The sequence below is a fragment of the Vombatus ursinus genome, unplaced genomic scaffold (assembly GCF_900497805.2).
Source record: "Vombatus ursinus unplaced genomic scaffold, bare-nosed wombat genome assembly UNPS02014909.1, whole genome shotgun sequence".
Taxonomy (NCBI): domain Eukaryota; kingdom Metazoa; phylum Chordata; class Mammalia; order Diprotodontia; family Vombatidae; genus Vombatus; species Vombatus ursinus.
This window is the reverse complement of record NW_020954687.1, coordinates 12,092,268-12,236,446: the sequence shown is the minus strand read 5'-3', so window position 1 is coordinate 12,236,446 and position 144,179 is coordinate 12,092,268. Positions and strand designations below refer to the sequence as shown.

Sequence of the window (144,179 nt, the reverse complement as noted above, 5' to 3'; positions counted from 1 at the left end):
TCCTCAGCAAAGCTGAGTGTAATTCTGCAAGGGGAAAAACAGATATTTAATGAACCAAAGGACTTTTAGTTATTCTTAAAGACCAGAACTGAACAGAAAATTTGACTTACAAGAATCAGGAAAAAACATAAGAAGATAAACATGAAAGACTAATTACAAGGGATTTAATAAGGTTAAACTATTTAATTCTTACACAGGAAAATGGTATTTGTAACTCTTAAGAATGTTATAATGGGGCAACTAGGTGGCACAGCGGATAGAGCACTGGCCCTGGAGTCAAGAGGACCTGTGTTCACATCCGGCCTCAGACACATGATACGCACTAGCTGTGTGACCCTGGGCAAGTCACTTAACTCCAATTGCCCCCCATACACACACACACACACACACACACACACACACACACACACAAAGAAAATGTTATCATTACTAAATTTGTTTGAAAGAATATATAAAGCTAGAAGTCTTGGGATTGAGTTGATTATGATGGGATAATCCTAAAAAATAAAATTGGATAGAAAGAGGTAAAATGGAGTAAATTATCTTATACAAAAGAGGCATCAATAAAAGAATTGCTATGGTGAATAGAGTAGAGGGCTTTTGACAAAATACAATACTTATTCCTATTAAAAATACTTGAGGGGCAGCTAGGTGGCGCAGTGGATAGAGCACTGGCCCTGGAGTCAGGAGGACCTGAGTTCAAATCCGGCCTCAGACACATAATGCTTCCTAGCTGTGTGACTCTGGGCAATTCACTTAACCCCAATTGCCTCACTAAAAAAATAAATAAATAAAATAAAATATTTGAAAATACAGGTATAAATGGATTTTTCCTTAAGATAATAAGAAGCATCTACCTAAAACCATCAGCAAGCATTATCTATAATAGTGATATGGTATGGTACTAATATGGTACTAGAAATGCTAACAATAGCAATAAGAGAAGAAAAACATGTTGAAAGAATCAGAATGAGTAATGAGGTAATAAAATTCTCTTTTTGCAGATGATATGATGGTATACTTGGAAAATCCTAGGAATTCAACTAAAAAGCTAGTTGAAACAATAATTTTAGCAAAGTAACAAGATATAAAATAAACCCACAGAAATCATCAGCATTTCTATATATCACCAAAAGTCCTGCAAGAAGAGATAGTAAGAGATAGTTCATTTAAAATAGTCATAGACACTATAAAATACCTGAGAGTATAACTGCCAAGACAAACCCAAGAACCGTATGAACACTATTATAGAATGTTTTTTATACAAATAAAATTGGATCTAAATAATTGGAGAAACATTAATTGTTCATGGGTAGGCAGAGCCAATATAATAAGAATGACAATTCTACTAAATTAATCTATTTATTCAGTGCCATCTCAATTAAATTACCAAAAAAAATTTTATTGAGTTAGAAAAAATAATTACAAAATTCATTTGGAAGAACAAAAGGTCAAGAATATCAAAAGAATTAATGGGGAAAAAATGTAAAGGAAGGTCTAACAGTACAAGTTCTTAAACTGCATTATAAGACCATAATTATCAAACCTATCTGCTGACTAGCTAAGAAATAGAATGATGAATCAGTAGAATAGAGTAGATATACAATATACAGTAGTAAATTATTGCAGTAACCATACATTTGATCAATGTAAAGATTTAAGCTTTTAGGAGAAGAATTCATTGTTTGGCAAAAAAAAAATTGTAGGGAAAACTTGAAAGCAATCTAGCAAAAACTGCTTATAGACCATTACCTTATCTTGTTATCTTTTTACCAAGATAAGGTCCAAATAGATACATGACCTACATATAAATGGAGATATCATAAGAAAATTAGAACATGGAACATATTTCCTATAAGATTTATGGATTGGAGATTTTATGAATAACTAGGAGATAGAGAGCATTGTGAGATGTAAAATAAATAATGGTTTATACAAACAAAACCAATGTCGTCAAGATTAGAAGGAAAGCAGAAAATGGGGAAGGAGAGGGATTTTATAGACAGTTTATTGAATAAAGGCCTCATATCTCAAATACGCAGAAAACTTTATCAAATTTATAAGAATATGAGTCATTCCCCAACTGATAAATGGTCAAAGGATATAAACAGGAAGCTTTTGGAGGAAAAAATTAAAGCAATATATAGTCATATAAAAATGCTCTAGATCATTATTGATTAGAGAAATACAAATTAAGACAACTTTGAGATACCATCTCACACCTATCAGACTGGCTAAAATGATAGAAGAGGAAAATTACAAATGTTGGAGGTGATGTAGAAAAATTGGGACACTAATATACTGTTGGTGAAATTGTGAACTGATCCAAGCACTTTGGAGAGCAGTCTGAAATTATGCCTAAAGAATTATGAAACTATATATATACTCTTTGACCCAGTAATATCACTGTTAGGTCTGTTTCCAAAGGTGATCAGGGAAAAAGGAAAAGAAATTATATATTTGTTCTGGTGCAGTGGATAAAGTGCCAGGCCTGGAGTCAGGAAGACTCATCTTCCTGAGTTCAAATCTGGCATCAGATAATTACTAGCTATGTGACCCTGGGCAAGTCACTTAACCCTGTTTGCCTCAATTTCCTCCTCTGTAAAATGAGCTGGACAAGGAAATGGCAAACCACTCTAGTATCTTTGCCAAGAAAACCCCAAATGGGGTCACAAAAAGTTGGACACAACAACAATAAATGAACAATAAAAATTATAAAATATTTATAGCAGCTCTTTTTATGGTGGCAAAAAACTGGAAATTAAGGGGATGCCTATCAATTGAGGAATGGCTGAATAAGTTGTGGCATATGACTGTGATTGAATACTACTGTGCTGTAAGAAATGACGAGTGGGTTAATTTTAGGAAAACGTGGAAAGATTTGCATGAAATAATGGAGTGAAACAAACAGAACCAAGAAAACATTGTATACAGTAACAGCAATATTGTTGAAGGGTAAATACGAATCATTAAGCTACCTTAAGCTAAATGGATATTCATATCAGCTACAAAGGACTTATGAAGGAAGATGCTATACACCTCCAGAGAAAGAATTGACATATGGAACTATGTATTGCATAGTTTCAGATAGATAGATAGATACGTGTGTATATATGTATGTATCAAATTTTGACTTTCTGTAGTGAAAGCTTTGGAGGAAGGAAGGGAAACAACTTAGAACTCAGATGTAACAAAAAATAAAATAATATATTTCTTAAATACCCAAATAAAAAATAGAGTGAATTATTCTTATTCTTATCATTAATTACTATAACTATTTAGGTTTTGAATTCAGCTAAACAGAAAATTATGTTTTTTTACATGTTCCAAATAAAAAGGTAATGAGTTTGAATTATTTTTAATCCAGTTACAGCAAAACTCTAAAAAATTCATTTTAATGTTCTGCTGGGATTGATAATAAACTGAGGGGAGATGAAAACACTGACATTTCTTGAATGAAAATTAAAACTTCTTTTGCTGTGTGTCAGATGGAAACCCTTTCCAAGGATTAATATTCTGTGTTTACTACGCATATTTAACATTTTATATATACATGCATACAATGTTTTTATTTATATATCTATATATACACATATATATATACATAAATTACATGTATACATCATATATACACAAACATATATACAATGTTAAGTTTAGATATATTTGTGTGATTTATATTAAAGAACCTGGGAAGGAAATACAGTATTTATCATAGCTGTTCCTTGGAGAGAGTTCCCCTCTCACACACACAAAAACAGGTTTTAAAATCATTCAAGAAATGTTTATATGTATACATATATGCGTTTGTATGTGTGTGTGTATATATACATATATATACATTTTACATATATATATATATCATTCTTCCAAGAAAAAAGTTACTACAGATTCCTCAAGTTTGAAGTTTCATGATCTACAAAGAAGAAATTAAGTAGATGAAGAATTGGCACTCATTCTCCACATCCTTCACCTCAAACTGTCTTGCACATAGTAGGTACTTCAATGTTGACTGACTGACTAGCCAAAGAGATTTTAAGTAGGAATAGTATATTGATTATGTTGTTGTTTGTTGTTCATCCTTTGTTCTCAAAGGGGACCAATGACATCAGGAGGGTGATGTCTTCACTTGCAAGTGAATTGGACTTAAGTGAGGCAGAGCTGGGCAAAGTCATCAACTTTACTCTCTCCTCCAGGATCATCAGAGTCTAGTGGCAAGACATAGGTCAAGACTATAAAAATAGAGGGAAGGTGGGAAAATAGGCAAGAGAATGCAACTGGCCTATTTATGATTATTTATTTCTATCTTCATTTATTTATTAAACTAGTTTTGATCAATTTACAAATGGAGAATTATACATTTGATTTACACAAACAGACCTACACTTAAGGAAGATAACTTTGATAACTAAGTATAAGATGAACAGGAGTGAAGAGAAATGAGGAAGATCAAGTAGAAGAGTATTAAAATAATCCCCGTTTGAGGCAATTAAGACCTGTACTAGAATGGTGGCAATGTCAGAGGAGAGAAGAAGGTATATATTAGTGATGTTACAAAGGTAGAATTGATAGGACTTGGCAACTAACTGATTGGATATTGGAGGTGAAAAAGATTTAGAAGTCAAGGATTACATCTAAGTTGTGAGCCTGAGAGATTGGAAGGATTGTGGTACCCTCAACAATTATAAGGAAATCTGAAAGAGGAGATGGTTTGGGGAAAATGATAATGAGTTCCGTTTTGAACATATTGAGCTTAAGATGCCTACAGGACATCTTATTTGAGAAGTCCAATAGACAATTGGAAACACGAAACTGAAGGGTAGGAGAGAGATGAGAATCAACATGGAAATGATAATTGAATCTATGGGAGCTGATGAGATCACAAAGTCGAATGGAATATGAGGAGAGGAGAGAAGATTAGAGGAGAGGCGCCTAGGACAGAGCCTTGGGGGACCACAACGGTTCATGGGTGTGATGCAGATAAAAATCCAAAAAAAGAGACAAAGAAGGAGCAGTGAGAGAAACAAAAACCTAGACAGAAAAAGATATCAAGAAGAGGTGATAAACAGTGTCAGATACTATAGAGAGGTCAAGAAGGATGAGGATTAGATTTGGCAATTAAGTTATACATGGTAATTTTGGAAAGAGAATTTTCACTTGAATGATGAGGTCAGGAGCCATATAGAAAAGTCAGGAAGAGAAGTAAAGGAAATAAAATGGAGGTACTAACTGGAGATGGATTTCTCAAGAAGTCTATTCACAAAATGGAAGAGAGATATAGGATGATAGCTAGCAGAGATGGATAGAATGGGTGAAGGTTTTTGTTGTTGTTTATTAGGATAGGGGAGACATGTGCATATTTATAGGCAACAGAGAAGCAGCCAATAGATAAGGAGAGACTGAATATTAGTGAACAAATAGGGATGATTGGGAGAGAGGGCATTCTTGAAGGAATGGAATTACTTATGCACGTAAAGGTTATTTTCTCGGTAAGTAGAAGGGCTACCTCTTCATTTGAGACAGAAGTGAAAGAGATAATGGGGAAAGGCATATGATGTGAGGTAAGAAGGAGAAAAAAGGAACTTTCAGTGAATGGCCTTAATTTTTATTATTAATTTTATTATGAAATATGAGGCAATCTGAGAGGAGGAAGGTAGAGAGAAGGGATAGGAAATTTGTGAAAGGATTGCCTTTCCACAGAGAAGGCCCAGTTGAAATTGTGTAACATGTATTTATAATGGACCCAGTCATGACATTTTGATGATTGTCTCCAACTTTATTCATCAGCATACAGATAGGAATTAAGGCAGGGGACAGTGGGAGGAATGCAATGCTAGAGCTTGGCTGAACAAGTTTAGCAATATGATAAGGAAGCAAGAGACTCAAAAGAAGAGGCAGTGTAGAGTGAACTTGAACTGTTTCACCAAGGAGTCAAGATAGGGTAGGGAGAAGAGTGTAGCCAGTGCAAGATTAATAGCCTAGGAAAGAACTGAGGGTTGGCCAGATTAGCAATAATAGTGAGGATGGAGAACAAGATTCAGGATTGTAAAGCAGAAGTAGACGGGATTAAGTGAGCAGATAGTAATTTGCGAAGAATAGGATTTACACAATGACACAATGAGTACAGAATCACTGGGATGAGAAGGATATGACAGGATTCAAGTATGCTAACCATTGAGGAAAGAATTCAGGCAGACTATTTTTTGCAGAGGACCAGGCAGCCAGTATGGTGGTGGGGTAAGGAAGAAAATGAGCTGGTAGTGGAGAGCAAGAATCGTGGGTAGGCTTTCTCACAATATGGAGTTCCCATGACTCAATTATAATATACAATAAATTTACAGAGGAATTTCCACATTCATCCTACTTACCCCAATCCAACCTAAAGAACACAAAACAGAATCATGAAGGAAGCTAGATTGTGCTATCTGTCTATAATACTATCATTGTAATGGGAAACAAGGAAGCAAGGTATTGATACTCACTGCACTTTGAATCTGTTGCCCTGTCTGTTTTCAACTCAAATAAGTTCATCACTTCTAAACTCACCACCATGCTGCTAACTCAAGCCTTCACTCATATCACCTCCCTCAGCCTCCTCTTCACTCTTTTCCCCTTCTCACTATTCAGCATAGCAGATTATTAACATAAAGTTTTTTTCTATTTTAAAAAAATATTCATAATCCCTGATTTAATGATTATTTTAATGCCAGCTTGGTAAATATAACCTATGCAAAAAAGTAAAAAGTAAAAAAAGTCAATTGCTACTACTGACTGATAAGAGACCAAGGTTTCAGGTCATACTACCCTCAACTGAGCTCCTCTCAATTCGTTCCTTTACAGAGGGCAGAAACTAGACTCTCAGATCACTCTACTTTGCATCTGCTGCCATGTCTGATTTCAGCTCCATGGAACCAGATGCCCCCAAGCCTGATGTTCTGTTACCCCACTCTCTTTCCTGTTTCCTTTTGTTTGTTGTCTCCCCCCCCCCACTTAGATTGAGGGCAGGGACTGTCTTTCTTTTTACTAATTGTATCCCCGGCACTTTGCACAGTGCCCGGAACAGAGTAGGTACTTAACAAATGTTTGTTGGATTTATTGGATTGGCATCAAAGAGTAACATTTTGTGAGGACAAGATAATAAGAAAACTATGCCTTTATATTTCTCTTCTCATGGAGAAGAGCCATGTTGTATTGCAGAAAGAGCACTGGCACTGGCACTGGCACTGGCTCTAGGTCTAGAGTCAGGGAAGGACTTGCTTTAATTCTCAGCTGTTACTTAGCAGCTATTCCCAGATCCATCAATAATCAGCTTCACAACCCAGGGCAAGTTATATAACCTTTCCGAACTTGTTTCTTCATCAGGATTGTTATGAGGAGCAAATCAGATAATAAAGCACTGTGTAAGTATTAGCTATTGTTATTATCATCTGGCTCACTAGGTCCTTTTGAGGAAAATACCTTTTAAATTGTCAGATACCATATAAATTTAAGGTGCTTTGGGGGGAGGAGGAAGCAAGGAAAATTGGTCTGGACCTGTGATTTCATTGGTATAGTGTTCCAAGGGAAGAGTATCCCTCTAGAAAAGCACCGTGGCTGTGATTTTACAATTTAGAGTTATACAGTCACCTGGAGCATCAAGAAGTTAAGTGATTTGCCCGAGGTAACACCATCAATATGTGTCAGAAGCAGGACCCAAACCCAGATCTACCTGACTTAAAATTTCTGCTATCTATCCACTATAACTTATATATTTATCTACTGTAACACTATAAAGTGTGGCCTCTCCTATAGTGGTCCCAAATGAAAAGAAAGGTTTAGAAATAATATGAGGGCCTCTTGGAATGTTGTTTTCTTTTAAAAATCAACATTAGGATTCACACAGTCTCTTTCAATACTATATTTGGTTAAACTGTCCAATCTTGTTTTCTCTTCTCTGGTGGAATTCTTCGGCTCTCTTAACACCTTACTAATGTAAAAAGAATTGCAAGGAAATGCCACCAATTCACCAAAATTCCAAACTTGCTTCACTTGCTTCTGATTCACTTTACTGGTGTATTTTTCTTCACAGCTATGAAAGGGACACGTAAGTAATGCTTCCCTTTGATACCGTTTTGCCAGTCAATGAAATTGTTTCATCTCGGCTATGTTATGACCTGTTACCAACAATAGAATATACACCGGATATCTCAGTGCCCTTTATCAAAGGTTAATAAACACCAGTGAATGCCACAATCCCAAGGCCCCAGAGTTCTATGGTATCAGCAGTGTGGTCTTTACCACAACTCCTGGCTTTGCTCCACTGTTCATTCCCTACAGAGCCTGGTGCTGATTGTGAAAAACCAAAGAAGGAAATTTTGCTCACCTTGAACTTTAAGCAATGAGTGCAAGTTATTATTACTAGTTATCGCCTAACTGGTCATTATGGTTCAGGTAGAATGTTCCAAAATATTTATTTAAGGAGATAGGTGTTTTGTAATGTATCTATCAGTTGTGATTTTTTTTCCCTCTCTTAAAAAATATCACTTGTCATATGGGACAGCTTTCTGGGAGAGAGAAGAGGAGGGATACTTGGGATAACTATAGTGATGTAGGAAAAAGAAAATATCAATAAAAACTTATTAAAATTGCTTAAATATTGAGATAGGTGATAAGGGAATTAAAGATGACATCAAATTGTAAAAACAAAAGAAAAAACTTCTATCAAACAGTAAGGCTGCACCGTACCCCTGAAAATGTTTAATTTATTTTTGTTGATGAGTTATACCCAGTCACAGCTTCAACCAGGAATCTCTAGTCACTTTAAAGGACATTGAAAAATTCTCCAAACATGGTTAGTTCGTTTTAATTTGCTCTAATTAAAAAATGAAACTACATCTTTTGAGAGGGAATAGAAGATGTCAGGAGTTACAGAAATCAAATAGCAAGCAGGTTGGAAGTCATTCACTCTTTGGTTAATAAATAAATGCAAAGACATATGGCGGCTTACTTAAAGAACCTTCATTCTGAGCCTTGAGATCCTGTCACTTTGTATTCAGTTTTAGTTCTATTCAGTGTTTCAGGGAGATCACAGCATAATGCTCAGAGGCAATAGGTGAATTCTTAATGCCTTTACAAAGCCTGGGTACAATTTTTCTTTGCTTTCAATGCAGACACAGAAATTTTAATGTCTGGTCTGCAGCTCTATCATCCATTCATAGAGGCTATTCACCTTGGAGGATAGGACAAGAAAGTAGCCAAGAGCTAGCATTTAGACAGTACTTTAAGGTTTACAAAGCATTTTTACAAATATCACCTCATTTTTCCTCACAACAACCATGGAAGGTAAAGATAAGGAAATTAAGGCAGATAGAGCTTAAGTGACTTACCAAGGGTTATATAGTTAGTAAGTATCTGAGGTCACATCTGAACTCATGTCTTCCTGACTCCAAGCTCAGTGCTCTATCCACTTCACTAGATACCTGAGAAAGTAATGAGCAGATATGCTAAAGAGAAAGGAGAACTTTGGGGTTAACTGATTTTCACATTGGCATTTTCTCAGAAATGGAGAGTCTGGGAACTAAATGCTATTCTTTATGTGTAGGTCTCACTCCCCCAAAGTAATGCTCTGAGATCACAGATGTGTATACAGGGTGTGTCAGATGTATCCAAGTGAACCCTAATTTTTAAAAGACAGAGAGATATAGTCTATTATGTCTGTTTTTCAAAGTTTACATTTTAAGTACTATTTATTTTTTAATTTTAAAAAATAAGTTTAGCTGAATTTTAGGTTTTTTGCTTTGATGAATATAATTTCATTTATGATTACATACTTAGAATATATACACCTTTAAAAATAATAAATAAAATAAAATTACCTGGGTGCAGGTAATTTTTCATCCAGAAAATCATAAGGAAAACTATTCTCAGCCTCAGTTTCCTCATCTGTAAAAAGAGGATAATAATAACACCAGGATTATTGTGAGGATAAGATGAGATATTTGTAAAGCACTTTGTAAATATCAAAGTACTATATAAATATCAGCTATTATTATTATAAAAGAGAAGATCATGAAAGTGTTATAAAGAATTTCTGCATCTGACTGATAAAATTCAAGGAGAGGCAAAGTGGTTCAGGGGAAAGAGCATTGTGTTTGGAGCTAGAAGATCTGGGTTTGCAAGCTGCTTCTGCTACTCAAGGATGAAACTGTGAGGAGGAAAAAGAACAGTTATCTAATGAGGTATGAAAGCTCACTGAAGAAAATAATTCTTTAAAAATTAGAATTGAGCAAATGGAAGCTAATGGCTTCATGAGAAATCAAGAAACAATAAAAACAAATCAAAAGAATGAAAAAATAGAAGACAATGTGAAAAGTTTCACTGGAAAAACAACTGACCTAGAAAACAGATCCAGGAGAGAAAAATTTTAATTTATTGGACTATCTGAAAGCCATGATCAAAAAAAAAAATAGCCTAGAGATCATCTTTCAAGAAATTATCCGGGAAAACTGCCCTGATATTCTAGAACCAGAGGGTAAAATGGAAATTGAAAGAATCCTCCCATCACCTCCTGAAAGAGATTACAAAATGAAAATTCCCAAAAATATTATAGCCTAATTCCAGAGCTCCCAAGTAAAGGAGAAAATATTGCAAGCAGTCAGAAAGAAACAATATAAGTACCATGAAGACACAATCAGGATAATACTTTAGCTTCTACAATAAAGGACCAAAGGGCCTGGAATATGATATTCAGGGAGGCAAAGGAGCTAGGATTACAACCAAGAATTACCTACCCAGCAAAACTGAGTATAATCCTTGGCGGGGGGAGAGGGGGGTGATGGATATTCAATGAAATAAAGGACTTTCAAGCATTCCTGATGAAAAGACTAGAACTGAATAAAAAAATTTGACTTTCAAATGCAAGATTCAAGAGAAGCATAAAAAGTTAAACAGGAAAGAGAAATCATAGAGGACTTAATAAGGTTAAAATGTTTACATTCCTACATGGGAAGATGATACCTGTAACTCATAAGAACTTCTCATTATTAGGGCAGTTAGAAGGAGTTTATACAGACAGAGGGCAGAGGTATGAGTTTGATATGAAGGGATGATATCTAAAAATATAATTAAGGTGTGAGAGAGGAATATACTTAGAGAAAAGGAAAGGGAGAGGTAGAATGGGGTAAATTATGTCACATAAAAGAGGCAAGAAAAAGCTTTTACAGTGGAGGGGAAGAGGGGGAGGTGAGGGGGAGTGAGTGAACCTTACTCTCATCAGAATTGACTCAAAAAGGGAATAGCCTACACCCTCAATTGGGTATAGACATCTATCTTACTCTACAGGAAAGTAGGAAGAGAAGGGAATGGGGGGGGTGATAGAAGGGAGGGCAGATTGGGGGAGGGTAGTCAGAAGCAAAACACTTTTGAGGAGGGACAGGGTGAAAGGAGAGAGAGAATAGAATAAACAGGGCTTCATTTCTCAAACATATAGAGAACTGAGTCAAATTTACAAAAAATAAGATCCATTCCCCAATTGATAAATGATTAAAAGATATGAACAATTTTCAGATGAAGTAATCAAAGCTATCTATAGCCATATGAAAAAAACATTCTAACTCATTATTGATTGGAGAAATGAAAATTAAAACAATTCTGAGATACTACCTCACACCTATTAGATTGGCTAATAGGACAGAAAAGGAAAATGACAAATGTTGGAGAGGGTGTGGGAAAAATGAGACATTAATGCACTGTTGGTGGAGTTGTGAACTGATGCAACCATTCTGTAGAACAATTTTGAACTATGTGAAGTGCTATAAAACCATGCATACTCTTTGACCTATCAATACCACTACTAGGTCTCTATCCCAAAAGAGATAACAAAAAAAGGAAAAAAAAACTTGTGTGTACAAAATTATTTCTAGCAGCTCTTTTCTGGTGGCAAAGAATTGGAAATTGAGGGGATAACAATCAATTGGGGAATGGCTAAACAAATTGTGGTAGGTGGTTATGATGGAATACTAATTTGCTATAAGAAATGATGAGCAGGATGCTCTCAGAAAAATCTGGAAAGACTTACATGAGTTGATGCAAAATGAAGTGTACTATGTACAAAGTAATAGCAATATTGTAAGATGATCAACTGTGAATGACTTTGCTATTCTTAGCAATACAGTGATCCAAGACAACTCTGAAGGACTTATGATGAAAAATACTATCCATCCCCAGAGAAAGAACTGATGGTATCTGAGTACAGATTGAAGTATACTTTTTCACTTTCTTTATTTTTCTTGAGGGTTTTTTTTTGTTTATGTTTTGTTTCACAACATGACTAACATAGAAATGTTTTGCATGACTACACATGTATAAACTGGTTGTCATCTCAATGAGGGGGGGAGAGGAAGGGAGAAAATTTGGAATTCAAGTTTTAAAAACAAATGTTAAAATTTGGTTTTACATGTAAGTGGGGGGAAAATAAACTACTAAATACATTTTTTAAAAAATTAGAATTACTCAGAATTGTAATCAGCTAGTTCAGGAAGTAGTGGATCTTCCCTTACTAAGTGTCTTCAAGGAAAAGCTAGATGACCATTTATGGGGTGTCTTGTCAAGAAGATTCTTGTTCAGGTACTGGTTGGACTAGAAGACCTCCAAGGTCCTTTCCAACTTAGATTATATGATTCTGCTATTTGCTAACTTTGTTACATTGACAAGTTATTTAAAATCTGTCTCCTTATCAGCTAACTTGGTCAGACTCTTATGAGCCCATGCAAAGCATTAGAAGGGGATGTGGCTGGAACAGACTAATGCTTCCAGAACTTTTCTATTTGAGAGTTCTGATGAAGAATAGATGTGTTCTATTTTCTTCTCCCCTTCTCACTATTTAGCATAGTAGATTATTGATATAAAGATTTTTTCTATTTTTAAAAAATTGTTCATAATCTCTGACTGTGATTATGTATTATGCTTACTTTAATGCCAGCTTGGAAAATATAACCTATGCAAAAAAGTAAAAAGTAAAAGAAGTCTGTTGCTACCACTGTCTGATAAGAGACCAAGGTTTCAGAACACACTACCCTCTCCATTGCTTCCCGCTCTTATCCACGTATAGAGAAATCTCTCAGTAGGAGCAAAGTCAAGTGGTAACTAAAAGGTCATCTCCAATGGAAGGAGAAAAGGAGTGTCTGGACCAGATCAATAACACCAACATACTGACGGCTGAGGGCCAGAAGAAAGAGTACATACTCCTCCCTTTTATTTCCATCTTCACCCTCCGAACCCTGACAGTACAAAGAATATACAGTACACAAGTAAGTACAACACAAGGTAGAGCATGATCACAGCACAGGAGAGCTCCAGGCAAAGTGCTCTAGGATAATTCAAGGAGGGATATTTGAGGAAAATGATGGAAGTAGTAAAATTAGTAGAGTCAGTAGGGAGCACGACTGCTGGATGAAAGAGCTTCCTTGATGGAAATCCAACTTTTATGAGAAGATACGGCAGGAGTAACCTTAGAGATCTATAACGCAATTATTAGATATCTCCCTTCTTCAAGTTAGGAAACTTTGTCATAACATTATAACTGCCTAGAGTAACTAGTTACTCATCATTTGAAGAAGAAAACATACATTTGGACATTTAATTCAACTCAACAGGTACTTAGTTTCAATCCAATACTTTCTCAGTTTGCAATTTTTTTCATTCTAAGAAACTATCCACTTCATAGACTTTCAGAGCTAGAAGGGACCTTAGAGGTCATTAAGTTAGCTAGTTGACATTAGCTAGCTGAGTTAGCTAGTTGATAGAGAGCTAGACTTAGAGTCATAAAATCCTTAGTTCTAATCTTGCCTCAGTCACTAATTAGCTGTGTGACCCTGGACAAGACACTTAACTTAGCCTTAGGTTCCCCATCTATAAAATGGGGATAAGCATAGTGTCAACTGCATTGTTAAGAGAATCAAACAAGATAATATATTTAAACTCTGCAATCCTTAAAGAAATGTTAGCTATTATTATGGTCCAATCCCCTCATTTTACAGATGAAAAACCTGAGGCACAGAGATTAACTACTTCTCCATGGTCTCACAGCTAGCACCAGAACTGAGAATTTAACCAGGGATCCTGACTCCAAATTCAAACATCTTTTCCTCCTTTGCTGACCTGGTTGCCATACATTCTCCTTTGGCTGCAGATGACGTCAGCACTTCCCTGATGGGAGATATAAAGCTATACTAGGCACACAGGCACAAATCAGTTCTAAAGGCTCAACAAGAGCACTAGTAGCTTCCATCTCTTTCACACTTTTCCATATTATTATAGCTTTCATTTTCCCCCTCCTCTTGACTCTTTCCACAAAAGGGTATTCTGAGTACTTACCATGTAGGTGGCTGTCATTTGTCATTTGAATGTAAGTACAAGTTTTTGTAAGTGAAATAGTATAGAAAAACAAGGAAAAGATTTTGAATCATTCTTCTGTTTAGTCAAAGAAAAATGTATGGTTTCTGGAGGCTTTTTGTGTCTTTCTTGTGTTTATGAACTTTAAAAAAGTGTGAGGTAAATGATTATAGGAAAAAGTCTGAATCCTTGAACCTTAAGTATTTTCCCCATCTTGTATTCATTTTTATACCCATCATTTAATCTACATGGGAGGTACACACTTGGCAATACCCTTATGACCTATCAGATCAGCAAAATACAACAATTTTGATAGCAAAATTCTAATTTTATCCAGTGTTAACAGTGTTTTGAAACCTAAATGTCAAACACAAATTTAAAAATAGCCCTCTGGAGTGTTTCCCTCAAACAGCACAAATTAGCCTATAAACTCCAGAGGTCAAGGATGTGCAAAGTTTGAAACAGGGCAGAAAACACTCTAAAATATTGGCAAGCATGTTAAAGATTTATGATTAGGAATATATTATGAGATTCTATTTTCAGTCCAAACTTTCTCAAAAACAGGACATCCAGTGTGTGTAAGAGCTATTCTAGATAGTTACTGAAAAATAAACACGATGAAAAAGACTTTCCAAAAATAGAATTTTTTTAAAGAGCTCATCTTTATTTTTTTGTAAGCAGCAACATCAAGATATTTGCACTCACTCGCCAACCTCTACTAACACCCTTGAGTGTCTCTCCCACTTTACATCCCATCCCTACTCTCCTAAATACTTGACTTTGAGGGACCTGAGATTTCACTGGTAGGAGTATTACCCCTACCAGCAGAGATCAGAATCCATTTGTGTCTTCTCATCTTAGGCCATTCTTACCGTGGTCTTTCATAAATGCTCCAATAAGAATCTGCCTAACATGCTGGAGACCTTTCTCTGGATCTTTAAATATTTCACAGATATCACTATACTCATGATGTTGATCTTTAATGCTAGATGGCACAGTGGATAGGGTGCTAGGGCTGGAGTCAGGGAGGCCTGAGTTCAAATTTGGCCTCAAATCCATGGGACCCTAGACAAATTATTTAACTAACCTCTCTCTGCCTTAGGTTCCTCATCAGTAAAATAGGGATAACAACAATACCTATCACCTCCTCAAGTTGTTGTGAGGATCAAATTAGTTATTTTGTAAAGAGCTTTGCAAACCTTAAAGTGTTAGGTAAATGTTGCTTTTATTATCACTATTATTATTATCAGCACACAACAGACTCACTTTCCCTTTCTGATCAAATGTGGCACTGTTGATATCTTTTACATGATATCTTGTCTACAATGTGTCATTGATAAAATGCTACTGATTACCTTAGTTCTGATATTCTGTTTTGAGGTATGATTAAAATTAAAAAAAAAACTCACTTAATAGATAGAACTTTTGCTTAGATTAAGATAAAGTACAATAAATATATGTTGACTATAAATAATTTAGACAGTTTTTAAATGTCAATATGAAAATATTATTTAAATGTTTTAAATAAATCATAATAATTTTGCCAGAATTCTTTACTTTGATAAACATCCTGATTGTTTTATTGCATATTACTTGAGTACTGATCCTAGCACCAATTCAATTCAATATTTATGAAATGCCTCCTATGTTCGACTATTTGTAAGGACAAAATTACCCAGATTTACCCAAATTACCCAAAATTACCAAAATTACCCAATCCCTTCCTTACCCTAGAGCTTAGATTCTAGAAATTGTAGGGAGAACTTAGAAGAGCTGAAGTACATACCACATGTACTCCAATAAGTATTACACAATTCAGGTAGTGATGTGGGAAAAAGAAATATTTAGATAATAAGCTCTAAGAAAATTACAAGGAGAGGGAGAACATTTTTAGCTAGAGGGAATCTGGAAGGAAGGAAGGAAGGAAGGAAAGAAGGAAGGAAGGAAGGAAGGAAGGAAGGAAGGAAGGAAGGAAGGAAGGAAGGAAGGAAGGAAGGAAGGAAGGAAGGAAGCAGGGAAAAACTTAAGTGCTAACTATATGCCAGGCACTGTACTAAGTGCTCTAAAATATTTTGATCCTCACAACAGCCCTGGGAGGTAAATACATTATTATTACCATTTTATAGTTGAGGAAACTGAGGCAGAAAGAAGTTAAGTGACTTGCCCATGGTAGCACAGTTAGTGAGTATCTAAGAACGGAATTGAATTCATCTTCTTGATTCCAGGCCTACCACTACAAATAGAGAAGTTGTCACAGGGGAGGTGACATTTGAACTGTTTCTAAGAAAAAAAAAGGATTTTAAAAGGCAGTGATGAAGTAACAATACATTACCATCATGGAAGGCAGCTTTTATGAATACCTGAAAGCAAGAGTTGGTGTATTTGGTTCAAAGAACTAGTAACCCAGAGTATGTATAAGGAAATAAGGTGAAATAAGACAGGAAAGGTAAACAGGAACATATTTAAGGCCCTCTATAACATGTTTGTATTTTATCTTTGAGGTAACAAGAAGCCACTAAAGGTTTAGAGGCAAGAGAGAGAGGCTAGTCATGTCTGTGCCACAGAAGATTATTTTTATAGCTAAATATAAAGAATTAATTAAAGAAAGGAGAGAGTAAATGCAGGGAGACCAGTTAAGAGGTTATCACAACATTCAGGAGGCGAGGGAAGTGTGAGTGAAAAGAATGGGATGGAGGCAAGAGATGTGGTAGAGGTAGAATCTAGATAATCTACAAAACTGGGCACTAGATTGGATGTTGGGCATGTGCTTGACTGGGCCCAACTTAAGTTAGTCCACTAGTAATTTGGGTTCAATAGTAGAGCAAAATGATACATTCATAGGTCTTCGAACAATCAAGAGAGAGATTTGTTTAATCATCGAGGGAGAAGGATATTGATCAAGGATAGGCAGAGAGGACATCTTGAGTTGATTAAGCTTAGAGAAGCTCTCTTGCCTGGACTACCCATCATAATCCACCAGTCAAGTCTCAGATCACTCTTAGGGCTCTTCATGGCTGTTTTGTACTCAGGTGATGTGGAAATTACCTTAAGAGTCTGAGTCATTAGTTCCCTGAGGCAACCAAGTCTCAAGAAATGTCTCAATAGCTTTTACAGAAAAACCAACCTAATCTGCATAGAAAGAGTGGTAAGAATATTATCCCTAACTAGTTCAGGGTGAGGGAAATGGAAGAGTCAAAGATGGCTATGAGGTTCTAAGCCTGGATAATGGCAAGAATATGGTGCCATCCATAGGAATAGGGAATTTGGAAAGAGAAGCTTGTTCAGGTAGAATAATGATGAGTTTAATTTTGGACATCCTGAGTTTGAGATGCAGGTAGGCCATACTAATGAAGATATTCACCAGGCAATTGGTGACATGGTTGAGAAGAGAGATTAGGGAGTCATCCTTACAGAGGCGTTAACTGAAGAATGGATGAGATAGCCAAAGGAGAAAGTGTAGAGAGGATAAGAGTCTACAGCATCCACAGTTGGGGATGAAAGGAAGCTGATACATCACACAAAGAAGAACAAAACCATTAGAAAACAGTCCCACAAAAGCCAAGGGAGGAAAGAGTATCTAGGAGGAGCAGGTGATCAACAAGGTCAAATGAAGCCGAAAAGTTAAGTCAGATAAGAACTGGAAAAATGTCATCCAATTTAGCAGTTAAAAGTGACATGACTGGCATGTCAATTTAGTGATGTGAGTGAGCAGTTTCAGCAGAGCGATAAAGATGTAAAGTACGGAGGAAGGAATGGGTAGTTTGGTACGGGGAGGCAGCAAGTACAACTGCTATTGTAGTTATAAGCAAGGGCTACTACTGTTTTCAAGAAATTTAACAGTGAAATGGAGGAGAAACATAGGAAGATTGGGCAGATGGTAGGGTTGAAGGAAAACTTGTTTTGTTTTGTTTTAAAATAAGGGAGATGAGCATGTTTGTAGTAAGAAGAAAAAAAGTTTGAAAATTTGTTTTAACATGTAATTGGAGGAAAAATTAAATATTATAAAAATAAATAAATAGAATAGAAAAGTGACCTGGAAGTTGGTTCAAGCCTGACCCTTGGGTATGTGGGGCCCTGAGCAAATATTTTTCCTGGACCCTTAGCTATATAAATAATTTGATCAAAACTATATTAGAAGGGCAGCTAGGTGGAGCAGTGGATAGAACACTGGTCCTGAAGTCAGGAGGACCTGAGTTCAAATCCAGCCTCAGACCAAACACTTGACACTTACTGTGTGACCCTGGGCAAGTCACTTAACCCCAATTGCCTAAAAATAAAAAATAAACTATATTAGAAAAGTTATGGGCCCATATGGAGTATACTGATTAATCTATGAAGATTTAAAATAATAGGTAGAAAAGAGGTAATTACATATTTGTTCATTATTTATTAATCAGTGCTTGAAGATGCTTAGCAGTCTCTACGTGGGCAGGTATGGCTTCAAGCTGCTCCAGTGTGTCAAAGGCCAATCTCAGCAGGATGGGAGGTGATACAATTGGTTTCAGGTCTCCCTCAAAAGGTGTGCTGGGCTGCCAGACTCGAGGACCAGAGTCCATGCTTGGTATAGGCTGGTTTCCAAAAGGCTCAACCAGAGTGTTGGGATCTGTAACTGGGATTGGGAGGTACGTAGACAAGCTGCAAAGCCTTCCCCTTCTGCCCCACCCTACTTCCCAGCAAAGTGAGGAGTGGGCTGGATGCAGCTGTAGAGTCCTTCCCCTCACCACACCCCACTAGGAGCCTTCCTAGCACTCAATTTAAGTAGTGGATGCCGGTGCAATGGAGGCAGCTACTGAAGCCATTCCACAGGGTCGAAGTCCAAAGCCTCAAGGAGGCTAGGATCTAGGGTCCTCCTTTATGAACCTCCTGATGGGTTTCCAGGCTTCAGTCAAGGGCATTTGCCAATTCTTATCAAGAATCCCATTGATAGGCATGAGGATTCTTCTCATATATACTTTACAGAGATGAGAAAGCAAGTTGATAGATGGGCAGTTATTGACATCCTCTTAATTGCATTCTGTGTGGGAGTTTGCCTTTCTAGCTCATTTTGCAGATGAAGAAATTAAGGCAAATAGAGTTAAATGACTTGCCCAGAGTCACACAGCTAATAAATGTCTGAGGCTGGATTTGAACTCAGGTTCTCCTGATTTCACGGCCAGTGCTCTATCCACTGCACCATCTAGCTGCCCCTGTTCTATTCTTTTAAGTCCTAAAACACTGTCTGAGTTGTCATTCATGTGACTAAATGTTCATGAAAGCATATCAGGATCTCCTACTCACCACCTGTGTGAACTTGAATAAATTACCTAGCCTCTTTGTGCCTCATTTTCTTCATGTGCAAAATCAGGTGGTCTTATTAAATGATCCCTAAGGCATCCTTTACCTCAAATATTGCGATCTTCTTCCTTTCCCATCTCACTCATCAAATACTTAATAAGCAAATATATTAAGCATCTAGGAGAGGGTTTGCTTTTGTAGGAAAAGCAGCATGTCTCTTTGGCAGGGGACTCAATAACAAAACAAAGACTAGAATTCCACTTTTGACATTTAGTAGCTGTGTGATCATAGAAGTCATTTAGCCTTCCTGCACCACAGTATCCTAATCTGTAAATTAAGAAAAATGTTTGCACAACAGGTCTGTTATAAGGAGAGTATGTTGTAAACTTTAAAGCGCTATGTATATATATGGGGGGGTGGGGGTGTGTATTATTCTATAGATGTTTCTGAGAGTGCAAAACAAAATAGTAGCTCACCAGTATTAAAAAAATTACTTGAAGTTATGGAATTCAGTCTATAAATGAGAAAGACACAGCATTTACAGGAAAAAGCAGCTTTACACTGTTGCTTAATCTAGCCATTAACAGCTGACTTGCAGATCATATCAAATGCTATGATGAGGTAATGTAATAGAGAGATAAAAACATGTCACACAAATCCAGTATCTCTTTATTAAAGTTGTACATCTTATAGAAAGTATATTTATGCTATGTTTGCATAAATAATCATATAATGGAATCATAAATGTTTGGGCTAGGAGGGACCTTTAACAAATGTCTAATTCAGTCCTCTCATTTTACTGATGAAGAAGATGGGACTAAATGAAGTGCAGTGAAAGAAGAGTGGTGTCAGATAAGACTCCACTTTGCATCTGCTGCCCTGCCTGGTTTCGACATCACAGAACACCCAGAATAAGTTCATCTCTTCTAAACTCACCACCATCCCTCTAACTCAAGCTTTTATTGACACCACCTCCCTCAGCTTCTCTCCCTTCTGATTGGAAGGCAGAGTACTCCTCCTAATGCCTTCCTTTATAGAGGGCAGAAACTGAACTCCACTTTGCATCCTCTGACCTTCCTGATTTCAGCTCTACAGAACAAGATGCCCCTGCGCTGGGTACCCCCTGCTGTCTTGTCCTTACAGCCTCTCCTTAAGTTCCTGCTTCCTTTTCTGTGGATTGGATTGGGAAAGATGGGTGATGATTAGATTATGTAGGATTGGAAATGTTTAGCTCATGGGATTAGATCTCTGTAGAAAATGGGAAACAGATGGAGCTTTTAAGCAGAAAGTAACAGTCTATAAATTAAGATGATTACTCAGGTAGTGGTATGCAGGACAGAAGGACATGGGGAAAAACTGGAACCCAGGAAAGCAGCAAGAAGATGACTTGAAGTATGTGAGAACTGTAATAATGGCATAAACTAAGGTGGTGATAGCAGAAATTGAAAGGGGTGTGGGTTGAGTAGAGGAGGTGTTGTGAAGGAAGAATCAAGACTTGGTAAGTGATTGATAAAGGGAATCATGCTTTATGTATAAGATTGGATGACCTTTGATATTCCTTTCAACTCTTATTCTTTTTTTTAATTTTTAACCATTTTTATTTAAAGTTTTGAGTCCTAAATTCTATCCCTCCCTCCCCTCACCCTTCCCTTAGACAGTAAATAATCAGATCTAGGTTATACATGTGCATTTATGTAAAACATTTCCATATTAGTCATTTTGTACAAGAAGATTTGAATAAAAGGAAAAAAATGAAAGAAAATGAAAATTAGCATGCTTTAGTCTGTATTCAGTCAATATCAGTTATTTCTCTGGAGGTGGATAGTAGGCTTCATCATTAGCCCTTTGGGATTGTCTTGGATCATTGTATTGCTGAGAATAGCTAAGTTGTTCACAGTTCTTCATCAAACAATATTGCTGTTATTGTGTACAATGTTCTCCTAGTTCTGATCACTTCACTTTGCATCAGTTCATGTAAGTCTTTCCAGGATTTTCTGAAATCATCCTACTTATCATTTCTTACAACACAATTTCTTACAACACAATAATATTCCATTACAATCATATACCACATCTTGTTTAGGCATTCCCTAATTGATGGGCATACATTTGATTTCCAGTTCTTAATCACCACAAAAAGAGCTGCTACAAAATAGATTTTGTTCCAATAGGTCCATTTCCCTTTTTTTTTTGGATGTCTTTTGGATATAGACCTAGAAGTGGTATTGCTGGATCAAAGGGTATACACAGTTTTACAGCTCTTTGGGCATAGTTCCAAAACACTCTCCAGAATGGTTGGATCAGTTCACAACTCCACCAATAGTACATTAGTGTCCCAGTTTTCCCACATCCCCTGCAACATCCAACATTTTCCTTTTTTGTCATATTAGCCAATACGATAGGTGCAGTAGTACCTCAGAGTTGTTTTAATTTGCATTTCTTTGATCAATAGTGATTTAGAGCATTTTTTCATATGACTATAGATAGCTTTGATTTCTTTGTCTGAAAACTGCCTGTTTATATCCTTTGACCATTCATCAATTGGGGAATGACTTATATTTTTATAAATTTGACTCAGTTCTCTATGTATTTGAGAAATGAGATCTTTATCAGATATATTTACTGCAAATCCCCCCCCAGTTTTCTGCTTTCCTTATAGTTTTAGTTGCATCAGCTTTATTAGTGCAAAAACTTTTTAATATTACATAATCAAAATGATCTATTTTACATTTTGTAATGCTCTTTATATCTTCTCTGGTCCTAAATTCTTCCCTTATCCATAAATCTGACAGACAAACTATTCCATGCTTTCTTAATTTGCTTATGGTATCACCCTCTATGTGTAAATCATATACCCATTTTGACATTATCTTGGTATGCAGTGTGAAATATTGGTCTATACCTAGTTTCTGCTGTGCTGTTTTCCAATTTTCCCAGCAGTTTTTGTCAAATGTTGGGTTTTTGTTCCAAAATCTTGGATCTTTGAGTTTGTCATATATTAGATTACTATGGTCATTTACTATAATTTAACTTGTACCTAATCTATGCCACTGATCCACCACTCTATTTCTTAGCCAGTACCAGATTGTTTTGATAATTACTGCTTTATAATACAATTTGATATCTGGTACAGCTAGATCACCTTCTATCACATTTTTTTCATTGATTCCCTTGATATCCTTGATCTTTTGTTCTTTAGATGAATTTTGTTTTTATTTTTTCTAGCTCTATAAAATAATTTTTGACAGTTTGATTGGTATGGCACTGAATAAATAGATTAATTTAGGTAGAATTGTCACCTTTGTTATATTGACTCGGCCTACCCATGAGCAATTAATGTTTTTCCAATTGTTTAGATATGACTTTATTTGTGTGAAAAGTGTTCATATAGTTCCTGGATTTGTCTTGGCAGGTAGACTCCAAAGCATTTTACATTGTCTACAGTTACTTTAAAAAGAATTTCTCTTTCTATCTCTTGCTGCTGGATTTCATTGGTAATATATAGAAATGCTGATGATTTATATGGGTTTATTTTGTATCCTGTAACTTTGCTAAAGTTATTAATAATTTTAAATAGTTTTTCAGTTGATTCTCTAGAATTTTCTAAGTATAACATCATATCATCTGAAAGAGTGATAGTTTTGTTTCCTCATTGCCTATTCTAATTCCTTTTTTTCTTCTCATTGCTAAATCTAACACTTAAGTATAATATTAACTAATAAAAGTGATAATGGGCATCCTTGCTTCACCCATGATTGTATTGGGGAGGCTTCTAGCTAATCCCCATTACTGATAATGCTTGCTGATGATTTTAGATAAATATTACTTAATATTTTAAAGTAAGCTCTCTTTATTCCTTTGCTCCCAGGTGTTTTTAATAAGGATGGGTGCTTTGTTTTGTCAAAGGCTTTTTCTGCATCTATTGATAATCATATGACTTCTGTTGGTTTTTTTTTATTGATATGGTCAATTATACCAATAGTTTTCCTATTTTTGAACCAGTCTTGTATCCCTGGTATAAATCCCAGCTGGTTATAGTGTCTGATCCTTGAGATACATTGCTGTAATCTCTTTGCTAATATTTTATTTAAATTTTTCCATCAACATTCATAAGGGAAATTGCTTTATAATTTTGTTTCTCTGTTTTGGCTTTTCCTGGTTTGGATATTTGTACCATATTTGTATCATAAAAGGAATTTGGTAATATTTCTTCACTTACTTTTTCCAAATAATTTATATAGTATTGGGATCAATTGTTCTTTAAATGTTTGGTAGAATTCACTTGTGAATCCATCTGGTCCTTGAGATTTTTCCTTAGGAAGTTCATTGGGTGCTTGCAATAATTTCTCCTTGACCTGTGAGCTCTGGAATTTGGTTATGATTTTTCTGGAAGTTTTCATTTTAGGATCTCTTTCAGGTAGTGATTGGTAGACTCTTTCAATTTCTATTTTGCCCTGTGATTCTAATATATCAGGGCAGTTTTCTTGGATAATTTTTTGAAAGATGTTGTCCAGGCTTTTTTTTTTTAATCATGACTTTCAGGTCCAGTCATTCTTAATTTATCTCTCCTGGATCTATTTTCTAGGTCAGTTGTTTTTTCAGTTAGAAATTTTACATTTTCTTCTATTTCTTTTTTACTTTTTTAATTTTGTTTTATCATATCTTGATGTCTCATAGAGTCATTAGTTTCCACTTGTTCAATTCTGATTTTTAAGGAATTATTTTCTTCACTGAGCTTTTGTACTTTCTTTTCCATTTGGCCAATTCTATTTTTTAGGGAGTTACTTTCCTCAGTAAATTTTTGTATATATTTTCCCATGCTATTGATTCTTTTTCATGATTCTCTTGCATTACTCTCATTTCTTTTCCCAATTTTCTTCTACTTCTCTAATTTGCTTTTTAAAATCATTTTAAAGTTCTTCCAGGAATTCTTTTTGGGCCTGAGACCAAATTACATTTTTTTTTTTGTGGTTTCACATTTTGACACTATTATCCTCTTCTAAGTTTATGCCCTGATCCTCCTCTATCACCATAGTAACCCTCTGTAGTCAAGCTCTTTTTTTTTGTTTGTTTGTTTTTTTGCTTATTTTTTTTTTCTGCCTTTTTTGTGACTTGGTGTTTTTATGTGAGAGTTGGGTTCTGGTCTTACACTGTCCCAAGCTTTTTCTGCTGGGAATCTGGGTCTTACTGCTGGCTTTCACTGGGCTTCAGGGCTTCAGGGCTTAGCTGCTTGTTTTTTCTGGAGGGTAGGCTTCCCTTCTGGCTTGTACTAGGGCATGGGGCCTCCCCCTTGGCCTCTCCTGGGTGTAGTGTTTAGTTGCTGACCTGCTCCAGGGATGGGGCCCTGCTGCTGGGTTGCTATGGAAACAGGGTCTGTCTGCTGGTAGGTCCCAGTGGCAGCGTTGCTGTTGGCCAGCCCTGGGGCAAGGCTTCACTACTAGACAGCAACAGGGTCAAGGCCTTGTTAGTAGGCTTGTGCAGGGCCTCTCTGGTGGATCGCCTCAGGCTTGGAGTTTTGCTGTAGGCCCCCTGCTATGAGGCTGGCTAGCTACTGCTGCTGCTACTCTTGGACCTTACTCCCCTCCAACCCCAGTGAGACAGACCTTTCTTGCTGTGCTGGTAAGCTGCTTCCTTGTTCCTAAATCAATTCTGAAGTGGTTTTTCAGTTGTTTGGAGGGGAATTTGGAAGGGTTTCAGAGGATTCCTTCCTCACTCCACCATCTTGCCACTGGGAGTCTCAGCTCTTATTGTATGATGAGGATTATTTATTTATCTAAGGGTTCACAGCTAATGAGGTGCAGAGTAAGGAATAGTATTTATCTGATGACTTGCTGTCTAGTGTTCTTTCCACTTCAAGATGCTTTTTTTTTTTTAAATTCCGGCACCTTACACCTAATCTGCAAGTTGTTTATAATAGTTTGTCACATTCACAAATGTACACAAATACACACACACATCAGAATAATTTAATTATTATCCTCTTGTGCTATGTGCTATCCTAAGTGCTATCAAATTACTTAAAATACATACATTTACCACAACTGGTTTACATTCCAAAAGACAGCAAAAGATGGCAATGGCATATTTACTAATAATTACCATTTGTATAACACCTTCAACTTTGCTAAGTGATTTACATACTTTATATCTCTTTAGAGCCTTACTACAACACTAAGAGGGAGATATTGTAGATATTATTATAACCCATTTTGGAGACAAGAAAAGTTTAAGTGCCTTGCCCATAGTTACACAGCTAGTAAGTGTAGAGGTGGGAGTCAAATCTAGCTCTTCCTGACTTCAAGTCTGGGGCATAAGTCCCATGCTAGTATCCCGCTCTGGCATGGAGGTTACTGTGGGTTCTAGAAGATTATGTAAATGGAGCAGACACTCTGGAAGCTTCTTCCAAGGAGGAAAAATCTCAAATGTGGTCCTGGTGTCAGATTGTGAGTACTTTTCTCAGATTAGCCTAGCTATGTAAAGGGTTTCATCACCAGTAACGGGCTAGCCCCTAAATGATAAATTATTTATCCATGGTAACCTGCAAATAAAGAAAAATGCTAAATATCCCCATTAGTGTTATGGGACTCCTTTCTGCTTCTGGTGGCAGAATGGTGGAAGAGAAGGCAGATAAGAACCAGACTTCAATAAACATTAATCTAAATATAAAATCTGTTTCCAATGACTAATGAGTTGATATACTGGGGAATGAATCATATCAATATTGGTATTCTTGTGATAAAGAAAAGATTGAAATCAGCAATCCCAGTTAGAACTTCAAACCTTTGAGACTTTGGCAGCAGAAAGGAATGAGTAAGGACAAGAGAAAAAATCAGTAGTACAGAGGCAATTAGAAAAAAGAGAAAGAGAAATTAGGACAGAAAAGAGAGAGATTAAGTAGGGCCATTGGCCTTACATGGATGCCAGAGCAGAAGCCTAGTGATGATACCACCATTTATTATCACCTCCTCAGTGCCTGAGGGAAATTCTAAGAAAAGGTCTGCTGTTTCCCCAACTTCCCCCCTTGGTGTTATCTGTCTGCTAACTGATACTATAATATAATCTTCTGATTCTTTACCCAAAAATTTCTCATAAATTGAATTTTGCTTCAACCACAAAGAGATTAGGGGTTAACTAGAAGTATATATAAATGGATATTTTAAGCATACAGCCAAACCTCAATCTAAATGTTAGGAATTTTCCTAACTGGGGACATGGAACAATAGTGATTGTACTCCTAACTTTTTGCTTAATAAACTCTCTAACGCAGTAGAGGTGGGATCCACAGGAACCTGAAGGGTAACTATATTGAACCATTAAGCCCTATGCTTAAAATAAGCTAATTAATATATCAAGGTATGATATTGTTACAATGAAGTAATAGTTAACTTTTATGTAGAATTGTAAAGTTTGCAGTGTTACATGTGTATTGCATTTGATGCCCACAACAACCCTGTGAGGTAAATACTGAAACTGGAAGATATGACAGGAAATCACAGAATCACAGAATCTTCAAGTTATGAGGAACCTCAGAGGCCATTTAGTCTAATCAATACCTGACAGAGAATCCCTTCTCTAATATCTCCAAGTGTCATTCAGCACCTTCTTCAAGGTCTCTCCATCACCTTCTGAGTAGTCTATCCTGCTTTTTGATAGCTCTAGCTATTAGGAAGGGTTTTTTCCCCTTAGATTCTGTCAGAATCTGAGACTTACGTAAGTTGTGGATAAAAATTTTAAACAGCATAGGAAAAATCACAGATCCCTAGGACGCTCCACTAAAGACCTCCTTCAAAGTTACCTTTGATGCATTGATGATTGCTCTTTGGTTATTTAACCACTTCCAAATTCACTTAACTCTACTACTGTCTGACACATATTTCTCCATCTTTATCACAAGAATAGCACAAGAGACTCTTTCAAATGCTTTGCTAATATCTAGCTAAAATAGCATTGAACTTTTAATTCTACCTAAATGAAGAGTCATGGGATCTCCTTAAAGAGGAAAATAAAGAAGTCATTGAATTGGTTGCATTATGCGCCCAAAGACATTCAGTTACCTTATAGTGTCCACAAGGATCAGAAGCAAAAAGACCATTATGAAAATAATTGCAGCTTATCTGTCAACATCTGCTGTAGTCAACCAACTCAATATATATATATACACTGACACTCAGTCACTTCAATATTCTCCCCTGTAGATACAAGGGAAAATAGTGAAAAATATGTCAGAAAATTGGTTTGATTTTAAGAAATGTAAAAGACTAAAGTCTTTAATATTATTAAAACAGTTTAAATGTACAGATCAATCAGTAATCAACAAACTTTTATCAAGCACTGATCATGTGTTAGGTACTATGCTAAATACTGGTGCTCCAGATGCAAGGAATGAAATAATTCTTGCTCAGAAGAAGCTTAATATTCTAATAGAGAAACAAGGGCAAAGTATATACAGAGTAAATATAAAGAGACTAAATACAAAGAAGTCAATTACAAGATAGTTTGAGAAGAAAGGCACTAGAGGAAAGTGTTCAAGCTGTTTCTTGATGAAAGAGGGATCTGATGATTTGGAGGTAAGACTAGAGTGTATTCCAGGGATAGGAGAAAATGAAAAGGCACAGAGGCAGGAGATGGAAGGCAGCACGTAAAGAACAGGAACAAATCCAGTTTGCTTGGATGATAGAGTATAGGAAGGGGAGAAAAATAAAATGAGTCTAGAAAGATAGGTGGGGATCAAGTTATGAAGCCTTTAAAATATATTTTTATTTATTTATATTTTTATATTTTTTATTCTAGAGGCAATAGGGAGCCACTGGAATTGATTGAGTAGAGTAGTAACATAGTAAAATCTTCACTAAAGGGAAATCAACTTGGCAATAGTGTGTAGGATGAATGGAAATGGGGAGATATTTGAAGCAAGCATACCAATTAGGGAGTTGTAATAATCTAGGTGAGAGGTAGTGTTGTGTGAGCAAAAATAAGGGGTTAGATACAAGAGATATCATGGTGATAGAAACGATGTTTGACATATGATGGCGTGTGTGAGATGAATGAGAATGATGAATCAAGGATGATGTCAAGGTCAGAAGTCTCAGAGACTGGAAGAATGGTGATGTCTTTGACAGAAGCAGGAAAGTTTGAAAGAAGGGTAAGTTTGGGGAGAAAGTGAGTTCAATACTGGACATACTGAGTTTGCCATATCTCTAGGATATCTAGTCTGAAATGTCCAACAGGCAGTTGGTGATGCATGAGTAAAGCTCAGGAAAGAGATGGGGGCTATCTAGGGGATGTATGGATCTGTAAATCATCCTCATCCAGATAATAAACACATGAGAGCTGGTGAGACATCAAGAAAGCATATTTACATCATAGAAATTTTATTCAAATAGAAAACAGAAGAAATGGGGGAAAACGCCCCCCCCCAACAGGAAAACTTGGTGATAGAACCAACCAAACGATATCATCCTAGGAGCATTTGTAAATGAAACTAGATACAGGAGTGGGGAACGCGCAGCCTAGAGGCCACATGTGGCCCTCTAGATGCTCAAGTGTGGCTCTTTCACTAAATCTAAACTTCATAGAACAAATCCTCTTAATAAAAGGATTTGCTCTATAAAACTTGGACTCATTCAAAGGCCACACCCAAGGACCCAGAAGGCCACATGTGGCCTCGAGGCTGCAGGTTCCCCAGCCCTGATACTAGAAGAAAGCACATAGAATAAAATAGAATAGATTTCCAGTGTTTCTGTAAGAAAAAGTATACTTCCTGAAAACAGTTAAGCAAAATTGCCAAAAAGAATGATTGTGACTGACAGAAATTGTGACTTATCACACATTATTCCCCATTATGCACTCTATAATACAGACAAATTATTTTACTTTCTTCAATTTTCAAGATATAACCAAAGAAGATGATAATTTGAAAATAGTCACTAATTGGATTATTATGAAAAAAGTGATTAATATGATATCAATAAACAAGTACTTTCTCATTTCTGAAAAGTATTTATGAAAATGATCTCTACATATGTGCAGATTCTATTAAAGATATTCAACGTACACATGAGAACAGGAGGGTTTCTGCACTAGGGTCCAGACCCTGAAAGTCCATATTGCTAATGTCACTGCTGCCACTCAGCAAATCTCTCCAACTGCCCCATTGAAGGAGACAAAAATCCAGTTATGGAGAGAATCTATACTGACTATCTCTAGCAAAGGGAGTGGGCAGTATACCACTCAAAGTAGTGGTGGATACAGGACCATTGAGAATCTGGAAGATGAATATTCATTAATACCTATGTCAAAAATATTCTAATCACATTCTTCCTTCCAACTTTGAGAAGTGTCAAGAGCACATATTCTGAAACTGTACAGTGAGTGAAAATGCCTTTCGTATTTCCTACATGACCAAGCTTGCTGTTATGTGAGTGGAGAATTAATTACTCATCATTTAGCAGAAGTGTGGACCACTTTTACAAATGAAATTTCCAAAATGACATAGAGAGTTGCCAGCAAGATCCCAATGTACTACCGTCACTTCCCCAAATAGGACTTGCATTTCTGAATAATGTTATACTACTGGGAAGCACTAAATAGAAAGATATTTCTTCCTGGCCCTCTTCTTTACACGGCCACAGAATCTTGAAGGAATTAGGAATGTTTTAGCCTAACAAAGAGAAGCCTTTGCAATAAAAATGAAGTATTTTAAGCCTTGATACATGGAAGACGGATTTGATCTTTATGTTTTATTCCACAAAAGATAACTAGGATCAATGGATGCAATTTATAAAGAAGCAACTTTTAGCTCAAAATAAGGAAGAATTTATTAACAATTCGAACTGTCTAAAAATGAAATGGTCTGCTTCAAGATGTCATTACTCCTCCTTATTGCAGAAGTTGGATAGGCACTCATCAGAAATATCTTATAGGAGATTCGTGTTTATATCAGGTTGGTTCAGATCAATCTATTTATCAATTAGTAAACATTTATTAAGTGCATACTATTGTGCCAGGTACCACGGTAGGCACTGGGAATACAAAAAGAGACAAAAGATAGTCTCTGCTTTCTAGGGAGCTTACAGTGTAATGGGGAGACAACATGGAAAGCAAGCTATATACAGAATAAACAGAAAATAATTAACAGAGGGAAGGTACTACAATTAAGAGGGGTTGGGAAAGGCTTCCTCTAAAAGAAGGGATTTTAGTTGGAACTTAAAGAAAGCCAGAGAAGGCAATAGATAGAGTTAAGGAAGGAGAGAATTCCGGGAATAGGAGACAGCCAGAGAAAATGCTTGGGGCCAAGAGATGGAGGTCTTGTTCTCCAGTTCTCCCTCAGAGGTCATGGCTCCAAAATGATTTTTCCTTAAGTGAAGTTCTGACTGTGTCACTCTCTTAATCAATTCTAGTGACTTCCTTAATGCCCATATAGGATAAAAATATAAACTCCTCTATTTAACAATTAAAATCCTTCACAACCTGGACCTCATCTGCCTTTTCAGTATCATTTTACATTACTGTTTTTTTTTCTCTCTCCCCCCACCCCATAATGCACTGGCAGTGACCCAATCAGACTGGTTTTTTTATTGTTATCGTTGTTGTTGCTCCTTCGATCCTCCATCTCCAGTCTCCATGAATTTGCACTGGCATCCCTGGAGCATACTATGCTCTCTTCTCTACCTCATGCAATTCTCTTCCATCGAGAAGTAGCCCAAGGATCACCTTCTACATGAATCCTTTCTGATTTGCCCGATTGCTAGAACCTTCCTTCCTAAAATACCTTGTATTTAATTATTTTGTATTTATTCTTTTCTATATTCTGTATACAAACATGAATACACACACACTTGTTTTCACTCCCCCAGGCTGGCACATAGTAAGTGCTTCGTAAACTTTTATTCATTGATTGATGAAATATCAATCAATACATATTCATTAAGTACCTACTATGTTCTGGATACTGTGCTAAGCACTGGGAGTACAAAAAGAGGCAAAAGACAGTTCCTACCCTCAAAAATATCATTTTCTAATGTGATAAGAGAGAGTATCACTAAAATGAATGAATAAGTAAATAAATAAATAAATGAATAAGTAGATAAATAGATAAGAAATAGAATCACTTTTTAGCCTAAACAAGAAAATATTTGTCAAAAAGGAGAGAAGGGAGAATTTCTCAGTTCTCGCTTTGTTTTAGTTTTCTTTGACCAGGACATTGATCTTTGAACTAGAAAGGACAAAACAAAAAATGGCTAAATTGAGAGGGATAATCAGATGACCTTTGGTGTCTCTTCCAGTTCTAGATCCATGATCCTAAGATAAGTAGAAAGATAGAAAAAGTATCTAGTTGCCTTACATGATTCAAGTCAACAAACTTAGACAGTAATAATACAATAATATACACAATAATAATGACAGCTGACTGACACTGACAAAACTTTAAGGTTGGCAAAACACTTTACATATAATATCTCATTTGAACCTCACAATAATCTTGTGGTATAGGTGCTATTATTATCCCTATTTAATAGATGGAGAAACTGAGGGTGACAGTCACTAAACATTTATTGAGTAGCTACTATGTACCAGACACTGTGCTAAGAGTAGGGGATACAAAAGAGGCAAGACATAGCCTCTGTCCACAAGGAGCTCACAATCCAAGGGTAGAGACAATAAATATGTACAAACCAGCTATATACAGGATAAATAGGAAATAATTAAGAGAAAGAAGGTACTAGAATTAAGAGAAATTGGGAAATACTTCCTGTAGAAGATGGGATTTTAGTTGGGACTTAAAAGAAGCCAGACAAAATGGATATGAGAAGAAAGAGAATGGGGGCAGAGGGGACATGGGAGAGAGCTAGGAGAAAATGCCTAGAACCTAGAGATGAATTTCTTGTTTGTTGAACAAGGAGGCCAGTGTCACTAAGTCAAAAAGTAAATGGTAGGGGCAGCTAGGTGGCAAAGTGGATAGAGCACCGGCCCTGAAGTCAGGAAGACCTGAGTTCAAATCTGGCCTCAGACCAAACACTTGACACTTACTAGCTTTGTGACCCTGGGCAAGTCACTTAACCCCAATTGCAAAAAAAATAAAAATTATTAAAAAAAAAAGTAAATGGTAGAAAGTAAAGTGTAAGAAGAATGGAAAGGTAGGAAGGGGCTAGGTTCTGAGGGGCTTTGAATGCCAGAGGATTTTGTGTTTGATGCTGGAGATAATAGGGAGCTACTGGAGTTTAATGAGTTGGAGGGTGACATGGTCAGAACCTAAACTTTAGGAAAATCACTTTGATGGCTTAATGGAGGATGCATTGTAGTGGAAAGAGATGAGGCATGCATATCTACCAGCAGGTTACTGCAGACACTGAGGGTCTTAATCAAAGGAGTAGCAGTGTCAGGAAAGAGAAGAGGGGGCCTATTTGAGAGATGTTGGAAAGATGAAATCAACAGACTCTGGCAATAATTTGGGTATGGGGCGTGAGAGATAGCGGAGTCAAGGATGTGACACTTAGGTTGTGAGTCTAGAGAATGGGAGGATAGTGGGAGGATGTTAAGTACCTTGTCTAGTACAAGAATGTATGATTGGGAATAATATTAAATATGAATGCAAAGATGCACTGGCACCTATATAATGTTTAGAAGACCCCCAAAAGAAGGCCTGTAGCACACTGAATAGATCCTCTGTGAAAGACTTATGGAGGACATGGCCAAGAATGTGAATGGTTTACCTTTTGTACCTCTAGAGAGAGTGGTCGAATCATTAAGATAGAAATTGCTGAAGTATTAAAATGTCCCTAGACACATCCAAATAATCTAGGACACCTGGAGAAAGGACTAGGTCACTTTTGAAAATTGAAGGGTGTTTTTAATGATCCCAAGATTCTTGCTGATGTAAAAACCCATCTTTTTATATCAATATTTTTTCAGTGATACTATTAGGTTGGAAATCAATATCATAGTTTCAATAGAATTATAGAATCACAGTTTTAGAGTTGAAAGGGAATTTAGAGATCATCTTATCCAGTCCTCTCATTTTACAGATGAGAAAAGAGATCCAGAGAGATGAAGCAATTTTCCCAAGATCATACAAGCACTAAGTAACAGAGCTGAGATTCGAACCCAGGTTCTCTGACTCCAAACTTTTTTAACTGTCCCACGCAAGTGATACAAAGAGCAATGGAAAAACATATGATGAATGTATATAGATTTCAGTATATTTACCAATGATGACATGTCAATGAAAAGTGGTCCAAGAGGAAATATATGACTACAAAATGCACTCCTTCTTTAAATCACCTTGAATATACTTTAATCTGTCCACGTTACAATCCCTTCAGTAGAATGTAAGTATCTTGAAAATAGGAGCTGTCCTTTCATCCCATCTAGCTTGGTGCATATACATGTTAGGTTCTGTAATAAATGTTTGTTGAATTGCATTGATTTGTAAAGGAGATGTGGTAACAGTGAACATAAATGATGAACAGAACCTGAGTGCTAAAGTGACAATAGCTAGCATTTATATAGTTAAGGTCCTCCTGACTCCAAGGCTGGACTTCTATCCACTGGGCCATCCAGCTGTCCCTACCATATACTTTTTATACTCTAACTCCAAGAATACAGACCACCAATCTATTGTTTCATTTCCATATGCCTACAGAACAGTATTTAATCCATGTTCATAGGTTCATAGATTCAGATTGGAAGAGACTCTAAAGGCTTTCTAGTCCAATGCCCTCATTTAAAGATAAGGAAACTATCAGATTGCACATGTCTTGAAGAGGGGGGAGAGGAAGGAGGGGGAGAAAATTTAAAATTCAAAAGCTTATAAAAGTGAATGTTGGAAACTAAAAATAAATAAATATTTTTTAAAAAATAAAGATAAGGAAACTGAGGCCCAAAACATCATTTGCCCCTTTTTTGCCACTCCACTATCTTCACTGCAAAAAGAAGGGTACCGTATGGGACTGAGACCCATTTTACATTTTTATGTCAATTTAATGGTGAGAAACAGCATGACTTAGTGGACAGAAAAATAGCCTCCAGGAAAACCAATGTTCAAGTCCTGATTCTGAAACATACTAGCTATGTGACTATGGGCAAGTCCCTCATTCTCTTAATACTCTGGTACTCTAGGAAAACCTTTAAGATAATAATTTGCAGAGAAGGTGATGACCTGTGGAAAGTTTCCTCATCTAGGAATTCCAATGGTCCAGTCCCTATCTCTAACCCATTGGTGATGAGCCACAGAAAGCAAAATAATGCCACTAGATCTGGATATAAAGCCTTGTCAACTCAGCAGAATCTGCCAGAGGTTGGCCTTCACTGGTATAATCTCCAAGAACCCAAGATCACTTCCATGTTCAAGTATAGTGCCAAAATATCAATCAAATGCCTACGATGGACCAGGCACTGTGCTGAGCACTTAGGATACAAAAACAAAAGTGAAATTAGTACCCATTCCCATTCTAATTGAGAAGATCTAGATACATATATGAGTATGCACAAAATGGAAATAAAATCAAAGTAACTTTGGAAAGGAAGGGATTCCAAGAGTAGAGCCGAAGAAGGAAAGCATTCCAGGGGTGGAGGAGAGATAGTCTAAAGTCATAGATTTGGGAGATGGAGCATCATATGTAAAGAATGGTGAGCAAGCCAGTTTGGCTGGACTGTATGGGAGCAATGTATTAGAAAGCTGGGAGGGTAAGAAGCCAGATTATGAAGAGGTTTAAATGCAAAACAGAGGAGTTTATGTATATGTAGAATGGCTATTGCATTTTGTGTGGTGGGGGAGGGGGTAGAGGGAGGGAGAGAATGTGGAACTAAAAATGAAATTTAAATTTAATTTTAAAAAATGGAGTTTAGGGGGCAGCTAGGTGGTGTAGTGGATAGAGCACTGGCCCTGGAGGCGGGAGGACCTGAGTTCAAATCTGGCCTCAGACATATAACACTCACTAGCTGTGTGACTCTGGGCAAGTCACTTAACCTCAATTGCCTCACAAGAAGAAAAAAAATGGAGTTTATATTTGTTCTAGATGTAATAGAGAACCATTAGAGTGTATTAAGTGGGGGAAGGGAGGAGAAAAGGGGAGGGGAAGAGAGAGGTGACATGAGCAGACTTATGCTTTAGGAAAATCACTTTGGTGACTAGATGTAAGATGGATTGAAATGAGAAAAGACCTGGGGGAGACCAAATAAAAGACTTTTCAATAGTCCAAGGGAGAGGTAGGGAGGGCCTGAACTAGAGTGATGGCTGTGTGAACAGAGGGGAATGAACATATGTACTGACATCTCAATATATGACAATATATATACTTGCTTCCATTACATAAAGAAACACATCAAAGGCCTAACTGTAATGAAATTACTATTTCAGATGTATCACTAATACAGGCCCTGATATTGATGTTTATCTTCTCTTTCTCTGTGCCTTCTCTTTCATACCTTTCACCAACCTAAAAAACTGTTCATTTTCTCACTTTTCTCTGAAATAAATTACTTGGTTTAAAGTTTTATGTCATCCTAATATACTTATCATGTATTATTTTTCATGATTATCTGTACATGAGTTCTATCACTCCCAGGTGACTCTTGGCAAATCATTTACCCTCTTTAGGACTCAGTTTTCTCATCTGTAAAATAAGAAGGTTGTACTAACTAAATGACCTAGAGTTCCTTCTAATCTAACACCTGATGATCCTATGCTTTCAGTTCCATGAAGACCTGGGCTTTGTCTCATCTACAATTTGTACTTCCTTACAACATAGCACAATGTTCTGTACACATAAATGCATAACAAATGTTTGTTGAATTTGTTCAGTTGAATATTTGAATTTTGAATGTTTGAGTTCCACACAATGTTGAGGACAAAAGGTGGAGGATAGTCTTAAATGCAAGTGATGTCATTATAACATTAGGAAGAGCAAATGAAGTTGCTAAATATTTTGATGGGTCTTTACATTTTTTGAATTTATCTACTACACTGTGTAGAACCAAAAGATACTTATGTTTTTATGTACAGTTCCTGGTATTTAATAATTCTTTTCGGGCCCTATTTCACACATTAATACATACTAATGTACCTTGAACATTAAGGAAACAAGAAAAGAAAGCAATTTAATCATGGTAATCAAAAAGTGAACTGACTATCCTACTTATTTTCCTTCCAATTCACTGTGGGTGTGTAAAAAGGAGTTTTTTCCACTTTTAATAGAGCTAATAAAAAAGAAGCAACTCTTTATTAAAAACAGAGATTCTCTACTGGGAAAAAAAACCCTCTTTATAATACAAACTCAATTCTCTTCCACCATCACACCTCAAAGGCTTTTAAATTACAAAAGACCAAGCTGGGCCATCTCCAGTCATCCTGATGAATATATGGACAATGGACCCAGATGGCTCTAGAGGAGAAAGTGAGGCTGGTGACTTTAACACAGCCCTTCCTCACTCAAATCAAAATCAATTGCAAGTCAAGTCATCACCTCCCTGATGTCATGGTCCTCTTCCAGAATGAAGGACAAATACAACAACATTAACAACAACAACAACAAAAGACCAAATAAACAAAACCCCTACTTCTCATCCAGGCTGAGATTTTTACCTGTCACTGCCCCCTAATTAGTTATGTGATCTTGTGACTTTAGGCAAATCACAATCTCTTAGAGCCCCAGTCCTCATCTGTAAAATGAGATTCGACTAGATGGTCACTAAGGTGGTATTGTTTAGTCATGTTCAACTCTTTGTGAACCTATTTGAGGTTTTCTTGGCAAAGATACTAGAATGGTTTGCCATTTCCTTCTCCAGCTCATTTTACAGATAAGGAAACTGAGGCAAACAGGGTTAAGTGACTTGCCCAGGGTCACACAGCTAGTAAGTGTCTAAAACCAAATTTGAATTCAGGAAGACGAGTCTTCCCGACTCTAGGCCTGGCATTCTATCCATTGCACCACCTGGCTATCCTAAACTGTCCCTAAGGTGACTTCCAGCTGTAAAATTCTAGTAGAATAGGAGTCTATGATGTGCCCCATCTCCACCCCCTCCTACCCTTGCCAAATTTTTTCTCCCCTAAGCACATTCTTTAAGTACACATGGACATCACTTCTTACCCATCTGCTCACCTGGATTTCATCATTGTCCCCAGAAACTCATTTTCCTGAAAAAGCAAATCAAATATGAAATTCACACCTTCTCAGTACCCCCTCTGATTGGAGAGAATTCTGGTGGACATCAGAGAGCTCCTCCAGATCCTCTAAAGGGAGGACCCAGGGCAAACATTATTATTTCCAACCTGGCTGTAGGATCATGCTCTGCATTGGATACCTTCCCTCTTCTCCTCTCTCCACCCCCAACCTTTTCAGTTTCTTTTTGCATTGCTTTCCTCCATTAGATTATGCCTTGAGGGCAGAGACTGCTTTTTGCCTTTCTTTGTACCCCTAGCACTTAGTACAGTGCCTGGAACATAGTAAGAATTTAATAGATGTTTATTGACTGACTGACAACTCTTGATGCTATTTAGAACAACTAAGCATATATTAATATAGTGAAACTTAGTACTTGGTTCCACCTAGGTGTTTTGACAGTCTGGTGAAACCTATGAACCCTTACTCTGCATAAAAGTTTTAAATGTATAAAATAAAATACACAGGTTTACAAAGGAAACTAATTGTATTGAAATACTATAAAAAATTTTTTTGATATAGTAATGTCTCTTTACTAATTTGTTAAATAACAAGATAATACATTTAAATTATAAGAAATTTAAAGTTAAATTTTATTTTTAGACATATCAGTATGAAGGCAGTTGCTGTTTAGCTCAAATAAGAAGATGAGACTGTTGGTTGGCCTTTGACATGGCAACGAACATGTCATGTTAGGTATCTAATCAATTTCAATTTTTGTTTTGAAGGTTATAAATATTAAAAATCCCAGTTTGTTTTGTTTTGGCTAGGCAATGGGGTTAAGTGACTTGCCCAGGGTCACACAGCTAGTAAGTGTTATGTGTCTGAGGCCTGATTTGAACTCAGGCCGTCCTGAATCCAGAGCCGGTGTTCTATCCACTGCACCACCTAGCTGCCCCTAAAAATCCCAGTTTGCCAAAATATGTTGTTGCAAATGGAATTAAAGCTTCTATAGTTGACCTCATTACAGCCACAGTAATTCTGAAGTAGTGGTATGCTAACAATATTTTGAGATCTCTGCTACAACTGTAATGTGATGGGAAAATATCTGTGATTTTTATCAGTGACAGTCACAGGTACTGATAATATTACTTGTTACCAACACCCATAATTGAAGGAAATGATCAATTTTAGTTGGTTAGTGAAAATAAAGTTGTAATTTTTCCCATCCAAGTTCATAACCCCCCTGAAATCTATCCATGAATCCCAATAATAATAAGTTTCCATTTATATAGCCCTTCAAGGTTTGTAAAGCACTTTAGAAATACTTTTATAAATATCTCTATAAAAGTTACAAATATTTCATTTTATCCTCATAAGAACCTGGAAGGTAGGTGCCATTATTATTGCATTTAACAAAGGAGGAAACTGAGCCACAGAGCTAAGTGAATTGCCTAAGGTCACCCAGTTAGTAAGTGTCTGAAACTACATCTAAACTCCAAATCCAACATTCAGTTCATTACAGCATCTACCTACCTAAGTTAAGGACCCCCTGATTTAGATTCTCACTCAAATTCCTTCATAAAGTTGAAAAGACTCTCTCCTTATAAGCTGGTTCCTCAGAATTCACAAGTATATAAAGAACTCCATGCCTTCTGCATGACACCAACCCTTAACCAATGTTCAGTTTGGGAAACATACATTTCCATGCCTTTGATATATTCAGGCCCAGATTAGTTTCTTATGCAGCTCTTATGAAAACCTTAGATTTCCATAAGGAGTTAGCACCATAATAGAAGCTATGTGTCATGGTTTATTAAATTCAACAAATACTTACTAAGTACAAGGTGCTGTGTTAAGCATTTAAATAGGAGACAAAGGACAACCAATAATAGCTCTTTATGGTGGGATTCTTTTTTTGTTTGCTCATTCTTCCAGCCTACTTCTTGACTCTGGACTTTATGTTAGTTAGGGCTAAGTTCTGTGTACTTCTGGGGAGAATGTCTTGACTGAACTTCTTGTGTCCTTCGGCTGTCTTTCCAGTTCAGGCTGGGGATCTGAAAGTTTCCAGGGTTCCCCAAATGATATGATCTGGGCAAAGTCTACTCATTGCCCTCCTGGACTGAGCTCTCCTGCCCCAGGTTTGGGTCTATCAGTTTGTCTCTGCTTGGGACTTTCTGTAGACTGCAGCTTGACTCAGCCACTGTGAGGTGCTGCCGGTTCAGAATGACTCAACTGCAAGTATATCCCCTTTCATCTAGGATTCCTGCCCTGGTTATTATTCTACTACAGGCTTCAGCCTGGGCTGGAAGGTGATAAGAGTCCCTGCTCTGCTGCTGGGAAAAGAGCTACACAGCTTCTGTTTACTTCTGAATTTGTTCCTTACTTAGTACACAGCTAGGGCTCAGGCCTCCCACTCCTCAATCTGCTTTCTATTTGTGACTCAGGAGTGGGTAGTGGGTAACAGAGCTGCTACATGGCACCCATTCCTGGTTCATTCAGGGATCTTTTTTGAGCTCTTCTTGCCTTGGTGCTTCCTGCCCTGTGGTCCAGTCCCAATCCTCTTTCAATTCCTGAAGGCTGGAATGCACACCCTGAAGCCACTCCTGGCCAAGTCCCATCCTTATGTCTGCAGACCTCTCTGTCCATCTCCCTAAGCTGTCCTGGGCTGGAAAAATGAATCACTGTGACTTTTTCTTGGATTTCCCAATTAGAATTTGGTCTAGTGTGTTTTAAACTTTTGTGGAAGAAGTATGTGGAAGAAGTAGCTAGGGAAGGAAATAAAAAAGGAAAGGGAAAGAAGGAAGTCAATACCATGGAGTTACATATTCCTGCTCTAATGTTATAAAAAATGCCATCTAACAAAATATTGTGCTGACATATAATTATTACAAAGAAATGCAGGCTAAGCATCCAACATGTGTTTTAAAAATACATTGTTATCCACACCCACAGAAAGAAATCGGGAGTCTGAATGCAGATGGAATCATTTGCTCTCCTTTTCCTTTGTTGCTTTGTTTTATTGCTTCATTCTTGTGGTTCCTCCCATTAGTTCTAATTGTTCTTTACATCATGACTAATGGGAAAATATGCTTAACATGAATGTCTATGTAGAGCCTATGTCAGATTGTACACTGTCTTGGGGCAGGGAAAAGAAGTGGGAGGAGGAGAAAATTTAAAACTCAAAATCTTATGGAAGTGGTATCAAAAACTAAAAATAAATAATAAAAAAATACATTGTTAGGTCAGAGTAGTAGTATACTATTATATATGTTGCAGACAGGGAGTAGTGAGGTTTTTTGGGGCGGGGGAGGGAATATTATTTCCTTTTACTTCTAAGAAAAGCTCCTCTTAAAGATATCTGAGTTTCATCTACGGGGGGAAAAAGGATTGACACCTCCCCTTCCCACCTACCCCCCCCATACCACTAGATTCTTCTGTGACCATGGCAGCAGGATCAGATCAGCTCTCGAGCTACAGAAGTCAGCTTTGACTGGTTCCTTCCTCTTGAGTTACTTCTACATAGATGTAGTCATTCATGATGACTGTCTTTTCTTATTTCAATTTAAAAATTAATTTTCTTTTATGTTCTCCCTCCACTATCACCTCACCACCACCCACAGTCCACCCAAATGAGTATTTCTGATTTTGGCCTACCAGAAATAAAGCAGGCTGGATCTCATATGAAACTTATATAGTCCTCACCCCACTCCCTACTGTGCAAGGAGCTTAAAACACTGGGAGAACATATTCAATATTCAAAGATTTTTGTAAACATGGGAACTTCTGCTTCATGGCCAGGAAGTATTATTAGTAAATTGCTCTCTTTAATGGAAGTGAACTCCTATATTTATTTAAGGCATAATTTTTTTTTTTTACCTTGTCTTACTTGAGAATTCTGTAGCCTCTTACCCTCTTATTTGTCCTGGTGCTACTACTCTTATCTGGTTTCTAATATTTGTATACTTCAAGAATAAGCTCCTTAATGGCAGGGACTGGGCTGGTTCTTTGTTTGTTTTTAATTTGTGCATGACCAGTGCCTTGTTCGTGTATAGTCGGTGATTCATAATTATTGAATTGAACTGTCACTGTGTGCCTTCTCCTCAAAGGCAAAGTCAGTCAAAAAACATTTATTAAGTGCCTACTATGTGCCAGACTTTGTGTTAAGCGCTGGGCTAATCTTAAGCCTTTAAAAAATATTGCACAAGGTGGCATATGCTTAAACAGATACTGTTTTCAAGCCCTATGTTCTCCTTCCCAGTAAGAGAACTGATGGAACTTTGAGAATCGTATTCTACCTACACATCTATGTTTGCTAAGACAGAAATCTTTTAATAAGATGTAAAAATTCTGACATTAGGTTCAGAAAATCACATATCTAAGGAAGTATACAAAAGTGGGTAAGTTTTCCAATGGCAAATTAACTTTTTTGCACAGGAATGAGATATACGCTGCCTTGCAAAACTGCCAAAACGAGAACATTTAGACAGGATATATCTGCTTGTTCTTGTTTATACCTTAGAAAAGTTTCTTAATTCTAGCTGTTCCTGCACCAAAGCTGTTTCAGTAATATCACATACAATATATTTTATGAGTTAAAAGATTCTCTATGACACAGTGGTTTCAAAAATTTGTCCCTATGTATCCTAATATTAATTTGTGCATATGTGTGCATACACACACACTGGTTATACAACCAGATAGATTAAAAGGGAATATTTGTTTAAAGGATCATCAATCTAAAAAGATAAGGATGTCATCTACTTGTTTTATAAATGCTTCTTTTAAAATCCTAATAAAAGGGGCAGCTAGGTAGCGCAGTGGGTAGAGCACCAGCCCTGAAGTCAGGAGGACTGAGTTCAAATCCGGCCTCGGATCAAATACATGACACTTACTAGCTGTGAGACCCTGGGCAAGTTACTTAACCCCAACTGCCTAAAAAAAATAAAATAATTAAAATCCTAATAAAAGATAAAATAAAGTTTTCAGCCCTGAAATTCTTACAGAAAATTTTAAGTATAACATATACATCTCTGCTTTGAAACAGTTTGCTACCATTATTTATTGTCATCATTCTACAGTTTTAATAAAAGAGGATTTTTAGAATGGCATGGCCTAATGAAGAGTGACTGAGCCACTCCCCTCATCTCTCAAATCTAATCAGTTGCTAAATCTGTAAATGTACTTCCACTTTTCTAGCTTCCATCCCCTTCTCTCCATTCACAGTGCCTCTATCCTAGCTCCCACCAGGACTATTAAAATAACTTCATATTTGGTTTCTCTGCATCCAGTCTCTTCCCTTTCTAATTTACCTTCCACATAGACAGCAAAATTGTCTTCCAAAGACATGTCTGATCATTTTATTCCCCAGCTCAAAAACTTACTATCTATAGGAAAAAATACAAATTCCTTGCCTTAGCATTTTAAATCATCCATGACCTGGCACTGACCTTAAATTTCCAGTCTTATTTCATTATTCCTCATCCTAAATATGTTCTAGGCAAACTGTATATTACCTCTATGCTTTCCCTTAATCAATTTCCTATACCTGAAATGCACTCCCTCTTTGCATCATAGAATCTTTTTCTTCTTTCATGGTTTAGAAAAATTATGATCTCCTCTTTAATAAAGTTTTTCCGGATTCCTTCCCCTCCTCTACTTCAGTGTTCTCTCCCTTTCAATTCCCCCGCCCCCAATAATATGTAAACTTCTTGAAGGCTGGGACTGTATTCCCAAACTGTAGTACAGTGTCTTTCTTATAGTAGAGGCTTAATAAAGAATTGTTGAACTGAACTGAAATATAAAAATTATTATGGCATCTAAAAAATTTCTAAAACAATGTCAGTTACTGAACAAGAAAGATACTGCACTACCCAACTGACTAGGGGCAGTGTGGCAGAATGAAAAAAGGAATAGATTTAGAGTCAGACGATCTGGATTCCAGTCCCAGATTTACTGATTTCTAGCCATCTATCAACTAGCATTTATTAAGGTACTACTATGTGATAGAACAGACACTGTGCTAGGTGCTGGGGAGACAAAAAAAAATGATGTAATTCCTTTAGCTTACATTCTATCATGGAAGACTATCTATACATACACATACACAAACAGAATAAAGACAATATAAATGTGATAGTTTAAGGAGCACAGACAGAAGCAGTTGTGGCAATCAGGAAAGTGTTCATGAAGAAGCTAATGCTTGAGCTAAATCTTGAAGGAAGTTCAGGACACAGTAAGGTATAAGTTAGAAGGGGGAGTGTTCCAGGCACAAAGTATAGCCAATGAAAGGCACAGAGACAGGAGATGAAGTACCACCTGTGATGAATGGCAAGAAGGTCAGTTTGTCTGGTAAGAGTACAGGAAAGGAAGTGCATATTGAGGCTGGAAAGGTAGGCTGGGTCCATGCTGTGAGGTGCTTTAAAAGAGAAATGTGTATTTAATTTCTGAAGCAACTGGGAACCACTTGAGTTTATTGAGTATTGGGGCAAGGGAAAGAATATGGTCAGACTTGTAGAAGATAGACTGGAGTGGAGAGAGCCTTGCTGCTCTTTTATCATCTTAAATGAGTAAAATTAATAAATTATGCAGAGAAAAAAACTGTTATTAAGTTGTTTTATTAACATCTCATCAAATTTTAAAGTAATATAATCACTGTAGTGAGGTATTTCCTAAAACAGGCACCTCCTTTGAAAATTCACATTAGTAATGGGCCTAATTCATGAAGCAAATTGGAATTTCTTTTTATATAAATAGGATTCATGAGATTTCAATTACGAACAAGACAAGTATATTTATTATATGAAGTAAAATTTGATGAAGCCCAGTATTACAAAGGTGTTTTTAAATGGCACTCTGAGGATCTGTTGAACCATGCCTCTCCACCTTTTTTTTTTTTTAAACAGACCTGAAGATCCTATTGGCCTCCACCCACATCCCCATTTTTAAAGAATTTCCTCTGAAGTATAAGATCACCAAATTGAAAAATAATTTCAGGATACAGCTTAAAAGTTTAAAAAACAATGTGGCCAAAATGAGAAAATTTTTAAAATATAAAATATGACAGTGTGTCATCAAGAAAAAAATACGCTTTGAAGCACAACACTCATATGTTCCACAAAAATAATTCTAACCAAAACAAAACATTTAAAAATTTTCCCAAAATTAAAATGGGCTATTTATTTTTTTCCACTGATAGGAATGGAAATCCTTATGTATTACATATTTGCCTTTATTAAATGGGTTTGTAATTAAAATATTATCAACTACTCAGTATAGAAAATAAAAAATAAAATTCTATTTAAAACCTCCAAATAATAAGTACCAAAGAGAAAGAGATGTACCAAACTGTTCCACTGATATGATTTAAGAAAGCAAAAATAGTCCAAATATTATTACATTAACATGTGACATTTTTCTGTTTTATTATAAATCTTAATCTTTGTGGGACAAAAGCCTAAAAGATAAATTAGGAACAGTTTTGAAGAATATCACTTGTGCATTTCAGGTGCATTACAGTAGTTCTATTTTCAGAGAAGCTATTGGGAATTCAGATACAAATGTCAAATAATGGAATTTGGTCAAGCAACTCTAAACACCACTTTTACTTAATATGCACTACATGCACATGATGCAGGTAAGGGGAAAAGATTGTATGAATTCATGCATTCAAAGTGAGACAGATTGTTACTATTGTCAAACGTGCGCTGGACCAGATAGGATGTTGTTACAAGTCCTGTATACTTATTGTTTTTTCATCAAAGTAAGATCAGAAGCATCTTCCTCCAAGAATCTTCTTCATTTGGTTTCCTGAGCTTTCTTCGCATTCTGTTTTTCTTTTGCCTAGAAGTTAAAAGATACACTATGACTCAAATTCAAGAGCAACAATTATACAAGGTTTTCCCTTATAACTTGAAATATATATATTTTCTAGGATATACTGAATGCGTACCTTTGTTGAAATGCTTTCGCCACCTGAGCCTTTCTGTGAAATGATTTATAAAGATCATTCCCTTCATTCATAAATAGAAACCACTTAAGATTATAATTAATTTCCAGGTTCTGTCTATCTGAAACTGATCTTTCAACTTTGTTACTCTGAACAGCTTGCTCCATAAATACATTAACTTCTTCAATTATAATAATATTAGTAATCGACATTTATACAGTGCTTCAAGATTTATAAAGTCTTACATAAATATGATCTACATATTTATTAAGATGCAATAATGGTAGGTTCCAAAGGATTATTTTCCCCATTTTATAGATAAAGAAACTGGGACTCAGTTAAGTGACTTGACCATGGCCATACAGTTAGTATGAGAGACAGAATCTGAACCCATGTCTCTAAGTTCAGTGTTTCCACTATACCAATCTAGGTGTACCTAAGCAAAAGTGAAAATGAATTTGTTGTTCTCATTAATATTCTCCTTAACAAGAGCTTAGACACACATAATATTAAAATTACATCGAACATAATAAGTTGTTTTGTGCTATAAGGAATCTAAAAAAAAAAATCATATTGAGGTCATCATTATGAATATTATTATTGTAGCATTCCATGAAATGCCCTTTAAAATGGCTTGAAAAAAATTAATCCCAATACTTATTTGTTTGTCATGTGTTTTTTCCATGAAAGCAGAAGAAAGAAAAACCTCAGTTCTCTGACTTTTCTTTTCAAAATGTTCAAATTCTGGATAAATTAAAATTTACTTCAAGAATGTTATTACAGAATTATGTGTATAAGAAGGTAATATACTTCAGTACAGACTGAAAAAAAATCTTAAGAAATAAATTTCTATTATGCAACTTAATTTTATGCTGAGGTACAAAAAAGGAGATAGAAAGAGGAAGCTAAATCTGAGGTATTAGTAAAATTGTAAGATAACTCAACATGAACAAAGAAAGCTTTCTCTACAAAATGCTTCCTCATCTTAAAAACAACATAGAAGAGTAAGCCATAACTTTACTTTAAATATGGACAATGGATCACATAGCAAATAAAATCATGTTGTCTAAGTTTAAATAGAATACGGGTTTATTCACCTATTGTGCCCACATATACCATTTGCTGAGTGGGAGGAAGGGGAACAAACATTTATTAAGTGCCTATTGTGTGCCAGGCAGTATGCTTAGCACTTTACAAATATTATCTTATTTGATCCTTATGACAACCCTAGGGAGGTACTATTATTATCCCCAACTTTACAGTTGAGGAAACTTGCCCAGGGTGACAAAACTACTAAGTGTAACATCTGAACTCAGGTATTCCTGATTCCAGCTCCACAGCTTCATCAACTTCGTCACCTACCTGCCTCTGTACACAAGTATTAATCCATTAATATTGAACAAAGCTTCCATTTCATAGAATGAGAATTCAACTTGAAAAACAAATACTTATTTTATTTCTTTCTTTACTCATTCTTGAATATACTTTCAAATTTAAAGAAAACTAAAACCTAAGGATGATTTCATTGTTTTGACAACCTCCTTAATACAGCAAATGAACAAAAATAACGTAGAAGTATGAGGACATTTATCCCTTGCACGATCTTGATTAATAGAAAATTAAGGGGATATAAAGCAGAACACAATCACAGAAGAAAAATAAATCCTCTTAAGAAAAACAAAAGTATCAGTTTTAAACAACTTGTGCAAAATGGTACACACAATCAACAAAACAAGTATCCCTCCGCATATTAAGATACTATTTAGATGATGGAATTGATTGATGATTTTAATGATTATATGTTAAATATGAATGGCTTCACTACTCTTCTGCTATCATATGTAAAAGACATCTAATATGAGGATATGTACACACAAAAGAAGTTCCAAAGGGAAGTCCCCAAATTGTTGCCAGTTTAAGTATCACTTCTATTTGGAAATATGTATCAGGTTACTAATTGTGATGTAACCCTGTTTTCCTATACTAGATTGATACATTTTGTCATAGCTATGGTGCCATCAGGTTACAATGGATAGAAAAGACTGTACAGAAAGAACAGAAAGAAAACATGGTACAATTTACATTATTATAAATTCCATAATTAAATAATAAACATGTAGAAAAATATATACATCACTCAAGCAGAATCAATGCAACAATTCAATTCAATTTCAATGTTATGAACATTTATTAAACATCTTTTACATGAAGAACATTGTGCTAGATACTAGGAGAGAGAATCAAAATTATACAGTCTCTTCCCTCATTGAGCTCATACTTTGGTAGGGGGATGGACCACATACAAAGTAATTAAAATACAAAACTGAACATGGTAAATACTAGCAGCTGAGAAATAAGGAAAGGCTTTATTCAGGAGACAGTGAGTGATTTCTATCTTGAAAGAAGGGAGATGGCATTCTAGGCATGAGGGAATAGCCAGTTCAGGGGCAAGGAGAAGGAAGCTGTCCCTTGTGTGGATGGAACAAAGTCAGCTTACATCACAGAGTGCACTAGGGTAGTAATGTCCAGTGAGGCCAGAAAGATACAAGAAGGCCATATGATATAAGGTTTTCAAAGCTAAACATTTAAGTTTATGTTTTATGCTAAAGGGAACAAAAGTCACTGGAGTTGACTGAGTAGAGGAGTGATAAGATCAAATCTGTACTTAAGAAAAATTACTTTGATAGCAATGTACAGGACAAACTAGAATGTAACAGGTTTCAAATAGGAAGATCAATCAGGGTTGCAATAATCTAAGTAAGAGATGATGAAGGTCTGAAGATGGTAGCTGTGAGTAGTGAAAGGAACAGATATGAGAGATGTGAAATAGAGATGGTAAGACTTGGCAACTGCCTAGGCATGTAGATAAGGCAGAGTGAAGAGTCAGGAATGATATCAAAGTTACTAACCAGGGACACTAGAAGAATGATGTTTCCTTTCAAAAGAAATTGGGAAGAGAAGTGAATTTCGCATAAAATATGAGTTCCACTTTGAACACGTTGATTCTGAAATGCCTCCAAGAAATCTAGTTTGAAATTTTTTTAAATGGCAACTGGTGTCACAGGATTGAAGCTCAGGGAAGATAGTGGGGCTGAATATATAGATCTGTGAAGCACTACCATAAAGACAATAATTATAACCATGGGAATTGATAAAGGCACCAAGATAAAGTATAGAGACAAAAGAGGGTCTAAGAGCCTCAAGGAAAACTCACACTTAGGAGAAGTAATTATGGATGATGAGCCAACAAAGAAGCTATTTTTAAAAGTCTATGGGAAAATGGAAACAGTTTTTCTCTCATGGATAGGGAAATGGTTTAGAGACACCTTTATTCTGGAATAACTTAGTGACAACAATCTTCAAACTTGAAGATTTCATTGCATTGGTCTTCCCAATACTATATAAAAATGTTAAATAATGATGGTCCTAATACTAATCCCTCAGGAACGATGCCATTACACCATGATGTGGAAAGGACTAAGGTAATCTAATTATAGAAAATAAGTAATTTCTATAAAATGGTAGGCTGTGGATTCCAAGTCACACATTTGGAAAAGGAACTTGGGAATCTTTATAAAACATTCCCTGAAGACAGCGAATCAACGTACAACAGAGGCCAAAAAGGCCAATAAAAAATAATTCATTCTAGAAATTCATTTTGGAAATTTACACAAAATCACTGTGCCACAGCATTTTAAATACTAGGTGCTATTTTGGGAAGTTCATTCATTCAACAAACAACATTAATGATTTGTCTGCTTAACACAAAGAAATACAAAAGAAAAATATTGTTCCTGCCACACTTCCTGGAGAATACAACATTGTTCATAGGTTAAATCAATGTAAGATAATTTGAAGAGGTAAAGCAAACAAATAGAAAATCTGGAAATGCTTTGCAAAGGAGGTAGTATATGAGTAAAGACTTGAAGGAAGCTAAGGATTCTAAGAGAAATGGCTGAGAAGGACAAGCACTTCAGGCTTGAGCAAAGGCCCAAAGTCTAGAGATAGAATGCCAGGTTCTGGGCACAGATCATAGGCCAGTCTGGCAGGAACAGAATATGTGAAAGGTAATGATGTGAAATAAATTAGAAAAGGTGAAGTGACAGTCAGATTGTGATGGAAGCAGGAAAGGTAATGTTATTAGAAACTATTTGAGATGTGGAGACAGAACCTATGAGGCTTGGTAACTATCCAAATATGTGAAGTTGGAGAAAGGAAGGAGCTTAATGATAACTGCAAGGTTGTAAACCCAAGTGAATGAAAAGATGGTGGTACCCTCAAAAGAAGTAAGGAATTTGGAAGAGGCATGGGTGGAGATAAGTTTCATTTCTGACATGTTGACTTTGAGGTTTATGGCATACCCATGTTGAGATGTCTAGCAGGAAGTTGCACATCTAGATTGATATATCTAGCAGGAAGCTGAGATCAGGAGGGAGAGGTATAGATCTGTAGAGATGAAATTTTAATCCATCAGAACTGATAAGGCAATCAAGGCAGAGAACAGAAAAAGTATTAAGGAACACACCCACACCTAGTAGGTACGAGATGAATGGTGATTCTGCAAAGGAAAATGAGATGATTCACACAAGAGGGAAATCAGAAAGTTGGAGAGAATATTCAGGATGAAGAAGGCAGTTATATTCTAGTTCAACATTTTTAAAAAAGTGGTATGATCAATATTGTTTGCTATATAGCCTGTGTATCTAATTTCTGGTACAGATTTAAAATGTAAGAATGTAAAGCTAACTATGCAAACTTGTTAATCAAGAACTACTTATCAAAGTATATTCAGAATTACAGTAAGTATTAAAGGATTATGAGGGGATTAAGATTGATCCTGTATCATTTTCTTATTGATCCTGTAGTAATGGATTTTGTCCTGCAACTGCTTAAGTCATGGTTCTTTGTCTCTAAACAAAGTTCTGAGTTCAGCTGGCCTTTAATGGGTTAAGTTTAAAAATCTAGCTCTTCTTACCTCAAGGAACTTTGAAATGAAATGTACAGGAAAACAAAACAAAAAAAGTTTCTGGTCTCAAAGAGTTTGCATTCTACAGGGAAGATACTCTAGAAAACAGTGTTTAGTTCCAGGAAACATTTGAAGAACAAACAACAAACATGTTCTCTCCATTGCACTATGCAGTCTCCCATAACAGGGGTTAACAGGTTGTTTTTTTTTTTAAATGCATGAAAAATAAACATGTTTAAAGAAGCATAATAAGAGGAAAAAGTAAAAGGTAATTCAATAAATCCAAAAGCAATAAAATAAAATGAAAGAGTAATACATAGCAATCTGAATCTACCTTTTAATATTACTAGTTACTCATAGAGTGCCATCTAATGTCCAAAATTGTATGTAATGTTAATTCAAGTTTCAAGGCAAGGAAGTATTCTGATTTCTAAAGCAAAAATAAGACAATGTCTGGTAATTACAGCTAATTGAAAGCAAATTTAAAGATCACAGTTTCATGGCTCCAACTTCCCTTTTCCAATATGATATTTCTTGATACTCATGTATAGAAGACACGAAGAGCAGAATAGATTTGAGAACAGTTTATTTTTCTTATAACAAAATGCTAGAATTTCAAGCTAGAATTTGGAATCTGTGATAACGTTGACAGGTCCAGGCTGAAATTTTGTTCAGTAAATTTTCACACTAATAGTAATAAAGCTGAAGAAACCATGATTAAAAGCATAAAACTCTTAAAAATTTTTTTAAAAAGCATAAAATTACTTTCAAGGACTATTAAAGCACTCAATATATACGGCAGATACTAATGATCAAAATATATATACTTGTTAGCAATGTTATTTAGGCAAATTATTTATCAGTCTAGTTTGACTTGCTATTATGTACCTAAAAATATTAAATCTCTATTTCTTATTAATATTTTATAATTTAGATTTCTATAATTCAAGCTAGTTTTTTTCCCTTGAGCAAAGAGATTTAGACTAGGAATGAAGAGATCATGATTTTTGTTATGGCCAGTTGTGGGAATTTGGAAAAGTCACTACATCGTTTCAGGCCTGAGTTTCCTCCTCTGTAACCTAAGGGAACTGAACTCTATATCATCTCTTCCAGGTCTAAAATTCCTGTCCTGATTCCAGTTCGAATTTGTAATGTTCTACTGTATTTCCAACCCTCAAGATTTTTCAAAAATCATTTTTCATCAAGGGACAAGATAAACATGGAGCTAATTCTTCAACTAAATCTTAGAACTCAATACTGGAAATTCAGAAAATGCGAAAGCTTCATTAAGTGGTGAAAAATTTTTTTTCCTATTCTCCCAACTTGGATTATAACTATCACATTTGTTATCATAACTAAAAGCAAAACCATAAAATTTAAATGACTAACAAAATTTAACTTACATACATGCAAAATTAAGATTTCACAAATTTGGGGAAAATTTAACGTAACTAATCATGACTTACCTTTTCTACTAGTGGTATTAACTGCTGGTGTTCTGCTAAAGTCTTTAATAGCTCCATGATGAAAGGCAGATAATTATGCTTCCTTCTAATATTTTCAATCTGAAAGTGAATCAGAAACACTGCAGAATACTATCTTCTCCATACTAAATTTTAAAAATTAAACTCATATAAATACCATCTAAGAAACAAATACCAATGAAGAATACAGACCTATAACAGGCATTACATTTTTAAAAAGAAATATCAATATTGTCAAGTCATATGAATCTATACCTCATTCAGTAATGCACTGTAGTAATGTAACATGCTGGTTTAAAAAAATGAATTCAATATTCTTATTAAGTCTTTCACAAAGTACTGCTTTACAGAAGTAACCTTAGGTTCAGCAAGGCTATGTCAACAAAATGTAAATTCTCACAGGTTTTATCATGCTAGAAAGGTTTTGAGCATGGTCCCAGCAATGGACTATTTCTGCTTCCTGAGGTCCAACCTAGCTTATTACCACTTGGCTGACCACTCAGTAACAAATTCTTTGGTTATGGCAACCTACAAAACAAAGGAAAAAGTAAAACAACCTTTGCTCCTATGTTATGACACTTTACTTATATAATGGTAGTGGCACAGAGGCAGATAATGTTGTAAGAGATGTTATGGAGGCCAAATCAATAATACCTGGAAAACATTTGGATATAGGAGGTAAAACAGAAGAGTCAAGGATGTGTATCGACCTAGAAAAAGGAGAGTTTGGAGGAAGATATAGAAATATGAGTTTCATTTTGGATGTGCTGAATGGGACATTCAGGTGGATGTGTCCAGCAGGATTGGAATGTTAAGATAATACAGGTGTCTCTCAATTCTAACCTTCTCGGGTCTTTAAAAAAAAAAAAAGTATGGCACTCCATTTTGTTTTCTGAGAAATATTTATTCACTATCTACAATTTCAGAAAGACTAAAATCTAATTGCACTGTACCTAGATAACAGGACAGTTGTCCTATTTCTAAAGTTCAATAAAGATCTTGAATTAAGCTAAAGTCAACAGCAAACCAAAGGTTTAAACTCAAATCTTTTTATAACAACTTATCTTTTCAAAAAGGAAATAGAAACAAAATGTAGATCTTAATAAATTCAAAAGGGAAGATTTAGGTTTACCTGTAAATGAAAACAACACACACAAATTTGACGACAATGTTATCCACAATATGGCTTCTGTGAGGGCAATCTGAGATATACAAATCCACTGACAATTACAGGTAAGTTATTTCCTTCCACTATTATACCAAGGTGAAGTATATTCACCTGGGATCTGGGCCTCACTCCGAGTCTCACGAGCATTTCAGATTCCCCTCCCCACAGGAATCTATTACCAGCCCAAGACAACAAGCTGAGGTAAATTCATAGGAGATATGAGCTCTTACATCACCACTCTCTAGCTGGAACCTGAAAACTGAATATTTCTCCAAGTTTCTCTATTAACCACTCAGCATTTTCCCCTTCCTTCCCTGCCCAAGACTAGCTTCCTTCGATTTCTTTTCTAACCTTCTGTTCTCCTGATCCTTGCTACAGTAGGCAGAAATCCATTCTTATACTCATCCCTATTCAATTCAGCCCTTTCTTTTCCCCTAGTCCCTATCCTTCTGTGCCCATCACTTCCAGGTGTCCTTTGGAACACTTTACTTCAGTACTTCAAAATATATTCAGTTTGGGTACACCCTCTATCCATACAGCACAACCCCTGTACAACTCACTGGATGGCCAAGAGTTGCTGTAACTCAGAAGTACATCACCTTATAGTTCTAGGGGCAATAAGCCTCTGAACTGATGAGAGATATACAACCCATCACTGAGTCCATCCTCATGGCCTTTCCAAATTGGTAGGACCCTGTACTCCACTTACATAGCCCTTGAAAAAGCAGGATCATCTCTGTGCCGTGATGAAGTACTGGAATAGGTCTTTACTAGGAATTATAAGGTCACAACTTGTATTATTGTAATTTGGTTTATCCCCCTACTAGATTGTAAGTTCCTTAAGAGGATGCAGGGTGATCTGTTTCAACTCCAACACCAAAGACAGTGCAGTACATATAGAAGGCACTTCATAAACATTTGTCAAATGAAATTATTAAGCTGAATTATAGTCATAACTTCATTTACAGAACCCAATTCATTGCAGTTCACAGCAAATGACTAAGACGATGAATAAACATCTACTTACTGTGTACATACCTACCCCCCACACACACAGAGGATTCTTATAGCTATAACATTATACATTTAACATTTTTCTTGATCTTTTTTTAACAGACTGCTTTACTGCTACTTTTTTTCCTTCTCATTCTTCAAGACTAGGATCAGAAAGCTTATTCAGTTCACCTCAGCTACTTCAAAGACTAGCTATCTGGATTCACATGTGACTATTCAGTTATCACTGATATCTAGCAGGACCTGATGGCTCTACAGGTTTAGCAACTTTTCTGATTTTATTCCTCCATGTAAGTAAGGTCTTCTTTATTTTATGTAGCTTCCCTTTTCAGGTACATGACAAACAGGAAGGAAAACCAATTTCTACTGTTATTTAATTCATGGCTAAGGATCACCAAAAATTAATCAGCTGGTACATATGTTGGCCAAATTTCTGGTAATAAGCCTTTCTATATTTAGCTAGAGTTGTAGATGGAGAGTAGACACAATTTAGGTCTATACCTGAAGCCTATCCAGCCTGACAGAACCTGACAGAGCTTGCTGCAATTCACTGACATTGCCTTCAAGAACCCAACAATGAAGAATCAGGTGGGATTTTTGTGGAAAATGGGGAGAGGGAAGGAAAGAGAGGAAGAAAAGAAGAGAGAAGGAGGAGGAGCTACAGAAAGAAAAAAAATTTTAAATCTTGAAATAATTTTAAAAGAAGCATACCTTGTATCTTTTTAATTTCTGAATTTCTTCTTCAATTAGCATCTGGTGTTTGGCGACTTCTGACTGAATGGTACTTAACATATTACTACTCTGATCTGTATCCATGGGTTCCTCCTTGGAAAAAAAGAACAGCAACACTAAACATTAACATTGTCAACATTTTTAAAAGGATAAGTATGTAACAGAACAATTACTCTGAAATTAACATTTAAAATGTTGGTAACTGAGTAAAAGTATTCTAAAATATAACATTAACACACATAAAACTCACAACATTTCCAGGTATAAAAATATGTTTATGTGAAATAAAATACTTGACATATGGATATTTCTCTTTTTCGCAAGATTCATTAATTTTAGTCAAATTACTGCACATATTTTCACTATTAAAAGTAATTTTCCTTTTTAGTCAGAAACAGAGAATCTAAAAATGCTATGCTAAAAACTTTTACAGAAGAACTTAGTAATTAATATGGACCATTACTACAATATATACAATACATACTATTAAGTATGAAGTATGAGTGACATTTTCTAAGAAAATAATCTAACAAGAAAAGTAATATGTTCTAGTAAAATGTTTAAGTCTCTGAGGTCAAGGGCTATTTTTCACTCTATATCCCAAGCACCATGGCATACATCTTTGTGTATAGCATATACTTAATAAATATTTATTAAATTAAATATACATAAATTCTGACAACCAACCTCTGCAAGCTGTCTTTGCAATTCAGCTATTTTCTGTTCATATATCATTTTTCTGTCAGACACAATGGCCATCAGGTTAAATCGTATTTCACCTTCACTGTATCTAAAAAAGATTTCTGAGAATTATTTCCCATTTTATTATAGCAGAACAAAAAGAGTATACTGTTCTCAATAAGAGGAAAAATTATAGTAATCTATTTAAAAATTACCTTTGAAAGCAAGCCAAATACCCTAAATTGAATAACCTGTGCAAGCAGATTTTAAAAGTTCACAAACAAGAACAATCTATGGACAAACCAAATTCCAAACCGGATTGCATTTGTAACTGCTTTTAGACCAATACTTTCATTTTTCATCAAAATGCTTAGGATGATACTAAGCATACCTCTTTACCAATTCCCCTTATGGCAATGAGCAAGATGAGAACAAATATTCAGGAAAAAAAAAAGGAAAAATTTTATTTTCTATTGATAAGAGTTAAAGGCAAACTGATTTTTGCAAAATTTTTTTGACCAGGATAGTATCTTATGTTTGTGTCCATGTCCTGTTCTGATATTACTAGCTCTTATCCTTTTCCTAAAAAAAGTAAGCCTTAGAACAAGGATGAATAACAAGAACCTAAAGTGACAAGCAAATAAAACACATTTAAAACAGTTGTATGGGGTGAATTTTACTAAATTTCAAGTACATTTTCTAAAACATTTCACTTTATCTCATGAAGTATCTTACACACGGCCAGCTTAAATTACCAGATAAATTTTGTCCATCATATGTAAATACACAAGAAACAAATTTATTTACTAGCACAACACAATGATTGTTATGTCAGAGCACATTTTTTTTTAACTCCTCAGAGATGACACATCACTACTTAAAATTAAAGGATTTTCTACAATAATAGCAATGGTATTCTTGAATGACATTAAGTTTGCTAAAATTAAATTATTTTTTAAAGAGTTCAGGCTTGACTTTATTGGATGCTAATCTTTTTGTTTTTGATTTTTTTTTTTTTGGTGAGGCAATCGGGTTTAAGTGACTTGCCCAGGGTCACACAGCTAGTAGGTGCCAAATGTCTGAGGTCAAATTTGAACTCAGGTCCTCCTGACTCCAAGGCTGGAGCTCTATCCACTGCGCCACCTAGCTGCCCCAAATTAAATGTTTTTTAAATAAAGAAGATAAGTCCTAAACAAATTTTTAAAACTGGACTTTGGCGCCCATAAAATTTCACTGAACACTTACTTTTGTATTCTTTTCTCTATAACTGGTCTTACTGCATTAATCCAGTCTTCTTGATTACACGCACCTAAAACAAAATGGAAAGCATTAAGTAAACTAAGATGTGAAAAAAGCAACATGAAAAATGTTTGGCAGGTTTGGTTTAAAAATATGTCTTTTCAGGCAATGGTGGCAGTTATGAGGGGAGGAAAGCAGAAAAAAAAAATTTTTCAATGTTAACTACTTGTTGTTTTAACTCTCAAATGTCTGCGGTAACCAGGACCAGAGACAGAATGAGAACTGAGCCCAAGAGATAACACAAAAATATAAAATAGAAACCTAATTTCAACCAATAAGTCTAACTTTAATTTCAAACTCTTATCTCTTAGCAGAGTGACAAATAAGGTAGGAAAACTTGATTGATGAATTTCGTCTTTTATTTCCTCAATTTATCCTTTGATGCCTATGGGCAGTTGGTCAGATAAAAAGAAGCAAGAAATGCAAGGAAATGGGATAATTCATATATCAGAAAAATTAAGACAGGAATAAGGAAAAACAAAAGATATGCACATTTAATAAACTGGAATGGACTATACGAGGATTATTTGTTTTTTTAAAATTAATTGATTTTGAATTATCAACAAACACTTCCATAAGCTTTTGAGTTTTAAATTTTTTCCTCCTCCTTCCCCACTTCTCTCCCCAAGATGGAGCGCAATCTGATAAAGGCTATACATATACATTCCTATTAAACATACTTTTACATTACTGATGTTGTAAGTAAGAATTAGAACCCCAATAGGAGGAACCACCAGAAAGAGGAAACAAAACAGAACAGAAGAAAAAAAATAGCAAATAGTATGCTTTGACCTGCATTCAAACTCCACAGTTTTTTCTTCTCTGTGGATAGCATTTTCTATCATGAGGCCTTTGGAGATGTTTTAGATCCTTGTTTTGCTGAGAAGTTTTAAGTCTACCAATATTAGTCATCACAAAACGTGGCTGTTACTGTGTACAACGGTCTCCTGGTTCTGCTCATTTCACTTAGCATCAGACCATACAAGTCTTTCCAGGTTTTTCTGAAGTCAGCCTGTTCATCATTTTTTATAGCACAATAGTATTCCATTCCATTCATATACCACAACTTGCTCAGTCATTCCCCAATTGATGGGCATTCTCTCAATTTCCAATTCTTTGCCACCACAAAAAGAGCTGCCATAAACCTTTTTGTACATGTGGGTGCTTTTCCCATTTGTATGATCTCTCTGGGATATAGCCCTAGAAATTCTATCGCTGGGTCAAAGGGTATGCACATTTTTACAGCGCTCTGGGCATGGTTCCAAACTGCTCTCCAAAATGATTGGATCATTTCACAACTCCACCAACAATGCATTAGTGTTCCAATTTTCCCACGTCTTCTCCAATATTTATCATTTTCCTGTTTTGTCATGTTGGCCAATCTGATAGGTGTGATGTGGCACCTCATTTGAATTTCTCTGATTAATAGTGATTTAGAGCATTTTTTCCTATAACTATAGATGGCTTTTATTTCTTCATCTGAGAACTGCCTGTTCATTTCCTTTGACCATTTATCAATTGGAGAATGACTTGTATTCTTATAAATTTGACTTAATTCTCTATATATTTTAGAAGTGAGGCCCTTATCAGAGAGACTGGTTGTAAAAATTCTTTCCCAATTTTCTACTTTCCTTCTAATCTTGGTTGAGGATTATTCTTTGACATGCTAACAGAAAAAGAAGAAACAAGTGTGTTCTCAGACTGTCTTCATGACAAGTTTCCAAGAGTTATAAAGGAAATTAAATGGGACTGACACTGAAGAACTGAGGGTGGTTTGACTATCTGAGGAGAAAACAGAAACGGAAAAGATGAGGCTATGTTGTGGAGAAAGGGAAGAAGAAAGGGAGGGAACTCACTATATCTCACATAAAAGGGTTGCATAAAATAAAAAAGTATAGAAGGAGCAGAGGGAACTGGAATCTGATGCTTTCCTCTCTCTCACACTCTCTCTCTGGTATATCTGCTTATTTATAAATACTGAGAGTAGGGGTAAAGAGGAAGAGAGAGAAAAGTACAGGAGGAAGGAAGAGAAATACACAATTAATAATCACAATTGTAAATGTAGCTGAACAAACTGATCCATATATAAGATGACAGCAAAATGGATGAGAAAGCAGAACTGAAAAATATGTTGTTTACAGGAAAAACACTTGAAACAAAAATTCACAAAGACATCAAATGATAAGCTGGAGCTGAATTTATTATGCTTCAAGTGTGAACTCAAAAAAGCAAGGGTAGTAATCATGATTTCAAATAAGGATACAATAAATATAGACATAATAAAGGCAGAAAAGCAGAGAAATTAAAAGCACATTATAGCACGTAAAAACTTGAAAGGAAAAATTAATTGAATACAGGGAAAAACAGATAGCAAAAGTATAATAGTGAAGGGATCTAGACCTGTTTGGACCTAGACAAACCTAACAAAAAGTTAAACAAGAAGGAAATTAAGGACCTGAAAAGAACTTTGGGAAAAAATAAAAATGACAGATCTCTAGAAATCAGTGAATGGAAACAGTTTATATACTTCTTCAGTGTGCATGACACTTATAAAAATCATCCAAGTACTGAGGTATAAAAGTCTCATCACCAATGCAGAAAAACAAAAATTTACAGATTAAAATGCAATAAAACCTATACTTAATAAAGGGCGGCCTTCGAAGAATGAATTAAAATTAAGTGGAAACTAAATAACTTAATCCTAAGAATTGGAGAGGATCTTCCCTTCCCAAAAAAACTCACTGAATTAATAAAACTAGGAGCTGGGCTTTTGAAAAACAAAAAAAACAAAACAAAACACTAATAAAACAGATAAACAATCTCATTTTTTTTTAAAGAAAGGAAAACCAAATTGTTCATATCAAATATAAAGAAAATTCTAAACAATTAAAAATGAAATAAAAGAAACTCAGGAAATATTTGCTCTACGATATGATAATAAAACTGATAAAATGAAGGAAATGAATATTTACAAAAAAATAAAAAAATATAAAAGCCACAACTTTTGTCCAGAAAGTGACAAAAAGGAGGCTAAACAAATCACAGAAGCCATGGAAAATTTCAAAGAAAATGACAAAAATGAGACAACATAACAAAACTGAAGGGAAGTAGCTAAAATAGTCCTTAGGGGGAAGAAGAGGGTGGAAAACTGCTATCTCTAAATGCTCTCATCAACCAAAAAAAAAAAAAAAAAAAAAGAAGAGGAAAAACAAACCAATGAACTAGGTATGCAATTAAGAAAACCAGAAAAAACAACAAATCACAAACACCAAAGCAGAAACTCTGGAAATCAAAGAAGAGATTAATAGAATCAAAACAAAAAACCCCCAAGTCAAAAAAATTCATTCAATTAATAAAACTAGGAGCTAGGCTTTTTTTTAAAAAAAAAAAAAAAAAAAGAAAGAAAAAGAAAACAAAATAGTAGTAAAATAGATAAACAGTTAGCTAATCTGATTTTTTTTTTAAGAAAGGAAAACCAAATTGTTCATATAAAACAAAAAAAAAATTCTACACAACTGAAAAGGAAATAAAAGAAACTCAGGAAATATTTTGTTATATGATATGACAATAAAACTGATAAAATGAATGAAATACTTACAAAAATATAAAAAATATAAAAACCTCAACTTTTGTCCAAAAGGTGATTTGATTACATAGTACAAAAACAATTAACCAACATAAACTGTTATTAGCTATATAACAAAATATGCTTACCTAAATCAATTGGTCCTTCTCTTAATCCATCTAATTCATATAGCCTTCCGTTGACAGGAACATAACTAACAAAATGAAAAGCATCTTCTTCTTTTGCTGATGTTTTCGCATCAAATTCGAACATTTGTTGTCTAAAGTAAGCAAAAAATCAAAGTTAAAGAGAGAAAGAATGAAATATTAAAGATAAATATTTCCTTTATATAATATAAACTCCCACTACCTGGCAAAACTGTTGTGGACTTGTCGAATCACTTCTGAGTTGCTTAATGCCAAACCTTTCATCTAAAATTTTAAAAATTAAGCATATTTTAAAAATAAAGCATATTAAAGTGAGAATTCACTTCCCAAATAATGTAAAAAAATGATAAAAGTGTCATACTTACAGCAGCATCAAAACTTTGCGAAAATTCTTTAAACTCTGAAAGTGTTTCCCCTAGATGGACATCTTGATGAGTACAATTCAATAATACACTAACTATTGCTTGAGTTGCACAAGCATTATTTATTACCTTTAATATAAAAAAAGGGAAACATTGTTATAAATAGTTAATTTATGACAGTAGTCACAGTCCAAATGAATTATAACAGTGACTTTCAAACTGCGTTTCAAAGACTCTCTGGGTTCCTTGAGGCATAGTTCCTTTTAAATTATAATTATAAAAGATACTTAACTTTAGTTCTTTTCTAACCCCATTGGGCAATTAACTTAAATTAATCTGGGATACCAGTACATGAATATACAGAACACATTTGTGATCTCAAAAACTGAAAAAGCAATGCACAGAAAATCACTTCTGACTATTCCATCTCTGAAATTTAGCTGGTTAAGTTAAAGTTGTAATTTTCCCTTCTGTTCTTCCTACCTTCACTGATGTTATTACCTAAACTTAAAATAATATTCTAACCCTCCAAGCCAGCTCAAGTCCTATCTCCTTCATAAAATTTCTAATTTTACAGCCTATATTGGTCACTACTTTCTCTAAACTCCCATTAGCATTTAATTGACAAATCCAATGGCCTTTTCTCAATCCTCATTGTTCTTTGACATTTCAATCATCCTCTTTTCCGAGATACCCTCACCTCTCTAGATTTTTACGATATCACTCCCCACTGGCTCTTCTATCAGTCCAACAGTTCCTTCTCAATGTCCTTTGCTAGAGTTTCATCCAGATTAATTTCACTAACCTTTGGTGTCCTGTCTCCCAAGGATCTGTTCTCAGCCCCTTTTCTCTTCTCTCTATATACTGGGAGTTTTTAAAGAAGTTCATAAACTTAAAACAATTTTTTTGGATAACTACATTTTAATAAAATTAGTCTCCTTTGTAATCCTAGGTATTTTATGCATTTAAAAACATTCTAAGAAGAGGTCCAAGAGCTTCACTAGACTGGCAAAGGAATCTACTACACAAAAAATGTTAAGAACCCCCGTCCTAATCTCTTTCCTGAACCCAGTCCTATATCACCCTCTGCATTTTGGACATCCTGAATTTGATTCCTGTGATACCTCACAAACTCAACACGCCCAAAACAAAACTCATTACCCTTCCCTCCAAACCTTCCTTTGTTTCCAATGTTCCTATTACTGTCAAAGGCACCCCCATATTTATTGGTACTTACCTCACATATCCAATCTGTTCTAATCCTGTTATTATCTTATCCTCTTCTCTCCAGTCACACAACGTCCACTCTGCTACAGGCCCTCATCAACTCACTCCTGAACTATTCCAAAAGCCTCTTAATTGGTGTCCTTGCCTCATTTCTCCTCATCCCAAACCATCCTCCACTTAGCTATCAAAGTGAATTCCTAAACCACAGATCTGCCCACATCAATCCCCTAACTCAATAAGTTCCAGTGGTTCCCCATTACCTCCAGGATCAAATATAAAATGCTGTCTGGCCTCTTACAACCTAGCTCCTTCCCACCTTTCCAGTCGACCCTCAAAACACACATTTGAAAATTCAGTTACATTGCCCCATTTGCATTTTCCTTGAACACTGAGTCTTCTCAATGATTGGCCTTGTAATGCTCTTTCTCTTCACCATTATCTCCTAGCTTCCTTCAAGACTAAACTCAAAACTAACCTTCGGCAGGAGGCTATCCTAGTCATCCTCATTACCAATGCCTTCTTTCTAAGATAATCGTCCATTTGCACTGCATCTGTATTTCTCTCACTCTCTCTAACACACACACACACACACACACACACCACAGTTATCTGCGTGCCGTCTTGTTGACTAATAAATACTTGACTATAATGGAAGTGAAAACTAAATTTCAATTAACTTTGCTACTGACCAATTTGTAACTACTGTTTTATGAAAAAAAAAATCTCTAATGTTTAATGAACATTGATAAACATTAAAAACCAAAACCCAGATGTCTGATTCTCTTGTTTAAGAAGCAAGTTGTCAAAGAAATGTAGGAGGACTTAAGACAAATCCTGTTCAGTCAATCCTCAATATTCACGCCTTTAACTTTTGAGACTTCAAGTTCTCGTGATTTTATTAGTAACCTCATTTTCACTTTTGCATTAGCAACTGCACACAATTTCAGCTATATGCAGGACAGAAAAAAATGAGAGGTGTGTAAGTTTGTGGAGCAGCAGGTGTCCATCCTACTAGATGTGTCACTGGTCTTGTTCACCCTTTGTAAAGAGCTCCCATTGCATTCACTGCATTCATATTTTCCTTGTTTGCCTCTAAAACTCAAGTCTTGTGTTGCTATTATGCCCCTGCTGATCTGATCAGGCTGGTGCATCCTTCACAATAATTTCCAATGCCATCCATAAGCCATGAAGGACAGTGTCCAAAGGTCCCAGCAACCTAACCCGTTGGTTTATAGAGGGTGGCCAAGGCATAGAGGTTTACAACAGTACATTATACAGCCCTCACACTGCAATTTGACACAGTGGAAGGTAAGATTCAGGTTTTAAAATGTTTTAGTTTTAAGACTTTATTTGCTGTACAATATCTATTGTTACTATAGATTTCATTGTTAAGAAAAGTGAATACTGTCTGAAATCAATGTTTTGTTTTTTGTGGTTTTTTTTTTAAACTGAGATGTTAGCATAAAAGGTCACAGAATTCTAGGGAATTGTTGGTGAGAAAAAAATGTCTTGCCTGTTGCCAATTTTATTTTGTGTACTGCATTTTATGGGGTACTTTATGGTTACTGTGTTAGGAAAAGTGCATATTATCAGAATTAATGTTTTGTTATAAAGAATTATATGCAGAAAATTGTATTTTCAGCAATCTCTAGCAAAATATTACAGTTTTTGGTGGTTGAGGGAACCTAACATCCTATTTCCCATAGGTTCAATGTATCAACATTCAAGTTTTTTTACTTTCTCACCATTTTCTAGGAACATTACCCCAGTGAAATTTGAAGACTGCTTGTATTTGCCATGTATGTAACAAAAAATTATTATGTATTAAAAGTACTTTATGAATAGCTTTCTATCAAGCACTGAGGGGAATTCAAGCATATAACAACTCTATGTTCAGGTTGTAATCTACAGTAAATGTTTTAGTAACATGTCTACCCTGTCAATGTACTACAGAGAATAAGAATGGGCACTGTGCAAGAATAATATGCAAGGGCAGCTAGGTAGCGCAGTGGCTAGAGCACCAGCCCTGGAGTCAGGAGACCTGAATTCAAATCTGGCCTCAGACACTTGACACTTACTAGCTGTGTGACCCTGGGCAAGTCACTTAACCTCTGTGCCTACCGGAGGGAAGAAAAAAAAAGATAACATGCAAGTTTTTTAACTGTTCCAAATTTTCCTTGGCCATTTCATATACTCTCATAGCTTCACCCCACTCATGGATAACTCCTCCCACACATCCATATTTCTAGTCATGATATCCCTCTGGAGCTCCAAACCCACATTTCCTAAAGCCTGCCAGATATCTCCTGCTGTACACACCACTCAATCCAAACCAAATTTACCCTCTTCTTCCAAAAATCTACTCCTTCTTCTAACTTCCCTGTAAAAGACATCACAATTTGTTACCTAAATTTGAAATTCCATTTAAACTAAAATTCGTTCCTCAATATTCAAAATGCTTCATTTTCTTTTAGGGCTCCCAAAATCTAATCAACTGTCACTTCCTCTCAATCTTACTGCCATAATGTCCCTTGCTTCTAATTCCTTCCTTGCCATTTTCATTACCACCATACTACCTCAAAAGCTATTACTTGGATCATTACAACAACCTGACTTATCTCTCCCGAAGTCCTAGCCCTAACCAACTACTGATGTCAGAGTATTCTCCTTAAGGCACAGTACTGATATTCATTCCACCACCTATGCTGCAAACTAGACTAGTTGACATTCTCCAAACACATAGTACATGGATGTTCCAGTCTCTGATATTTATTTATGTCACTCCCACTTGCCTACAAAACATGCCTTCTCTGCTTGTCAAAATCCTACCCATCTTTTAAGGCCAAGTTATGTTGTCATCTCTTCCATGAAGTTCTGACTCTCCCAATCATAAATGATCTTTTCCCTCTTCTAAAGATGAATAGAATATTATAACTCTCTTATAAAAACACTAAATACATTCTACTATGTCATCATTATTTGTATGCCTTTTTTACTTCACCATTATAAGTTCCTTGAAGTCTATTTTATCTTTGTATCTCTAACAGTGCCTTGGACATAGCAGGCAAATCATTAAATGCTGAATAATAAATTAATTTCTTTTCAATGGAATCAGACCACTATAAAAATAATGTTCTGGTTAATATGGCCAGTTTTGCAAAATAAAAAAAACCTATCTGCCTATGCTGTTTTCTAAAAATATTCTCAGATTTTTAAAATGAATTTGGTGCCACCAAGTGGCTGAACTATATACTACTAATTTAAAAACAATCAATCTTTAACTGTTAATGTAGTGTAGGTAGTGAATATTTAGTGAACAGGTAGTATTGAACTTAAGAGTCCAAAACACACAAAGTTTAAATTCTGCCTTACACGATTAGCAGCTATGTAGTCTTAAGCAAGTCACTCAACCATTCTCAGCCTCAGTTTCCTCATCTGCAAAATGGGCATAACAGTATGTACCTTACAGGATTGCTGTGCTGATTAAATGAGAAAATTTATGCAAAGCACTCTGCAACTATTAAAGCATTATCACAAAATCATAGAATTTGAGAGTTGGGACACCAGTAGGACTCCAGTACAAATCATACATGAAAGGAAACCACATTATAACATACTCAACAGACGGCTTGGATAGCTTCTGCTTGAAGATTTCCAAAGACAGGGAAACCACTTTCAACACAAGGCCATTCCCCTTTTGGACAGCTCTAATTGTTAATAAGTTTTTCCTAACATCAAGCTTAAAGAATGCTTTTTGCAGCTTCTCTCCATTGCAACTTGGTTCTACCCACTTGAGCCAAACAATACACGTCTAATAATTAATTTCTTCCACATGACAGACCTTCAAATACTTCTATTATCATGTCTCTCTTGAAGTTATCCCTTCTTCAGGCTAAATATGCCTGATTCTTTCAACTACTCCTAAAATGACATGGACTCAAAGCCCTTTGCTGTCCTGGATACTCTTCTCTGGTCACTTTAAGATCACAGATTGAGAGCTGGAAAGGAACTCTCTGGCCAATCAATATTCTTCTTAAAGTGCAATAATGAAAACTGACCATAATACTCCAGATGAAGTCTGACAAAGATGGAGTACACTGGTATTTTCACTTCCCCATTTCTGGAAGCCTTGACCCCTTTAACATGGCTCAAGATTATGTTAACTTTGGAGGGAATCCACATCACACTTGCTAACTCATTGAGCTTGCAATACACTAAATTCACTACATGTTTTTTGACTACTATCTATCCATGCTTTCTCATCTTAATATGAGCTATATTTGTGAACTTTATTTTTTTGTAGCCAAGTATATTTATTACTCTTTTGGAATTTCATCTTGGTGAATTCAGACCAATGCGTTAGCATGCTAAGAACCTTCTGATTCTGACATCTAGTTTGTTAGCTATTATTACATATGTCCAATAAAACAAGCTGCTGAGCACACTTCTTGTATCTAAAATTTAGAAAAAAGTTTAACTTCAAGACAATTTTATTTATCCAGCCCTGATTCACATAAATTTCTCCACACTATTTAATTTGTAATCTTATATATTTATATTAAATTTTAGATCTCACTGAATCTTGGACTAAGAAGGGACCTGAGACCATGAAGTCCAACATGTACCTGAACAAGAAGGCCCTCTACAACTTAACTGGCCAATGTTAGTCCAGTCACTTGCTTGAAGACCTTCAGTGAAACACAATCAGAAAGAAACAGAACCAGAAATGGACTAGAAGTTCTTAACCTTCTTTATGCATGTCATGAACTCCTCTGGGAATCTAGTGAGGGCTATGGACTACTCTTTAATGTTTTTTTTTCTTTTAATCAAAACTGAAATAAACACTAAGAAGTTAGTTAGAAGTTAATGAAAATAAAGATGCAATTTTTTCCCCCATCCAAGTTTATGGATTTCCTGAAATTATCCAGATTTTTGAGGGAGTACAAGGACTCCAGAGAAAGAATTGACTCTTCATCTTAGCAACATCCTTCCATAGCCCTGAAGCCATACTACAGATGCTGTCTGAATAAAGAGTTTAACAGGTCTATCACTGAACTTTTTGTGGATACTATGTATCTCTTAATAAGACCCTCAGCTTTTTGGCTGCCATATCAAGGCTGCTGACTCATACTGAAATTGTACTCCACTAAAATGCCCAAGATCTTCTTCAGAGTATCTAGTCATAATTTTCTCCATCCTGTCCTTGAGATACTGGTTTTTTATCCCAAGTATATGACTGCATTTATCTGCTTTAGATCTATGCTCCTGTGCACTTTACTAAATATCTAATCTGATTCAGCCCCAAAAGAGAAATGCTGTGGAGAGGGGCTGGAAAGTTTCATTTTATATGTGAAATTTCAAAATGTAGGAGTAAATACATAAGAGAAAAATGTAAATCATAACTGACATTTATATCTAATGATCATTCCATTGCCAAATGCTTTAAAAGCCTTATCTCATTTTAGACTCAAAATACTCCTGGCAAGATCAGTACTATAGACTGTGTTATTCCCATTTTACAAATAAGGAATCTAAGGCTGAAAAAAGTTATGTGGCTTGTTCTTGGTCAATCAGTAAAGCAGTAAGCATTTATTAGGACTCTACTACTCCAGGAACCATTCTAGGCTCTAGGCATACAAAAATAAGAACAAAACAATCCTCACCTTCAAAGAGCTTGCATTTTATTAGGGAAGGAGGGGAAGAACAGGTACATATCTAAGTAAATATAAACTATTAGGGAAAGGGTGTGCACCTGTAATTTCATTAGCAGAGGGAACTCCCTGATAAGGAAATTTCCTCTACCAATGCAAGTTTATAGTATTAGAGAGTTTTATAGTATTTATAGTATTAGAGAGTTGCTTGCTGCACTGAGAATAAGTAACTTGCCCAGAATCACACAATCAGTACAGGTCAGAGGCAGGACTTGAACCCAAGTTCTGGGTTCTAAGGCCAATTCTCAATCTATTCTCTCTCTTAAATACAAAACAACAACAATCCAAGTAATTTCAGGGAGCAATAAATAAATGACAGAGATTATGAAAGGCTACACGTAAGAAGTGAATTCTGAAGAAAGCTGGTGATTCTATTAGATAAAATCCAAGAGGACAATCTATATAAAGACATAGAGATTAAGGAGAGAATATAATATATGAAAAACAACAAGCAGACCAGTATGGCTAGAATGTAGAGTGAGTGAAAGGGAATAATGCATAATTTGAAAAGGCAGATTCAAAGTACAGTGTCAAGAGCTTTGAAGGTTAAACAGGATTCTGTATTTTAACTTCTGGACAACAGGGAGTGTTATTAGAGCCTCTGAAGCAGAGAACTGACATGGTCCAATCTGTGCTTTAGAACTTAACATTTCAGCAGCTATGAAGAGGATGGGTTGGAGAGGTAAGAGAGTAGAGGCAGGAAGATCAAGTCAACAAGCATTTTTTAAATACTTACTATATACTAGCTACGGTGCTAGACAATCCCTGTTCTCAAGATTACAGTATAATAGACATAAAAGGAAGCTGAAAGGCATGGGGGGGAGGGGGGAATGGGGAAGAAGGGTAGGAGGAAGGCACCCATATGTAGCATGGTGGAGAAAGAACACTTAGGGAGCTACTTTAATAGTCCAGATGACAAGTGATAAGGGTCTAATCTATGAGAGTTGCTATGTGAGTAGAAAGAATAGGAAAGATGCAAGAAATGTTGTGGAAGGAGAATCAATAAAACTTGGTAAGCATAAGAGAGAGGACTTGAATCCAGGATTTCTTGACTCCAAATCCAATACTTGAATCTCATATGCATCCTCTCATGACAGGTTATTTTACCAAGATAACTGAAGTTTTTAAAAATACAAATTGTTCTCTGTCTTGATTGATTTGTGGATGTACCATAGTTATAGGGATTTTGCATTTCATTACAATCAGAAAAATGGATTAGCTCTACAGAACAATTATTTGAAGATTAGCTCCAATCAATTGTTCAAACAACAACATTTAATAAGCACTTTATATACCAAGCACTCTGTTAAGATCTAAGGATACAAAGACAAGAGTGAATGATCCTTACCTTCAAAAAGTTTACATTCTAGTGGAAAAGATATATACCTAAGTACATATGCTAAATTTATATTACGAGCACACCCAACATATGTATATATTTAAATTAATAAAAGGTTGATTTGGGAAGGAGTGCATGAGTAGCTGGTGGTATGGAGAAAGATTTTGTGTAGAAGACAGCAGTTTAAGCTGTGTCTCAAAGGAAACCAGGGATTCCAAGAAGTGAAGGTAAGGAACAAGCGCATTCTAGGGATGGTAGACAGCCAAAACAAAAATATAAAGATGTGTGCAAAATAGTGAGTATGCAGTATATCTAGACTGCAGAGTACACAGAGGGGAGTAATGCATAAGGATGCTGGAAAGGTAGGAAGATTCATATTTTCAATATATAATTCATTAATATAATAATTATTAATAAATAATTCAAATATAATAAAAGCCCAAATTAAATCCGATTAAGAACAAGAAGCATTACTGGAGAAGCAACAAAATAATCTTAGAACCAGGAGAGACCCGAGTTCAAAATCAAGCCCTAACACTATCCGTCGACCTTAGGCAAGTCATTTAAAGTTTTTTGAGCTTCTCATAAAAAAGGGGCTAATATTTATATTACCCAATTCATAAGGTTTTGAGGAAAAGTGCTCTGGAAACCTAAAAGCACCACAGAAGAGGAATCATCAACAGAACTATTAACTGGTGCTTTTAATTTTGCTTGCTCCTTTTCCACAGGTTTTATATACATATATATATATATATATACACACACACACACACACATATATACCATCCACAATCATCTTAATAGCTAACATATATATAACACTTCTTTTCAAAATTTACAAAGTTTTACAAACTTGTCATTTATTATCTCCATCTTTGCAGATGAAGAAACTAAAAGAAACTAAAAAAAAAAAAACCAGGAAGGTAAAGTGACTTGCTCAAGGTTAGCCAACTAGTTAAGTGTAGGAGATAGAATTTGAACTCAAGTCTACCTGACTCCAAATCCAGCATTCACTCTACTATAACCCTCTGCCTATAGCATTAATCATTCAAAAGTATCAACACAGTGATCTCTACACTAACTATTATGGGAAAAATAAAAAAGAAATTGAAAAATGTCCTTCCTTGTACTTAGCTATATGGCAGATAGAAAAAAATTACATAAAATAAAGTGCTTGTCTGCAAGGAGTTTACACTATCAAAAATCTTATGAATATAATGTAATATAAAGAAATTAAATAATATAAATAACTATATAATTAAATAATATAAAGAAATAATGATCAAGTATTTAAATGAATGCTGTAGACCAGTGGTGTCAAACCCAAATGGAAAAGGGCAGCATAATGACTTGGAAAACCTCAAAATAACCTTATCTATGTTGTACTGTATTTTTATTTTTGTTAATTATTTTCCCAGTGGTCATGACTTTGACAACTCTGGTATAGATAATAAGTACCACAAGGGTTGGGTAGTCAGGAAGGCTTCATGGAGAAGTTGAGACTTGAGCTGACCTGATAGGAATGACAAGATTTAAATGTGCAGAAATAAAGAGAGACCCACATTCCAAGCAGGGGGAGAAGCAAGAGTATGGAAGAAAAAATAAGGATGGTATTTTGAAGGAATAATAAAGAGACTGGTCTAATTACAGCAATTCACCTTAGATTAAGAGTAACACCAGGCCAGATTATGAGGGTGACGAAAGCATTCTGAGGAGTTTATATTTAGAGAGCAATGTGGAGCCATAAAGGTTTCTGAATAGGGGAATAAAATGAGAAATGTGTTTTTGAAAGGTCCAATGTGCAAAATAATTAGAACAGGGAAGAAGCTGAAAACAGTAAAGAGGTTATTATAGTAATTTTGAGTGTGAAGAATTTAAGGCCCTGTATGAGGATGGTTGCAGCAAAAATGGAGGGAAAGTGACAGGAATGAGAGATGTTTTAAAGAAAGAAATTATAGGGCACAGATATGAAGGATGAAGGACAGAGAATAAAAAAAATAACTTTAAGGTTTCTACCTTTTTCCCCTAAGAAATTGGTGGTAGTCCTGACATTACTGGGAAAGTTACTTGGGTAGATGAGCTCACTGAATTTGAGGAAGTGGCTAGAGATCCAAATGGAAATAAATGTCAAACAGGCAGCTGTCAACAAAGATCTATTTTGCACACACAATTTTGCACTTAATTAGTATATGTTCTTCGGATGTTTCACCTGTGTTAATATTGCTTCCTTAATTATACTATAAGCTTCATGAAGCCAGGGACAACATCTTCTATACTTTTTTGTATCACCCCAAATTCGTAGTTCAGTGCTAGACAAGCAGAAAGCATTCATTAAGTGTCTGCTGACAGACTGATATGTGGGACATCACTGCTATGGTAAATTTACAAGAAACATAAGCATACAACACTAAGAACAGAAAACATTAAATGTAGGAAGGGAGTGTAGTACAACAGAAAGGACACATGGCCTTGTGCAAGTCCCTTAACTTCCTGGAGCCTCAGTTTCCTCATCTGCAAAGTTAAGAATATGGACCTGCCTCACTTAGAGGATTGCTGAGATTATTCAATGAATTAACATATGAGAAAACACTTATAAAACTACAGTTATCATTAACAGATAAAATGTGTTTTCAACAAATCTTGGGTCTTAACTCAAGAGCAATATCAAGGGTCTCTCATAATTCATTCCCTCTCTTGTGTCAATTTCCTTTTCTTTATTATAGGCACCTTCCCTATAACCTGTAAATATGCCCAGGTCTTAAATAATCTTAAATAAATCATCACTGAATCCTAGCTTCCCTTTTCAAATGCCAGCCCATCTTTTTTCTTCCTTTTTAAGGATAAATTTTTCCAATACGTGTATTTTCACCTGCTGCCTTATTTCCTCATCACCATGAGGACTACTTCAAGCTATCAGTTCAACGTCAATTCTTAAAAGTATAGACTACAGATTCAAAAAATTATGAATACTCGACACTCAGAATTCTAGGAAAAGCTGGAGAAAAAAGTGGATTAAGAAAGAAGGCACCAAGTTAAAAGTAAAACATATAAAAAACAAATATTTAACAGAATAGCATACAATTACTTTAAATGGCTTAATACACTACTCCTGGTGCAAGAGAACACTGTACTAAGTGACATGAAACCTCCTCTATTATTGTAAGGATTGTCATACCTGCTTTGCAAAAAATATTGTGTCAAGTCTGGAATCCTGAACCACAGAGCCTGCTGGTTCTTCTCCTGGCTGCCACTTGAAAAGAAAAATTAACCCATGAACTGGCCTACAAAATAAAATACAAATTAGTGATATCTTTTGTGCCAAATAGTCTTAGTACAATAAGTCATCCAGTTAATTACAAAATCTAACAAGAAATTAGAAGTAACCCTTAAAGATACTACCCTTCTCAGCCTCCTGCCTCCCAGACTCCCTTCCCCCCCCAAAAGGGGCAGCTTTCACCATGCACAAAGTATTATTTCTGAAGAAATGGATTCACTGAATCCTAGATTATTATTTACTTTTTAAATGTCATAAGTTAGAAAGAGAATTGTAACGAAAGCCTTGCCCTCAAATACATGGACTATTTAGCCCTAAATTATATTACCTTATTTAAAAATTGAAAATACGTGCAAGATAAAACTAGAGCTACTTTTAACATTCTATATAGAATTCCATGAATGAAGTTCACGAGTTGAAGGGCATTTATAGGAATTAATGAAAGTATACCTTACTAAATTCAGCTAGTCCTCTATGCAGGAAAACTAGTCAGGAGGGAATTACACAGCTGAATTGTCAGTTTTTCTCAGCCTTGAAAACTTTTGTGTCAATGGAAGCCAACTTCCACTACATCTGAAGAAGCTGGAGCTGTTAATGCTTTCAAGGTCCCTGTACCTTAACCCTCTTGGGAGCCCCTAGCCCTTGTGAGTCATTTATGGCAGACACACCTCCCCAGTCCCTGTTCTGCTGTGGCTCTCCAATTATTGAAGGATGGGTATGATTTCAAAACTGAGCTCAAACATCACCTCCTTCAAGATCTCTTTCTGCTTCATGCAGAACACTGTGCTGGACACTGGGGAAGACACAAAATTAGATAAGACATAATCACTGTCCTCAGAGAGCTCTCCATTTTTATGTCGGTGTCCCCATCCTGAAAACTCACTATCTCAAAGAGAACAGTTTACCATAAAAATCCCTTTCTTTTCTACCAATTAGAGTTACTTTAACTAAAAGCTATTGGACCCTTTGCCAGTGTACCTTCAAGTCCCAGTTGTCAAAGACCCTCTCATCACAAAATCTATCCATCCCCATCCATCACAAACCATATCCTGATATCCTACCCTAGAAGATCTGGTCACCAGAGTCTATCCTACAAATCACCCTAGTCTACTCTGTCCTGTGTAGCAGGATACTTCACTAAAGCCATGGAGATAATGGGGTTCTAGGATCTAGTGCTCAGGCTCTAGGTACTGAGACTTGAGTAGCTGAGGTATAAGAAGTATTCCTATTGTCTCCAGCTGGCATGTTTAATACATGGTTGATTAGTAACAATGTTAAAGATGATGATCAAGTTTTAAAGTAATGCATATAACTTACTATGATAGTAACAGAGATATGTTTGTACATATAGATGCTTTTTGTCTGGGTCTGAGATTTATTCTCTCTACCAATGAAAACGGCAATTGTTATGCAAATTAGTCTTGCATAAAGTTGCCTAAGGCACTAAGAGGTTAAGTGATTTGCCTACGGTCATACAGAAAGTGACAAAGTTGGGCCTTAAACACAGGATGACTTGACTCAAAAGACTGACTCCTCTCCAACACAACTCACAGCTCACTGCCTTTCTCCCTCCCCTACTCTGAAAAAGAGAAAGAATAATCTTTTGATTATCCTCTTGACTGAGAGATACACATATATAAACAAATGTATATGTAGGTAGTAATAGAAATACATTGTGTTATTTAAAATTGTTTAATTACTTTATGGGTTAAAATGGGCCACAAACCTAAATAGGATATCATAGTTAGAATGGACCTCAATTCAACAAGAATTTATTAACTACCATTTATTAATTGTACTATTATTGTTATGTAGAAGACACCAGAGAAATAAATAAAAAAAAGAAAACAAAAAAAGCCCTGACCTCAAGGAGCTTACTGTTCACTGTGGAGGACATAACAATTACACAAATAAGTACATACAAGATTATCTCAGGAGGGAGAGAACATTAACAACTTGGGAGATCAGAAATGGCTTCACCGAATAGACAGCACTGAGTTGAGCCTTGAAAGTTCATGATTCTAAAAGGCAGAGATAAGAAGGCAGTACATTCTGAGAACGAGGGATATCCTAGGCAAAGACAAAGAGTCTAAATAAAGAATGCCAAATTTGGGGAATTTCAAGGAGGCCAGTATGAATGACTAGGCAAGAGAACAACGTAAAAGAAGTCTGAAAAGTAAACAGGAGACAGAAGGTGAAGGTCTTGAAATGACAAATTGAAGAATTTGTACTTTATCCTAGAGATATGGAGAGCAATGAGATTTTCAACCATGGGAATACAGACAAGGGCACTCTGAGATGTTCATAAAAAGCTCAAACTCAGCATGCCCAATATAAAACTCATTATCTTTCCTTCCTCCCTCCCTCAACATTCCTTTTTCTCTTAACTTTGTGATTTCTATCAAAGGGACCACCATTCTTCCTACCCCCTAGACTCACATCCAAAGAATCATCCTGTACTCTAGTTTCTCCCTCATCTCCAAACAGTCACGTCATATCCATTCTACCTCCACAAAGCATCCCATATTCATCCCTCTCTTTCCACTAACCCAGTCATCATCCTATTTTAGGCTTCATCACCTCCCACTTACATCACTGCAACAGCTTCCCTAATTGAGCTCCCAACAAGTATTTCCTCTTGCAATTCAACCTTGGCAACTCTGTTAAACTGGCATTCCAAAACTCCAGGTTTTTGTCATTCTCCTCAAGAATCTTCAGTAATTCCCTATGCCTCTAGGGTAAAATACAACATCCTCAGTTAGATGTTTAAAGATCTTGATTTCTGGCCACCAGTTAACACTTCAGACATCTTTCATGTTACTCCTCATTGCGTCCTATACATTCAAACCAAACTGGCCTAATTGTGGTTACCTACAGATGACGTTCCATTTCCTCATTCTTCTGAGGCTGCTCCCCCTCCTACTCCATCTCCCACCCCCACCTAGAGTGCTCTCCCTCCTTACTCCCACCTCACAGAAACCACAGCTTCCATCAAAGCTTGGCTTTCAGTGCCCCCTTCCTACCAGAAGCCTACCTTAATCACACCAGATGCTAAGGTACTCCCTCACGAAATTACTTTGCATATACTTTGTATTTAAGTTTCTGTGTATAGGTTGTTTCCTCTCAAACAGAATGTAAGGGCCTTGTTATTCCTGTTTTTATCCCCAGTGCCTAGCACTTAAATACTTGCTGACTGTGTGTTGAGGGACAAATCATTTAACTTCTCAGCCTCAGTTTCCTCATCTGTAAAATGGGGATAATAACACCTATAGTACCTACCTCACAGAGCTGTTGTGAGGCTGCATTAAGAGAGGCACAGCTTCCAGGAATAAGGAAGGGTTAGTCCTGCTGTACTCTGCCCTGGTCAGACCACATCTGGAGTATTGTGTTCAGTTCTAGGTGCCGCAATTTAAGAATGACATTGTTAAGCTTGAAGAATGTCCACAGGAGAATAACTTCTCAAAGCCCTTAAAAAGGCTTTGAGTTTATTTCATATAAGGATCTACTGAAGGAATTGGACATATTTAACATGAAGACTCAGGGAAAACATGATTCCTGTCTTCAAGTATCAAAAGGGCTGTCATGCGGAAAAGGAATTAGACTCATTCTGATTGACCCCAGAGAACAGAAACCAGGAACTTCCAAAAGTAAACTTGGATCTGAAGTTAGGAAATACTTCCAAAAGTCAGAACTATGCAAAAGCAGAATGGAAACCTCAGCAGGTGGCAGCATTTCCCTCACTGAAAGTCTTCCTAGAGGAGGGATGATCACCTGTCATGTTGACTCTGGTGGGGATGCTATCTGGGGCATGGGTGGCATTAGCTGAGTGTTAAGGTCTCTTCTAACTCAGAAATTCGTGCATCTTTGATTGCACTCCTCTGCTCAAAAACTCTCTGTAGCTGCCTATTGCTAGTGAGTGAATTGCATGTGCTTTTCTCTCCCACTTCTGCACATTTGCTCAATACAATAAGCATTCATTAAGTGTCTACTACGTGCCAGTCACAGCGCTAGGCACTAGGGATTCAAAAGACAAAAACCAAAATAGCCCCTGCCCTCAATGAGCTTACATCCTATTATGTGAAAATAACACATTCACAGTAAATTAAGTAAAAAATACATTCCAAGCAATTTCTTGGGCAAGAGTACTAGCAAGTAAGTGGACCAGAATAGGCTTTCTGTGGGAGGTAGCACCAGAGCCTAGCTTTAACAGAAGCTGAGGATTCTCTAAGGAGGAGAAGAGGAAGCAGTGCACTCCAGACATGGGGCAAATCCTGTGAAAGGCACACAGACAGGCAATGGAAGGTCAAGTACATGAAATGGCAAACTGGCTCTTTTGGCTATAAAGTCAGGTGTGTGTACAGTAATGTGCAAATAATCATGGAAAGGCAGGTTGAAGCCAGAATCCAAAGGGCTTTAAAAGCCAGAGAGATTTGTATTTTATCTTAGATATAAGAGGAAGCTATTGGAGTTTTTTGAGTAGAGGAATGACATGGTCAAATCTATGCTTCAGAATTTGGTAACTATGGGTTAGGGAAGAGAACGGTTACAGGGAAACTAATTAAGAGGAGGATATTGTAAGGAGGACTATGGATATGGAATATTACATAGCTGAGGTCTAGGTTAGTTTTGCTGAACAATTTTTCCCCTTTTAAAAAAAAATCTATTGCAAAGGGTCACTAACAGGAAAAAAAATGAGATACAAATTTTTTTTTTTTTACAGAGGCTATTGCAAAAATCCAAATAAGAGTGAGACAATGGAGGACTGAAATATGATGATGACTGAGTGGAAAGAAATGCAAGGTATTACATGGTGGTAAAATCAGTAAGATTTGTCAATTGTCTGGAGATAAAGGATGATAAAGAGATGGGTGACTCTGAGATTGATCAGAAGAATGGTGGTACTCTCAACAAAAATAAGGAAGTTAGAAAGACAGGGTTTTGGAAAGTAGAGATAATGAACTGTTTTTTATGTCTGGAATGCTCTTCTTCCCCTCTTGTCTTGCTGAGTCCCTAGCCAATCTTTTAATGCGTTACTCAAAAGGCATTTCCTCAGTGAGACCTTCCATGATGCCTCTGGTCAACAATCAACTTTTCTCTCTTATTTCATTACACAGCAGTAATGAAACTTTCTAATACACCAATAATGTGATATTGTATATTGTATTTTTCTGCATGTTGGTATATTACTCCCCTACTAAACTCTAAGCTCCATAAGGACAGGGACTATGTCTCAACCTCTGTGACTCCCTCAGCGCCTGGCACAATGCTCTGCACAAAGTAGGCACTTTACATTTGTTGAATGAATAAATGAATGAATATGAAAATAGATTTCAAGTTCTAAAAAATGGACTTTAAAATTGGGGACTGCTTGTACTGGAAATTTAAAACATGGACCTGCAATTGTAATTATATAATGGATACATACATACACACATTTATATACACATACATACACATCTAATTAAAATGAATTATCAAGCATGGTTATACTTTCAAATTTTAATTGGATGATAAAATCTTTCCTAAATTGGAAAAAAAAAGTTTTTTAAAGGGCTTACTTTAATTTCTCAAAGTTCTCTGGCTCCAAACTCCATATTTCTTCTACTTGTGCTCCTCGACAACCTAAAATAAGTGAAAACATTTTTTTTTTCAGAAAATTTACAAATGGTATTTGCTTACAAAGATTAAAGACACAAGTACTTATTTTAAAATAAGATACAAATTATGTATGCTTTATTTCACTGTATAACATTATCCTCATTTACAATTTCCACCAAAGTTGGTGGTGATGAAATCTGCCAGATTTCTAAAATTCTTTCACAGCACTAACCAAGTTTCTTTCTCTTTCATAAAATGGAAAAGCTAAATACTTTTCCCCTAATATTAATACATGTAACAAATGAAAAGTAAAAAAATAATTTTTTGTTAAGCATCCTGTTGAACTTAACCATCATTCTCTTACCAAACTACCTCAGCTTTCTTATTTTGGTAGTAATTATGCATAATATAGTTCTCCACTGAATGTAACTCAATGTTTTACTTCTCCCTTAGAAACAGCTAAGTAAAGATTTATCAAAAAGTTTGAGAGTATACATAGGGGTTGGGCTGAAAAATAGATTCAGAGGTTTGACTGTTCTGGATGCTAGAAGAAACTGAAATGATATGCAAGTACTCCAGGAAGATTGACTCTTGCACCATGTGACCATAAGGAAAAGAAAGACAAGGTACTTACTACCTTAGAACATAATGATAGATGAAGACTAACTTTGCCAGAGTAGAATCAGTCCTAATAACTTATCAGTGAATATACTTCAGCCAACACAAATAGGCAAGAGGTCAGGGATGAAAACAGCTTCTAGGGTGTGGATTCACGGATACCTCCAAGAAGAACAAATTAGGTAAAGTGAAAAATCAGTGCAGAACAGCTTAAAGTTCAGGGGAGCTGAAAAGTGTCTTCCTTACCCAGAGGCCAAGACAGAGCAAGAACAGGAGAGACCAGGGCATCTGTGAGTTATCAAGCTCTAACTAATGGTAAGAAAGAAGACTGAAAATCAAGTTTTTATAGAGAGTGAAGCTCCCATCAGACTTGGAAGTCGTACCAACCCTCTAACCAATAGTTTGTTTATCTTTGACTATCAAAACTGACCCAACTGACAAGGACCAAACCAAATGCCAATCTTCTCCAGAAAGCTTTCTGTTATTATTCATCAAAAGGGATCTTGTCAAAAAGTTGAGTTAAAGTACTTCCCTCCCCTCTCCACAGAAACAGTGGTGTGAAAGGGGGAAGGGTACTGTATAGAATATTGCATACACTGCCATGACTAACATATTGATTGACTTTGTTGAAGTACGTTCTTTTCTTTTCAAAAAAAGTATTACTAAGAGTGGCTAGTGTGAAGGAATGGGATATATTTGGAAACAAATGTGATAAAAATATCAATAAAAAAATTTTTATGTGATCTCACTTTAGATGATATACCACAGTTATTTGCGTACATGCATCTCCCTTATGAGATGTTTTAATTAGCTTGAGGGTAGGAATGTTTTATACTTTAATGGCCCTCCTAACCCTGGCATGTAGCTTCTCACATAGTATGTTATGCACTCAATAATTTGTCAAATGAATGAATTTTTAGAACACATGTAATGTATGAAATGAGGTACACCAGTATTAGCAAATTACTTGATACTTAATGGTCTCAAATTTTTCTAGCTCCAACTTAATGACCTCTAAAACCCATTACTGTTTTTCACAAAGTGAAAACTGAATTAAAAAAATCCTAAGTCAATTAAAAATTTTAATTTATGAATAAATACCATCTCATTCAAGAAGGTAAAAGAACAGACACTACCTGTTATCAGTATGAGAAATTTAACCTCAGCACAAGGGATCAAATTAACAGCTAAGAATACAGCCTCAAGAAAGAGACATGTTGGAAAATAAACTTGCAGTACAAAGAAAAGATCAGAAGCAAGAATGTTATAAAGAAGTAACATACATAATGTGCTGAATTCAAACACTCCAACAAGCTCCAGCTTTACTAAGCTCTTGATATGTGAAAGTCACTATACTAAGCTGAGGTTATACAAAAAAAAAACAAAAAAACAAAACAAAAAAAACAAAAACAAAACCAGCCCTGAACCCTGAAGGAACTTATATTCTGCTAAGGCATACAAGTAAACCAGACAAGTCATACAAAGCTAGATGAGGGGCTAGAAAGCACTAGCAATGAGTGGAATCAGACAAGATTTCAGACAGGTGTCATATGACTTTCAGACTTGAAGAAAAAACAGCTTCCAAAGGGTGGAGGTGAGAAGGAAGTACAATCAAACATTGGGGAAGTCTTGTGCAATGACAGAGGCAAAAGAAAAAATGCTGAATTTGGGGAATAGTTTGACTCAAACATAAGAATGTTAAAGGGAATTTCTCTATTAATAATGGATTAAGAAATAAACTTGTAAAGGAAGGCTCTCTAGATTGTAATGTATTTCAAATGTCAACTTGAAGAATCTGTATTTTATGCTACAGGAAATAACCACTATGTTATTGAGAAAGGGATTAGTATGATGACTTGAGCTTTATTCTATATGCATGGAATATGCATGGAACTCTCCCTTCTTACCTCCACCTTTTGCCTTCCTGGTTTCCTTTAATACTCAGTTCAAATCCCACCTTCTATAAGAGGCTTGTCCTGATTCCCTCAGCTGTCAGTGCCTTCTGAGATAATCTTCCACCTCTCTCTCTCTATATATACTGGATTATGTAGTTACTTAAATGTCCCTTCCTCCACTAGAATGTGAGCTCCTTGAAGGCAGGGGTCATATTTTTGCCTTTCCTTGAATTACCCGTGTTTAGTACGATGACTGACACACAGTAAGCCCTTAATCAAATACTGCCATCTGACCTGTTTTCTTCTTCACATCCCCAACATTTAAAAGTTAATTCTATACTTTTGTCATAGCTAAGTTCAAATTCTGCCTCAAACATTAAATGTGTGACCCTGGGCAACTCTTCCAACCCTGCTCAGCTTTAGTTTCCTAATCTGTAAAATGGGGATAATAGCACCTATTTCCCAGGGTTGTTGCACTTTGCAAACCTTAAAACACTATATAAATGCTTGAAATTATTTTTATTATAACCTAATTGTCACTTTATTTTTACTAATGGAAAATAGGACTAAAACTTTTAAAAAGCTGATATCACTGTTATAGCTAGAATTTACATAGCACTTTAAGGTTTGCAAAGCACTTTAAAAATTATTTCATTTTACCCTCACAACAAAAATGGGAGGCTAGTGCTATTATCATCCCACTTTACAGGTGAGGAAACTGCAGCAGGCAGGTTAAGTGACTTGTCTTCCTAACTTCACTGTGCCACCTGGCTGCCAGCTGACCGAATGTTTTAAAGGAAGAGTATTTTGCAAGTTTTATGGTAAGGGGGATAAAAGACTGGAGAGTCATGGAATCCTGAATCCAATTGAAGCTATTAAACATAACCCAGCAAGAAGGTGATGAGGGCCTGATAGGGTGTTGAAGACGTGAGGCTGAAGAGTTGATTGCTTTCTGCTGGGGTCAGCGGGGAAACTTTTTTTTTTTCTTTTGCAGGGGCAGGAAGATCACTTTCTCCCTGCAAACCAAGTTGGCCACGAGGCCTTGCATCACAAGCAGGAGGAAGAGGAGGAGGAGGAAGGGGGCGGGGCAGCAGCATGGCTCAGAGTCAGTCCCGAAGGTAGTTTCCCCAGGAAGTCTAAAGGGGGCGGCTTCAGCCCGCAAAGACTCGGCTCAGGGTCCCTCGGGGCGTGGGCCCCTCCTGCGAGGTCGTCGTACCCCGGACTTGCTTGCCCGCAGCCCTGGGGGGTTCGGGGGCGGTCCCTGGCCCGGAGTGAAAAAAGACAAGGGGGAAAAGGGGACCTGCCAGGGGTGGGGGGAGGAGGAGTCGCCGCCGCGGACCTTGCTCCTGCCCTGGGCGGGGAGCGGGAGGGTGTCCCGGAGGAGCCCTCGCTCGGTCCTCGCCCCAAGCTGAAGCTTCGGGTCAAGCCCACGCCGGGTCCGGGGGCCACGGCCTCCGCCGCCGCCTCCTCCTGCTTTCTTCCCAGGCTCCAGAAGCTACGCGGTGCCCTCCGCTCTCACCGAATCCTTTAATGAGTTCAGTGAAGACCCCGGGGTCGCTCTCCATGAGGCACCACTCCCCGGCGCTGGCCGCCATGGCCCCAGCCGCTCCTCTCCTCTCCTGTCTCACCGCCTCTCAACTCCCGGCCGCCGCTTGCAGCCGCCGCCGCCCAATACCGACCCCCAACACCAGCGGCAGACCCCGAGCACAGCAAATCCGCCGCGGCTGTCCTCCACCACACGTCACCGCGCCTCCTTCCCGACAACCTTCGGGGCTCCCGTCACCTGAGCCGCCACAGCCTGCAAAAAGGGCCGCTCTAGCCTTAAACGAGGAGACGAGGTCCTATTGAAGTGGCCCCTTTCACGACCCGTAGCCGCCTGAGAAGGCGAGGGAGGGGTTGGGCAAAGGAGGGGGAGGGATTCTGGGTAGGAGGGTGGGCAAAAAAGAGGTAACATCCGGGATCCTCGAAAGAGGCGTGGGGGAAAAGGGGCGGGACGGAATCTGGTCGGGGAAGGAAAAATAGCTGCTGCTGCTGCCTCAATTGCTGCTTCCCAAGGAGGCCAGCCTCGGCCGAGGGGGCCCTACGCGGAGCCGCCTGCCCTGAGGGCCTCCTCCCGACTCTGTGTGACTGCACTCAGGTGAGGAAGCTCCAGGAGGCGGCTCCCGCCTCCCCCAGGGGCTTTGTGCGGTCGGAGCGACCCCCCGGGACCCGCGCCTCGGGCTGCTCCCCTTGGCGGCAGCCCGGCTTCCCGGGGCGGCCCGTGGGCGGCGGCTGGCTGTGGATAAGGGGGTCTAGATCTTCGGCGTAGTGGGGAAGCTGTCCCGGGCTTCCTGCGGCGGTCATGGCCGCTGATGTCCCTGGGGGAGGGGACGATCACCCCCCCCTCACCCCATCCCTTTCCTGCGGCCGCCGCCATTCCGAGATTAGGGAAGGGGGCGGGGGGAGAGACGGAGCCGCGGCTTTGTCCGAGGCCCGGGAGGGATTGACTGGCGGTGCCGACGCTGCAGCTGCGGCCGTCCAGATCGGAGGTCCCCGAGGGTGCGGCGCCGCTTGTGCGCGTGTTCTGATTCAAGGACTTCTCTTTGAGCGGATGGCGAGTGGAGGTGATGGAGCGGTCTATTTAAAAAAAGGTGGGGGTGGGGGTGGAGTTTTACTGACTCATTCAAGCCCTTACTGGAGATGGCAATTATGGCTCGGTAGGAGAGATTAAGAGCGAAGTGACAGAATGAGAACGGTCTGGTGTGTCATTCCTTTAAAGGTATTCACATAATAAAAAGTTGTTTTAAAGGGCCTGGAGATTGAGGAGAAAGGCCCCTTTCCTTGCACAGGCTGAATTATAAATCTTTAAAATGTCTTGAAGTTACCTCTGGTGTAACAGTGCTTTAGGGAGTCAACCTTAAAAATAACGGGGTGTTCCAAAAGTCTTAATGCCATTCTAAGCTTTAGTAGTTTAAAATAATAATAATAGTTACAGCATTTACATAGCTCAACTACCCTGGGAGGTATGTGTTAGGCCGTTTTTACAGGTGAGAAAATAGACAGGTGACTTGCTTCGGGTGAATAAGGTAGGATTTGAACTCGGACTCAAGGTCCAGCACTCTATACATCTGTGCTTTAGAATTTCGCCAAGACTTTTGAGACCTCCTGTGCTTGGTTTCAAAGTACAAGGTTTTTTTGATGATTTAGAAGACGTATTAAATATTTCTAGGGCAGTAACTGGAGCATTGGACCAGAAGTTAAGAAGAACCGAATTCAAATCCTGCCTCAGACCTGAGATTCAACTAGCCATGTGAACTGGGAAAGTCACAGAGTCTCTGTTTGCCTCAGTTTCTTCTATAAAATGATTATAATAGCACCTACCTCACCAGGGTGTTGTTCAAATGAGATAATATTTGTAAAGTTCTCTGCAAACCTTAAAGGGCTGTATAAACGCTAGCCAGCTATTGTTATGCTTAAAGCGCTATGGGTGTGGTATTAAATTGGAAACCACAGAGACATCACGATTTGTACAGTAGCTTTTATCAAATGTAGGGGTAGCTTGGCCAGGTGGATAGAGAGCTAGGCTTGGAGTCAAGAAAACATTCATTGACATCCTGTCTCTGATACTGGTATTGTGATTATGGGCAAGTCATTAAATCTGTATGGAACCTAAGCAGCTCCCTAAGATTTAGCTTGTGCCATAATTCTTGTTGCTTTTTTCTGAGGATATCTCCATATTATCTTGTGTATATTTTGTTTGTACATAGTCCTAAACTAAAGAGTTTGAAACAGGTTCATTGTGTGTATATTATATTTAGATATAGATATTTAGATATCTATATTTTGTATTTACATTAAAAATAAATGAATGCATTTAAAGTACACAGAACTTAGATTATGCAGAATATTAATCACATTAGAAAAATCCCAGTAATTATATCCATCTTATGGCATTTTGTTTCAAGCACATTATCAGTTTCTTTTAAAAAAAAGGGGGGGGGGCAGGGCAGCTAGGTGGTGCAGCAGATAGAGCACAGTCTGGTGGACCTGAGTTCAAATGCAGGCCTCAGACACATAACACTCACTAGCTGTGTGACTCTGGACAAATCACTTAACCCCAATTGCCTCACCAGAACAATTTTTTAAAAAATTAAAGCAAAACAAAAAAAGATTTCTCTAGAGTGAAAATCCATACTAGCTTCCTAGAGTGATGCAGTAGTTAGAATAACTAAATTATTTACATGCTAAGGCCAACTCCATAGAAATTAACCACCTTGCAATTTTAAACAACTTCTTCTGATTGTACATGAATAGGTTATCTAATTACAGGATTACCCATGTTGTCCACTCCGCCATCATATTGCCTTTGTTCCTTTCACTGCCCTGGTCTGTCCTGGCCTGCTAATAATGTGGCTAACCAGACAAGGTGGAAGCATTACCTAGAGCTGGAGAATAACAGCCTGGCGTTAAAAAATGGCCATGAGTAATCCACTCACTGGTAAATCCACGCAAAGATTACTGATGATTTATTGTATATTTCTTTTTTTGTCTGTGTAACTAATATGACTTAATTTTTTTATTTCATATTTAAATGTACTCATAAGGATAGTGTTCTTGTTTTTACCAATTTGATAATTTTTTAATAAAAATCAAACTGAATAGGTCATCCAGAGGACTGTGAATAATGTTATTCACTGCTTGCTTGTTTAAGAGGTAAGGGACTAGGGCAGCAGGTGACACAGTGGATAGAACACCAACCCTGAAGTCAGGAGGACCTGAGTTCAAATGCGGCCTTAGAAACATAACACTCACTAGCTGTGTGACTCTGGGCAAGTCACTTAACCCTGATTGCCTCACTTAAAAAAAAGAAAGTAGGGGGCTCAAAGTGTGGGTGGAGGCATAACATTTTCAGATAAGGCCAATAGATTGGATTTGTTTTGCTTAATTATACTTATTTTTTAAAAGTTTGGGATTGGGGAGTGGGGATGATGGAGAGAGAGACTATAGAGAGTGATGCCAATAAAAACAAAGAGGAGGGTTATTGTGGCATCTTTTAAAAAGATCCACATAAGAAAGTTTGGAGGGAGGACAATTTCAAAAATAACATGTTGAATTCATTTTACCATTTTGAAAAGAAATGCAAGCTGTACATAATGGAATTCTGTGGTTTTACATGTAGTCCTCTGCCTTTATTCTTTGTATATGGAAATACTTACATTTGTCAAGTTCAGAATAACGAAAATTTAAAAAAAAAAATTTAAAAACCGAATGGATAAGAATTTTATACTGGCCCTACCATTAGTTATATGATCTGTTATATGACCGTTCTCTACCCTGGCTAGCAATAAAAGTATGTAAATAGCTAAGAGCTGTTAGCATCATTGCTAAAAAATAATGAAATATGCTTATCTTACTAGTTATGTATCAATAAGTCATATGCAAAAGGATAGCACATTTTAATGATCCCTAACTGAGTAAAGAAAACTCAGTTTAGCCTTATGGAAAGGGGAAAAGAACAGGCATTTATTGAGCACTTCATTAGATCATCACAACAACCCTGAAGGGTGTATGCTAGTATTTTTCCCCATTTTAGACTTGAGGAAATGGAGTCTGACAGAAGTTAAGTGACTTGACCATAATCACACAGCTAGTGAATATCTGAGACTGGATTTGAACCTGTCTTTCTGACAGGCCCAGCACTATCCACTGTATCACCTTGTTCTCTTATGATATTAAATAGTTATGTCCACCTTAGGCATAGATGAGTTAATATAATATTTAAAAAACTTGTGATTCTATGTGGGACAAAAGTTAACAAGCATCAGTCATGGAAATTTAGAACTAGATTACGCAAAAATACCATGTTTGTATGTAAATATTGTATACTCGGATGGCATTTCTTTGATGTTATCTCAGTATATTCCCCTTTTATAGAAAATGTTTTGCATGAACTACATAATTCACAATCAAGTTGTTTTATACATCTTACTTTTCCTGAGATAATATATTTTCAACATTCCAACATATAAAAACATGTTCCAACATACATAAACATTTAACGTATATAAATGTATAGTTTATAACTTGACACAGATCGAAGGTTTAAGCCTAATTTTCAAAAGAAATGTTATCTAAAAAGCCTGAATGATTTGTTAACAGGGCATATAATTTAGAATCAGCCCAGAAATTAAGTTCTTATTTCTTTGGTATCAAAAGTTTTCTTAATAGATATAGTAAGAAATTAGTTGTTAAATATGATTCCTTTTTAGAGGAAGAGATATTTGACTAGTAATTCCTTATCTTGATTTATTCAGATTTTTTTTTTTTTTTTTTTTTGGTATACGAAATTTTATTTTTTACAAAGGGGTGTCATTCTTATGTTACTGCCTAGCTCATTACCAGGGTATTTATATACAATTAATGTATACAATTAATGGATAATTGTAATACAATAAATACAGAACCACCAAAGAACTGAGATATCTTGTACATATCATTCCAAAGCAGAGGTTATTAACCTTTTGTGTGTGTGTCATGGATTCCTCTGGCAGTCTGGTGAAGGTGGAAATTTCCTCATCTGTAACATGGGAACAATAATAGTGCCTACCTTATTCCTAGCTAATGCTTGGAGTGGTTCTGTTGTACACTATGGCTTCACTGTTTTCTTTGAAGTGTTTTAAGTTCCCAGAACGTACCGATATATAAATGCAAGTAAGCAAGAATTGAAAGTACTTCATATGTCTTAATTTTGCTCTTTTGTATTCCAGTGGTAACATTGTGGTCTTCTTGGCAGGTTTCCTAAAAAAAGAAAACAATGGAGGAATCTATAAGCCAAATGCAACCACTGAATGAAAAACAGGTGAACAATTCTGCCAGTGGCTATGTTTGGCAGGTCACAGACATGAATCGACTGCACCGTTTCTTATGTTTTGGTTCTGAAGGTGGTACTTACTACATCAAAGAGCAGAAATTGGGCCTTGAAAATGCTGAAGCTTTAATTAGACTGATTGAAGATGGTAAAGGATGTGATGTGATACAGGAAATAAAGACTTTTAGTCAAGAAGGGAGAACAGCAAAGCAGGAGCCAATACTTTTTGCTCTTGCCATTTGCTCACAGTGTTCTGATATAAACACAAAACAAGCAGCATTTAAAGCAGTTTCTGAAGTATGTCGAATACCTACTCACCTCTTCACTTTTATTCAATTTAAAAAAGATCTAAAGGAAAGCATGAAATGTGGTATGTGGGGTCGCGCTCTCAGAAAAGCTGTAGCAGACTGGTATAATGGGAAAAGTGGCATGACCCTTGCTCTGGCTATTACAAAATATAAACAAAGAAATGGCTGGTCACACAAAGATCTTTTAAGATTGTCTCATCTTAAACCTTCTAATGAAGGTAAGACTCATTTTTCATTTTTAGTATCCTTTTAATTTTCTGTCCTAATAAAGCACACAATAGCACAGAAAAGTCTTATACTTTTATTAGGCATGGAAATGTGTAAGGATAAGAAGAAAACTTTTTAGAGCTATATTGAAGAAAACAAGGAAGATCAAAAGTAGGATTGTTCCTGGGTGGTTGAAACTTTGATAACACAAACAAAAAAGTAATGTAGCTATTTGACTTTTATTATGCTTCTGTTTGCCAAAGAGAAGCTCTTGGATTGGAAAAGACAAAAATAAGTTAAATGGGTAGGGAATGAGCTTGTGATTTTATTGATAAGGAATCCTAGATGATGTAACTACTTCTAGCAGTACAGGTAAGCAACTTCTCTGCACCTTACAGTCTTATAAACTTGTCTAGAACACTAAGAGTTAAGTGATTTGTCCAAGGTCACATAGCCTGTGTGTGTGCATCTTAGATGCATCTTAGACTTAGGTCTTGTTAGTTTCAAGGCCAATTCTATTGACTATACTGTGCTGTGAAGATAAATTGGTAGATAGCAAGAGAGCACTTAGATCTCTATTACTTCCTTCCCCTTGTTAAATGGTTGAAATCACATGGCCCAAACACCAGAATTCCAGAATATTTAAAGAACTGAAGGATATTACTGCTGTTAGTAGTCTTTGAAAACTCATGGAATATAAGAGAGATGCTGCAGTATGGAAGCAAGGCACATACTACATTTTTCACAAAATGGCAGAATATATAGTTGGCGAACTTTTAGCCAGTGAGTTTGAGTTTGATCCTTGCAAAATTACATGATATTTTATTAAAGACATAGTGACTACATAGGAAAGGAAGTAGTGATCACAAAGGATCACCATAGCTTCATCAAGAAACAGGTAAAGTTAAACTCACTGAATTTCCTTTTTGATAGGGTTACTATAATGGTAGATGATAGAAATGCCTTTTTAGAGAATTACAGATTTAAACATAAAGAAACCTTAAAGGTCATCTTACTTATCCCCTTTGTTTTTATAGATGAAGATGAGGGCCAGAGAAATAATAAATTCCTGAACCAGAATTCAAACCCAGGTCCTCTGACTACAAATCCAATATTCTTTCCACTATACCATGCTACCTCCCAGTAGTTTACCTATGCAACGTGATAGTCTTTATGCTATTCTTGTGGAAAAGATGGAGATGTAGCATAGGTATGGTTAATAATACAATGATAATTATCTTTTATATAACTTTTTAAGGCTTACAAAGCACTTTATATATGTTATCTCATTTACTTAGATGGATTTATAACTTGCACTAGCCAGACCTAAAGAGTAGTCATTTGTGTTCGATGTCAGTTTGGAAAGAGGTTTCTCCAAGTAGAGTCTATTCTATGTCAAAGGTTTATTCTTAACCCTGTGCTATTAAGATAAAATACAGGTTTGAACATAAGTCTTAGACTTGGGTTAAAAAATCCATATTAGCAATAGTAACCTGATGTGAAAGCTTACTATGAGGTGACAGAGTGATTTTGCAACAACAAAAATGGCCACCTTAAGAGTCATAGGGTCCAGGTCTAGATACTATACCCCCATACTCTCTTCCTCCTATTCTCCGCCCCACCCCAGCCCTCCAAGGAAGAGGAACTCATTCTATTTGACTTTGGAGGGGAGAACTAGGAACAATGGCTAGAAATTTAAAAGAGACAGATTTAGGCTCAATTTCAGGAAAAGCTTTCTAACAGCTATTTGAAAGTGGAATGGAGCTGCCAAAGGGTTGGGGGTCACTGGAGGTCATCGGATTAAAAACTAGATAAACATTTATAAGGTATGTAATAGAGGGGGATATGCCTCCAGGTAAATGGTTAAGCAAGATATTCCGACGCCAGGATTCTGTGATTTGGGTCTTCCCATTCTATATGCTGTCTATTCACCACTTTTTCCAATCCATTTTTTATTCTACTGTTAGAATAGATTTGGTTCCTGTTTCTGAGTAAAGTTCTAATTGCTGTGCCTGGCATCAAAGATTTTCACAATATAGTAAACTTGTATTTCACCGTATTTGTTTCATATACTCCCTTCCACATACTCTACATAACACTCCAGCCAAATAAGATTAATCACTGTCCACCATAAACATCCATCACTTCTCTGCCTCTGAACCTTTGCTCTGGCTTTTTCCTAAAACTGGAATGCCTCTGCTCTTTATACATTTCATCTTGAAGTCCTACTTAGTTCTTTTTTTTTAATTTAATTTTTGTACATTTTACGTCCCAGACTGTCTGCCTCCCTCCCCGACCCACACTAGAAAAGTCCACAATTTAAAGACACAGCCAGGGTGTGTATGTGTGTCTGTGTATGTATGTGTGTAAAACCATACTATGCATATTTCTATTTATCACTTCCTTCTATGGATGTAGATAGCATCTTCTTTCATAGACTCTTTGTAGTTGATTTGAGTACAATGCTCAGAATAGCTTAATCGTTCATAGTTATTCTTTGAAAAATATTGCTATTGGGGGCAGCTAGATGGCGCAGTGGATAGAGCACCAGCCCTGGATTCAGGAGGACCTGAGTTCAAATCCGGCCTCAGACACATAATACTTCTTAGCTGTGTAACTGTAGGCAAGTCACTTAACCCGAATTGCCTCACTAAAAAAAAAAAATATTGCTGTTGCGGGGTGGAGCCAAGATGGAAGAGGGAAAGCAGTGACTTGCTTAAGCTCTCCCCCAAACCCCTCCAAATACCTGTAAAAAAAAAAAATGGCCCTAAACAAATTATAAAGGAGCAGAACCCACAGAAAGACAGAGTGAAACAAATTTCCAGCCTAAGACAACCTGGATAGTTGATTGGAAAGGTATATCGCGCTGGGTGGGGAAAGGAGTGCAGTTTGGTGTGGGTGCACAGGCCACAGCAAACCTGGAACAGGCCTCAGAGGCCTGAATCACAGGCACCTGTGGCAGTTTCCAGACTTCTCAACCCATGAATACCATAGACAACTTGGAAGGTCAGTGGGAAAAGTCTGTTTCTGTAGTGGTGAGAGACAAGCTAGATTTCAGCCGCGGCTGCCTCCTGAGCTTCTGGCCCACAGACTGAGGGGGAATCGAGTGGCTGATCAGAGGGGGATTGCAGGGATCTCTTTGCCAGTACTGAGGCAGGAATCTCTTGCTTTGCCCATGCTTGGATCTGGGTCACAGTTCTGAGGGGTGATCCTGGGGCAAGGAGGAGTTCTGGTGTGGTGGAGCTTGTTGTGGCTTCTTATCATAGCACCTTGGAAGAACTGAAAATTTGTAAGGTCCCTAGAAGTATCTCTGAAAACAGCTGTACAAACCCCTGAAGCTTGGGACAGTACATTCTCCACATTGGAAGCAGACTCTTATCTTAACAAAGAGTTTAAAACTCAAGTAATTGACTGGGATCATGAGCAAACCTCACAAAAAGAGTCAGACTATATTATCTTACTTTGGTGACAAAGAATATCAAAACATACAACCAGAAGAAGACAACAAAGTCAAAGCTCCTGTATCCAAAGCCTCCAAGAAAAATATGAATCAGTTTAGTCCCAGGCCTTGGAAGAGCTCAAAAGCGATTTTGAGAAGCAAGTAAGAGAAGTAGAGAAAAAACTGGGAAGAGAAATGAGTGATCCAAGAAAATCATGAAAAATAAGTCAACAGCTTACCAAAGGAGACCCAAAACAATACTGAAGAAAATAACACCTTAAAAAAATAGCCTAACCCAAATGGCAAAAGAGGTCCAAAAAAACCGATGAGGAGAAGAATACCCTAAAAAGCAAGATTGGCCAAATAGAAAAGGAAGTCCAAAAGATTACTGAAGAAAATACTTCTTTAAAAATTAGAATAGAGCAGTTGGAAGCTAGTGACTTTGAGAAATCAAGACACTGTACAACATCCAAAAGAAAAAAAATTAGAAAACAATGTGAAATATGTCATTGGAAAAACAAGTGACCTGGAAAATAGATCCAGGAGAGAGAATCTAAAAATTATTGGACTATCTGAAAGCCATGATCAAAAAAAAGAGCCTAGACATCATCTTTAAAGAAATTATCAAGAAAACCTGCCCTGATATTTTAGAACCAGAGGGCAAAATGGAAATGGAAAGAATCCACCAATCTCCTCCTGAAAGAGATCCCCAAAGGAAAACTCCTAGGAATATTATAGCCAAATTCCAGAGTTCCCAGGTCAAAGAGAAAATATTAGAAGCAGCCAGAAAGAAACAATTCAAGTATTGTGGAAGCACAATCAGGATAACACAAGATTTAGCAGCTTCTACATTAAGGGACCGCAGGGCATGGAATATAAAATTCTGGAGGGCAAAGGAGATAGGATTATAATCAAGAATCACCTACCCAGCAAAACTGAGCATAATCCTTCGTAGGGAAAAAATGGTCATTCAGTGAAAAAGAGGACTTTCAAGCATTCTTGATGAAAAGACCAGAGCTGAACAGAAAATCTGACTTTCAAATACGAGACTCAAGTGGAACATGAAGAGGCAAACAGGAAAGAGAAATCTTAAGAGACTTACTAAGGTTGAACTGTTTATATTCCTGCATGGAAAGATGATATTTGTAACTCATGAGACTTTTGTCAGTATTAGGGTAGTTGGAGGGAAAAAAATTATATGTACGTATATATAGGTATGGATAGATAGAGCTCACAGGGTGAGTTGAAAATGGAGGGGTCATATCTGGAGAATAAAATTAAGGGGTGAGAGAGGATTATACTAGGAGAAGGAGAAAGGGAGAGGTAGAACAGGGTAAATTATCCCCCCCCAAAAAAAAACAAAAGAAAAGGTTCTTACAGTGGAGGGCAAATGGGGGAAAGTGAGAGGGAATGAGTGAATCTTATTCTCATAGGATTTGACTTAGGAGGGAATAACATACACACTCAATTGGGTATGGAAATCTGTCTTACCCTACAGGAAAATGGGGGGGGCGAGGGGACAAGAGAGTAGGGGAATGATAGGAGGGCAGATTGGGAAAGGGGGTAATCAGAAGCAAATACTTCTGAGGAGGGACAGGGACAAAAGAAAGAATAGAATAAATAGGGGGGCAGGATAGGATTAAGGGAAATAGTTTTTCACAGCATGTCTACTATGGAAGTATTTTGCATAACTGCACATGTATAACCTATATTGAGTTGCTTGCCTTTTCAATGAGGGTGGGTGGGGAGGGAGGAAGGGAGAAAATTTGGAACCCAAAGTTTTAAAAGCACGTGTTTAAAAAAATGTTTTCACATGCAACTGGGAAATAAGAAATACAGGAAATGCTCAACAGGAAAATAGAAGGGGAAGGGGTTAAGAGAAGCGTGGGGAGAGAGAGAAGGGAAGGCAGACTAGGTTAAGGGGTATTCAGAATGCTTGCCATCTTGGGTTGGGGGAGGGGTGAGATGGGGTGAAAATTTGGAACTCAAAATCTTGTGGGAGTAAATGTGGAAAACTAAAAATAAATAAATGTATTAATAAAAAAGTAGAAAAATATTGCTGTTGCTGTACACAGCGTTCCCTTGGTTCCGCTCATTTCACTCTTCAGTATTTCATGCAAAACCTTCCATGTTTTTCTAAAATTAACCTGCTCATCATTTCTTACCCAGCATGGTAGTATACCATCATAATCATATACCACATCTTGTTATTTCCTAATTGATGGGCATCCCCTCAATTTCCAGTTCTTTGCCACCACAAAGAGAGCTGCTATAAATATTTTAGAACATATAGGTTCTTTTCCTTTTTCCTTGATCACCTTGGGAAACAGATCTAATAGTAGTATTGCTGGGTCAAAGGTCATACACAGTTTTTTATAACTCTTTGGGTGTAATTTCAGATTGTTCTCCACAATGGCTGGATCCATTCACAATGCCACCAACATTGTATTAGTGTCATAATTTTTCCACGTCCCCTTCCGCATTTGTCATTTTCCCTTTCTGTCATTTTAGCCAATCTAATAGGTATGAGATGACATCTCAAAGTTGTTTTAATTACCATTTCTCTAATCAATAATCATTTAGAGCATTTTTTCATGTGACTGTTTTGATTTCTTCCTCCAGGAACTACCTATTCTTATCCTTTGATCATTTATCAGTCGGGGAATGACTCATATTCTTATAAACGACAAAATTCTCCATATATTTTGAGATATGAGACCTTTATCTGAGAAACTGTCTATAAATTTACCCCCAATTTTCTGTTTTCCTTTTAATCTTGGCTACATTGATTTTATTTGTACAAAACTTTTTTAATTTAATGTAGTCAAAATTAACTATTTTACATCTCACAATACTCTTACCCCTTGTTCACAAATTCTGTTCATAAGTCTAATAGGTAATATGTTTTGTATGCTTCTGATTTGCTTATGATATCTCCCTTTATGTCTAGGTCATGTATCCATTTTGACCTCATTTTGGTAAATGGTGTCATTTATTGGTAGTTTTTGCCAGCCTGCTCTCCAGTTTTACCAGCATTTTTTACCAAATAGTAAATTCTTATCCCAAAAACTTAAATCTTAAATTTGTCAGACATGCTGTGAATATGGGAGTGACTTGAACAAATTTTCACTTTAAGGAAATCACTTTGGCAGCTGTGTGGAGGATAGATTGAAATAGGAAGAAACTTGAGGCAGGGAGCTCAATAAGGCTCTTGCCTTAGTCTAGTGAGCACAAGATGATATGGCCCTGAAATAAGGTGATGGTTTTAAGTTTAGAAAGAAGGGAACATATGCAGTAAATGATGTGGAGATAGAAATTTATAATTGGATTTGCTGTATATGCTGAGAGGAAGTGAGGAATAAAGTATATAATACTGAGACTGAACCTAGGAAATGAAAAAATAGTGGTTCTTTTGACAGAAATAGAGAAGTTTGGTAGAGGGGTAGTTTCGGGCAGAAAATTTCTTCAGGACCTATTCCTGAAAGATCTAGTTTTAAATGTCCAATAGGCAATTGGTGATGAGGAATTACAGCTCAGGAGGGGAATTAGGGTTAGATTTGTAGATCCCCAAGCCATCTGCATAGAAATGATAAGCTTATGGAAACTTTTATTTGCCAATAGGGAGAGTGATAAAATGGGGGCAGGAACCCAGATTTCCTTAATCATGTTCAACCATTAACTTCCAGTGATCCAAGTTGTAATTATGGGGAGAAAATTATAAATGATATACAAACTTATTTTAATTATATCATTGAGAAAATACAATCCTGTCTTGACTAAAAAAAATGATATTTATTCAAATGGCAATTTTCACCTGCTAGAAAATTGAAATATTGGAACACGGTGGAGCCAAGATGCCAAGCTAGAGGCAATAACCAACTAAACAGTAGACATTCATCTCCAACCAACTTTAACACCTTAAATCAAATTTTGGAGTGGCAGAGCCAACAAAAGGCCAGAGGGAAACATATATCGAGCATAAGACAACTTACAAGATCCACAGAAGAGGTCTGTATGATGGGTTCAGGCCTTGAGCATGGCTGAAGTACAAATAGTGTGCTTGGAGGTGGCTTGACAGCAGCAGCAGTAGCTTTGGGAGCTCTCAGCCCACAGACAGTAAGAAAACAGCTCCTTAAAAAGTAGAGCTGGCCACGTGGAAAAGGAAGTAAGAAACAAACTGAAGAAAATAACTCTTTAAAAATTAGAATTGGACAAGTGGAAGTTAATGATTCCATGAGACATCAAGAATCAAAATCAAAGTAATGAAAAAATAGAAGAAAATGGGAAATATCTCATTGGAAAAACTGACCTGGAAAATAGGTCCAGGAGAGATAATTTAAGAATTATTGAACTACTTGAAAGCCATGATCAAAAAAAGGACCTGGACATCATCTTTCAAGAAATTATCAAAGAAAACTTCCCTGATATCCTAAGATCAGAGGGTAAAATAGACTTTGAAAGAATCCACTGACCACCTCCTGAAAGAGATCCCAAAATAAAAACTGCCAGGAACATTATAGCCAAATTCCAGAAATCCCAGGTCGAGGGGAAAAAAAAAAACACATCGCAGGCAGCCACAAAGAAACAATTCAAATATCGTGGAGCCATAGTCAGGATTACACAGGACTTAGCAGCTTCTACATTAAAGCTTTAAATTGTTTGCATCCCTACACGGAAGGTGATACTTGTAACTCTTAAGAACTATATCACTATTAGTGCAATTAGAAGGAGTATACAGAGAGTGCGGGTGTAGGGTGACTTTGATAGGATGATATCCAAAAAAATAATAAGGGGTGAGAAAGAAATGCACTGGGAGAAGGGGAAAGGGAGAGGTAGAATGAGATAAATTATGTTACATCAAGAGGCATGAAAGACCTATTACAGTGGAAAGGAAGATGGGGTTGGAGGGGGCAGTGGGTGTCACTTGAACCTTACTCTCACTGGAATTGGCTCAAAGAGGAAATAAAATACGCAATTGGGTATAGAAATGTATTTTACCCTATAGGGGAGTAGGAGGGGAGAAAGTTAAGAAGGTGGTGGGGCTTAACAGAAGGGAAGGCAGATTTGGGGAGTCAGTGGTCAGAGGCAAAACACTGGTGAGGAGAGGAAGGGTGAAAGGAGAAAGAGAAGGGTAAACAGAAGGAAAAAGATTGGGGGGAAATACACAGTCATAACTGAATGTGAATGGGATGGGCTCACCTATAAAATAGAAGTGGATAGCAGAGCAGGATTAAAAACCCGACTCCTACAATATGTTTTTTATAAGAAACACATGGTAAAGGTAAGGAGATGGAGCAGAATCTATTATGCTTCAGCTGAAGTAAAAAAAAAAAAAAAAAAGGAATAGCAGTTATGACCTCAGACAAAGTGAAAGCAAAAATAGATCTAATTAAGAGATAAAGAAGGAAACTACATCTTGCTAAAAGGTACCATAGACAATGAAATGATATCAGTTCTAAACATATGCATCAGATGTATAGCATCCAAATTCTTAAAGAAGTTAAGTGAGTTACTGGAGGAAATAGGAAAACGATACTAGTGGAGAACTTCAACTTTCCCCTCTCAGAACTAGATAAATCTAACCACAAAGTAAACAAGAAGGCGATAAATAAAATTTTAGAAAAGTTAAGTATGATAGACTAATTTAGAAAGTTGAATGGGGATAGGGAAGCATATATGTTTTTCTCAGTGGTATAAAACACCTACACAAAAATTGACCATGTATTAGGGCATAAAAACCTCAATCAAATGTAGAAAAGTAGAAGTATTAAATGCATCATTTTCAGAACATAATGCCATAAAATTATTCACTAGAGGGAAGTGGAAAGTTAGATTAAAAATTAACTGGAAACTAAATAATCCTAAAGAATAAGTGGGTCAGGGGGAAAAAAAATCATAGGAACAATTTCATTAAAGAGAATGATGACAGATAACATACCAGAATTTATGGGATGGAGCCAAAGCAGTACTTAGGCTGTTGCCAGCAACTAAGAATCACACCTGACGGGAGAGCGTGAACTGAAGAAACATGGGCCAGGCAGGTCAGCCAAGACTGAACCGTTCATTCATCTGAGGGTCACAGCATATATAGAAAAAAGTTTGGAACTTCCAATTATCCCTTGTATGGGAAAACTATGCATATTCTGTAACTGTTACGGAATAATTTTCAAGGTTCAGAGCTGGGTAAAAAAATGCTTTCAGGACATACATCAAAGGAGCATACAATAAAAGTGTCAAGAAAAAAGGATTACATTATTTTAAACAAATGGTTACAAGGTAGAGATTAACAGTCAATTAACAGACCTCGACAATCATTCTCAGGGCTATCTCAGGTTCTTATCTCTAAGTATGTGACTAGTCCTCCCTAGTTTGCCACATGTTATCCCTCATGCCACACTTTTATTGTGTCACGGTCGGGCAGTTCCAGGAGCCCCTTAATGAAGAGGAGAGTAGTGAGCCCTTGAAGGTAAGAACAGGCAGGAGTTAAATTAACCCTTTTCTGGACTGATCAGAGCTGGCCCTCTCCATAGGCAAAACTTTATTTCTCTAAACTCTTACATCAGTAAAATAGAGAAAGAGCAGATTGGTGAACTGGGCATACAATTCAAAAAAAGAGAGAAGGACAAATTAAAAATCCCCAATTAAGCACCAAATTGGAAATCCTGAAAACCAAAGGACAGATTAACAAAATTGAAAGTGATAAGACTATTGAGCTAATAAAACTAGGAGCTGGTTTTATGAAGAAAAAAAAATAGAAGAAACCATTAGTTAATTTGATTAAAAAAGAAAAAAAAATTACCAGTATAAAAATGAAAAGGGAGAATTCACCACCAGTGAAAAGGAAATTAAAGCAATTATTAGGAAATATTTAACCCAATTAAATGCCAATAAGTCTGACAATCTAACCAAAATGAATATTTACAGAAATATAAATTGTCCAGATTAATCAAAGAAGAAATTGAATACTTAGCTTCATCTTAGAAAAAGAAATTTAAACAAGCCTTCAATGATCTCCCTAAGAAAAAATCCCTAGGGCCAAATGGGTTCACAAGTGAATTCTACCAAATATTTACAGAACAATTAATTCCAGTACTATATAAACTATATGGAAAAAAATAGGCAAGGGAGTCCTACCAGATTCCTTTTATGATACAGATATGGTGCTGATATCTAAACCAGGAAGAACTACAACAAGATTATAGACCAATTTACCCAGTGAATATTGAAAAATATAAAGTATTGAAAATGTAAAAATATTTAAAATTTAAATATTAAAATATTTTAAAATTTAAATAAAATACTAGCAATGAAATTATAAGCATCCTGCACTATGACCAGGTGGGATTTATACCAGGAATGCAGGGCTAGTTTAATATTAGGAAAACTTAGCAAAACTGACTATCAGTTACAAAACCAACAGAAATCATGATTTTTCTCATTAGATGCAGAAAGAGCTTTGGATAAAATGCAGCAACCATTCATTATCACCCCTATTAATAATATTGGAAATATTAGTTATAGCAGTGAGAGAAGAAAAAGAACTTGAAGGAATTAGGATAGGCAATGAGGAACTAACTATCACTCTTTGCAGAGGATATGATGGTATACTTAGAAAATCAACCAAAAAACCTCTTGAAATAACTTTAGCAAAGCTGAAAGATATAAAATAAACCCACATAAATCATTAATGTTTCTGTATGTTACCAACAAAGCCCAGCAGCATGTTATTTAAAATAACTGTAAATAGTATGAAATAACTTGGGAGTCTGCCTGCCAAGACAAACCCAGGAACTATATAAGCACAATTACAAAACACTTCATACAAATTAAGTTGGATCTAAACAATTGGAAAAATATCAACTGCTCGTGGATAGGCCTAAATATAATAAAAATGACTTCTATCTAAATTAATTTACTTATTCAGTGCCATACCAATCAAACTACCTAAAAATTATAAAGCTAGAAAAAATAACAATTCATCTAGAAGAACAAATGGCAAGAATATCAAGGAAATTAATCAAAGGAATTAAAAAAAAAGTAAAGGTGGCCTAGCTGTACCAGATCTGAAACTATTATAAAGTAGTAATTATCAAAACTATTTGGTAATATCAAATAGAGTGGTGGATCAGTGGAGTAGATTAGGTACATAGGACACAGTCGTAAATTACTGTAGTAACCTAGTGTTTGATAAGACCCCTAGTTTCTGGGATAAGAACTCACTATTTGACAAAAACTGCTGGGAAAAAGGATACAGTATGGCAGAAACTAGGTATAGACCAACCTCTTACAGCATATACCAAGATAAGGTCAAAATAGGTACATGATTGAGACATAAAGGGTGACACCATAAGCAAATTAGGACACCAAGAAATAGTTTACCTGTCAGATCTATGGAGAGGAGAAGAATTTATGACCGAACAAAAGAATAAAGATCTTTATGCGATGTAAAATGGATAACTGATTACGTTAAAAAGTTTTTACACAAATTCATTGCAACACAGAGTAGAAGGAAAGCAGAAACATGAGAAACAATTTTTACAGCAAGTGTCTCTGATAAAGGCTTCATTTCTCAAATATATAGAGAACTGAGTCAAATTTGTAAGAATGCAAGTCATTTCCCAATTGATAAATGATTAAAGGATATGAACAGGCAGTTTTCAGATGAAATCAAAGCTGTCTGTGGTCATAAGAAAAAATGACAAGTCAGTATTGACTAGAGAAATCCAAATGAAAACAACTCTGTTGTACCACCTCACACTTTTTAGATTGGGTAATATGACAGAACCGGTAAATGATAAATATTGGAGAGGATATGGGAAGATTGGGACACTAATGCACTGTTGGGGGAGTTTTGAACTGATTCGACCATTCTGGAGAGCAATTTAGAACTATGCCCATTGGCCAATCAGATCGTGCATACCACCAATACCACTAGTAGGTCTGTATCCCCGAGATCATTAAAAAAGGGATAAGGAGCTATATGAACAAAAATGTTTATAGCAGCTCTGGAAATCAACGGGATGCCCATCATTTGGGGAATGGCTGAACAAGTTGTGCTATATGAATGTAGTGGAATACTATTGTGCTGTAAGAAATGACAAGCAGGTGATTTAAGAAAAACCTGGAAAAACATATACAAACTGATACAAAATGAAGTAAGCAGAACTAGGAGAACATTGTACACAGTAACAACAACCTTGTGTGATGATCAACCATGAATGACTTAGCTCTTCTCGGCAGTACAGTGATCCAAACCAATTCCAAAGGAATTGATGGAAAATGCTATCCACATCCAGAGAAGGAACTGATGGAGTCTGAATGCAGATCAAAGCATGCTATTTTCACTTTGTGTGTGTGTGTGTGTGTGTTTTCGTCTGTTCCTTCTACACCATGACTAATATGGAAATATGTTTTACACGATTGCAACGTATAACCTATATTAAATTGCTTACTGTCTTAGGGAGAGGGAGGTGAGAGAGGGAGGAAAAAAATTTGGATTTAATAAAATTTTTAAATGACTGTTAAAAATTGTCTTTACATGTAATTGAAAAAAATAAAATATTTAAAAAGAAAAAAAATACTTGAAACAAAAAGCAAAAATAGATCTAATTAAAAGAGAGAAGCTGGGAAACTGTATTTTGCTAAAAGGTATTAGAGACAATGAATAGCAAAAATTTTTGCAGCAAGTTTCTCTGATAAGGTCTCATTTCTCAAATATGTACTGGGCATAGAACTGAGTCAGACATATAAAAATGAGAGCCATTCTTCAGTTGATAAATGATCAAAGGATATGAACAGTCAGTTTCAGAAGAAATTAAAGTTGTCTGTAGTCATATGTACTCTAAATCACAATTGACTAAAGAAAGACAAAGTAAAATAACTCTGAGGTACCAATTCACACCTATCAGAAATGACAAATGCTTGAGCAGATGAGGGAAAATAAGTCCATTAATGAATTGTTGGTGGAGTAGTGAACTGGTCTATCCATTCTGGAGACCAATCTGAAACTATGCCTAAATGGCTATAAAGTTCGTACCTTTTGATCCAGGAATATCATTCATCTTTAAGCACAAGTCTGACCGTGTCATCCCCTCAGTGTCTCCAGTAAATTCCATTAGCTTTATATTTCCTATCATGCCAAACTTCTGTAATAGAGCTATTTAAGATAGGCAAGGTGGAGGAAAAAATTCTTTAAACTGATTTTAAGCCCTTGAATATTTGAATTTGTTTATCTTCAGTTGCTTAAATCATCTTTATAGATAAAAATACAGGATACTGTCTTTTTGAGGGTCTCTGTTATTGATCTGTTTGTGCAAGCATTCATTTATTCCTGTGTCAACCTTAGATTCACATACTGTCTGTAATTTTCTCATTTTCTTAAAGGACTTGCTGTTGTGACCAAATATGTTACAAAGGGTTGGAAGGAGGTACAGGAAGCATATAAAGATAAGGCACTTTCCCCAGAGATAGAAAAATTGCTGAAATATCTGGAAGCTGTGGAGAGAGTGAAGCACACAAAAGATGAATTGGAAGTGATTCATCTAATAGAAGAGCATAAATTGGTTAGGGAACATCTTCTGACTAATCATCTAAAGTCTAAAGAGGTAAGTAAATCAATTTCTTAGAATAATTTACTCTCATTTTTATGTGGTCAAACTTAAGTATTCATATCATTAACATTATTACTGTTGTCAATGTAAGTATAAGTGGATGGATGCTTTTCTCTCATTTCTTTATGTCTATTTATATAAATGTAACAGGTGTGGAAAGCCTTGTTACAGGAGATGCCTCTAACTGCATTGCTGAGGAATCTAGGAAAGATGACAGCTAATTCAGTGCTTGAGCCAGGAAGTTCAGAAGTTTCTTCAGTATGTGAAAGACTGTGTAATGATAAATTTTTAAAAAAGGTAAGACTTATTAAAACTGAATTCTTTTTGACTGACCATAAGAATGTATGATATGTATTAGATGTAAACTCCCTGAGTGGAGTATCTGTGTTTTTAATCTGTGATTCTAAGTGGGCATACACCCAGGTCAGCCTTTCTGATACTTCTTTATTCTGTGGTTCTGTGTCTGTTTAAAGGAATGAAAGGAGAGAGAGCAATTACTGGACACATTTTCATTGCTGTAGGTGACTTTCAAGTGAGGAAACTCCCTCTATCAATATAGGTCCACACCTTCTCTGCAGCTTAGAATCTGAGAGCTTTGCCTGGAGCAGAAGTATCAAACAGTGTGGGCCACGTGGCCCACACGTGACAGAGTGTGACCTGAACCAGATAAAAATGTAATTGAAAAATATTTAAGAAAATACAATAAAACATAAATGACATTGCATTTTAAAACTATATCAGTTGTGCCCCTTTATGTAGGCATTAAGGGCCTCCATTTCCATTCGAGTTTGATACCATTAGCCTAGAGCCCTGAGAGGTTAAGTGACTCCCCTAGTCACATAGCCAGTGTGTGTCAGAGATGGGACTTGAACCCAAACTTTCATGGTTTGAGGTCAGCTCTCTACTGTACCATGCTACTAGATGGCACAGTGGTTAGAGTGCTGGGCCTGGAGTCAGTAAGACCCAGTTCAAATCCAGCCTCACACACTTAATAGTTGTGTGACCTTAGACAAGTCACTTAATAGCTATAAAATGGTAATAATATTGGTACCTACCTCCCAGGGTAGTTGTGAGGATCAAATGAGGTAGTTTTTGTAAAGCATTTAGCACAATGTCTGGCACACAATAGGTGGTATCTAAAATTTTGAGTTTTAAATTTTCTCCCCTTTCCTTCTCTTTCTCCTGTCCAAGATGGCATGAAATCTTATATAGATTCTGCATATGCCATCATATTAAACATATTTTCACATTAGTCATATTGTAAAGAAGAATTAGAACCAATGGGAGGAGCCATGAGCAAGAAGAAACAAATCAAAAGGAACAAACAAAAAAAAAGAGAGCAAATAGTCTGCTTCCATCTGCATTCAGACTCGAGTTCTTTCTCTGGATGTGGATAGCATTTTCTATCATGACTGTTGGAGAATGTTAGCTGTTTTTATTGTTGTTGTTCTTGTTAGTACACACACACACACACACACACACGTATACATACATGGTGAGTGTAGACTATTTTACTCTTTCTAGCAGCTTGGCAGTGGAGGAGGAAGAAAGAATGTTTGGATCTATGTTATAACATTTACATCAGAGATTTGGATAGAAGCATAGATGGCATGCTCCCCAAATTTGCAGATGACATAAAGGTGGGAGAGATAGCTGTCATAGTGTATGACACAGTCAGGATCCAAAAGAATCTTAACAGACTACAACATTAGACCATTAATAAGTTAAAGTTCAATAGAGAAAAATGTAAATTCTTATATCCAGATACAGAAAATCAATATAAGTACAAAATGGAGGAGGTACAGGTACATAACAGTTGTTCTGAAAACTATTTAGGGGTTTAATGGACTTCAAGGTTAATAAGAGTCCGTAGTATGAAGTGGCAGACAAAAAGAAGCTAATTTAATCCTAATACTACTTTAAAATAGGTAATGCAGCTTCCAGAAATAGAGAGCTGATAGTCCCACTGTACTGTACTTTCGATGGACCCTTTCTGGATATTTTTGTTCACTTTTGGGCACCATAATTTAAGAAGGACAGGAATTAACTGGAGACTTCAGTATAGGGGGACAAGAATGGTCACTGGCCTTTAATTCATGTTATGAGGATTTGGGCGTATTGAAAGGACTAGATAAATTTAGTCTGGAGAAGAGATGACTCAGGAAGGACATGACAGCTCTCTTCAGGTGTTTGAAGAACCGTCTTGTGAAAGGGGGTTTAGATTTGTTCTATTTGCCCTGCAGTACAGAACCAGGAGCAATAGATGGAAATTGTAGAGAGGTCAGTGTAAGTTTGATGTCAGGAAAAACTGCCTAATAGTTGTAGCTGTCCAAAAGTAGAATAAGCTTTCTAAACAGAGGCTAGATAGCCACTTAACAGGCATGTTTTAGTAGAGATTCCTTTGTTGTATGGGATGTTTGGCCTAGGTGGCCACTGAGGTCTTTTCCAACTCTCAAATTTTATGATTCTCCCCATTTCATAGGTACTAAATAATTACACCCTTGTTATAATAGTTATACAAACTATTTTTTGAAGTAGCTGGTTATTAAACTTCAAAAATAATTCATGCTCATTTGTGTATTATTGTCAGTGATCTCAGATTTCATTTTCCTTATTACCTAGTTGTAAAATACAGTATTTTAGTTAACATTTTAAAAATTAAAGTAGAAGTACATATTTTTCATTTATGTACTTCTTTGATGGAATTATATTAGCTTATAGCTCCTTGAGTGCAGAGACTTTGTCTTATTCATATTTATTACTTGCCAAATCCAAATGCCTAGTTTTATAAAAAGACACATTTTTTATAACACTTTACCTGACTTTCCTTTGCCACTATTACATTCTTTGTTGTTGTTGTTTAGTCAGTTTCAGTCATGTCCAACTCTTTGTGACCGCTTTTGAGATTTTGTTTGGCAAAGGTATTGGAGTGGTTTTCCACTTCCTTCTGTAGCTCATTTTACAGATGAAGAAACTGAGGTAAATAGAGTTAGGTTACTTGCCGAAGGTCACACACCTAGTAAATGTCTGAGGCCAAATTTGATCTCAGGTCTTCCTGATTCCAGGCCCAGCACTCTATCCACTGCACCATCTAGCTACTATTACATTCTACATTGTATTATATTTATATACACATTATATTCTCACCCATCCACTCCTTTCCCCCACTCCACCTAACTCCCACTTATTGAATTTCCTGGAGGGGAGGGAGTTAATTCAGAATAAATAAACAAATAGATTCACTTGACCTAAAGCACTGATTTAAAATTAAAGAGGAATACTTAAACTTAATTATTTTTACTTTTCAGGTTTCATTCATATTTTTAAATGTCTTTGATCTTATTTATAGGCTCGCATACATCCATTCCATGTTTTAGTTGCATTAAAAACTTATAAAACAGGACATGGGCTCCGAGGAAAAGTGAAGTGGCTTCCTGATGAAGATATTTTGAAAGCATTGAATACTGCATTTTATAAAACATTTAAGGTAATAATTTTATTTGTCTCAATTTTTTAAAAAGACATAGTAAAGATATAATATTATTTAATATTACTGAAATGCCATTACTAATACTTGTAAATTTTAGCCATAGAGCTGAAGAATTTTGATGAAGCATTGATTTTTTTTTTTAGTTAATGTGATTTTTTTTTTTTCCCCCAAAATTTTTGTTATTGTTTCTAAAAGTAGTTTACCTGCCTGCAGACAAAGTATCATTGGATTTCAAATCAGTTTAAGATACATAATTTCTGTACCATACTATTCTAACAATTTACTTTGAAATTTGCCTAATTACTATAGGATATGCTAAAATATTAGAATACACTTAATATGAAATTAAATTGGTAAAATAGAATTCTATGTTTAATTAGCTAGCTTCTAATTTGAGGAATATTGACACAATAAAATGTTCTGTTTCATCCTGGCAACCAAACTTTAGAATAGAGGGAAATTTTTGTTGTACTTAACTGCCATGACCAGAGAAGGGTAACAAATAATGTCAATTTTTTAAAAAATGTAGTTTGCACATGTAAATATTTCTCTAAAATTTGTCCTCATGAAATGCTGATTTAAATGCCAGTACTAAAATGCAAAATACTGATTGGCTAATCCAAATTTAATATTGATAAAATTATCTAATCATGACAAATTAAAGTTTTTCAAATTCAGAGGCAAAAATATAAATCATTGCTTATGAACTCATTTCTGCAATATTATCAGTGTGGATCTCCCTCCATTGATGTAGACTGTAGCTCTTCCATTTCTCTCTACACTTTGTGACTTTTCATCTTCTCTTATAATAACTTTGAGGGCACCTAACGTGCTTGGGACTTTTCCTTTCTTTTTCTTGACGTCATGAGGACACCAATGAAATATATACTTTCTATTAGTTATCTCTCTCTTTTACCATATGACCAACCTATTTTCTTTTTCATGAGCATATTTCTTTGGTGACATCCTTTATACCACTTCTTCATATTGCCTTGTTTATAAATTGTTGTAAACTGTTTACACCAAACATGCTTCTTCATTGCCTTTTGAGTGAGCTTCAGTTTAATTCTTTGCAGGCTGTAGTGTTCTGTGACTTATAGCCATACATCAGAAAAATAATGATATTAAGAAAGTTATCTTCTGTTTCACAGAAAAGTTTAGTGTCTTTAAAATAGCTTTGGAGTTTCACAAAGGCCACCTGACTTTCACTCTTCCTCTTATTCAATTCTGAGCCTAGCTTATTTTCTGTTTGTTGTTTCTGGCCAAGATGTGTATACTAATGGATGAACTCTACAGCTTTTCCCTGTACCTGCAAACCATAGACTGGACAATAGACATTCTTTATCTGCTTGTTGTTTGTGTTTTGTTTTTTTGCTTTGGTGAAATTGTATAATAATAATGATGATAATTGTATGTCATTTCTTCAGTTTCTTGCATTAAAGCCCTCTAAGACTTCTAAACTTCCAGGTCTGATGCCTCTTGATAATGAGTAACATTCTTGAAGGATGTACGAGTAGAACACAAGCCTCTGGCTGGTTGTACCATCCTGGAAAGACTGAATAGGAGCTGCATGATGAACTCTGTTGCCTGAGAACCCAGCCTTGCTAAATTCAAAGAGGCTTATCACTAGGTTTGCCACAGGATGATGATTTTTTTGGCTAAACGACCTTTTACTAAATTGTAGAGAAGTTATAATCTTCAGAGAGTAGAGTACTCATACTAATGAAATCATATATTCTTGAAGTATTTAAATATATTTAATTACCTTTTCTAAAATATAAGCATGATATCAAAAGTTTTTCCTTTAATTAGCAAATCAAACAGTCATCTCTAGATATGCCCTATGAAAGTGCTTTATTGGTAAAATGATATTAAATGTGAAATGTTAAGGAAAGATTTTTACAGAATCTTAGTTTTGGAAGGAACCTCAGAGAATATATAGTCCAGTAGATACATGAGTAGGAATCACCTCTACCATATCTGCCCAAAATGGATCTACCAGCTTTCACCCAAAGAAAGGTAATAACAAGAAACCTCCCAAGAGATATTATTCCACTTTTGGACAGCTCTAACTTGTTTTTATTTTTTAAAAGAAATCATTTATTTTGTTAACCATTTCCCTGTTACATTTTTTAATTAAAATTTTTTTTAACATTGATTTTTTAAAATTTTGAGTTCCAGTGCAGTTAGGTGGCACAGTGGATAGAGCACCAGCCCTGGAGTCAAGAAGACTCAAGTTCAAATCCAGCCTCAGACACTTACTGGCTTTGTGACTCTGGGCAAGTTAATTAACCCTGATTGCCTGCCTAAATAAATAAATAAAGGATAAAATTTTGAGTTCCCAATCCTTTCCTTCCCTCCTATCCATTCCCTGCTGTTTGAGAAGTCAAGCAATATGATATCCATTATACACATGAAGTCATGCAGAACATTTCCATATTAGCCATTTGTAAAAGAAAACACATAAAATAAAGTGAAAAAAGGATGCTTCAGTCTGCATTCAGAGTTCATCAGTTCTCTCTCTGGAGAGATATGGATAGCATTTTTCATCATGGATATTTTGGAATTGTCTTGGATCATAGCTAAATCTTTCACAGTTGATCATTGTTATAGTATTGCTGTTACTGTGTACATTGTTCTTCTGGTTCTGCACCTTGCATTAGTTCATATAAGACTTCCCAGGTTTTTCTGAAACGATTCTGCTTGTCACTTCTTATAGCACAATAATATTCCATCACAATCATATAACATAACTTGTTCAGCCATTCCCTAATTTATGGGCATCATATTTCCAATTCTTTACTACCATAAAAAGGGCTGCTCTAAATGTTGTTGTACAAATAGGCTTTTGATCTCTGTAGGATGTATACCTAGTAGTGGCATTGCTGGGTCAAAGGGTATAGACAGTTTTGTAGCCCTTTGGGCATAGTTCCTAATTGTTCTCCAAAATGGTTAGACCACCAACAGTGTATCAGTGTCCCAGTTTTTCCACATCCACAGCAGCATTTGTTATTTTTCCTTTTTTGTTATGTTCACCAATCTGATTGGTATGAAGCGGTATCTCAGAGTTGTTTTAATTTGCATTCTCTAATCAGTAGTGATTTAGAGTTTTTTGGGTTTTTTTTTTGGTGAGGCAGTTAGGGGTTAACTGACTTGCCCAGAGTCACACAGCTAGTGAGTGTTATGTGTCTGAGGCCAGATTTGAGCTCAGGTCCTCCTGACTCCAGGGCTGGTGCTATATCCACTGCACCACCTAGCCCTAGAGCATTTTTTATGTGACTGTTGATAACTTTGATTTCTTCTGAAAACTGCCTGTTCACATCCTTTGATTCATTTATGCTTTGTTCATTTATCAACTAATGACTCTTATTTTGATAAATATGACTCAATTCCCTTTATGTTTGAGAAATGAGTCCTTTATCAGAGAAACTTGCTGTAAAAAATTATTTTCTATTTTCTTGCTTTCCTTCTAATTTTGGCTGCATTGGTTTTGTTTGTGCAAAAACTTTTAATTTCATGTAATCAGAATTGTCCATTTTACGTCCATGATCTTCTCCATCTCTTGTGTGGCCATAAACTCTTCCATTATCCATAGACCTGACAGGTGGATTTTTCCATGCTCCCGTAATTTGCCTGTGATATCACCCATTACATCTAAATTGTGTACCCATTTTGGCCTTATTTTTGGTATAAAGTGTGAGATGTTTTTCTGTTCCTAGTTTCTGCTAAACTGCTTTCCTGTTTTCACAACAAAATTTTTTGTCAAGTGATGAGTTCTTTCCCCAAGATCTTGGATCTTTGGGTTTACCAAACACTAGATTACTGTGGTCATTTACTATACCTGTTCTATTTAGGTTACATACCTATCCTATTTCACTGATTCACCACTCTGTTTCTTAGCTAGTAAGAGATTGGTTTGATGATTATTGCCTTGTAATATAGTTTGAAATCTGGTACTGCTAGACTACCTTCATTTTTTTTTTCATTGATTCCCTTGATATTTTTGACCTTTTGTTCTTCCAGAAGATTGGGTTATTTAAGTATTCTATTTCCTCATCTGTTAATCTGGGCAGTTTATATTTTTGTAAATATTCATCCATTTCACTTACATTTTCAGTTTTATTGGCATTGTCTTTGGGCTGAAACTAACTCCTAATAATTGCTTTAATTTCCTCTTTATTGATGGTGCATTCACTCTTTTCATGACAGCTCTGATTTGTTAAGAAGTTTTTCCTTACATCAGGCCAAAATTTGTTTCTTTGTCACTTCTACCTGTCTTTCTTATTTGTGTTGTCTGAGATCAAGAAGAACAAATCTAATCCATCTTCCATTCATTCATTCATTCATTCATTCATTCAAAAGTCATTTATTAAGATATCCTATGTGCCAGGTATCTTGCTGGTGATATAAAGATAAAAACATTCATTGTCCTCAAATGGCTTGCATTTTATTAGGTGAAAATAACCTGAACACAGATAAGTAAAATAGAAAATACAAAGTAATTTTTGGGTTCTTAGACATTAGAATCTAGTAGGTCAATTTAAGCTGGGCCATGAAGGAAATTAGAGATTGTATGATGCAGAAATGAGGAGGGATTTATATTACAGTCAGAGATGTTACCTGTTTGTAGAGTTTGGAGATTGAACTTTGTATTAGAGGAAGAGCAAGTGGACCAATTTGACTAGAATGTAAAGATTGTAAAGAGATTAATATGCAGTAAGCCTAGAAAGATAGACCAGAGCCAGATATTCTAGAGCTTTATATTTTATCTTAAATGTAATAGGGAAGTATTGGGACTTCTTGAGCATGGAGTGACAATGGTGAGACCCACGTGTGCTTTAGTAATTTCCTTTGGCAGCTGTGTGTTTTAATACCTAATTTTTTCCTCTTTTAGACAGTTGAACCAACAGGAAAACGTTTCTTGCTAGCTATTGATGTCAGTGGTTCCATGGACCAAAGAGTTTTGGGCAGTATACTCAATGCTAGTACAGTTGCTGCAGCAATGTGTATGGTGAGAAAGGCTTTTTTGCATTTTGTTCTACTGTAAAATGTGTATTACCTAACCAGGTTGTAAAGCACTTATTTTAAAATATGATTTGATATGATGATTAAATTAGGCTTTCATTTACTTTCTGATAATAAATACTTTTAGATTTCATGAGGTTTTGTTAAGCCAAGTCTTTGTTACATTGACAGAATGCAAATAGTGAATAGATTATACTTTTTAAACAGTGAGGAATTAAATGTTAGTAAGAGTTTTGAAAAATTGCTCATAAAAACTATTTAATAGATATAATCTTGGAAAAAGTAGTGAACTAGGACTCAGTTGACCTAGGTTCTATTACTGATTCTGTCACTGTCTAAATATTAGGTAAGTCATTTAGCTTCTTTAATTTTCAGTATCCTTATCCATAAATAGAGGAAATACTGTCATCCTTATCTACCAATCAGGGATGTTGTTAGGATCATATGAAATCATAAACATAAAAACACTTTCAAATGTATTAAATTACTTACATATGCCTAAGTTATGTATTAGTATACTTACTGTTTCAATTTAGAGTTTTATGTGCTAATTGATGAACCTTTCCTAATCTATTTAAGATGACTATAATTGGATTTTTCAGGTTGTTGCAAGAACAGAAAAAGATTCCCATATAATTGCATTTTCACATGAAATGGTACCATGCCCAGTGACTATGGATATGACTTTGTGTCAAGTGTTGAAGGTTATGGATGAGGTAGGTAACAATTTTGTGAATATTTTTGTTGAAGGTAAATATAATTTGCTTCATTATTAGATCTAGTCCAAGAATAAAAAAACATTTTCAGGTGGTAAACAGAAATTCCATTGTATTGAATTCCACTATGTATAGGGCACTATACAAGGTAATTCAAGTAATGAATAGAGAAGAAAGTTTCTTAGATGAAAATTTTTCCTGCTTTATTTATTTTTTATTTTTTTAAGACTATGTTTTCCTATCTCACTCAGGCTGTTCCAGTACAGGGATTACTCATAGGCCTGTCCCACTCTGATCACCATAGTAGCTTTGACCTCCTCTGCTTCTAGCCTGAGCCTCTTCACACTCAGCCTCCCCCTCTTTAGGTCTAACATTCCTAAGGAACATCATTATATATGAACTTAGTGCAGACACCTGATTGGCTTAGCCCACTGCAACCCAAGCTCAGGAGACCTTAACTGGCCTTACCTTCTGGGGAGGCTGGGGTTACAGGTTTGTGCCACTGTACCTCACTTCTTTGTTTTATGAAATATTGCTTATTTATTTTCATAATATAGAAATAATAGGAAACTGGACTGTGGAGGATAGATTGAAGTGGGGAGACTTGAGAAAAGAGACCAATTAAAAGGTTATTGTAGTGTTCCAGTAAAGAAGAAGGGTCTCTGAACTAAGGTAGTGACTATATGTGAGAGATGTTGTGGAAGTAGAAATATGGCAGTTCACTGATTATGTGTCCTGAGGGAAAGTAAGGAGACAAGCTGATAATGCTGAGGTTATAAACCTGGGAGCCTGGAAAAATGATGGTTTCTTCAGTGGAAATTTGGGATTTTGGCATAGGGCTGGGCCTGTGGAAAAAGATGAGCTCTTAGATGTTGATTTTTGAAGTGTCTCCCTTCACAGGGAGAAGTTTTGGTATAAAGGCAGTTTTATTATAGTGCATATGATACAGGTCATAAATTCATGTATCAAAGTACAATGACAAGCAAACTAAACTATTATCTTAAATACCACACTAATATATCCCCTTTGGGCAGAAAGACTAGTTATCTTGAACAACACACTCCAGTTTAGGTGCTTAATATATGTATAAATCGATAAGTGAAATGATTCTAAGTTTGTTAGATTTATCTAATTTACTAAGATACTGTCTTATACTTGATGTTCATTTTTTTTTTTTTAGATTCCAATGGGTTGTACCGATTGTTCTCTCCCAATGATATGGGCTCAGAAGACAAATACAGCTGCTGATGTCTTCATTGTGTTCACTGATAATGAGACCTATTTTGGAAGTGTCCATCCAGCTGTGGCTCTGAGGGATTACCGGATGGTAAATTGGATTTTGATATTTTGTCTTATGACATATAATCCTGAAGTGTTAATATATTCAAAGAAAAATGTATGACAGCCTATAGTTTTGCTCAATTGTGTAGGAAAGAACAGTGGTATTTAGTAATACTAGTTATGTCCTTAGAATTAGGCAGGTATAAGAAAAATTATTGGACTGATAAATTTTTAAAAATTTTAGCCATTCTTAAAATACATCACTAGTAACCTTAAGAACATATATTTCTAAGAATAGGGAGAAAAGATATATGTGTAACTCAGCTGGGCTTATTTTAGTCATTTTAAGAAGCTTGATAAATTCAAGTAGGATTTCTGAAATGTTAAGGTTTACATAAAACCAAAGCAGCAAGTATAAATTTCACTGGTAGGTGGTGCAGTGTTTAGAACACTGAACTTGGAGTCAGGAAGACCTCCAGTCTCAGACACTAGCTATGTGATCTTGGGCAAGTCACCTGACTGCTGTTTGCCTCAAGTTTCCTCAGCTGTAAAATAAGGATCATAATAACATCTTCCTCTAGGGTTGTTGAGAGTATCAAATAAGATATTTGCAAAGCACTTAACACAGTGTCTGGCACATAACAGGCACTTAATAAATGTTTATTTACTTCCTTTCCTCCTTCCTTATTTAAATGGTGATTTAAATGTTTTATAAATAACTCATTTATTCGATAAAGAAAAATCCTTTTGCAGCTTAAAAAAGCTGTAGAGAAATATTTACTTATATTCTTTTAATGGTAATGCTAGAAGGAACTATAGATCATCTAATTGAAATCCCTCAACATACATGAGGAAAATGAAATAAAGACCAAAAAATTTAGTGAAATGCTACCTTTGGATGAAGCATCAAGGCATTAAAATTAAGCACATTTCTTAGACTTAATTCTTTCTTTTAAACTTAAGCTAAAACCTTAAGAGAATTTTCTTATTTCTAAATAAAGCAAGGTTAACATTGTAAACATAAAAAACTTATGCCAAGATATTATAAGGGATATTTCCCACTGTTACATAATCAAAATTTTGGAACTTTGGCATGATATCTTCAAACATATCTAACTCAGTGACTTAAAGGTTGGTAGATTTAGAAGGGACCTTAGATGCTTTATTAAATCTATGACAGAGGAGTTTTAAAGTAGTTAAAATTTCCTATATTTTATCATTAGTGTAGAAATTAAATCCATATTTAAAATAATCAAAGTTTTCATCTATTTAATTTTACCCTGTGGATCTTTTTCTTTCTACAGAAAATGGATATTCCAGCTAAATTGATTGTTTGTGGAATGACCTCAAATGGTTTTACCATTGCAGACCCAGATGATAGAGGCATGTTGGATATGTGTGGCTTTGATGCAGGAGCTCTGGATGTAATTCGAAACTTCACAATGGATGTGATTTAATCTTCTGGCACCAGCACTTCACTTCATGTCCATTGCTGGCAGTGGATTTTGCTACAAATATCTAATAACCAGCTAAACTTAACTGAAAAATGACAAAACATATCAGAAAGTTACCCTTTTATCCTTTTTTCAGAAGGAAAGTAAGAACCTAAAATTACTTTGTTGTCTACTATATGTAATTTAAACTGCAAATAAATTAAACTCAACCAATATTTTATAAAGCACCTACTACTAAACTCACTGTAGAAACTTTACCTCCAACTTCTACTTAGAAGAAAAAATTTGCATTCTGATGCATTCACTGAAGAACATTTTTGCTTTAGAAAATCGTTAATAATATTTATTAGGTGAGAGCCAAAAATGAAAGTGGTCTTGACATCATAGACTATGTGCCATTTTAAACAATTTGCCTAAGCTGTGTTTAAAATTTCCTGTGTTCTCATTCAAAAAGGATAACTTTGATACTTCTATTGTTTGAATTCCAAATACTAAACGTACTCTTTGGGTGCACTAGACCATGTAACTGTGATGGAATATAAAAAATGATCTGTAAAGTTTTCTACTTGGGGCAGAGGAGGGATAAGGAACAGGGGATCATACCAAGAAACTTGAGGAAGTAATCAGAGGACATCTTATCCCCCAAAATAATTTGTGTGATCTTTACGATCACATTTTTAGTAGTTTTCTTACATATTGAAAATCAACTTTAACAATTTTTAATTAGCACTGATAGAATGCAAGGTAGGTAATCAGAAAACAATAGCAAATTCTTTGATTAGCATCTTTGTATAAGTTTATATTTTGATAAAGAATTGTTTTCTAGAGGAAAAACATTTAATAAGTTGCTCTGGATTATGAGAATATTGACATAAATTCACTACTTAAAAACAGTTTAGCTAGTCTTGACAATTCCAATAATCATCAAAATTAAACTATATTAAAATTTAAAATTAATCCTCAGAAATGAAAATTTGCCTACTTTGAAAGTAGATATTTTAAAATAATTATGTTCTTAACCATTATTTTAGCTAATTGCATATTAAATGAATTTTTATTATCTATAGTATAAAACAGCCACTAGCCTCCTATTGCCAGTTATTCTTTCAGGTAACACAAATTTAGTAAACTCTTTTCTGGTCACAGAAAATATGTGACAAAAGATATGTCTATGGTAACTTTGCAAAGGACTTTGTGACCAATCATTGTTTATGAATTAAAGCAATAGTTCACTAATATCTTCAGGGAAATTTTTTAAAATTGAGTGTGGTTATTAAAATTTTTATTTAGTACACCAGAGTATGCTAAAGAACAAATATACTCTTGATAGGAAATTTTCTTTAATTTTAAGCTTAAAACTTCATTGTTCCTAATTTTCATATGATTATTCCAACAGTAGTCTCTCAATATTAAAACTTTAATTTTTCATTTATTATTTTTTAAAAATTAGTGTGTAAGAAGTAAAACTAGCAAATACAGATCTTAACTTTCCACTTGCTTAGCCATTAGAGATATGCATGTGTTTGGTGGGGTCAAACAGTATTATTGTAGTTTATATACATAAGTTTTTTCTACTTTTCGGAAAATTTTTTCAGAACAGTAATTTTAGAACTGTGATAAAGCTATTATTGCAACCATGACTTCAGATAGCCTGGTAGCAGTTTCAAATTGCTTCCTGCATGAGTCATACTATAGTTTCTTCCATACTTTAAGGATGTATGATTCTATTGTTGTCAGTAGCTTCTCCACCAAGGTAGATTACAATCTGTCAGTTACTAGGCAGTGTTTGAGAGCGGCCATGGCTAAAAAACTTATCCTTCCTGCAGCCAGCCTGGCAGTGAGCATCTCTTGTCTAGCTAAGGTGGTCCTTGTATAGCAGTTTATCACCAGGCTACTCCTCAAAAGCCCTTCCAGCTTGGTAGAATCCGCCAGACAGCACTTCCTAGATTGTGAGAATATAGGCCATATTTTTAGTAAATCAAGTTGTTACCAGAAAACATTCTTTCTCAGAATGCATTGTTACTTCCTATACTTCTGACGACATAACCAAACCTAAGATATATTTCTAAAGTATTTGAATTTTTTAGCTTTCTTATCAGATTTTAAGTGATAACATGTTAAGATGTTTTTGATACCTAAAACTGTCATACCATCCAGACAGAATTTAAAGAACATTTGATGGATGTATATAATTAGTTATTAAAATTACTTTTTGAGTACAATTTCCTAAGTTAAAAAGTTAGAAATACAGGATGACTACTCCTTGTAGAAATGTTGAGATAAAGTATAAAAACAGAGACTTATTACAAGTGTAAAATATTTCTTTTTTGTATCTATAAAGTCAACAATCTTTTATAAGTATCTTCAGGAATTAATATCAGAATCATTCAGAGAAATAATTGTGACCTTGGGAAATATAAGTCTAATTTAAAAGATTATGGGGATCATGATGTAGATGATGGATTGTTTTGTTTTGTTTTGTTTTTTTAATTAAAGTACCAGAGACATTGGAGAAAATTTGTTTAAGCTGGTTTTTAAGGGCTTGGTTTTTTTTTTTCCCCTAGTGATAAAATAAAGTTCTTTTGGGATGTTAGAAACAATATCTGTCACTTTGGTTAGCCTTTTAGGAGAGGGTTTTAGAAAAGGTTGTGTGTAAGTTTGTGGCCAATGTTAAAGGACCATGTTACTCCTACAGTTTCCTCACAATTCACGTTGACACAGTTTGGGAGTTGAATGTGTTTATGGGAATGACAAGGTGCTGTTAACTTACCTCACTGTAATAAATATACTAAGGCACAAATTCTACTTTGTGAACCATTTTTAGCTTTACTTCAATTATGAGAAAAAAAAGTTGCTTTTATAATCTCAAATACTACATATTACTATTATACCCTAATTTTCCATAAAAAGCAAACATAATCTTTCAAAACTGAGGCTGGAGAAGTGGTCTTGTAAAGGGAGAGATAGGAACTTGATGGCCACCTAAAAGTATTTGAAGAACTATCACGTGGTAAAGGGATTGTGAGATTTGTTTTGCTTGGTCTCAGAGGGCAAATCTAGGAACAAATGGGAAAGTTGCAAAAATATAAATTTAGGCTTGAGTAAGGAGTTCCTAATACCCTTTCCAGAAATGTTCTACCTCAGGAAGTAGTAGGACCCCACTGCATCCCTTCCCAACCCCACCTCCCCTTCCCCACTAAAAGTCTTCAAGCCCAGGCTGGATCACCATTTGTTGGGTAAGTGGTAGATTGTAATGTTGTTCAGATAGGAATTCTACTTTGCAAAGTCATAGAATAAAATTTAGTGCTGGAAGGGACCAGAGAGTTCATCCAGTCCAACCCTTCCTCCCTATACCCCTGCCCCCCAAAAATTTACAGATGAAGAAATAAGTTGAGTGATTAAGTGACTTGCCCCCTTATATCACTGAGATAGTTTTTATTCTGTTGATTAAATAATTAAACAAAGTTTTTTGCTAGTTCTACCCTACAGGCTAAATAGTGGGCAGGTCATGGCAATTCTGTTTCATTATTTTATAATAAATACTTGGTCATGTAATTTAGCATTTTTTGTAAACATTAAGTACTTTTGATTTAGGGATATTAGATAATTTTGTTTAGTTAGCTATAACTTTTGTTAAACATCTCTGGCATCTCAATTGCTGCATGACTGAACCACTTTACAACTCAGTTCTCTAGCTATAGAAAAATATAACTTGTACCTGAAAAGGGTTTGATCTTTGTCAAGCACTTTGAGAATCTGTGGGAAAAAAATCTGTAGTATAAGTAACATTTTATTAATCAAAGACACTGCTTGTAAGTTTGTGATCTTCTTTTGAAATATATGGCCAGTGTACTTTGAAAACCACTTTACTTAAATAGGCTTGTTTAAAAACAAAATATTTATCTAAATTATCTTGTGAGAAATAGGTCAGTGGGGATTGGGTAGAAGCATGGAAATAAAATACCAAATCTACTCAAGTGGAATCAAGGACTCAAATTTTGAATGAGGGAAAGTCCATCAGAAAACATTTGACCTCTTGATTTTAAAATTTATTCTTTAAACTGCAGATTATTTTAAGGGACTTTAATCTTCATTTCATAACATAATTTTTTGCCATAAGAAAAATTATGCAAAATTGAGAAAGAATCATAGGATGTGATCTTTTATCTTTGGGTGATGCACCAGAATTTCTGAGTAAAGTTTAGGATCTGACACTGAATATAAAGATTAATATATTTTAAAATTAAAATTGTTCTCATCTGTGGTTGAATTTGTATGTAGCTTAAAGAAGTTATAGTTAGTAATCCATAAACATACCACTATAGCTTAGGAAACTAGTGAAAAGGCACTGTTTATCAACAGTGTTTTCATATGACATACATTTGATAATGTGGTAGAGGCACTGTAAATATAAGAATGTACTATCACGTTTAAAATATATAAATTTCAAAAACAAGTTTAACCATATAAATAATAACCTTGTATTTATTGTACATACTTCTGGTCTTAGGTAACTAATTTCCCACACTACATCTTTTCTACCTCTTAGTGATACTCTTATCTTACTACCCTCCTTCTTATACTTAATTTTTTCCCTCTTATTAAAAAAAAAAAAACATTATTTCCCTTTTGATATCTTATTCCAATCCTGCTCTACTGGGGTTATGCACAATTGTAATGTAGTACATATGAATCAGAAAAAAAGTAAATTTTAGTTTTGGCATGTTTATTAGTTTCTTTGCTTATAGGACTATTCTTTTAAATGCCTTAAAAATTTAAGATTTTGATATTTAGTTTTATACTAGCAATATCTGAACAATGTGCAAATCTACTGGGAAAAAACCTGAACTTAATATCTTATCCCTAAAGCAGTTGTGATAGCAGTTCATCACATAGAGTGTGTTAATAGCTGCCCAAAATGTCTTAAGATCAGATAGTCTTTAAATAAAAAAATTAGAGCCAACCATATAAGAACATTATTCCACCCTGGAAGTAGCATTACTTGAATAGGTCTTCTAAGTAAATGGCATTTTAAAATTCTGTGTTCTCATTATTAGAGTCAATAAAAATCTGCATAAGTACTAGAAGTCTCAGTAAGTCTGTTTATACAATTAGGGCATAAGAAAATCACATAAGCAAATAACTTTTATTCAGTCTTCATACTTTTACAACGTACCAAATCATTGGATTTTCTTTGGAAAAGATTGTCTTAATCATGTGTGACTTTTTTTACATGGTAAACTGACAAGGGAACAAGGGCATTAGTTAACTCTACCTTCTGGATAAATATGTAATAAAGTTACTTTTAAACACTGAAAATATCAAATTGTACTAGAAGTTTTATAAGCAGTAAAGTGGATAATATAAATTGTGGGAATTAAAGTTGGTAAACCTGTAACTCACAGTTATGATCGAATTCTCTGTGGAATTGATGATGAAATTGTGTGGCTAGCTAGCTGTTGTTTCTGATACTGTAAAGCAGATAGATGTTTTCTTCTGGTTCCACAGCTGTGGAGTTTCTGCTCCACTTAGAACCTACACCAAAACAACTTTTGTAACCAAACAAACAAAAATATATTCTCTTGGTTGTTCTTTTAAAAGTCAGGGTAGTAGGGTTGGATATTGATATACAAGGTCACACATAACTGTTGGAATATGCAAGTTAAGAACTAATTCAAAACCGTTATTAAAGTTTTGAAATGAAAACTTGTTAAGTTTTATTCATTTATAAATGGGAACTATTTTGGAAACTCTATGGCCCCATAAAGGACAAATTACAGTTGATGTGTAGTAAAATTATTGACAGACCTGTGTATTTTTGCTGCATTAAGTAGTCCTGAATAGTGTACATACAAATTAATGTAATAACATGAGTATACATGTACATGTCATAATAGGCACCTGAAGATCATGCTTTTGAGTTTCAGCTTTCTTCTGGTGTGAGGTCTAGCTAATACAGAAACTGTAATTTAGTTCTGCAAAAGTAATAGTTGTATGCTGTATAATAAGGTGCATTGCTTTCCAAAATCTGTCACTTTTGCTGTTATTGTGTTATGACAAGTTTATATAAAGTAACAATTCAAATATTTTTAGAGTGGGTAGAAGCCTTAAAGTGGAAATTTCAACTTTTACTGCCTTAAAGTGTCACATTCCAGTACAAACAAGTATACAGGGTCTCAGTATTACCATATACTGCCTTAAAAATGTTGAACTAGTATTTCTGAGGTATAGAACTTCAGCACGTTCTTTTAAACCGAGGCTTTCTAGTTTTGTATAATGACTGGAAATAAACTTTAAATTTAGAAACTTTACATTAGTTTAATTACCCTTTTATCAGGCAAGCATGGACACTTTGGTGTTTTGCATATACTATACTAGTCAAAACATGGGCACCTTCCCACCCCCAAATCTGATTTGTGTAAAATACTACTCCTGGTGAAAAGGTCAGAAAGAAAGGTGATGAAAAAAAATAACGAATATAGACAAGAATGATGATAAAAATTACTAGAATTTTTATTTGTTTTAGGAAATTTTTAACTTTCATAGTAAATATATTTTATACAGTAATTTTGCATATTTTTGTCATTGTATACCTGGGCTTTATTTTCCCCTTTTCAAAAATCTCATTTTAGGAAGGTGCTTCATACTTATATCTATAACAATATTCTTTTAATACACCTAGGAACATTTGATAGTTTGATTTTTTTTTTACTGCTTTACATAATTCTAAATAACCTAAACAGAATATTAAGATTATTAGATGACCTATTAGAATCATGTTGTATTAATAATCCTGTGTATGGGACATGTCCTCTCTAGAAGCTTATCTCCAAGAACAATGAATTTTAGAAAGCAGGTTAGTAGCATTTGTTCCAAATTACTCATATAAATCAACATATAAAAAGCATACATTCCATGTACGTGACTCAAAGAAACCTGTACTGGAAAATAAAAAAGTAAAATATAACAGTTGCAATAAAAAAATCTAGGCCAGTGGTTTGGTCAGTTACATACCTTACACACCTTTCGAACTTCACTGTTTTTCAAAGTGGAAATAGTTTTTAATATTAAAAGAAAGGTCAGCCATACACAAACACAATCCTGACTTAATAAAATTAAGGTACATATATATGATTCTAAATTCTGTAGAAAGATTTTTCCTAATTCTCCCTATTAATACTTTACAAAATCTTTGTAGTTTCCTCTGTATATAAACTTAACATATATTGACATTTTTTTCAAGGAAATGTCTATGTCTATTAATTGTGGTATTATGGAATAATTCTTCAGCTACTTTAGGACTTTCACATCACCTCTCCTCCTGAGCCTTGGATGAACAAACACAACAAGGAGTAAAAATCATTCTTTAGAGACTAAGGCAAAAAACATTAAAACCTTTGTGAAATGCTACTTGACTGCATACTTACTGTACAACTTGAGATGAACAATAAACTGTATATCAAATTGTCTTTTTATTTCTCATAAAATATTTACAGTGCTTAGATTTTAAACAAATTTAAATTTGTTTTATAATAAAGAAAGGGTAACAGGCCCTTGCAAAGCAATTCTTCACATTAAGAAATTTTTGAACAGATGACACACCAAAGTTAATATTAATTATATAACTCACCTAAAATCTATCTAAGAATTCCACTGGAAAATGTGGCTTGGGACACCTCTTTACTGTGCAATAATGACTGACTATCCAAGGATGAGGTAATGAGTGTAATTCATAATGAAAATGCAATTATTAACATCGGCATATGACATGAGCATGAGTTCTAAACACATAAGCCGCTAAAATATAGATTCCTTTGAGGGAAAAAATGTTTAATGAAATAGAATGAAGCAGCTATGAAATAGGCTTATAGCAATCAAAAAAACCTGATCACTTCTCTCAGGTTGTTTTAGACAAGAATAAACTATTACCTGTGGGCAAATAAACATTTTGGGGTTTGTGCCCAGCTAAGTTTTTCTCGAATTTATGGTAATGCAGCTGACTCATGGGACCAGAAACTAGGCCCTAAAACACAACACTTTCAATTCTTCAGTTTCCATTCTGGGGCTCATGACCCTAATTATTGAGTGCCTACTTCATTTTAAATGTACACACACACCCTTACCTCCTCCCCATCTCACTATCCACACTTGGTACACTGCATGCCCACACCTCCCCTCTTTGCTGCTTTGCAGCTATCATCAAGTCATACTCTTTCTGCTACTGGAAACTGACTCCCCAAACTCAAATTTCCCTATCTAGCCATTAAGCAACATATGAGCTGTTTTTTCCCCTGGTAAGCTCTGATTCTCTTTTGTCTTTTATCTCAGTACTTAGCTCTATTCCACAGAACTTGGGTAACACTAAGCAATTAAATACTTTTTAATTCATTTAACATACTGAATAATACTCAAATTCAGGCCAATTTAATTCCTTTAGAATCCTGTTGCTATAGTTCTACATTTTAGTTAAAGCTAATGATATTATGAAAAGGGAAGAAATTAAGACTGCAATTTTCTTTATGAATGATCAGTGCCCTATATAAAACATTAAAAACTATTGAAGGAATTCTAACCATAAACTTTTATTTTTGAATACACATGATTGAAAACATTTTCCCCAATACACAAACTTGACAATATGGTGGGGTGGAAAGAGTGTGCAAATTGGTCTCCTAATAAAAATCCCACAATGTAGGTTCGAATCCCACCTCCAAAATTTAGCTGTGTAACCATAAGCGATCATTTTATTTCCCTGTACCTCAGTTTCCTCATCTGTAAAACTTGCACCACTGTATCTGCACTATTTTATCCCTCAGTCTTGTGAGATATCATCACCTGATATAAATGTCAGTTACTCATCACATTTCCATCTTACTGTTCCTAGACTTTATTATTAAAACTTTGTATTGGTAATACTTTCCTCTTTTCTCAGAAGAGTGCTTCACTTCTCTCCTCCAACTTTCCCAACTAATATAGTTGAGGTAAAAGCAAAGAAAACGTATTGATAAAACAGTGAATGAAACAAATCGTGTTTTGGAGGGATAATATCCCCTAAGCTTCACCTGTTACAACATAAAAATTAAAATTATAATGGAATGAGGTCTTGTATAATGCAAAAAAAAAAAACAACAAAACCCCAACAATGACAAAAAAAAACAAAAACAGTGGCCCAGGAGGCAGGAGACCTGTATAACAATCTAAAATAGCAGGATGACCTTGAGCAAATCATAAAAGCTCCCTGTTACCTCAATAAAGGAGGTGGAAGAGACTTACGGGGTTTTAATTCTTAAAATTCTGATAAAATGAATTTAAGAGATTTCGTAACTGTAAGGTATTGATGTTGTAGTATTCCCACGCTCAACGCAACACACACGTTTTCTCTCTCTCTCTCTCTCTCTCTCTCTCTCTCATATGGGAGTCAAACAAAGTAGCAGAGAGAAATAGAAACGTCAGTCTTGCTTAACGTTCATGTAGACCAGGGGTTCTTAACCTTTTTTGTTTCGTGGAGCCTTTTGGCAGGCTAGTGAAGCCTATGGACCCTTTCCAGAATGTTTTTGTTTTAAATTCATAATTGGAGGAAATGCCAAAATTTTGTTAGAGGTTGGTGAAAATAAAAATGTAATTTTTTTTCTAGCCACGTTCACAGACCCTACCACCCTGAAATCTATGAAGAGATCTGTGGACACTAGATTAAGAAGACTTTTATTAATCTGTAAGGCAGAGTTGAAATGAAATGCAAAGTTCAGCAATAAATGTTGCCAAACCAACTGTTCTTATAAAACAGACTAAGCCAGGTGGGGAGCACTGAGACCCACCACAGGCTCACCTGACACAGGTAGATTAAATGACAATAACACTGAAATTAACAGCTGCTCTTGCTCCTGCTCTAAGAGTTCAAATGTTGGGAGATTTTCTTCAAATTGCATCAATATTGTAAAATATAAAATTAGGTTAGCTTTTTAAAGACATCTAGGGTTTTCAAAATAAAGATGTCTAGTGTTACCGCTTTGAACCAATGGCATTGAACAAAATCCCTCATCCATATTTAGTAATTATAGCAAAAGCTGTGGTGTTCTGAAAGTTTTTCTTGGAATATCGAGAGGTCTTAATATCTCTATCTTTAGTAGTTGAGTGCTTTCTCATCTCCTTCAAATTATCATATACAAATATGCATTATTTCCCCAGCAAAATGAGAGGTCCTTGAGAACAGGACCTGTTTCATGTTTTTGTTTTTGTACTCCCAACATCCAGCACACCATGTTCCATGTAATAGGTCTTAATAAATGCTTGTTGGACTGGACTATAAAGTTCAAAGAGTCTCAGTGTTTTCTGTGTAGTGCATATAAATTTGAGGGGGAAAGAAAAACTTGCTAGGAAAATCCTGATTACTCTGAGCTGCCACTTTTTAAATGGGGTATTAATCAGAAATATATTACGTTCTTCTACCACAGAAGCCTGTATCTTTTTCTGTGAAGGTGTTTTCTCCCTCTGAATTCTCAACCATCCTGGCATAAAAACGTGTAGCTAACTCTTTTCTAGATGTCACATACCCTACCCTACACAAAGCAGACGCTGAGTAAACTGGTACTAATGATATAAGAGATTGGAGATAAAACTTGATAAAAATAGGAAGTGATTAAGACATGCTTTTCCTTATTTATGCTGTAAGCTGATTTCCTCTTGCATTTCAAATCTGGGTTAAGGGGTTGGTTTAAGCTGAAATATTTATTAATCAACTATGAGTTACTAGTTTGGGTTTGGGATATATAGCATTCTTAGGCATATACTGATAAAATTTTAATTAAAATTCTAATCTAATGCAAAAATCTTCTTTACAACATGCCAGATAGATTGTAATCCAACTTCTGCCTAAATATTTTTTACACGATGGGAAATAAACTACCTCCTCACAAAACAGCCCATTCTATTTTAGATCAATTCTAATCATTATAAAGTTCTTTATCTTTTAACACACCAAAAGCAGTATCCTTATAATATCTACCAGTTAGCTGTAGTACTGCAATCTGCAGTAACAGTCAACAAAGAAGGATTAATTTATTTTCTTTATGATTGACTGATTCCCATTCTATTTTCCTAACTCTACACAAAAGCTGTATAGTCGATGATCAAGAGTGACATCTAAACCTTGATTGGGTTTAACAGAAGTTAACAGAAAGAAGGGTATCAAATCTGTAATCCTAATCCTTAGCTTTCAGTTTTCATATTAACAGTCCTAACAATATCTTAATATTTTCTACGAAAAGTTGTATTGCATCACTGTGTGATTTCACTGCTTAACTACAAAATTAAGAATACAAAGTACCAGTCTCCCTGTTGCCAAAAAAGTTAACCTACCCTTAAAGTGCTATAGGAATAAAAATATTCAGTAGGTTTCCACAGGTCTTTATTGTTCATCATTTCATAGGCCATTCTTTGAGAAAGATTTCACATTTTCAAAGAATTTTTTAAATGTTTTATAAGCAAAATGACTAAAAAGCTGACATTTGCCAGCACAGCCAAAGACAGTCTACATTACTGTCTGAAATTCTTTGCTCCAAACTTTTTTAAATAACACTGATGAACTAATGGAAGCAGCTTGCCTTCTTTGTGAAGCCTATGAGTATCAGTTGCTCCTCCAATAAAAGTCCCATTGACAAAAATTCTTGGAACCTGTTTAAGTATATAGAAAATAGGTTAGTTAGTATTTTATCTTTTCGCAGTAATATATATATATATATATATGATACTGCCTTATACACTAAAAATATAAAAATATCTATCACATTTAATTATAACGTATATAAACAGTTCTTGCACATTATAAAAAGCTTTCCATATGTATACAAATGCAAATAAATACAAACATATGTCTACACAAAGGATCACAAAACTTAAAGCTGGAACGGCCCTTAGAAATCATCTAGCCTTGGTTGTAAAAATTCTTTCCCAATTTTCTACTTTCCTTCTAATCTTGGTTGCATTGGCTTTGTTTGTGCAAAAACTTTTCACTTTAATGTAATCAAAGTTATCCATTTTGCTTTTTGTAATGTTCTCTATCTCCTGTTTGGTCATGAATTCTTCTGTTCTGCATAAATCTGAACTATTCCTTGCTCTCCCAGTTTGCTTACAATATCATCCTTTATATCTAAATCATGAACCCATTTTGACTTTATTTTGGTATATGGTGTGAGATCTTGATCTATGCCTAGTTTCTGCCATACTCTTTTCCAGTTTTCCCAGCAGTTTTTGTCAGAGTGAGTTCTTATCCCAGAAGCTGGGGTTTTTGTGTTTATCAAATAGTAGATTACTATAGTCACTGACTACTGTGTCTTGTATACCTAACCTATTCTACTGATCCACCACTCTATTTCTTAGCCAGTACCAAGTAGTTCTGATGATTGCTAATTTATAATATAATTTTTACAACCAGCCTCTCTGAGAAGGACCTCATTTCTACAATACATAGAGAATTAAGTCAAATTTATAAGCATACAAGTCATTCCCCAATTGATAAATGGTCAAAGGATACGAACAGGCAGTTCTCAGATGAAGAAACTAAAGCTATCTATAGTCATATGAAAAAATGCTCTAAATCACTATTAATCAGAGAAATGCAAATCAAAACAACTCTGAGGTACCACATCACACACATCAGATTGGCCAACATGACAAAACAAGAAAATGATAAATGTTGGAGAAGACGTGGGAAAATTGGAACACTGATGCATTGTTGGTGGAGTTGTGAAATGATCCAACCATTTTGGAGAGCAATTTGGAACTATGCCCAGAGGGCTATAAAAATGTGCATACCCTTTGACCCAGCAATAGCATTTCTAGGGCTATATCCCAGAGAGATGTGGGAAAAGGACCCACATGTACAAAAATATTTATAGCAGATCTTTCTGTGGTGGTAAAGAATTGGAAATTGAGAGAATGCCCATCAACTGGGAAATGGCTGAACAAGTTGTGGTATATGAATGTAATGGCATACTATTGTGCTATAAGAAATGATGAACAGGCTGACTTCAGCAAAACCGGAAAGACTTGTATGGTCTGATGCTAAGTGAAGTGAGCAGAACCAGGAGAACACTGTACACAATAACAGCCACGTTGTGCGATGACTAATATTGATAAACTTAACCCTTCTCAGCAATACAAGGATCTAAGACATCTCCAAAGGCCTCATGATGGAAAATGCTATCTACAAAGAAGAAAGAACTATGGAGTTTGAATGCAGATCAAAACACAGTATTTGCTATTTTTTTCCTTCTGTTGTGTTTTGTTTCCTCTTTCTGGTGGTTCCTCCTATTGGTTCTAATTCTTATTACTACATCACTAATGTGAAAATATGTTTAATAGGAATGTATATGTATAGCCTCTATCAGATTGTGTGCTGTCTTGGGGAGGGAGGGGGAGAAAAATTGATTGTTGATAATTCAAAATAAATTAACTTTTAAAAAATAGTAAAAAAATTTTAAAAAAGAAATCATCTAGCCTTTGAAAAAAATTTTATTTTTCCAATTACATGTAAAAACAATTTTTAACATTCTTTTAAAAAATATTTTTGATTTCCAAATTCTCTCCCTCCCTCTCCCCCCCCCACTGAAGAAGCAAACAATTTGATATAGGTTATACATGTGTAGTCATGCAAAACAAAAGAAATCATGTAGTCTTACAATCTCATTTTACAGATAAGGAAAATGAGGCTCAGAGAGGTAAATCAGCTCATATAGCTAGAAAGAGATAGAGCTGAGTTTAAACCTAGGACATCGAGATCTAGGCTAACTTAAATGCCATCCCTTTCATGACATTTTCTCACCCCTCCTAGTCGATAACAGTCTTTCCTCTCAGATGCTTATTTTGGACCTCTCTAATGCAGCTAGGCGGCATAGTAAATGGTGGTGGGCTTGGTGTCAGGAAGACTTAAGTTCAAATCCTACCTCAGACACTAGCTGACTGACCCTGGGCAAGTTACTTAACCTTTGTCTGCCTCCATTTCCTTTTTTGTAAAAATGGAGATAATAGCACCAAATTCTTATTGCAGAGCAAATGAGATAACATAAGCAAAGTGCTTTGGAAACTTAAAAGTATCATATGAATTCTATCATTATTATTATTATTTAGCATGTACTCTTATGTTGTACAGTTTGAAAAGAATGTGTACAAAAATATATATTATGTTTTATATACACACATGCAGAGTCTCCACAATCCAACCTACCTTTCTGGTTTTCTCTCAAAACTCTGTTCACACATATTATACTACAACCAAACTGAATTATTTGTTATTGTCCCTACACTTGGCTACTTCTGTGCCCACTCTTTCCTCTTTCTGGAATGCCCCAACTTTTAACTCAACAACACTCCTCAAATTTCCACAGCCTGATTTGATCTCTCTTCTCTTTGATTCTTACAGCACCTAGCACCTTTTCTATAGCACTTACCTCACCTATATGGCATTTAGTGTTTTGTGTACACTTTTCCCTTTCCTAATATACTAAAAGCTCATTGAGGGCAGGAGCAGTATCTTATTCATCTTGTTTTTGTTTTGCCTTTTTTGCTAGACAATGGGGTTAAGTGACTTGCCCATGATCACACAGCTAGTAAGTGTCAAGTGTCTGAGGCTGGATTTGATCTCAGGTCCTCCTGACTCCAGGGCCAGTGCTCTATCCACTGCACCACTTAGCTGCCCCTCTTAGTCATCTTTGTATTCCTTATAGCACCAACCATAAGGCCTCATACAAGCCAAATCTTCAAAAAGCATTTGACTGAATTGACACCTATTTCATGGTTAAATATTACGAGAAATCTCTAAGTTTCTGAGGCTAAAACAGTTGGAAGACTGGCTAAGCCCTCCATTACTCTAAATGATAAATTCAACTATATTAATTGAATGAAAACAAAAATAACCCAAACAGGATAGAAAAATGCAATTAGAAGGGAAACATCAAGCTTTCAGTCATATGCTCATTGGCAAACAAAACTGTCCCAAAAAACCAACGGAATAAATTACATAGAGTTAGTGTCCATGTGAACGCCTATTGAAAAAAAAGTCCTGTGAGATTTCAAAAGGTCACAAAGATCTGCTTACTAAGAAAAAAACTTCTGATGCATACTCCTCACCCTTTCACAGGTGAACCCTTTCACAGAGGGACAGGAGAAAAATCTATACATTGAATAATTGTGCTGCTTCTCCTGTCTTGCCTTTTAGTTTTAGTCCCCAAAGGGCTGGCTCAGGAAAGTACCACTTACTTGACTTGAGGACCTAGGCCTCCTCCAATTCTGTGTAACCACAGACTGAACTCAAATGTTTGCTGGGGACTTGCCATAGGTCAAGTACTGTGTTAGGTGCTGAAGAAGATATAAAGATAACTTTGGCATAGTCTTTACTTTCCAAATGGATCATAATGAGGCTAAGGAAGATGAGTTATATATATACAACTATAATACAAAGTAGAATGTCCTAACAGAAGCACAAAAGAAATACTAAAAAAAAAAAAAAAAGTCCACATTTTTAAAATAGGGAATCTAAAGAATTTACTCACAGTTCTTGCACCAGTCATTTTGTGAAGAGCATCCTGAAACTGGCTTCCATATTTATGCATGTCCAATTCCACTGCAGTGTATTTTATATCCATGTCATTAAAAAGTTTTTTTGCCATTGTACAATAAGAACAGGACGTTTTTGAGAAGATCACTACACAATTATGTGAAATTGTTTCCTATAAAGAAATGCATAATTTCATTCTGGTTAGACTTTGTGTAGTGACAAGTGGAGGTCTAGGCATTTTAATGGCACTAATAATCAAAGAAGTGCAAATTAAAATTAAAATAATCATAAGGTCTCATCTTACCCATCAAATTGGCAAAAAAAAAATTTAAAATAACAAAAGGTGCTTGAAGGGGTGAGAGACAGGTTTTCATTTATTACTGAAGGAGCTTTTCTCTAAGAGAGAAATTAGTGAATTCACAATAAAAGTTACAAAAATAAATCATACCCTTTAACCTAATAATTTCAGTGTCAGAAATCTACTCTAAAAGTGTTATGAAAACAAATAAACATAAAAACTATCTCTTCAAAAATTTGCAAATCAGTCAAGAAGCATTTATTAAGCACCTACTATATATGCCAGTTCCTCTGCTACATGTTGAGGATACAAAGGGAAGCAAAAACAATCACTGATCTCAAGGGGCTCATAATTGATTAGAAGAAACAACATACAAAGAACAATGCACAAAAAAGATAGAATAAATTAGAGATGATCTCAGAAGGAAGATACTAAAAGTAAAGAAACTCATGGAAGGGTTCTTGAAGGAAATGGGATAGCTGAGATGTGAAGCCAGGAAGCAGAAATGAGTAGGGTGGTGAAAATTCCAGAGATGAGGGGCAGTCAGGAAGAATGCACAGAGTCTAGAGCCATAGTGTCTTGCAGAAGGAACAACAAGGAGGCCAGAGTCACTGGATCATAGAGTATGTAGAAGGGAATAAAGTTTAAGAAGACTGGAAAAGTAGGAAGGGATCAGGTCATGAAGAGCTTTAAAAGATAAAGCGAGGCATTAGGGAGTCACTGCAGTTTAATGAAAAGGGAAATGACATAGGCAGACCTCTATACTATTTCACTTGGTGATCTCATCAGTTCCCACGAATTTAATTATGATGTCTATGTTGGTAATTCTCAAATCTAAATTGCCCTAATCTCTTTGGTAAACTTCTATCTCACATCTCCAACTGCCTTTCAGTTATCTCAAACTGGATGTCCAGTAGACAAGGGCTTCTTAATCTTTTTCCATTCAGGACCCCTTTTTGAATTTCAGCAGCGTTCTCTGGGTGTTGTTTGGCCTGAGGGCAGGAACAGTGTAAAGTAGACTTGTTTTGTGTTCAGAACCAAGGCTTCAATGAAGTTGCACAGGCAAGTGCTGCCAGAAACACCTCAGATTCATTATCCATTTGATTTTTAACTAATTTTTGGTCTTGCATGTTCAGAAACCTTTTACTGTTGCCAAATTTTTCAAGACCCCATATGGGGTCACAACCCATAGTTTTAAGAAGTACTGAAGTAGACATTTTAACTCTCTATGTCTAAAACAGAACTCATTATCTTTTCCCCTAAACTTTCCCCCACCATTTTTTTTTTCTTTTTAGGCAACTGGGGTTAAGTGACTTGCCCAGGGTCACACAGCTAGTGAGTGTCAAGTGTTTGGTCTGAGGCTGGATTTGAACTCAGGTCCTCCTGACTTCAGGGCAGTGCTCTATCCACTGCACCACCTAGCTGTCGCACACCACTTTCACTTTTACTGCAGTAGGCAACACTAACCTCCCAGATCCTCAGGTTTATAATTTAGGAGTCATTCTGGATTCTTCTTATCTCTCATCCCCTTCCTCCCTGCCCACATCTAATCTGTAACCAAGGTCTGTCAATTTCACCTTCGCAACATCTCTCCAGTACGCCCTCTTCACTCCTCTGACACTGCCACCGCTCTAGTGCTGGCTCTCATCACCTCGTGCTTGGACTATTGCCTGATTGGAGTCTCCACGAATTCCAATCCATCCTCCATTCAGTCACTAAAGTGATTTTCCTAAAGTCCAAAACTGACTAAGTCATTCCCCTACTCAATAAACTTCAGTTGCTATATTGCTTCCAAGATCAAATACAAAATGCTCTGTTTGGCATTCAAAGTCCTTCCTAACCTAGCCCCCTCCTACATTTCCAGTATTTTTATACCTTTCTCCCTGCCACATACGCCTCCTGGCTTTCCCATGTACAAGATTCTCCACCTCTTGGCTCTGGGCATTTTCTGTCCCCCATGCCTGGAATGCTCTCCTTTCTCAACTTCACCAAGTAGCCTCCCTGTCTTCCTTTAAGTCCAAACTAAAATCTCACTTGCTACAGGAAGCCTTCCCAACCCCTAATTCCAGTGCTTTCTCTTTGTTAATTATTTTCTATTCATCCTGTATATCGATTGCTTTATATATATTTGTTTGCATGTAGTTTCCCTCATTAGGTTGTAAGTTCCTTGAGGGCAGAGACTATCTTTCAACTCTTTTTGGACCCCCAGAGCACAGTGCCTGGCACACAATAGGCACCTAATAAACGTTTTAATTGATTGAATGCTAAAACAAGACTTGGAAACTGACTGGATATGTGGGGAGGGAAGAGGAAGGAATCAAGTATGCCTCAAGGTTGCAAATATTGGTGACTGGAAGAACAGTGATGCTCTAAACAGAAATGGGGGTGCAATGCAAATAAGACAGATGAGTATCAGGGATACAAAGAAGTCTGAAAAGACTTTTAAAAAATAAAACAAATCAAAAAAGCAGAACCAGAACTATGTAATACTAACTCTGACAATATGAGAAGAGAAATAAATGATAACAAATGTAAAAAGAATCCTATCTTAGAGGAGGTATAAAAAGTTATATTTAGTACTGTTGATAATGAAGTTTAATTAGTACAGCACTGTTTATAATCTTTTTTTTAAAACCCTGAAGTGGCTTGTAAATTCAATATGAATTAACAATTTTAGCCAAAAAGTATAATGAGATCTTATGTTTCATTAACAGATGCAAACTAGCTAGAACAAGTTAGAAAACAGCTCCCACTGTAATCTATTCTATTTAGAGTAAATCTGTCTTACTATATTCAGATTTGAGTACTACAGCTTGGGAAGGAGATTTAACAAATTGTAAACACATGCAGAGGAGAAGAACCATGATCAGTCAATCAACAAGCATTTATAAAGCACCCACTGTATATCAGGCACTGTTCAAGGTACTGAAGATACAAAAACAAAAATGAAACAATCACTTCCCTTGGGGGCAAGGTAATAACGTGGATGTGCATACACATCTATGAATGTATGTAAGTATGCATGTCAGTAAAAAATACACAAAAGGTAATTCTGGCAGGAAGGACACTAGTAAGAGAAAGGGCTTCATGAAAAAGGTGGCATTTCAGCTTTGAAGGAAACAAGGGATTTTAAAAGGCAGAGCTGAGAAGAAAGTACATCCTGTGTACTATGAGACCCAGGGGTCACTAAAGTGCAAAAAAACATCAAAGGGCAAAAAGCTGGGGAAAGGCCGTGCTAGTCTGGCTGCACCACAAATGCAGTGAAGGAGAGTAGTATTTAAGTATTAAGTATTAAGGCTGAAAGGGTAGGTCTTGGCACGAGTAGGGGGGTCTTTAAAAGCCTGGGGAGTTTATATTTAAATCCTAAAGGCAGTAAAAAGTCACTAAAGATTCTTGAGTAGGAGTGTGATTTAGTCACTCATGGGCTTTAGGAAAATCCCTCTGGCAGCTGTGTGGAGAATGGACTGGAGAAGGACACATGAGACAGCCCAAATATGAGGCCACTGTCATCATCTCAGGCAAGAAATAAATACAGGCCTGAACTAGGGTGGTATACACGTAAGGGAAAAGAAGAGGGCAGTAGGAGAGACATTGAGAAAGTAGAAATAGCAAGATTTGGCAACTGATTGGATGTGTGGAATCAGGGAGGAGGAGTGGAGAATAATGCTGAGGCTGTAAAACTGCATGTAAAACTAGTTATACAGTGGTTCCCTCAACAGAAATAGGGAACTTTGAGAGAGTAATGGGTTGGAGAAAGGGTGGGGAGGGGTGATAAAGAGGAGAGAAGAAAAGTTCTATTATATACATGTTGCATTTGAGATGCTTCTAGGACATCCAGTTTTGTAATATCCAATAAGCACTTGGAGATATGTGAATGGAGTTCAGGAAAGACAGTAGGGCTGATCTGAGTCATATGCATGGAAATCATAATTAAACCAATGCAAACTAAGGAGGGCACCAGGTGTTAGTGTATGGGGAAGAGGAGAACCCAGGACAGAGTCTTGGTTTACACCCACAATTAGGGGGTGTGAAATGGATGAATGAGCAAAGGAGATTGAGAAGTAGTAGTCAAATAGATAAGAGCATGGAAAAAGATAAGTTTCATAAAGCCCCAGAAAAAAGTATCCAGGAGGAAAGTGTCAAAAAGAACAGTGTCAAATTCTGCCAAAAGGTCAAGAAATTTGACAAAATGTTAGCGGACATAGCAATTCAAAGATGATTGTTTATGACCATAGAATGATAAGGGTACCAGAGATGATGCCATGAGGTACAGCTGAAGGAATTAGTGATTTTTGATTTGAGGAAAATTATACTTGTCTGAGACAGTATGTGATGGCTGTCTTCAAACATCTGAAGGACTATTGTGTGGAAAGGTAATAATAATAATAAACACTTAAATATTGCTTTAAATTTTGTAAAGTGTTTTACATATATTATCTCATTTGATCTTCACCACCACCCTGTAAGAATCGAAGCTATTATTATTCTTATTTTACAGATGAGGAAACTGAGGCTGGGAGAGGTTCAGTGACTTGCCCAGGGTCACACAGCTGGTAAGCGCCTGAGGCAAGATTTTAACTCAACACTTCCTACCTTCAAGTACAGCTTTTTATCCACAGACATGTTCTACTTGCTTCCACAGCGTAGAACTTCAAGTAATGGGTAGAAATTGCAGAAGGGCAGATTTCAGTTTATTATAAAGAAAAACTTCCTAACAAACTAAAGGTTCTCAAGAGATGAGTGATTTACCTTGGCAGGACATAGATCTCTCTATCATCAAAGGTTTTTAAGAGGAACCCTAGTAAGAATTTCATCTTAGGTATAGGGTAAACAATATAATTTTTGATGTTTTTTTTCTAAATTTCATCTTCTAGGATTCAATTTTTTTAATGTTAAATTTAAATTCCTTGATATAAGCATTAACAGTAGCACATCTTTTAAGATTATTATAACTCGTAATAAGTAATTTCAACATTATTAATTCCATACATTAATGGAATAAAGGAAAAGAAAAATAGAAGGCAGATTTTACTGAGCTAACTGGGTAACAAGCTGAAAAAGATAAGGGAAAAAAGGAAGGAGACTACAAAGGGTATGTGTGAGAGAAAAGAGCAAAGAAAAGAGGACAAGAAAGAGGAAAATGGTATTGCATAATCTAAAACAGAAGAAAGGAGACTATAGTGAAGAGGTACCAGCTTAATTAGGCTCTCTACATCAACATCTCGATAAGCCAATAGCACAGCTTTGTGGCTGTGCAAAGTGACCTCACTGGGGAGAGACAACATTTATCTAGCCACCCAAATGTATAGGACGGATATTAATCAACTAGATTTTTACTTACTTGAAGCCCAGGACTCATTAGTCCCAAAGATTATATATTCTTCATAGATTTTTTTTAAATAACAGATTTTAAAATATTACTGAATTAGCAAATATTTTGCTGAACTACCAATGACATAAAGTAAAATGTTAAGTAAAGCCATTAAATCAATTAAGATTATAGAATTCCCTTCTCACAATCAAAAAACTGGTGTTGAACTGCACTCACCTGGATCTGATTTATAGGAGCAATTTCTGATTTATCCATGGAAGAGGATGTTCTGTTCCCCATCCTAAAGGGGGAGGAAATTTAAATTATACAACTATGTGTTTTATACATTTTAAGGATAATAAATTATAAATGTAACATTTTAAGAGAGAAAATGTAAAAATATAAGATACAAAACAGATAAATTAGGTGAAGGCCATTCACACAAGAAAAAAGATCACTTACTTAACCAAAGTATTTATTGAAGAGTTACCTTGAATGGTAAATTTCCCACCTCTAATTCCTCAAGTACATTTAATGATCAGTTTTACATTCAACTTCGGGAATTTACTGTGCAAGTATGACATACCTAGACTCCAGTACACCACGATTCCACAGAGATTAATCAAGAAAATACATGTCCATATTAATTTAAGTTCAGTAAACTTGCTCCTATCCTAAAATTTATTTTTCCTATATAACCAGAAGTTTAGCAGTTTAATACTGAATTTTCAAAGGAAGGTTTTTACACTCTGGACCCCCCCCTTTTTTTCTTTTGCAGAAGAGGTTTTAAAACACAGTGAGAAAATGACTACTGCCCTGATCCTGCAAAGTTCAGCATACTCAGAACTTGAATGAAAGAGGGGAGTGCGCTCTTATTCCCAACCTAATGCTTCTACTGTTATACTACATAGAATACCCTTTTTCTGCAACAATCATTTCAACAAAGAAATTTTTTAAAAAATCTTATTAATTCTGATAGATGCCCTCAAAAGTCCCACACTGAAGCATAAATCTTTTTTAACTTGACAATTAGAGTCTAAAAACTGGGATCCTTCTTCCCCTAGTCACCCATTCACTGCTTCCAAATCTATAGTAAGTGAGTCCACTTTCTCAGGAACCAGTGATAATCTATTCCATTGCTGGACAGTTCCAGTTGTTGCAAAAGGTCTTTATAAAGCTGAATTGACATCTTCCTGTCTTCAATTTCTATCAATATAGGCTTACTGCTGACCTCTGGAACAATACATGACAGGTCTATTTTTTCCTCTAAGCAACAGTCCTTTAAATATTTGAAGTAAAGTAAAATGTCTCTCCTTTCCAAACTATCTACACATCCTAGATTCTTCCAACTATTCTTTATTATCACTTTGCAAGGCTGAGATCACTATCCTGTTGTACTATGCTTGAAAACACTCTTATTTGTTTAAAAAAAAAATGGCACCCACATTGTGGTAGTATTACAGATGCATGTCTGACCAGCTCTAAATAGTTAGATTATGACTTTCCCATAATCTAAACACTATATTTCTCTTAACACCTTTTTTTTTCTTTTTTTTTTAAGTAGCTACACTGCACTCCTAAAGCACATTAAGCATTAGGTCAACTAAAACATCAGATCCTTTTTAAATAAATAAATGTTGAGCTAGTGTCTTTCCTTTCTGTACTTGTGCAACTGATTTTTAAACATAAACCAGGACTTTACATTTATATCGGTTAAATTTTATGTCCACAAAAGTTCTTGTGGTGTGGACATAAATTCGGGTTTTTGAAGACTATATCTTAAAGAGGTCAATGGGAAAAGACCACTATGCAGAGGCTTATTATAAAGAGGTTGGCTATCAGGTGATACTTTTTTTTTTGTCTAAAACAACCTATGAAACCCATTTTATCTTGTTAAGATTGTAATAAAAATGATCTGTCATCTGTTATATTAGCTGCCTCTTTCCAGCTCTGTGCCAACTGAAAAACTGATAAGCATACCTATGCTTTTATATACAATCAATGATGATAGTGTTGAATGGATAATAGGCATATCTCTATGGCCTTCTAATAAACATATATCTTTAGCCTGACTTCAGTACTTCAAAGATCTGTGGTTTCATCCATATGGATACTCTCTTTAGTTAATGTATATTACAATCCCTCCATCCCTTAATAAAAGTTTAATGAGTTGTCTCAGCCCCCAAAATAAGTGAATAATAAAATCATCACATCCAGTTCTCTTGGTGACAAGATTTCTCAGACAGGGTTGAACCTATCCTCAGATGACAGTATGTCATCAAACCCATCCCAAAGGCTTTTCTAATATAGCAAAACTTGCCAGAGCTTATGCTCTCTCTGCCAGCATAAGCTTCTTTCACCTATAGTCACATCCAAGTTATCTGAGGGGCTGTAACTTTAGCAGAGAAGCATGGTGATCCTGGACACGAGATGACAACAAGGCACTATTCAAAACTTTTTGGGTACAGCTATACCCAAATGACTGAAAATCCATTCAACAGTACTACTATTTAGCTCATGTTTCATCGCATAATCCAAGATTATTTTGTAGAAGCCATCAAAAAAAAAAGGAAATAAGATTTATTCTAAGTGAATTTCATTAACTCCTAATGATTGTTAATTTTTCCTTTCTGAAATCCTCAGTTTTAATAGGTGATCAGGATAGATAGGATCTCAGAAATCACAGGACCATATATTTAGAGCTGGAAGGACATTAAGTCCAACCCCATCTTTTTATAGATGAGGAAATTCAGGTACAAAGAGGTTCAATGACTTGCCTAAAGTCACAAAAGTAGTTTCGATGGCAGAATCAGGAACTGCCTCCCGGATTCCCAGTGGAATACTTAAAAACCACTCTATGTCATGTAGTACAACCTAAAATTACATACAAGGAAAAAGAAGTAGAGTGACAAAGTCACTTACCCAAGGAACAAACCCAGTCTCCTTACTCCCCCTTCCTGTGTTCTCACGATAAAACATTAAAAAGCCAGTACTAAAAGCTCAGGATGAACACACACTGCTGGTGTCACCTTTTGTCTCAGCTCAACAAGCTCAGACAAGCTATAATAACCGCCCACCCAGTGGGATGTGATATGCTTAGAAAGAAAACTGGTATTAGTCATTTTCTTTACAAGCTGTAAAAACTATAAGATTCCTGGCAGTTAAGTAGGGACATGAGAGACCACCTAGTCCTGCCCATTCATTCCTGAAAAAGAATTCTATAGCATTCCCAACAAGCAGTCATTCAGTACAAAGATTTCCAAGGAGCAACATACCTCACCTCAATCCACTTTGGGACTGCTCAAATAATTAGGAACTTTTTCTTTACAATGAGCCTAAACATGCTTCTTTGAAATTTCCCTTATACCCACTACTTTACTTCTGGTTCTGTCCTCTGGAACCAAGAAAAGTAAGATTAATGCCTCTTTCACAGGTTAGTCCTTCAAATACTAGAAAACTACTATCATGTTCCATTGTCTTCCTCTTCTCCGGGATCTGGGAATACACAGTTCCTTGAACTGATCTTATGTGGCATATTCTTCACTCCTTTCACCATTCTGGGGACTGTCTTCTGCACACATTCACCTTTATGTCACATGGCAAGAAGTGGCATTCAGAACTAAAAACAATACTCCAGTGCAGAATATATAAAAATTATAACCTTCTTGTTCTACACACTATGCTTCTCTCTAAAACAGAAAGTGATCACAAAAAGTCTGCCTGGCTTCATTAAGAACAGAATTTGGCAGTGTTTTTTTTTTTTTATTTGAAGTGGACGACTAGACTTTGAAATGTTGTCCAAGTACTTTACTTAGATTTAGCACAAAACTACCTCCTTAATGTGTTTTTTTAATTTTGCCAAGAATATGAATGCTTACTTGTCCCCTTCACTAGTTCTCTAACACACCACCCATTTTCTAAGATAGTTCAAAAAATTCTTGAAATCTACAAGTTCTTCCTAAGGTCTAGGCAGGGGGAATTAATTTCATTGAGGGAAGATAAGATTGTTGCCTGACCATCTGCCAGGGGAGGAGAACCTGCTGCCTTGAGGCCACAAGTGGCCTTCTAGGTTTTAGGTGAAGCCTTTATCAAAGGTATTTGTTCTACGAAGTTTGGATTTAGTCAAAGGGCCAAGTTTGAGGACCTAGAGGGCTTCGGGTTCCCCATCCCTGAATCTCTTAGTTTAGGCTTCAAGTCCTTGCTAACTACTTTGTTCTATTCTTCCACTTCTAAAAGGCACTTACCTCGGGAAAGAAAATAGACTAAAGGTAAGGGCTAAGTAGTATGACTCCTTATAATTACCCAAAATCACCAGCCTACATTACCCCCACAAATAATCCTTTATTTATTATCCCATTATCATCAGCCTACTTCCCCCAACCCCCTATACAATAATATCTTCATTAATCCTTCTTGGCCTAAAAAAAAAAAAAAGTTGCTTGTCCAATATAAACTTAAAGCAAAAAGAGTTAGATGTTCTTAAAGGCTCCTGTTTTTCCACAGCTAGACGATGCAGTGAATAGAATGCTGGACTCTGGTGTCAAGAAGACGCAAACTTAAATTCTGCCTCAGACACTAGTGTGTGACTTTGGGCAAGTCAATTTCTTCATCTATAAAATGGGGATAGTAACAGCACCTACTTCACAGGGTTGCTGGGAGGATCAAATAACATATGCAAAGAATTTTGCACACCTTCTATAAATGTTAGCTATTATTAAAATGAAATCTTAAAGCTCCCTATAAATGCTAGTTATTTTTTCCACCAAGGTAGGTTTGATTAATAAACTGTCTACATCCACTCCAGGAATTTTTGTCTAAAGAAATAGCATCAATACTTCACCACGACCAGTGCTGGGTAAACACTAAAACATCCTTATTTGGCTCTTTTTCTAGACTCCATAGAGATTAATAAATCAATAAACATTTTTAAAGCCCCTACTATGTGCCAGGCACTGTACTAGACATCAGGAACAAAAAAAATAGGCAAAAGACAGTCCCAGCCCTCAAGAAGCTTACAATCTAAACATAAGACTAACCTGGCAGACTATGTGTCCTGCTTACGTAACAATGCAACTGAGTAGATAACTTATTTTCTACAGATCAGACTTGTTATATGCCATCTCTTTAGGTTATATTACTTCTACAATCAGCTAATCTCATCCATTTTATCTTGTTTTTTCATTAGCTCTAATTTTAGACGACAATTTTAGCTCCTTAAAGTCTGGGGTAAGGGATCTTCCTACCTCCTTGGACTATAAAAACTGACAAACCAACTGTTTAATAAACTGGCCTAGAATTATATCAGGGATTGATGTTAAATTTACTGATGTTTCTAGAACCTGTTCTTTGCCTTTAAGAAAAAAATCAAACACTTGCTCTCCTCCAATCTGCTGGGTAGTTCTATTTTCATCATTACTAAAAAGTGTGTTCCCAATATCTCATCTTCAAAATCCTTCAGAACCAGGGGTTATTATTATAAGTCATCTGAATCTGGACAACTGATTCACTTAAAGGTGCTCCTTTACCATTTTCTCATTTATCTCCCCTTGCAATTTCCTTTTTACGGTTTTCTAACACTTCCAGTTTAAATGCCAGTATCTTTGCCCAGTGGAAACATAATAGGAACAAAGCAGTTCTGTCTTATGTTAGCAAGTTACCATTACACTCCTGCAAGCAGCAGGCCTTCCCTTTTTTATTCTTCTCCCCAGATATAACAACAAAAGAAATACTATATGATCCTCAGCAGTTTTTTTTTTTCCTAAGACCTATGGGCAGGGGTCATTTTAGGCCCTTATCCTTACTGAGACTCTTAGCTCTTTATATAAATTCTTAATGGAGGAAACTAACTTTCCTGAATGTCCTTTTTCCACTGTCCAGGAATTATGGGCTCCACTTCTTAAAAAAACAAAAACAAAAACAAAAACAAAAACAACTTCCAAATTCTCCTTGGATACCGTTTATGAAATCGATCTCCAAATGACCCATCTCTAGAAAAGCCCCTTTCCTACTCCAGTTGCTCAAAAGTAGTATACGCCACATATAAAGAATTCCAGTTCCTATTTCCCCTTCTCCCACTGATCAAGAGAACACATAAATCCTTTTAATAATAACTACACTTTAATGTCACAAATCGCTTTGCAAAAATCTCTCAGTTTATCCCCCAAACAACCTGGAGAAGGTAGATACTATACATCGAGGTAGAGGTTAAGTGATTTGTCTATGGTCACACAGTCAGCGTCTGGCCAAATTTGAAGTCAAGCCTTTCTGAATCCAGAAGTATTTTACAAACTCTAAAGTGATATAATAAATGCATCATTGTGCTAACTAGCTTTTATTTTTAGAGGGTGATGGTGGTAGGGAGTAACTAAACTTTTATAAGGAAGGTAAACTTCATTCTTCCCATGTCTTCCTTCTCCCTCTCATAGTTTACGGGTAAAAAAAATGAAGGGTGAGCTGCTGGGAACTCTTCTTCCCCTACTTGTCTTGGTAATTCTTAGTCGCCCAAAAACCGAGAGAACAGATCTGGAGGGAGGTGGCGCCCGGAACCCCAGAAGGAAGACCTCTGTCTAGGGGAGAAAGGGCGCCCCTCGGTCTACGTCAGAACCTCTACGTGAATAAACCTACAATTGTGCAGGCCACCCCGCCCCCCGCCCCAGCCAACTCTGGCTGTCTCCCCACCCCACCCCTAGGCGCTGGGGCTGCCCCGTCCTAGCCACGAAGACTGGCCAAGCGCGGAGGCTGCCCCACACCCTCCTTCAGGGCGGCTAGGACTCTCCTCTCAGGCCTCGGGGCTGCAACCCCTTTCCTCCCTCCTCCCACCCCAAATTTGGGGCCGCCCACACCCCAACGCGGCACGCCTTTTCCCCTCCCTCCCCCGGCACATTACCCGACGGTGGCTGAGGCATTCAAGCCCCAGCGGCTCCGGGCGAGGAGCCGGGCCCCTGCGATCGCCGCCCGGCTGAGCAAGGACATGGCCCAAGAGGGGACAGCGCCCCTCCGCCGGCGGCGAGGCCTCCCCTCCCCAGTTGGCCCGCGGCCCCGGGAGCCGGTCGAGTCTGTACAGGGTCAGAAGAAATTTTCCCCCACTCCCCCCTTCCGGGACAGACCGAGCGCGTCAGAGGAAGCGGACGCCGGGACGCCCCGCTCCGCCCCGCCCCGCCCCCGGGCCTTGCTGGCCATGCTGTGACCGGTCTCACCAGCGCCGACGTCCCCGCGGATGAGCGGCTCGGCGTCGCCACGGCTCCGCCCTGCGCTGTCCACGGTTCTCCCCGCGCTCCCGTTGCCGCGACCCGTAGGCTGCGCGGGGCATGGGAGGCGCGGGCGCGGCGGGTGTCGCTGCTGCTTCGCCTTCGCCGCCTTCTCTGATGGGACCGGCGGGGCGGACGGGCCGGGAGGAGTGAGCTCCAGGTGTCGGCCGGCGTCTTTCCCCCTGGTCCGGCGGCCTTTGTCACGATCAGAGCCCAGCCCTGGGTGGGTTGTCAGGCAGCCAGGGGGGTGAGGGTGGGGGAGACCCTCCCCAGCTGCAAGGACGGCGTCGGGGGCTGGCGATCCCCGGACCCGAGTCTGCAACTAAATTGCCGCCCCTGTATGTAGCCCAGAGCTCGGGCGAAGAATTATGCTTTGAGAAAGCTAATTGTTAAAGATAAATGTTACTATCTTCTGGTTTTGTCAAACCTACATTTCCCCGATTTCCCTTTCCTCACCCTTCCCGTATAATAACAAGTTTCTAAGCAAGAAGAAGAAACACATCAACCCAACAGCAATATACCGAAAAATGTCGGGCAATGAATTGTAATGTTCCACACTTGTGGACCTCACCTCTGCTTATGTCTCTTCGCGCTGAGCACTGTACCAGGCATCTAGTAAGAAAGGGCTTAATAGATGCTGCTTGTTTGCTTGGGGACCAAACTTGTTCTTTAGAACTTGGCAACATTCGCGGGGGGGGGGGGGGGGGGGGAAAGGAGAAACACAGCCAATTTTCTGGGTGACCTTAAAGACATACCGTGGCAGTTAATTTAAACGTCATTTTCCAAGCCAAGCAGTGATAATAGCAGCCCTTTGGGTTTTATACTGTACTCAGCTACATAATTATACGATGAGGATCCTCACCATCCTTTGCATTTTGCCTATAAGGCAATTATCTATATAACTTGCTTTTAAAGACAAATATGGACTTTATGGAAGCCAATGACAGAAATTGTCCCTGAAATTTCAGAAGCATTGATTGGAACCAGCTGGATTGTTTGTTTTGTTTTATTCTTCATGATAAAATAGCTGAGTTTATGATTCTGATTGCCAAGGTACAAATCAGAACTCTGTTTCTGATTGGGTTCTTTATTTTCATACTGCATGGTAACCCATAAAGCACAGACTATGTCACAGAAGTACTTCCAGGGGTCTCTGATCTCACTGAGGTGGGTACTCCCTCCAGTGGTACAACCCAGGTGGTAGAATACAGTTGGAGAATGAAACATAGGCTGTCCAACGTGGTAGATGTATTAGGTTGTTTTGCTTAATTTTACTTTGTAGTGAGGGAGTGTTCTGTTGGGGTTTATTGAGAAATGGCATCAATGAGGGGAGGGAGGGAACCATGCTTTAATATTAAACAAATATGCTAGGGGAAGGGAGGGCAGATGATGTATCTTCAGTTATAAATCCTATGATTCTATGAACCTAAAAGTTGAGAATGGGGTCTTCATCATAATTACATGACTGTATAAATCAAAGGGCTATATCATTCCTTGGCTTGAGAATGGGATCAGTTCTTAAAAAGTTGTTGTAGGTTGTAGATAAAGCCTAGGTTAAGTGCAGGATTTTTCAGGTAATTGGTTATTTTAGTACCTGCATACTCCT

General features: G+C 36.2%; 3 protein-coding genes across 5 annotated transcripts; 1 reads left to right on the top strand and 2 right to left on the bottom strand.

Moving 5' to 3' along the window:
• Positions 1-44,515: 44,515 nt before the first annotated feature.
• UCHL5 (ubiquitin C-terminal hydrolase L5) lies at positions 44,516-82,637 on the bottom strand. Of its 3 annotated transcripts, none has more exons than XM_027843471.1 (11): positions 82,310-82,637; positions 78,238-78,301; positions 72,581-72,686; positions 61,132-61,257; positions 60,969-61,030; positions 60,749-60,879; positions 56,981-57,044; positions 55,742-55,844; positions 55,034-55,144; positions 52,123-52,221; positions 44,516-45,584 (listed from the first exon to the last, which is right to left on the bottom strand). In XM_027843471.1, exons 1-11 carry the CDS (start codon positions 82,383-82,385, stop codon positions 45,540-45,542), a joined length of 987 nt encoding a protein of 328 aa, XP_027699272.1. In that variant the 5' UTR covers positions 82,386-82,637; the 3' UTR covers positions 44,516-45,539. The 3 variants fall into 3 exon arrangements, with proteins under 3 accessions (XP_027699272.1, XP_027699271.1, XP_027699273.1); XM_027843470.1 differs by having other exon boundaries at positions 55,034-55,147; positions 82,310-82,636; XM_027843472.1 differs by lacking the exons at positions 78,238-78,301; positions 82,310-82,637 and adding an exon at positions 75,959-75,997 and having other exon boundaries at positions 55,034-55,147.
• Positions 82,638-82,765: 128 nt separating this feature from the next.
• Positions 82,766-119,873, top strand: RO60 (Ro60, Y RNA binding protein). The gene is made up of 9 exons (XM_027843425.1): positions 82,766-82,927; positions 87,563-88,163; positions 101,975-102,195; positions 102,352-102,498; positions 105,551-105,688; positions 110,586-110,702; positions 111,319-111,432; positions 112,613-112,759; positions 114,018-119,873. Exons 2-9 carry the CDS (start codon positions 87,584-87,586, stop codon positions 114,168-114,170), a joined length of 1,617 nt encoding a protein of 538 aa, XP_027699226.1. The 5' UTR covers positions 82,766-82,927; positions 87,563-87,583; the 3' UTR covers positions 114,171-119,873.
• Positions 119,874-125,554: 5,681 nt separating this feature from the next.
• On the bottom strand, positions 125,555-142,320 carry GLRX2 (glutaredoxin 2). The gene is made up of 4 exons (XM_027843463.1): positions 142,213-142,320; positions 135,564-135,627; positions 129,713-129,889; positions 125,555-125,837 (listed from the first exon to the last, which is right to left on the bottom strand). The coding sequence occupies exons 1-4, from the start codon at positions 142,296-142,298 to the stop codon at positions 125,700-125,702; spliced, it is 465 nt and encodes a 154-aa protein (XP_027699264.1). The 5' UTR covers positions 142,299-142,320; the 3' UTR covers positions 125,555-125,699.
• Positions 142,321-144,179: the final 1,859 nt, after the last annotated feature.

Excerpts from the sequence above, each read along its gene's own strand:
- UCHL5 (XM_027843470.1), bottom strand. The coding sequence starts at position 82,385 with ATGGCGGCCAGCGCCGGGGAGTGGTGCCTCATGGAGAGCGACCCCGGG. Across the intron at positions 57,045-60,748 it reads AGAAGGACCAATTGATTTAG|GTGCGTGTAATCAAGAAGAC; the intron begins GTAAGCATATTT and ends ATTTTGTTTTAG. Across the intron at positions 55,845-56,980 it reads ATAGAGAAAAGAATACAAAA|ATACAGTGAAGGTGAAATAC; the intron begins GTAAGTGTTCAG and ends AATCTTTTTTAG.
- RO60 (XM_027843425.1), top strand. The coding sequence starts at position 87,584 with ATGGAGGAATCTATAAGCCAAATGCAACCACTGAATGAAAAACAGGTG. Across the intron at positions 88,164-101,974 it reads TCTTAAACCTTCTAATGAAG|GACTTGCTGTTGTGACCAAA; the intron begins GTAAGACTCATT and ends ATTTTCTTAAAG. Across the intron at positions 111,433-112,612 it reads TGTTGAAGGTTATGGATGAG|ATTCCAATGGGTTGTACCGA; the intron begins GTAGGTAACAAT and ends TTTTTTTTTTAG.
- GLRX2 (XM_027843463.1), bottom strand. The coding sequence starts at position 142,298 with ATGTCCTTGCTCAGCCGGGCGGCGATCGCAGGGGCCCGGCTCCTCGCC. Across the intron at positions 129,890-135,563 it reads CTCCTATAAATCAGATCCAG|GAAACAATTTCACATAATTG; the intron begins GTGAGTGCAGTT and ends ATTTCTTTATAG. Across the intron at positions 125,838-129,712 it reads AAATGACTGGTGCAAGAACT|GTTCCAAGAATTTTTGTCAA; the intron begins GTGAGTAAATTC and ends ATACTTAAACAG.